Raw genomic sequence first — 144,179 nt, forward strand, 5'->3', positions numbered from 1 at the left:
TGGATATGATTCTATGTTAGCTCTCACAGGCAGGGCTTAAATTCTACTGGAGCTGTCTGGAGCAGAGCTCCAGTAAATACTTTCAAACCCACGGGGCTGAAGCCCCAAGCTCCGGCGCCCCCACCACAGGGCTGAAGCCCCAAGCCTTGGTGTGCCCCACCCCCACGGGGCCAAAGCCCCGAGACCCCGCTTCCCCTCAGCTGAAGTCCAGACCCCTGCTGCCCTGCAGGGCAGAAGCCCCTAGCTCCACCACCCTGCCACAGGGCAGAAGGCCGAACTCTACCCCATCCAGCACGGTGACTGAAGCCCAGATCCCCTCTTGCTGGGCCCTGGAGCTTTTATACCATGTTGGGGGTACCATGGGGACTCTGGGAAATACTCTGAGGATTTAAGCCCTGCACACAGGGCCTGATACTGTAAGGTGCTGAGCACCTTTCAGCTTCCCTTGCAGTCAGGATCAGACCCATCGACAGGGTGCAACAGGAGTTATTTTTAGGAGGGATGTGAAGGAAAGGAAAGAAACTTGGTCTATATTAATGAGGCGCCCAGGTGTTGGTGTGGAAGAAGAGGGTCAGGAGATGGAGCAAGACCCCTGGGTTGAGGTTTTGGCAATGCCCATGAATGGGCGTTTGTTTGGAATTGTGGCTGTCCCTTGACGCGGCATCGCCATGTTTCCTTGGGCCGTGCTGCTGGGATATCTGTGAAATCAGAATGTGGAGGAGAGAAAGCGGGCTGTGGCTGTCAGAGAGAATCATAGAATATCAGGGTTGGAAGGGACCTCAGGAGGTCAATCTAGTCTAACCCCCTGCTCAAAGCAGGACCAATCCCCAATTTTTGCCCCGATCCCAAATGGCCCCCTCAAGGATTGAACTCACAACCCTGGGTTTAGCAGGCCAATGCTCAAACCACTGAGCTATCCCTCCCCCCACAAAGGGGAAGCGGTTGCTGGGGAAATGATGATGGTGTCACAGACCGAGGATATGGATTGCAGGTGGGGAAACAAGCAACGGAGGCGTTCTGGGAAGAATTTCTTGTAAGCAATCTCTGCAATTAAGGCAGCAGGAGGAGAAATACAGGCAAGGTCAAGAGAGGAAGAAAATAGTTCTTCAAAATTTCCAGAGAGAGCTCAGCTGCTCTTTAATAAAATGTTGTGTTAGTAAATTAGTACTTACAGCAAAACATTCATGCTACCTGTGGGAAAGTGATACCATCTGTCTGCCTCCTGCTAAGACTCCCCCCCGTGTGAGTAACTTGGTACAGCTTGGATTGTTATTGAAACAAAGAAAAGATACAACTAGATTCCAGTGAAGGACTTCTGTAAAGACAATGGAAATGGAAACCTCTGTGCACATACAAAGTATGTGTGGGGGTGGGTGTTTACATGCAGTCAGTTTATGTGGGGGGGTGCGTGTGTGTGTGTGTGAGAGAGAGAGCGTGTGTATATGGGCACCCACAACACATGTAAGTTTGTGTGGAGGGAGAGCACAACAGAGAACACATGCGTTTAGCGTGGGGCAAAAGTTTTTTTCAGTATGCGTTTGGGATGATTAGAAAGGAAGAAAGGTCTTGTGGTTAAGGCCCTGAACTGGATCTCAGGAGATCTGGGTCTAATTGCCGACTGCCACAAAGTCCGTGCATGGTCTTGAGCTAATCATTTAGCCTCCTGCTGCCTCAGTTTCCCAGCTGTAAAAGGGGGATAGCTGTACCTCCTTTCTGCCTTGTCCCTTCACAGAGTAAGCTGTTCTGGACTGTCTGTGACTAAGTGTGGGGCTGCTCCTCTGAAGTCCGCGCGAGTTACGCCATTGACTTCAGTTGGAGCTAGATCAGGCCCGGTCTGTACAGTGCCTAGCACAGGGCATTACTGTAAAGTAAATAATCATTGTCCCATTGCTCATGTTGGGGACACTGGGGCATGGCCACTAGGTAACTCGAGGGGACGGAAGACCACGAGTGTCAATGAAGCCCCCTTGCACTAGGCCCCGGTGTCCTTGGCCCCCCTCCCGCCTGGAGGCACTCGCAGCAGCTCTGTGTACTACGCCCAAGTGTCCTTGCCCCCCCCCCCCCCCCCCCCGCCTGGAGGCACACACAGCAGTTATACTGAGAATCTGCAACAATATGTTGCAGAGTCAGACTGCCTGAAACTAAGCAAGGCCAAACAGGGGAGATATGGAAGAACAATGCTGAATAAAGCAGCTTTATGGTATAGTTTAACAAATGATACAGAAAACCAGGGAACTAGCTGGGAACTGGATTGGCTGGCTATATGGATACTTGGGGCAGCTTGCTATTGGATAAGTATGCTGGGAAAAAGGATGTATAAAAAGCCTGTGTAACTTCCTGCTCTGGGTGCAGGATTTGAGATTCAAATCTCCCTGTACCTTTTTGAAGCTTCAAATAAACTTTTCTGCTTCTCCACCCCGTTGTGATTATTGGGTGCAGCACACCGGGTAACGAACCAACTCAAGCTGTTGTTCAGCCTCTCGGCACTGGGCGCCGGCAACACTCAGAAGTGGTAGAACCGCAAATGTGTTTATACAGATCATCCCAGCTGAGTGCCCGTTGTATCTGTTATGCCATGGCACCCTATCCTGGCTTCTGCATGTCTCACGTATCCCACAGGAATGCTAGGTTAGAAATGTGGTATGAAGCCCTCTTGCTGGGGCTGTGTGTTAGACCTCCCTACCTGATTTCTCCGGGTCTGAGTGACCCTGGCTGGGAACCTTACGCTCCTGTTGCCCAACTGATCCCCCTCAGTGGCTGCATGGCGTGAGTCTCCAGGCCTTTCCTCCTGTCACTGGTCATGAGCATTAAATTCACTCACAAGGGACTTTTCCCAAAATTTAACACACCATTCCTTCCCAGGTGCAGATTATTTCCACCCTCCCCACACCTGAAATGGATCCTCATCTGACATAACCTCTCGCCTTTAACAATCTGCTTTGGTTGGCCTCTAAGAAGTACCTTGACAACAAAAGTCAAACTCTAGGGGTTTTCCTGATGTCTTAATTGGTGCAATCATGGGCATTATTTGTATCCCTTTGCACAGAGCAGAGGCAGTAAAGTTTGAATCAATGTTTTATGGTACCAACATTTGCTTCCTCTGACAAATAAAAGCCTGCACTTAAATTAAAGCTGATTAAGGCCAGGTAAGGGGCTATCAAGTTGTTCTAGCAACACTCAGAAGCAGAAGCATCAGCCCACCTTAAAGAGGAGCATTAAACAATCATCTACCCAGCCAGGCATTTTGGGAGAGATGTGTCAACAGCAGCATTCTTGCTATTTCCCCACCTCGGAATCAGGGCCAAGGTAGCCAGCCCCATGAGTGATTAATTCCTGCCCTGCTGCCTTTTAAAACCAGATCCTCCCTTGTTCCTTTCACGCATGATCACTGTGCATGAAGCCCTGTCTGCCAATCCCACCATGCATGCCCTGGTGTGGCCTGTTAACCCCGCAAGGCCCAGCACCCGCAGAAGGATCATGATGCAGCAAGGCAGATTTAAAGGGACTCTTCCAGCCACGTCTTGGGATCCTCTGCAAAGCCTGAACGAGAGCCTTGCACAAGGGAACTGGGTGCAGGGTATAGGAAATGGAAACCTCCCCTCCCCCAAAAGTGAAGGCTGGGTTTGGTAAGGAGAAGTAAGCCAAGCCTCTCCTGTGTCCCTTCTCTGCTATGTTTGTATGCTAATATGTTTGAGCTGCCCTGCTGCCATAGTGACAGCCCACTCACAGTGTCCCTGTCTCTGGTCCTGCAAAGATAGTTACTACAGGGCATGGATCTGTGATGTGGAGGGGGTCATGGAGTTCTCCAGTCACCACTCTCCATGACTTGGACTCTACATGCAACAGCAAGAACTGGGGTAGAAGCCAAAAAAATCCTTATTGGGGCTTACTTTACTAAATGTGTAGACCAGGGAGACTGGCAAAACCCAGTGCTGGAGGCGGTTTTCTAAACACTCAGGTGGGTCTTACAAAGCAATGCACATGGCAGTTCCCATTTGTATAACCCACAAAGTTTGGTAGGGACATGAGGGTGTGTGTGTCGGGGGCGGGAGGGGGGAGGGGAGAGGAAATATGATGATGGCTCCTCTATGCAAACATGGATTTGGCCAGACCTCATAGGCTGAGTTTTGCATTGCAGAACTTAAACCAAAGGCAGGGCAGGTTGGGATCTGGGTCCCATTTCATCGGAACCCTAAAAGTTTGGTGGGGTATCTGGTTCCAGTTTTGGCCCACATCAAAACATATACAAAGAAGCACCCCCCTTACTCCTTGGGAGTAGTATTTAGTATTTGTATAGAGGTAGCACCTAGGAGTCCCAGTCATGGCCCAGCACCCCATGGCTCAAGGTGTCGTACCATCTCCAAAGAGCTTACAATCTAGTAGGTGTGATTCACTTTCCCATATGCTATCTGTGAGCCCTTGGTCTACCTCTTCATATCGTTACCCCTTTTGACCCGAGCAGCTAATCAAAGCTTGGGGCTTTGTGGGATGTTCCAGAGAGGAGTAGAAACTGATGATGGAATCTCATATTTTCTTTGATCCTGTCTTGTTCACTTACAAAGTCCTGCCTCGGCGAATGCAGGAGGAATCAAAACAGGGGATAGTCTCTCTGCTTGCAACCCCAAACCTCTCCAGCCCCAGAAGGCACTCCTTTAGGTTCTTCCAGGGTCCTACACCGGCCTTGTCCAAGCTGTCTCTCCCAGCCCGACTTCCTTCCGTTTTGTCTTGCCTCTCTCTGGTGTGCGTGCATACACACTAGCTCCACCAATCAAAGCCCTGTCCCCTGCATCTGAAACTCGGGATCTGCATGATTCAGCATCTGCCCAGCTTTTCCACGGGCCTGCGAGTTTGGGTGCCCCTGCCGTTGTTTCAGCCCCGTGATTACAATGGCTTCTTTATATTTATTCTGAATGGAAGACAAGAGCCGCACTTGCCCTATAATAAGATTTAGCAATATAGTATGCTCCATATAAAAGCACCAACCCCTATTCTCCCTCTCCAAAACCGAGAGGCATGGGACATGTAACCTCTCTAATCCAGTGAGGTAGCCTCTGCTGTAGGCAGGCAGCAGGGAGAGGAATCATCAGTTTTACTTGGATTCACCATCCACAGGTGGGAGGAAGATGGCAAGAGACAGAGCCTGATGCAGTGAGGTGCCGAATGCCTGCTGGGAGATGGTTTCAGGATCGGGACCTCCCCGAATGGTCCACGGCCTTTCGCTGTGTGTCATGTGTTCTGTGGCTTTGCTGTCTGCAAGGTGCTTGGACTGTTACAGCAGAAAGCTGCTCATAAAACGTGCCATTGATATTTATTATTTTCTCACCGGCTCCTGTGGCTCAGTCCCAGAACCTTCTGGATGTCTCCCAAACCTTGGCGTTGATGGATTTATCTCTGCTCATCGCAAAGAGCAGCACCTGCAAAATACCCAGCTGTGACATGATGCATTCAGGGCATCTTGCTGAATAGATTACAGTCTGGGCAAATTAAACCAGGCAACGGGCAGAGCACAGTAACAAGATGAGAAAGCAGTTCCTGGCACAGGCTCTGTTTTCTGGTGGACAAAGCCATGTCCTTTCAGGGAGGAAAGACACATACTTAGCAGATCACTTTGCCCGTGCAGTTAAGAGGTAGCTAATCGCATGAAATGGAATGAGCGCTTTGGAAATCCCTTTTGTCTTCAAGGCTCTGGTAGCATTTTGGGGGGGAGGGGGGTGAGAGAGAGAGTCGGAGACGCCGTCTTTCTGAGTTGCTGGGGGCCGCTCAACCCCCTGCCCCCAAAACCCCACCCCTGCCCTGCCTCTTCCTGCCCCTTTCTGCGCCTCCCACATGCTGTTGAACAGCTGATCGCAGTGGGCGGGAGGCACTGGGGGAGGGAGAGGAGCTGATCGGGGGGGAGGGGGCTGAGCACCCACTATTTTTTCCCCGTGGGTGCTCCAGGGCTGGAGGAGTCAGTGCCTATGGAGAGAGCACCCCTTTATCCTGAATTTTACCCTTCCCTCAACCCACTAACCTTACCATGGGGCACATTGGCAACAGTCAGTTCTCACCCGCTGGTGAAAACTGCACCCTTCCCCACTTATAAACCTCATATCTGAGTGTGATCAGAGAGGTGTTTGTGTGCCCAGACTGGGTCACGGCACGGACTGGGCTGAATATAATAACGGGGCTGTTACTGCCCCTGGAATTCTTTGCTGCAGATGCACATAATGGCGTACAGGGCCCTGCTTTGAGAGAGTAGGAGCATCCACAATTCATTTCAAGCCTGTAGCAGCTGTGGTTACTCAGAACCTCTGTTGGGCCCCAAATGTCACCTAGCTTCGCTGTCTCATAAAGATGCTTTGGAAGAGCAATGATTTTACATTTAGAATACCAACAAACTGAACCTATCAGGTATTTTCCCAATTCCCTTTTAATGATTTCCCCTCCTACTTCCTCATGGCAAAATTAGCTGGTCTGGGGACTGTTACAAAAGCACATTTCTGTTTCTGGAGAGGCTGAGACTGATTTATTTGTTCTGCCAGCCTTTAATTCCAATCACCTTTTCCATGTTGGGTGAGTTTGTAGACACCTCATATTAAACCCAGATGTCTCCTGCTGTTATGCTAGCAGCAAACCCAAAGCAAGGGTCACATGAAAAAAAAATATTGTAACAAAACTACATTGTTCTCTCATTTGGCTTCTCTAAAGAGCAAAGCTGGGTGAATGCAGCAAATAGTTTCCTTTAAACAAGGGCTTGAATTGTCACCCAGATCACTGCTCAGGATGCACCTTGCCTGGAGAAAGCAGCAGCCTGGCTAAGAACTGCGTGTATCTTATTATTGTGGTTACCTCCAGCTGGAGCTCACCGAATCTATTTTTTGAGCAAGTAGTAAATTTGCTGAAAATGTAGAGTTTTTTTCGGGGCAGGAGGGGCATCAGAATGATTCATGGATTAGATAAATAGTTTTTAAAAAAATCTTTTTTGAAAAAGTCAGAATGGTTTGTTTCAGCCGTTTTCAAAGGATGCGTTTCAAATCTTCCTTTAGCAATGGCATTTCATGTAGAAACGTTGCTTTTATATACAAGGAAAAGGAGGAAACACCTGAAAACGGCCTGCAGCAAAATTAAAAACCTGAATGCGTTTCATTTTGGGTTGAACAAAATGTTGTGTTCAACCAGAAGTTATTTTCATTTCAGAGAAAGAAATTCAATTTGGGGTTGAACCAAACCAATTTCCTGATTGTTCAGTTCAGTCCCTGAACTGAAAAAAATCAATTATTCTCTCAACTCTTCCTCCAGCCCAGCTTGCTAGTACATCTCATCCATCTGTGATTTATGTGCCATGTACCCACTCTGTGCCTTAGTTTCCCTCTCTTTAAAATGGGGACAATGATAGCACCTCCCTTTCCTGCTGAAGAGTGCTACGTAAGAGCTCAGCATTATTAGATTTTCCTAGTTTGGTAGATTAGATTAAGATCACCTTCCTTCCTGGCTCCTAGTAGTTGGGACTGTTGCTCTGTCAGTCCGGTACCAAACCATGTGTTTTATAATAGCTGAGCAAAACAACGAACACCCAATTACAGCAACTGCTTTGCATTGTTATAAACCATGATCTGAGGACTTCAGTAAGTCATCCAGAGGTTAGGGGTCTATTACAGGAGTGGGTGGGTGAAGTTCTGTGGCCTGCGATGTGCAGGAGGTCAGACTAGTGATGCTGGCAGATGCCCAAGCTCCAGGCCAATTCACTTGTATATTAGACTAGATCGAAGTGATTGTTAAATGTATGAGTGTATTTGGTGTTTAAATTTCATGAAAACGAGTGGGGTGTTACTTGCATTGTTTTCACTTTATCTGTATCCTGTTATAATGTAGTAGCAAACATTGCCATTGTGTGTATCCCTGCAACTAAATAACCCATCAAAAAAGAAAGAAGCCTTGTGGAATGCAGCTGAAAAATTTTAACAGGAAAATGCTAATTTCAAAGCGAGTGGTCATTGTGTGTGATGAGCGGAGGCCAAAGACTCACATTGCGTTCCTCACTCTCTGTCATCATAGGAAAAGTCCATGTGGGTAGTGACCCTGTCAGCTTGTTTTCTGTGAGAAGAAACTATAAGTATGGATTAGAGGAAAGATCCCGGATCTCTGGAGTGTTTGGACTCTTACAGGGAAGAGAACCAGATACAACGCAGAGATCCCCAGAGACAATCTGGATACCCTGAAAAGACTTTTGGGAAACTGGCAGTTTGTTACATCTCTGCCACTATTTGGAATTACAAACTGTGACTCACCTATATGTATATTTCACCTGCTTTCACTTCTCAATAACTCTCATTGCCTTTTCTTAGCTAATAAACCTTTAGTTAGTTTACTATGGAATGGGCTGCCTGCCTTGTCTTTGGTGAAAGATCTACAGCATCTATTGATCTGGGAAAAGTGACAAGTCTTTTGGGACTGGAAGCCACCTGAATGTGATGTGATTTTTGGTGCAAGTGATCATTTTATCACAAAGTCCAGTTTGTCTGGGTGGCAGGATAGATTGGAGACTCTAAGGGAACTGTCTGGGGCTCCATGGTGAGACTGGCATAGTGATCCAGGAGTCCACATTTGTCACTGTCTTGCTGAAATCTAATTATAGAACACACCACCCATTTGGGGTGTCTGCCCTGTTTTCTGACAGTCTGCCCTGAGGTTGGCACTCCCGGTTGTGAGCCACTCCAGACAGCGGGCACCCTGCTATAGACAGTATGAACTTTTTGGACCCTGTATAAGCTATAGTCACTGTGGCTCAGAACCTCAGCTGGTTCAAACTGGCGAAGCTCCGTTCACTTTGATTTCCACGAGCTGCAGATCAAACACATTATATATCCTAAACATCCTGTCGAGCGATGCTCATGATGGTCCCTTCTGACTTTAAACTCTGTGAGTTATCTTCATACAAGTTAACTGCACTTTTAGGGTGCAAGTCAGCCCTGTGAAGAGGCCCATCATGAGGCCCGGGTACCAGTTCAATCCCATCGCAACTGAATTAATCTGACACACAGTGGCAAGTTGGGTGGGACTTTAGTGATGCCACAGGCCTTTTGCTGGTCGTCGATACATTTGTGTCCCTTCCAACCATCCCAAGAATACACTAACACCTGTTGCTTAACCGGTGTTTCATTTGGGCCTGGGCTGAGCCCCGGCACCTCTGGGCTTGCTGCGTCTGTTACGAATGTAAAAAAATTGCTTGAGCCTCTTTCATTGCAAATTAAGCACTGTGCTTAACCAACATTGCTTCCCTTTGTTCTGATGGAGTCAGTGGAGCTCACATGAAGCATTTATCCAGCTTCTGGTCTGGTAAACAGTGAAGCCCACAGATGGGCTCTGCCTAAGGAGGCTCTATGCTCGTTTGTCTGGCTTTCCCCACGTCTCCCAGTGCATCAAAAATTCATCTGTGTTTCGGAACAGAGCGTTAAAAGTTAAAAACAAAACCCAGTAAACTCATAAATTCCTACATAATGTTTCCAGTGTGTTCTCCTGGCTGGTATTCTGGGTTTTATTAGCACCATCTAACAAATAGAGCTGAACAGACACTGCAAAAAGTCAAGCACTGTCCAGGGGAGTTTTATTGTATTTTTTTTCTTCTCTCTGAACCAACAGCTGCTGTTTTCCACCTCCCCTCCCCCTGGACTACCTTTGCCACTTGTAAGTGATGGGGACAAATCAAGCTCATCTCCTACTTAATGCGAGGGTCTGTCTTTTCCACCCAGTTAGCCCTCCCACTCATCCAATCTGTCAGTCTCTATACACACCACACGTTATTCAAAGTACAGTAGTACAGGACAGACAAAGGATGGTGAACTGAAGCATGGACGGATTATTACTTGCCCCAGGGTGGGTGCAGGGGAATTGGGACCTAATCACATGAGTGGGGTTTTAACTCATATCACATTGGCAGCCTCTCACTCCGTATTTGAATGTTGTTCTCTCCAACGGTTTGGCTTTGAAACACTTTCAGGGAGACAAACCTGTCTGAGATTTTGGGTGCTGTGCTGTAAATGCAGGGAGGGTCCAACCCTGCAAGACGCTGAGTGACCTCGCTGCTTTCCCACCTATGTGCCTGCAGGAGCTGTGTGGAGCTGACCTTGCTGATTCTTGTCACGTTTGATCTGTCGTCTAGAGCAGAACATACCTGTTAAGTGCTCATGCAGACTTTAGTAGCTCGAGGAGAGCAGAGGGTTAATTTCTTGGGCCATGTCCCCTGTGCCATTAAGGGTGAGTCCGAGCTGGCCTACTGACATTCTCTGAACTTCTTTGGCATTGATTCTGGAGTGTCCTGTGGAAGTATCAATCTGGAGGCAAACCCTAGTAGTGATTTGGAAATATTACATGCACCCATGCGATGCCCCTCCCCTGCAGTTCATTGTCACAGAGGGAAAACATTATCCCTATCGCATCCAGGGCCACGGGATTTAGAAATCTGATCAAGGGCAGAGTTATGGCATTGCAGGCTTCTGGATCCTGTGCAGAGATCTGGAGCTGTCCCACTGTCTCCACTCAGTCAGTCACTGTGTCAGTCCACAGGGGGACTGAGTGGGTCGCAAGAGCTCCAGCACAGAGAGCTGAAAAGGTGGAGCATGTCTCCAGAGCAAAACTAGACCAGCGTCCTGCTGGGGCAAGCCTTGTGCGTACCTGTCTGAGAAACAGCTGGGACTGGCCATTCCTGGGCCCCGAGTGAAGATTTGAGGCAGCTGAGGCTTTTGGATCAGATGCACCATGGATTGGTTGATAGATGGCAATTCCTCCTATGTCCCTCTGAGCAGGAAGGCAGGGCTGTCCTTAGGATTTATGGGGCCCTACGCAGTATTATTAAACTGGTGCCCCTATGCCTGACGGCAGCCCGAGCTCACAGCCCGGGGGGGGGGGGGGAACGGGGACGGGGGAAGGGGCGAGGCAGCAAAGAATAACAAGACACCCAGCCCTCCTGATGGTGGCAGAGAGTCACAGTTCCCCACAGAGACCCCCGTACCCTCTTCCTCACGCGGAATGGACGTGCAGAAGGTTAAAGCACTAAATTTGGGAATAAAAAATGTCAATCACAGGTTTTTTGGTATGCCCTGAAGTTTCAGACATTTATTTGCAAAAACTTTGCAGTAAGGGTGAGTCAGCTGTCTTGCTGAATACAACATTAAATATTATGGAATACATGATGCAGCTCTTCTCTGTTTTATGTTTTCTTAATCAGTATTTCTAAGCTGATTTGATATTTTAAATGTACTCTTAAGCCTTCAAAAAGTAATCATTCCAGATTACTACATATTTAACTCACTGAAACAAAGACATTATTTTAAATTAATCAGTCATAGAGGTTTAGTGTGTTCTTAACAACGGTCACTGCTTTTAGAAAAAGGGAACACTAATTTACTTTGTGTGATCTCCATAACAATAGACATGTTTATGAAATTTCATCAACTTTGAAAAAATATGTTTCCAAAGATTTTAGGCATAACAAAGGATTTTATATCTTACGAAGGTACTGATTTTGTTGGAGGGTTCTCTTAGAACTAGTTCATCAGATAGTCAGAAGTAAATAAAGGGAAACTCTTTGTCCAGCTATCTGGAAGGAAAGGGGTATTGTCCCTTTAAGGGACCTCTTCAGTGGAGAGGGGGTGAAGGGAAGAGGGGGTGAAGGGAGAAAGGAATGGACAGGAAGACTTTGGAAGCAAGTTTTTTTTACTATAGTAATTAAAATGTGTATTTTTGATAAGGGTGGTCTTTTGAAGGATTTATTTAAAAATCGATATGTCTGAAGATCCAAGCATTTAAGGCTAAAGATGATTGTGCATCTAAAAATCTATGCAAGGATTTTTTTAGAGATGTGATTTTATAATCTTCACTAACACACGAATGAAATATTTTTAAAGCAAATTTTAAACTAAGGGTCTGTAGACGGACATGTTCTGAGTAAATATTACAGTAATGCACAACTGCTTTTGTCAGTAAATTCAGAAACTGACAGTATATACCTGGGGTTTGGCAAATGCCTGTTAAATGGCTCTTTAACAGTTTCAGGGTTGTGCTAATAGGTCTGGCAGGTTGGAGGCTTTTTCACTTCTAACTACTAGATCCCCTCCTGAGGAAGACTTGGAGCCTGTAGGAAGGGTCAGAACAGGGAAAGGAAAGCCGGGTGGGTGGACACTAAGACCCAGTGGTGCCCCAAATTTTCAGGTGCCCTACGCAGCTGCGTATGTTGCGTGTGCCTAAGGACGGCCCTGCAGGAAAGGACCTGGGTGCTGAGGTTTCATGTGGAACTGTCTGGAAGTACAGATCTGCCTCAGGATTATAGCCTCTTGCATTAAGTCTCTGAGGCAGCTGTATAGAAGCTGTGACAGTTGGTTGGCGGCGGTGCTGGATGAGAAACAACGCTGCGTTTGTGACCTGTGCAATGGGTCCATTGAGAGGACCGAGCTCGGGCTTTCGATTTCAGATGTATGCTCACCCCAGTGCAGATCTAATTGGAAACTAGGACGTCCCTGAATGATGCTCCCTCTGTGCTAGGAAGTCAGCTGTGTTTCCTTAAGATAACAAATGAAACATTCTGTTGCCCTGTTGATGGGGCCCTGGGTAACGCCAACTCTGAAAGCTTCGTGCAGCAGGGGATAGAGCAGCTATAGGTGACGTGACCGTATAAATGCAGGCATGATTTGCAGGCCTTAGGTCTGGATAATATATTTTAAATTTAAAAGGCATAAATTACCCCAAATAGTTATTGACTTAATCTGCCTTTACAGCAGATGGGCTCACTATGTTGCTAAGAACATACGAACGGCCACACTGGGTCAGACCCAGGGTCCATCTAGCCCAGTCTCCTGTCTTCCGACAGTGGCCAAGGCCAGGTGCTCCAGAGGGAATGAACAGAACAGGGAATCATCAAGTGATCCATACCCTGTCACCCATTCCCAGCTTCTGGCAAACAGAGGCTAAGGACACCATCCCTGCCCATCCTGGCTAATAACCATTGATGGACCTATCCTCCATGAATCTATCTAGGGTTTTTTTATGGGAGGGGGAGGTTTGAAGCACGAATGAGCCTCTCCCATCCACAGTGCCTTAAGGAAAGCTACATCCCTTAAGTGCTTTCGCATCCTATTATCCTCTTCATTACCCATCTCCTGTGGAGGCTGTGGGGCGGTGTACAGGCCCATTCAGGGGAGAGGAAATCCCATAAAGAAGCATGAGCACCTTTTCAGTCCTCCTGACATAAAGTTATGCGGATTGTAAAATGACAAGATGTTGTTACAATATTCCTCCCTTGGTGGAACTTCATTGCCCTGGAGGGAGATATTTGGTCCTGACCCTTCAAAAGGCTCAATAAAGGAAGAAGAGAAAGATGATAGATTTCCTTTTCTAATGCAGCTCCCCCAGCAAAACCTTTCAGGGCAGGAGGATGGCTCTGATGTTGCTATTGTCACTAATTATTCTGAGCATTGCAGCTGTACCTAAGGGCCCTGTTTGAGCATCCCATTGCGTTAGGGTGTCACAGGCCGGCTGGTCCTCCAGGGGATGTTTATGCTGCATCTGGGCTCATCTCCTAGCCCCGGTCCACAGACTTGTGTTAGCGGGGCTGACATTAGCATGCTAAAATCACAGTGTAGACATGGCAGCTTGAGCTCTCAAGCCTGGAGGGGGTGAGCTCTCAAGCCTGGAGGGGGTGTGCTCAGGAGCCTGAGCTCCAGCCTGCCTCACAACATCAAAACAATGTCTACATGGCTCTTTTTAGTGTGCTAGCATGAGGCCTGCTAGCCAAAGTCTGTACCCCGATACAGTTCAGACATATCCCTAAGAGAGCTGGGCCCAGCTTCACCTGTGGCAGATCAGCTCCCTTCCAGCTCAGACAGATCAGCTGGGGATCAGGTGATTAACATCAGCAAGTGACTCAGCTGGGGAGAGATCAGAGGGAAGCTCTGGGGACAAAAACCTCTGTGAAAGGGAAGGAGGAAAAGGAGCTACAGGCAGCAATGGGTGTTCCTGGAGTAGCCTAAGACTTTCAGACAAGTGTCCTGTAGGAAATAGCTACGCCCGGGTTAGGGGAAAGGGATGACTGATGTGCGGCTGGAGGATGTTAGGCAGAAGAAATAAAGCTGAAGCCCTGAGAAAAGGGCCTGAACTATGCTCTGGCCATGGTGAGTCTCCTTCCTGGGCTGTGGGGACAGGCCAACAGCCTGCTCAGTCACACAATAAGATTGTCCCTGCCTGAAAGGGCTTGCAAGCTAAGCAGAAGCTGAGCTAACAGATGGATACAACAAGCAGCTGGAGCAGGAGGAAACAATGAGATGATGCTGATCAGCGTGGTAAGCAACAGTCACTCCTTGCGCAATTGGCAACTTGTTTGTGGGCATCCCAGCAGAGGAGAGGTTAAAGGAGGATAGAGGTAGCCTTGTAAATGTTTATAGGGGTTCTCCTTGTGCCTGTGGCATGGGGTGGAAGGAAGCACAAAGGGGCTTGTTGGAAAATTTGACAGATGTGCAATGAAGAGTAGCAGTTAAGGCTTGGAGGAGGGTTCAGGAGATCTGGGTTTAATTCTTAGTTCTGCCACAGATCTTCAGTATGATCTTGAGCACATCACTTAATCATTCTGTGCTCTCTGTATCCTATCTACAAAATGGGGATCTTTCTCCTTCTTGTTTATTAAGATTGTAAACTTTTCTGGGCCTGGACTACATGTGACTGTATAGCACCGAATCATAGAACTGTAGGGACTGGAAGGGACCTTGATAGGTTATCTAGTCCAGACCCCTGCGCTGAGGCAGGACTAAGTATTATCTAGCCCATTGCCGACAGGTGTTTGTCTGACCAGTTCCTAAAAACCTCCAGTGATGAAGATTCCACAAACTTCCCAGGTAACTCGTTCCAGTGCTTATCCTCCCTTATAGTTAGGAAGTTTTTCCTAATGTCCAACCTAAACCTTCCTTGCTGCAATTTAAGCCCATTGCTTTTTGCCCTGTCTTCCGTGGAAAAGGAGAATAATTTATTGTTCATGGACTTGAAGTCTGTTATCATGTCCACCATCAGTCTTCTCTTCTCCAGACTAAAACACAATTATTTCAATCTTCCCTCATAGGTCATGTTTTCTAGACTTTTAGTCATTTTTGTTGCTCTCCTCTGGACTTTATCCAGTTTGTCCATATTTTTCCTGAAGTCTGGTGCCCAGAATTGAACAAAATATTCCAACAGAGGCCTTATCAGTGTTGAGTAGAGCAGAAGAATTACTTCTTGGGTCTCGCTTACAACACTTCTGCTAATACATCCCAGAATATTTGCTTCCCCCTCCCCCACAATATTACATTGTTGACTCATATTTAGTTTGTGTTCCGCTATAATCCCCAGATCCTTTTCCGCAGTATTCCTTCCTAGGCAGTCATTTCCCATTTTGTATGTGGGCAACTGACTGTTCCTTCCCAAGTGTAGTACTTTGCATTTGTCCTTATTGAATTTCATCCTATTTATTTCGGACCATTTCTGCAGTTTGTCAAGATTATTTTGAATTCTCATCTTGTCCTCCAAAGTGCTTGCAACCCCTCCCAGATTGGTCTCATCCACAAACTTTATAAGGTAGGAAGATATCGAAAAGAACCAGACCCAGAGCAGGTCCTTGCAGGACGTTGCTTGATATGCCCTTCCAGCTGGACTGTGAACCACTGGTAACTACTCTTCTGAGTACTCAAAAAGAAAAGGAGGACTTGTGGCACCTTAGAGACTAACACGGCTGCTACTCTGAAACCTGTCTCTGAGTACGGTTTTCCAATCAATTGTGCTCCCACCCTATAATAGTTTGATCTAGGCTATATTTCTCCAGTTTGGTTATAAGAAGGTCATGTAAGACCATATCAGAAGCCTTACTAAAGGCGAGATCTGTCACGTCTACTGCTTGCCCCTATCCACAAGGCTTGTGACCCTGTCAAAGAAGGATATTAGGTTGGTTTGACTTGATTTGTTCTTGACAAATCCATGTTGACTGTTACTTATCCCCTTATTATTTTCTAAAAAGAAAAGGAGGACTTGTGGCACCTTAGAGACTAACAAATTGGTTAGTCTCTAAGGTGCCACAAGTCCTCCTTTTCTTTTGCGAATACAGACTAACACGGCTGTTACTCTGAAACCTGTTATATTCTAGGGTACAAAACAATTTGTTTTACTATTTGCTCCAATATCTTTCAGGGTACTGAAGTTAAGCTAACAGGTCAATAATACCCTGGGTTGTCCTTGTTCCCCTTTATATAGCCCTTTTCCAGCCCTCTGGGATCTCCTTCCTCCACAAGTTCACAGAGATAATCACTAATGGCTCAGAGATCTCTTCAGCCAGTTCCTTAAATATTCTAGGATGTATTTTGTCCCCTGCTGACTTAAGACATCCAACCTAAGTAACATTTAACTTTTTTTTTCCCCCTAGCCTCAGATCCCTAGCCTCAGACCCATTTACAGTGATGTTCAGTCTATTTGCTTCTAGCACAATGGGCCGTGATCTCAGTTTGGAACATCCAGCTGCCGCTGTGAGACAAAGAAAAGTGGGGGCATTGCAAAACAATTTACAGTAAGACAATCGTGATAGATCTCTAATTCCGATTAAACATACCAGAAACATACAAGTAAAATCTCTCTTTTCGTAATTAATTGTGAACCAGTATAAATCAAGTTTGGTAGATAATCCAGTGAAAGTTATAGGAATTTCTTAACATGTTAAGCTGAGAATGTTTTTAGACTGGAACAAAACTTCTGCCTCTCATATTGATGATTGTCAGTTGAGTCTCCCAATCTTGGTGTCAGAGGACAATGGATTTGACCAATTGGAAGATGGGAATTATAAGTGGACAATTAAGATCGTCCCCAATATTAATCTACCACACTGGGAAGTATGGGCATCTTATTCCCTAGCTATGAAGACCGCGCTCAGTGAGCTCTTTATTTAACACTCAGCAAAGTGTCAGAGGGGACTTCAGTTTCTGCATTAGCTTGGGCTGAGAATTACATTAAAATTCAGTAAGGAGGAATAAAGCTCTGTGCTCGCTGAAGACGAGGAAAAGTTTTGCCATTGACTCTAGCATGGAGCAGGATGGGACTCGCCATAAACTCAAGAGAGCAATTCCATGGGTTTGTTCCACCTTAATAATGCTGTCAGCTGCTCGAGCTTTGCAGAAAGCAGCTGGTGGACTCATTCTGGAGCCACAACACAGCAAGGTATTTTTGGGACTTGGTCTCTCTAGGACCAGAAAATTTCTGCAAATTGTTTTTGACATTATTAGGTCCTTTGGCTCTTACTAAAGCAGTTTTCTGCAAGACTTATCAACTCCCCATTAAATCAGATGCTTCCATTCTTTGTCTCCCTGTCTATGCTGCTTGCCCTAGATACAAGCCAGTTCATTTGTTTCACAGGAGGCCGGTGTTCTTCCTTGTGGGTAAATCTGGGAGCCAAGACATGGGATACAAATATTTATGTCTTATTTGTTTAATGAAACAATACGTAATCCTGGGCACTTTAGGCAGTGCCAAAGCACGGAACAAGCATTTCACCCCTCCAGGGGTAGAGATGTGTAATGAGGATAATTATACTTATGGGGAAACTGAGGCAGAGAAAAGGAAAGCGATTTGCCTAAGTCTTTGGTGTGTAAAACTCACCACGGAATTTCCAGCACAACGTCATTAATTCATTTTGAAGTAATGAGGCCTATATTTGTTGTTGGGTGGAAAACATAAACTCATATTTGGGCTATTGACCTATCCATTTACATACTGTTGGGTGAGGGGTTTGCAGACCAACATATTTCAAACAGGGTTTCCCTTTCCTTGCTTAAGGATCTGATCCAAAGCTCACTGATTGGCTTTAGTGGGAGGTCAGGCACCAACTGCTTTAATCTCTTTTGTTGACCTTTGTCACCATAGTATCTGAGCGCCTCCCAGATGTTAATGCATTCGTCCTCACAGCGCCTAGATGAGGTAGGTAAGTACTGTTAGCCCCCTTTTACAGATGGAGGAACCAAGGCACAGAGTCAGTGCCTTACACAAGCTCATACAGGGAGTCCGTGGCAATGCCAGGAACTGCACGCGGCTCTTCTGGTTCATAGTCTTGTGCCTTAAACACAAGGCCATTCCTCCCCAGGCTCAGCTGCCAGGAAAATAAGATTTAAAATCCTCAAATGCAGACCCAGTAATGGGGCCTTCACTTCACGTAATCGAGCAAAGCACCTAACCATGTGCTTAAATTAAGTGTGTGATTGATTTCATTGGGAACAATGTGCTTTCCCGGATCAGGGCTCTATGATCAGTATTGGCTTCATAGACATGCACTATGCCAGAGAGTTGGTGTTTGCAAGCGTGAGCCCTGTGGTCCTTATTCGTGGAGCAACTTGTATTAACTTCAGTGGGTCTTGGGTCCAAGCCAGTGTCTGCCGCAGTCAGCATGGGATGTCAAATACCCATAGTGTTGTTTGTAGCTTGTTCAGAAGGCAGGGCTTTCATGAAACAGTCCCACAGAGCTCCAGATGGGGAGGAGTATAACAGGAGCTGCTTCTTCCAAACACATAAAAATAAGTTGGGTTTTTTTTTGGCGGGGGGGGGAGGGTGTCAAGGACTCTCTCTTTGCGGGTGTGTATAGCAGCTAGCAATGGAATACGGGTCTCCTACATGCTACAGCAATACAAATAATTCTAGGAACCGAAATTTCATTTGCTTTGAAAAGTGTGTCGTTCTAGCAGAAGTCCCCCACCCCTGGCTAACGGTAATTATTAGATAATTCTTTTTTTGTTTATGAATAATAAGCAGATACAATGGAAAATAGTTTACTGGGGATTGTGGAGCCTTTCAGATAGTGTTTTAAAACAAAACCCTTTGTATCAGCAACTGCAGCTTTACAGCACAAGGCTAACACCAGCTGAGGAAATGGACCGAATTTTTCACTATAATTTGATATCCTTCTATTGAAAGTTGCCTTTACCGTTAAATAATATTTTTCCTTTTGCTCTAACTTAATTTACAAAATGTCCTTCCCCGCCAGCAGTATTCAGCCCTAGTATATTAAAAAGAAATGCTTTCTAAAGTCTGGTTCTAAATTGTGTCAATTTCTCTTCCTCTGTGGTTTTTGACATTGCAACAGATCACTTTTATCTGGGCTTTTTCTTCCCTTTGAAATATTTTAACTCGTCAAAAAATCAAACTGCTATTAAATACTGCACTTAATAAAAGATATTAATTTAAAACAGAATATTCTCTTTACATGTGTTAAAATGGAGGGGACATATATTTTGCATGGTATATTTATGATAATGAACCTTTTGTGATTAAAAATTTCCAAGAGGATAAGCTTTTTCTCCCGGCTGAGTGTTGCACACAGACTAGGCAATATCTCTATATTAGAAAAAAATCACACTGCGTGTAGCACTTGCAATCTGTTTATTGCAAACCACTCAGAGGGATGAATTTGTCTCTGGATTACAACCCCCTGAAAACACACACTGCCATACACTGGTTTCAGCACCACCTTACGGGACAGTTCCTAAAATGATGTTTTCTGTAGCTAGGACTTCCTAGGGCTTAGGTTAGAGAGGTCAGTTGCTTGTTATATTCTTCCACTGAATGCTGATGATCTCTGTAACCTCGGACTCTGACTCTGAGCTCTCTCACGCTGGCATAAATGGTGTGACTCAACTCAAGTCTTTTGAGTTACAGCCGTGTCACACCGATGCAAGGGCAATCCAACTCAGGCCCACGGGTTTCGTTCCATGCCTGCAATGAGTTCCAACAGCACCTGATCAAAGTTTATATACTGATAGGTCTTAAACCTGCCCTGGGGGGGAATCTGTCTTTGACAGATCAACAGAATTAAAACACGGAGTAGTGGAGCCAGCTTCTATGACCAGTGGTGGCCGGCATTGTCTCCTCATGCTTCCACAACTGCCTGTATCCATCTGCTGTCTCTTAAATTATAAGCTCCTGTAGAGGGGCCTGTCTTTTCTATGGTTGTGCAGCACCTGTGACTAGGTGGTTGTGCAGCTGGTCTATAATTGGGGGACCTAGGAGCTACCATGATACAAATAGTAATTCTGATCTCCAGACTCGGATAGCGCCAGGGACTGTGGGTCTGGAACACAAGTCTGCAGGACTCCTAGGAGCTAGTTGGTTCCACCCAGTGACCTGCTAACAGTTTCTAGGATAGACGTTGAACCCTGACAGAGGACTCCAGTCCCGGGATCTGACTGGCAGAATGCTGCGGGTCCTGACTGGTTCACAGCTTCTATATAAACCCGGAACAGGAGGTTGTCCATGCAACTGGGATCCACCTTGCCATGGACTATGTGTTTTGTGCTTCCTGCTCTTACTCCAGCTCCCCTGGCCTGACTCTGGTTACTGATTCATGGTTCTGCTCTCAAGTTTGCCTCCTGCTTTTGATCTCCTGGTAACCTGACCCTGCCTGCCTCCTGACACTTGACTTTGGGTTTGCCCTCTGACCTCCTGGTGTCTGAGCAGGCCTGACTCCCAACTTCTGCTCTGATCCCTGGGTCAGACTGCCTGTATCCTGCCATGATGGATAGTCAATCCTCACTAAGTGTCCTTTTTCCCTACTCCAGGAAGACAAGGATTCTTCCCAGCATAGAGGAATCCTTGACTGATGTAAAAGTTCCATAACCATGTTACAGATGGAGCGCCCAATGAACCCCAGAGGTGTTGCACGCTTAATTAAAGCTGGAGAGACCACCTCTGCATCCAAGGTAAGACATCCTAAGGGACATCGGTTGTGCCACCTTGACTCTTCTGCTTTCAGTGCCGGCTGTCTTTCAAGCTTTTAATCACCGCTCTAGAACGGCAAACTTTTAAGTGTAAATTCTCAGCCCTTTGAAAAGAATATTAGGTGTCACGATAGGGAAGCAAAAATATTGTTACCTTGGCCTCTGGCTGACAGCTGAAGGGCATGTGGGTGTTCCTTAGAGGGAAGGACCAGCTGTGTTAATGTGTGTAAGAGATCTGGCGTTCCTTGAAGCGAGGGTTTCCAAGAATGCAGCTAAAGGTCGTTGTACTACCGTGCTGTTGTGTGTCTTGGGAGGGTCTGGTGTGCTGCAGTTGAGCCACATAGCTGGTATGGTACAGGAAAGGAAAGAACAGGGCTCCTTCCCTGTCACACAAAGGTACCTCACACCTGGCCTGGAGGGAATATCTGTCACGGGGAATTCCATCCTCGTGCTGAGATGCAGTGAGGACTGTGGTGAAATGGCAAGATATCACTTTTGAGGAGTATCCGGGGTTGGGGGTGGGGATTGGGGGGGGCAGTGCCTGACCCTGCTTCTGGGACAGGGGATTCTTTGGGAAAATGTGTGATCAGAGCATCAGTCGGAAAAGTGCCAGCTTGAAGCATGTCTGGGGGCAATGAGCCTCGCTGCCTTAGGAAGCAGCCTGTTCTCTCCCTCTCAGTTTCGGGCTTCTTGTTTATTATCCTGCTGATTTCTAAGAGATAAAGTCATGTAACATGAGTGCTCTAGTGCGTAAGGCCAGGAGGCACCACCAGGTCATCTAGTCAGACCACCTGTGTATCGTAGGCGAGCACCCACACACTAACCCCAAGAATTGAAATTAGACCAGGACATTACAGAGGAGGAGGGGTGGATGTAAACCTGAGGCCCCTGCACTGGCAGAAAATGATTAAGTGAGAGACAGCTCTATAATCCTGGCAAATGACCCACCCTCCACATGGCAGAGAGTCATATATCACAGACTCACCCCACCTGGCCAGGCGTCTGACGTAGGGCCCTGGGTCTAGACTTCTGATATGTGGTCTTAAACATTAGCCCGTCAGGTTTAATCATTCCCAGTTGTTGTAGCGGTCAAAGGCCTTGCTTCCCAAGGCTAATCCATAAAGCCATTCATCGCCTGCTCACTGGGGTTTCCTTAAGATCAGTCCAAAGTCGTTCACACAAATGCGTTGCACTTCTAGGCCTGCAGCTGTTGACTGCTCTCGTGACTGAAATATTTCAGAGTAGCAGCCGTGTTAGTCTGTATCGGCAAAAAGAACAGGAGGACTTGTGGCACCTTAGAGACTAACATTTATTTGAGCATAAGCTTTCATGAGCTACAGCTCACTTCATCGGCTGCATGCAGTGGAAAATACAGTGGGGAGATTTTATATATACATAGAGAACATGAACCAAGGGTGTTACCATACACACTGTAGGAAAGGTGAGCTATTACCAGCAGGAGAGCGGGGAGGGACGGGACCTTTTGTAGTGATAATCAAGGTGGGCCATTTCCAGCAGTTGACAAGAATGGGTGAGGAATAGTGTGTGTGTGTGTGTGGGGGGGGGGGGGGAAATAAACATGGGGAAATAGTTTTACTTTGTGTAATGACACATCCACTCCCAATCTTTCTTCAAGCCTAATTTAATGGTTTCCAGTTTGCAAATCAATTCCAATTCAGCAGTCTCTTGTTGGAGTCTGTTTTTGAAGTTTTTTTTTGTTGAAATACTCACTGGCCCTGCCTCAGCGATCACTCACGCCACTGACTTGAATGGGGGTACCCCGATTTATACCAGTATTAGGCCCCAGTCAAGCAGAGCACTTTAGCACATGATTAACTTTGAGTGAATAATCCCACTGAAGTCAATGGGCCTACACACATGGGCTTAAAGTGAGGCTTAAATATTTTGCTGGAGTGGGGCCTAAGTGAGAACACAGTAGTCACCCCCCCACGCAAGAGTCTAATTTAGCCGTGCATCTTTTTGTGAAGGCCAAGCTACCTCAGGAATGTGCCCACAGATAAAAGATGTTAATAGTCTTTGTGCATTAAAGTATGGGAAGAAAAAACCATCTCTGAATGGTAGCAGGTGCTCTGATGTCTGTTTATTGATTTGCAGCATAATGTATCAATTTCCCCTAGAGTGTCTTGCAAACAGGGAAGAATCAAAACTGGCCTATATAGTCTACGGGGTATGTGAAATGACGAGGCGTGACTACTCTCACAGGCATGCCACATTGTTACATCTGCATAATTGTTTCTCTCTGGGCAGCAGTCAGTACAACAGTCAGTTAGTGGCAGTCATCAACTAACCCATCCAAACAATGTCTCACAGGGAGATAAAGCTGAATCACTTGAGGCCAGGTTTTCAAATCTGGCTGCTTGCTAATGAGGTCACCAGTGGAAACGTTGGAGAGTTAAACACATGAATTCCTGGTGAGGTAATTAAAAATATTTTGCCTCTTGCTGATAACTGACCCATTAATATCCTTCCTTTCTGAGGAAGCTTCATAAAGGACGATCCTATCGTTTTTCTCTTTGTAGCAGGGCAGGTGGCTGCATAGAGATTTCCCCAACAGATGTTCAAGACAAGAACATCACATATTTGCCTTATGCACCTTTCAGAGGCAGTTTTGCAATGGGAAAGTTATTGCTCTCTGAGTAAGAAAAAGGGGATGGGGGGGGGGACAGGTTTTAATAGAAGCAAATTATCTTCATGACATTGAACTGCAAAGATGAAGCTAAAAAGGCAGTAAGTCCAGAAATACCCGCTGATTGCCTCTGTGGTTCTGCAAATGCACTGAGCTGCAGACAGTATGGGGAAAAAAAAAAGCCCAAACATTTGTAGGGACAAAGCATTTCCCAGTGCCTTAACCCTTCCACTTTCCTGGGGGCCTAAACAGTCCTCTAGATCTGGATTCAAGCTTTCCCAAGTGTGTGGTATGTGTGAGTTGATCATGGTGAGGGCGTCAGGTCTGCGGGGCTGGGTTTGGGCTCTGTCCCAGTTTCCATCAATAATTCCATTTCCGTGACCAAAACTTCATCATGAATATGCCAGTTACGTTTCCAATGTAAGAACAGGTAGCGACTTAGGTCAGTGGTTCTCAGCCAAGGGTCTGGGGCCCCCTGGGGGTCCGCAAGCAGGTTTCAGGAGGTCCACCAAGCAGGGCCAGAATTAGACTCATGGGGACCCAGGGCAGAAAGCCGAAGCTCCACCACATGGGACTGAAGCTCGGGGCCCTGAACTCCACTATCTGGGGTGGAAGCCAAAGCCTGAGCAATGTAGCTTTGTGGAGGCCCTGTGGCGTGGGGCCCCAGGCAATGCCCTGCTTGCTGCCCCCTAATGCCAGCCCTGGCTTTTATAAGCAGAAAACCAGTTGTTGTGGCACAGGTGGGCCATGGAGTTTTTATAGCATGTTGTGGGAGGGGCCTCAGAAAGAAAAGGGTTGAGAACCCCTGACTTCAGGGGTGGGGACAGCAGGCTATGGATTATTTAAAGGGGGGAGAGAAGTGGAGCAAGGAAAGGAGGAGGAAAAGGCAAGGCAGCGGGGAAAAGGAAGAATCACAGCTTGTCTCCTTAGCCATGATCACCAGGCTGCCATCAGGAAGTGTCATGATCAAGGTGCGTCTTCAGGCAGGATCTGAACCATCTCTCTTCTCAGGGACACAGCTCAGAAGCAAAGCAAACTGCATCCCCACCAGCTACAAAATACTGCAAGAGAAATGAACTCCTCCTCCTCCAGAGGCTTGCTGCAGAGAATCCGTGGCAATAAGCGATGACGACAGGGATGAAGAGCACCAATAATGTCATCGTCCCAATGTTTAGCCCAGCTTGGTAGTATTTATAGTTGCAAAAGCAAACCCACTCCAGTATTTCCTTCCCTTAAGTAGTAATTAAAATGTAAATGAAGAGAGATGTGCATCCTCCAAAGCCTGGTGTCAATCTGCTGAGGGATATTTCTGCCCTGACCTTTATCTAATGCCCTTATTGGACCATAACTTTGCAAGAGGTCTGTCTCTCTTACTTTACCGGACTCGGATGTTTCCCTTCACGGCGAATATTGCTCCGTGATCACGGTTGCTCTTCATTCGCCCTTTATTTGAAAAACTGACTTTCTACATGGCTTGTTGTTCTCGGTAGGCTGGGCTTTTCTCTTCCAGGTGACTTCATGCCGGTGTCCGTCTGAGTTGGGAAGCTCTGAAATCTCCAGCTGCGTATCTTTTCCTGCTTCCTGTGCCACTACCCACAGGGGGGTAGTAGCCCCCCTGCATAGGAAATGTGTGTGTGTGTGTGTGTGTATGAAACTAAAAGCATGGGCAAATTGTGATCTCCCTTACCCTGGCATTACTCACTCCCTACTTACCTGTTAGGCATCAGGGCCAGCAACCAGTCTGCTGGCAACCCAACATGCCCTCAGCAGGCTACCCGACTGACTACACCAGGTGCTGGGTCCGGAAGGGCAGCTGGCTGGCTTTTAGCCCAGCAGTGGCAGTTCCTCTCTGGTGGCTCAATGTGTTCATGCTCGCAGCTGCGAGCCTCCTGGTGCCCGCTGCTCCTTGCTTTGCCCCCGTCCTGCTCAGTCCTTGCTCCTGGTTCCAGCTTTCTCACCCTGACTCTAGTTCTTGACTCCGAGCTCTGACCTCAGACGTGGCTAAGGGTTCCTGATTCTGGCTCTGGCCCTTGGCTTGGCTAATAGTTCCTGGACCCAGCTTTGACTCCTGGTGTGGCTACTGGTTCCTGACAGAGTCTTGATCTCAGATTGGATCCACTTCCTGTTTCCTGCTCTGACCACAAGGTCTGACCACCCAGCGCCCAGTCTCCAATATTACCCTAGTGTCTGTGAGGTCAGCACTGGGTCCTGTGTGGGTCTGTCTCTAGTTCAGTGATATCTGGGTGCTCTGAAGCATCAGCTAACTGTACTGTAACTTATATGCTTCCTGGGCAAAATACAATCCCGTATAAAGGGACAGCTCAAGACCTAGTCACTGGTTAAGGCTTAAGTAAAATGGATCCCACGGTTTTAGCCAGTGCCAGGGCTTGAATCAGGAACTTCCCACACTGACTGTATGGGTCTGAACAGCCTGAGCTAAAGAGCCAGGCTCTATAAGTGAGGCCTGTGGTACGCTCATGTTACTGGGATGTGTAACATAGGCAGAGCCGCAGGTTACACAGATGCAGTACGGTCGCCTTCTGCCCAGGAGCGAGTTTTGCCCCAAACACACCAGTTCTGAAAATCGTCATTGCGGACGTGTCTCCGCTGATTCCAGTGAGGTTGTGCCAGGGATGAATTTCTCCCGCCCGGTTTAGAGCTGCGCAAAGCGTTCCTAGCAAATGCTTCCCTAGCTTGGTGTTCATTACAAACAGGCAGGGCGCACCAGGTCTGTCAGAAGGCTTGCTGGTGTTCTGAGCAAACCCAGGGCCTGCCCAGGGTTTTAGCACAAAACCCAAGTGCAATTTTCAGCTTTCTGCTCGGCTTCAGGTTGAACAACCAGCTGAACGAGAGAATTTTGTCTTGAGCTTTGGCCACTTTAGTTGGATCCTAAAAACCAGTCTGCAATTTGGGTCCTGGGAATCCTGCCTGGGTGGGAACCACAGGAACTGACTGAAAATCCTTTGCACTCTACAGCCACTGATTGTTGCCTGGTTAGTTAGCTGATTATGGTGTCACAACAATGTGTCCTGTCCTTTCTCTGGATACTCTCCCTGAACTCCTGCTCTGCAACTTGTGTGTTCATTGTCATCTGTGTAAAATGCCACCCAATCAGAATGGGTCATTTGCAAAGGTACAAATGATGGAAGGAGGCAGTGAAGCAGGCTCTCTGTGGTTTTTTTTTTTTTTTTTTTTGCGGGGGGGGGGTGTTGTTGCTTAAGCCCTGATTCAGCAAGGTACTAGGACATAAGCCTGAATTTAATGAGTCTACTACTCATACGCTTAGAGTTACACATGGTTAATCACCTTGCTGAACTGGGGCCATAAACAGAACAAGATAAGCGCCTATGAAGGGAAGAATCATCAGGTGCATAGTTCCTCCTTTACCCTCCACCTTCATGTGAAATCATTTTCCGGTGCCTCGGAGTGCTGCTTGAATCTAAATGGTATTGAAATCCCTAGCACTGCTGTAATGGTCATGTGGTGGACCAGAGTGAAGTTATGTTAGCAAGTGAATTGCTGCAGGAGAGCTGTGTAATTAGCAGCACAGAGTGGGCCTGATTTGCCTCCCACTTAGATTGGAGGAGGAACTCCCAGAGGATGTGATTTCTAGTCTAATGTGGCCCTCATCTCTGGAATATCTGAGCACCTCCCAGAAGTGAACTGAGGGACATGACTGACGTCTGTCACATGGGGCTCTTTCTCCTTGGGCAGACAAAGAGAGAAAGGGTGTGCCTTTTATTTTAAAAAAAATTAGAATGTGGACTCTCTGAGCACTATGTGTGTCTACACAGTGCTTGGAGATCAGCAAGGTCAGAGAAGCACCTTGTACTTGGAATGACAGGTAGCGATGCTTGTGGTGGCTTACGACTTCAATGGGTCTACTCATGTAGTTAGGCATGTTCTTGGAGCATCTTGCTTTACCTGGGCCTAAATTAGAGGAGGATCAGTCTCTCTCTGTTGCATACTGCCATTCGAATTGACAGCCTGGAAGCAGCGTTCTTGGACATATATGGGGGAAATTCAAGGTTTCCTTTTCATCATAAAGGGAGTGGGCATCCAAAGCACTCCAGGTCTGAGAACCTTACTGTTGAGCTGATTTATGCTCTCCTGAGTCTTAATGTATTTTTGGTGTAAGCTGCTATTCATACATTTGTGCTGACAGGGTGTCCTCTTGTTCTGTGCTAATCTGTGGGGGAATTTAAAAGCCCAACCCATATGGGGAAGAAAGTATATGGGCCAGATCCTCATGGCAGAGCTCCATTGAATAGAGCTATGCTGATTGACGCCATCTGAGAATCTGGCCTGTCATTTTACTTCTTGAATTAGGACTTGGTTTTTCTGTAGTCAAAGGAATGCAGCCCATGAGATCTTCATGGCTAGATGTGTGAAACGCTGAATCTTCGCTGAATGGTGCCTCGAGTATCTGATGCTTTTTAGTAAAAATTTCCCCTTTTTACTGGTTTTATGGCCCATTCAGCAGAAAGTGTGATGGAGGGTCATGCAGCGGCCACTGCAAAATCAAATGACTGCAGCCTTGTTCAGCCTGATCATCTTTCGGATTGTGCAATTGTAGAACTGCACACTGGTTTATTGGCTACCTTTTTAAATAAATGAACTATAAAGGGCCAAATTCTTCCCAGAAGTAATTTCTACTTAGCAGAGCCAAACCACAGATAAATGTGGCTCCCTATATTCCTAGCAATCAGCTACAAGCAACCATCAGTGGTAGACTGTCTGTCACAAGCAGAAGTTTTGAATGACATCAGTAAGCTCAGTACATTGATATTTTCCCCTGCAGTGTTACTAACTGAGGAACTTACTAACTTACCACCCGGGACACTTACAGAACAAGAGCGTCATGGGACATAATCTGGTCCAAATATTTAATGCACCAAGCATCAGTGCCTAATCTTACATCTGCGATTGGGTTTGGGGGCCCCTTTGACCTTTTTGGAAGGGGGGATCTGGTTTTAATCTGTCAGATGTAGAGGGTGCCATTGTGCTATCCTGTCTGTCACACTGGCTGAGTCATGTTATGTGCCATTGTTACCCATGCTAAAGACAAACCAGAGTACTCTCCCTCCCAGGGAGAAACTGAAAAGATCTTTCTCAGACTCTTGTTTTCTCATGATTTACCTAAGGTAAATTTATCAAGAGAAATGAAAAATGCTGTAACTGATGGTTTCTCTCTATTGATATTTCCAGTGGGAATTATAAAAAAAATCTCTTTTGGTACTTAAGATGACTGGCCATTATTTTGCTTGAGTTTAATATAAATTCTGCAGTTAAAATGACTGTGGTTACTACTTAGCAGAAAATATTGGACCTGATTCACCACACAATGCTTCAGTTTTCGTAGGTTTCTTAAAGAGCCGTTATGAGTATTTATTCTCCCCTGCATAATACAGGCCATAGAATTTCATACCAGCATAACTCCATTGAAATCATGAGTCACCATGTGGTTGATGCATGCTATCATGAGTGCTTGACAGAAGTTATCTTAAGTCTAAAGGCTGGTGAACAATTCACTGTGCACATGATGGGAAATGCTTCTGACTTGCATGCAAGTGCCAAAGCTGTATCCCCTTGTTGGGCGTAACCCTAAATTCTCTTTATCTGCCAGGGCCATTTACACCGGCAACAAACTAGAGTAATGTCGGAGTGAATCAGGCCTATTAGGCTGCAAGCTAAGGCAAATGCTACTGTAAGGGTAAGGAATACTGTATGTTGTGTGTATTCTGCAGACTGCTCTTATCCTGTTGGCTACATTAGCCAGAGCTGGTACTCTGGAAGATGATGTGTGTCAGGAAAGAATATATTCTTCTCCAGCCATTTCCCCTGCTCTGAATATCAGGTCTGTTTATTGACCTAAATCCTCCTCCATCTAAATGGCATGCACAGCCTTCTTCCTTGCTGTAGAGAGTGACTTGTGAGAAAGTAAGTAAATAAGAGCATCTGATTTATGTCAGTTGAACCTCCAGACTTCTGTGTATTATTCCGAGGGCCTAAGTCTTTGTCTACACCGGAGAATAGCTTCCCCTCCCCCCCCCCCCCACAACACCCACACACACATTCAACATTCAGTGTAACTGAAGCAGTGCTGACTCAATGGGTATGTCTGCACCCCAAGTGAAGGTGTGATTGTGGGCATACCTCGGCCAGGTTTATTCCAACTAGTGCAGATGGCAATAGTAGTGAAGACCGGACAGCATAGGATTCAGTTCAGGCTAACCATCCAGAACAAGATCGGGGGGGACCCTGGGTACATATTCCGGTTGCTACCCCATGCTGGGGTCCATGCTGCCGCATCTTGACTGCTATTGTTACCCCACTAACTAGATTAGCACTAACTGTGCCTCTCCATGCCACAATTACCCCCTAATTTGTGGTGTACATGTACCCGAAGTGTAGATAAGGGCATGCAGAGATTTGCATTGATTGAGTTAATAGATGTTTACCCCTGTTGCTTTAGTTTATTCATTGCAAACCTTGGGTTGTCCTAGTTTACACTTAGGGGCCATAGGTGCAGGTGAGCCAATTGCTGACCACCACTTCCTGCACTGGGGCGAAGCCGTTTGGGGGCAGGAATCCTCTTTTTGTTGTGTGTATGTTGTGTACAGTGCCTAGCACAATGGGGTCCTATTATTCACAATGTGAATAATAATCCTGAGTTTAGATAGTCTAAACGTAATTGACCCCCAGAGTAAATATGCTCCCACTATGCAGAATGGTGATGCATTTGCAAATGACAAACGCATCTCCTTTCCTATTTCTCGGAGGCATGCCAAGGTTTTCCTTCCTTGTTTCGCATCACTCACCAGCCTGTGATTACTTCCCTGCTCTGATCCCACTTTAATACTATCACAAAGCCTGCTGGAGCCAATTAGAACACCACATCTGAACTCTTTCCCCCCCATAAAGCCTTTAGGACACGTTCTCTAATCTGGGCTTCACTCCTGTTTGGGCAAGCAGACTGCAGGGAGGAGGCTGGAGGGAAATGTCACACCGAGAGAACAGATTCCACGAGGGATCAGTGGCAGGAATGTCTTTCCCCTCCTTAAAATTCCCCTCCCCGCTTCTTGATCTTAGGCTTTGCAATGAGGCACTTTCCCTAGGCAATGAAAAATGCAAGCTCCCCCCCCCCCCGGAGGAAAGCTCCAGGCTGCCCCTAGCGGCAGCGCTCCAGAAGGCAGCTTTACAAATGAAAGGGGTGGTTGCAGCTTTCAGCACCACGGCAGCGGACAGCCCCTCCCGGGCACCCCGGCGGAGGCAGAGGCGTCCCGGAGGGGTGGGGGGGTGGGGGCGGGTTGCAGCCTGAGGTACCAGGCGCAGCGGGGGTGGGGGGAGAGGCTCTAGGCAGAGCGTGATCCGCCAGCTCCAGCCTCCTCTGAGGATCTGCCCCCCACCGCCCCCCCCCCCCAACCTGCTGCAGCATGGCTCGGGAGAGCCCTGGTCCTGCCTCTGGAAGATGCAAAAAAGCACCCAGCGGGGCAGGCGGATCTCTCTCGACAGAGGCGGAACTGTAGCATCCTTTGGGGACCGCAGGAGCGAGAAGGGACGGCGGGGCAGCACCCCCCAGCCCTCTCGCCCAGCAGCAGCAAAGCAATCGGGGCAGGGTGCTCAGAGTGGCTTAGCCCGGGCAAAGTTTCCCGGGCGTGTGGGGGCGCAGCTAGGCAGGCGAGAGCCCCACGCGTGGGAAGGATCTGCGGTGGGTGTGCTGCTCGCGGGCGGCTGGTCCCTGGGGCTTCCCCGCAGCTCCTCTGCTCCAGCCTGACACTTCTGTTCAGTTGTTTAACCCAGAGGACGCGGTGGGGGGGAGGATCCTGCTGCCTCTTGCCAGCCCTGAGTTCCCACTCAAGCCCAGGTAAGTGGTTCTCGTCGGCTTCCAGCCGCCGGTGCTCCACGGCCAAGGTAATGGAGAATTGCTGGAGAGTTTCACAGCACTTTGTGTGTGTGTTTGTGTGTTTGTGTGTGTGGGGGTAGGGGGTGGGAGGAGTACTCCTGCTTTGTTAACACTCAGCTTGGATTCTGCCAGCTTGATGAAGAAGATTTGGACTGTACAGAACTTCATTGATTTCCCCCCTGACCCTTTTAAACAAGTTGCTTTCACACCCCTGAAGGATCCCACCTTCCAAAAATGGGTCTGTGGATTGCTTCAGGCAGTCTAGACAGGCTGGATGTCAGTGTTCGAATGAGTGATATTTTTTCCCCACTCAAGCTGAGTTTGCTTAGCTTTTGTGTGAATGTTTTTGGATCTATCCAAAAATTATGCCCTGAAGATGCTGGATAAATTCGTCCCGGTTTTGGTTCAATTAACTTCACTGGAGTTATGTTTGAGATGGATTTGGTTCCTGGCTTTGACATTTGTTTTGTTTTTTGTTGGTTTTTAATCAGTCCTCCAGAGAATGTATTTGATCATTCCTAGGTTGGAAGATTCCTCTCCTGTATATTCTGCTTTGCAGTTAGTTATTCTTTACATTTATACATTTACAGCTTAATCAATATATATTGGAGAATAAACCCAGAAATGTATTAGACAATGGTCACCCCAACACACACACGATGACAACCACAACAATAACAGTAAGAAGCAGAGAGGTCTGCCTAGATCCTTTAATACTTCCCTTCCCACAATGAAGTCTTACATTTCAGAAGAGTGATCCGTTCAAAATGAATAACGTTACCTGGTGCAAGGGCAGTGCAGAAACAGCAAGGTGAAGGGAAGAGCCTACAAAAGCTGTAGGGTGTCTACAAATAGGTCGTTTATTAAGTTCTGGCACTTTGGTGATTTCTATTGCTCTCAATGGGCTTTGGACCAGGCTCTCTGTGCATGTAGGTACTGTCTCTGATATAAGGGAGAACAGCTTTAGAAAAGGGGTCACTTGCTGGAGGATTTTCTGCAGCTTGAAGTCTTTAAACCATGATTCGAGGACTTCAAGTGCTCAGACATAGGTGAGAGGTTTATTGCAGGAGTGGGTGGGTGAGCTTCGGTGGCCTGCATTGTGCAGGAGGTCAGACTAGATGATCATAATGGTCCCTTCTGACCTTAATATCTATGAATCTAAAAACAAGATAAGGATGCTCCCATACTGTGTATTGATCATAATAGGGTTGATTTATTTTCCTACTGTTCCAGGCTGCCTGGGTTACTCTCTAGAGGGGTGGCATATTTATAAGGTTAAGTGGTGACTTGATCACAGTTTATAAGTACCTATGCAGGGAACAAATATTTGCTCATGGGCTCTTTAATCTAGCAGCGAAAGGTCTATCCTGATCTGATGGCTGGAAGTTGAAGCTAGACAAATTCAGACTGGAAATAAGGCATACATTTTTGACAGTGAGGGTAATTAACTATTGGAATGATTTACCAAGAGTCATGATGGATTCTCTGTTGCAGAAAATTTTTAAAAATTGGATGTTTTCCCAACAGATCCACTCTAGGAATTATTTTGGGGCAGTCCCATGGCCTGTGTTATCCAGGGCCTGTGTCAGAACAGATGATCAGAATGGTCCCTTCTGGCCTTGAAATTTTGAATCAGGTCATTCCTTTTTCTAATACCAGGCAATGCTTTCTGAAGCCCACTCACTTATTTCCCAATCATTTTTGATTTTGTGCCATCGTTTTAATAGAGCTTGAGGAAGGGGAGGCGGCAGAGCAAAGTGACCAGTGTAAACGCACATGATCAACTGTACAAAGGTTTCCAGCCCACTGCTGTTTGTTACAGTTCAGGGCAACTGCGTCTGTATTTCCTCCTCTATGGCCCAGCTAGGGCACCCACTTTTAGGCTTCTGGCTCCCAGCTGTCACCTCGCTTGGGTGGAAACATGCGTCTCTCCCGCTCCTGGGGATTTTCTAGGCCCAGAGTTCCCTGCCTGCACTGTGAGTTCCCCAGCAAATCAGACTGCTTCAGCCAGTTTGCTTTTCTCCTTGGAGGCTATAAACAGTTTAATCTCCCACAGTCAGAAGCTACCACATAGCTTTTCTAAGCAAGCACATTTATTCTTCAGGCAAAAGCATGACTGAGAAAACATATTCACATAATAATAATAAATCCTACACACTTGCTAACAAGCTTACCAGAGATCACCCCAACTCCAACAAGGGTTCTGGTAGGAGTCAGTCCTTAAAATTCCACCCAGGGTTTTTTCTGTGGTAACAAGTTCAGAACAGCTGTTAGCTCAGAACTAGATCCCCATGAATCTGTGTCACTTGTTTATACAGTTTGGGTCTTTGATCCTGGGACCTGGGGAACAGGTAACTTGCAGACAGTGGGTTTCTTGTCAGGGCATAGCTTCAAAGGGCTGTGTCTGGAGGTGGGAATTTGCATTCACCTCCTCCCAAGTACAGTAGAAACCCATTTATCTGACCCTCCATTATCTGGCTGTCTGTATTAAATGAATAACTGGCTCTCACAGGTCCAGAAGTAGGTGATCTCTACTGTGCCCACTAGATTGCACTGCAGCCTTGAACGTTCCCATTCTCCAGATTATCTGATTTTTGATTATCCAATCTGGCCGTGGTTGCAAGGAGACCAGATAAATGGGGTTCTTCTGTATTTCTTGGGAAACCAACTAAACCAGGGGTGGGCAAACTTTTTGGCCTGAGGGCCACATCTGGGTATGGAAATTGTATGGTGGGCCATGAATGCTCACGAAATTGGAGGTTGGAGTCCGGGAGGGGGTAAGGGCTCCGGCTGGGGGTGTGAGCTCTGGAGTGGGGCCAGAAATGAGGAATTCAGGATGCGGGAAGGGGCTCCAGACTGGGACAGAGGGTTGGGGTGTGGGGTTGGGTTGGTGAGGGCTCTGTCTGAGGGTGCAGGCTCTGGGTGGGGCTGGGGATGAGGGGTTGGGGGTGCAAGAGGGTGCTCTGGTCTGGGACTGAGGAGTTTGGAGGGTAGGAGGGGAATCAGGGCTGGGTCGGGGGTTGGGGCACAGGAGGAAGTCAGGGATGCAAGCTTTGGGCAGCGCTTACCTCAAGCAGCTCCCAGAAGCAGCGGCATATCTCCCCTCTGGCTCCTATGTGGAGGTGCAGCCACGTGGCTCTGCGTGCTGTCCACAGGCACTGCCCTGCAGCTCCCATTGGCTGTGGTTCCTGGCCAATGGGAGCTGTGGGGGCAGCACTTGGGGCAGGGGTAGTGTGCAGAGCCCCCTGGCTGCCCCAATGCAAAGGAACCATAGGGGGGACATGCCGCTGTTTCTGGGAGTTGCATGCTTCCTGGCTGGAGCTCGAGGACCAGATTAAAATGTCTGGAGGGCTGGATGTGGCCCCCGGGCTGTAGTTTGCCCACCCATGTACTAAACTAAAAGTTTATTTATGGCTTGCATGTTGTTTAAAAGAGTCCTCTGAAGCTATTACACTTCCCAGGGTTTACATTAGTCATGTCTCCACTCTAGAGATGCTACATATGATCCCACAGTAATACCTTTGCATTTTGAATACAATAAACTCCTGACACACAAACTGAATTCAGTCAGGTTTGTCCAGGAGATTACAGAAACTTGCCATATTTGTCACACTGTGCCTCCGAACGCCACTTACAGATTCACCGAAAGCACCTCCCTCCCTGTGTGTCATCTTGCAGTTCTGTGGTGGTGATATCATGCCAGGAGACTTCACTCTCATTGTTATAGGCCAGTTTCCCCAGCTGGTGTAAACTGGCCATAGGTCCATTGATGTAAATGGAGCTACCCTGATTTACATCAGCTGAGGATCTGGCACTTCATGTGCAGCCTGGAGTTAGAAACCTACAAATCCAACCAGGCAACATAGGGGGAAAGTTCTGCCTCATATTTAGAGTAGGGTACTGGGAGTCAGGACTCTGGGGTTCATTATTCAGGGCCTGCCATTCACCTGCTGTGTGACTTTGGTCACCCGTTCTGGAAGTAACAGAGTCAGTAGTGGTTCTGGTACATTGCTCGAAGCATGTCTAAACAAGAGAGATCCTCCTATGGTGATTACTTATGGGGAGCTGCTGAGGCTCCTCCGGAACAGGAGCAGTTTGCCTGCTGGGGCTGCTGCCTGTTGATGGCAGCACATGTGCTTGCCGGGCCCGTGAATTTATTAGCAAACTCCACCCCCATTGTCCATGGCGCACAGGAATATATTAGCATGGGCACTGCTACGTGCCTGAGAGCTGCATGCATACCCTTGTGCAACGACCGGGCTGATGCAGCTGTCACTTAAGGCAATGGAAAGCGCCCGTTCCTTTCGGCAGGAGCTGGCTCAAGTCCAAGAGCAGCTTGTCCTCCTTCTCCTGCAATGTGTGCAACGCCCCTCCATGACCCTTTGTTTCCCTTGCCTGTCAGCTCAAGGAAGAGCAGGACTTGAGCCAGCTGTACAATGGGCTCCCCCTCGCAATGTGGAGGCATCAGCCGCCCAGGACCCCCCCGACCCTGGTTTCTAGACCTGTGGCTCTTTAGAAGTGCAGCCTTGTAGTGTCCCTATGGAGGAGGGTGCCAATAAAGTAGCCAAACAGGAGCATCTGCAGCCTCTGTGCCTCCAAGGGTGTGACTGAAAATCCAGGGACTTCAATGGGATTTGGATCAGGCTCAAATAATGGGGCGGGAGGGGGAGTCTCTAAATAACCTGGCACTCTAGGGGCCACTGCTGGGGTGAGGGTCAGATCCAGGGTCTGCGGATCCCCTGCCAATGGTACACAGGAAGGGTTGGCTATTGCAGTAGAGGCTCTGGAATAGGGTTGGGTGAATAACGGATTTTTTGGGTTCATTGGCAATTCTGAAAAAAAAAATATTTCCAAACTTTTGGCAAATAGAAAAATCAAAGCAGATTTCATTTCAGGCGGGATTAAGTGCCTGGGTTGACTTGTCACCAACATTTTCATTTTGACTTTGAGCATTTTAAACCTTTGTAATTAACAAAAATGAAAGGAAATTTCAAAACGAAAAGTCATTTTGAATTGAAAAATCAAAATGTTTTGTTTAAAAAATGTCAGGTTCCCCCCCCCACAATTTCTTTTGTAGGGCTTTTGTGGGGCTTCTTAAAACGATTTTTGTTTTTTTCCTGACATTGACACACATTTGTGAAATGTTTTGGTCTTGCTGAATCCGCTTTTTTCTCTGAAAATTTCACCCAGCTGTAGTCTGGACCAGTCTGCTGCTTGGAGGAGTGGCAAATTCTGCTTGTATGTGAACTGAAGCCACCAACGTACTTCTCATAGCACCTGATGTTCAGTTGATAGCAATCTGGGATGAATCTGAGCTAGTAATCTAGAGGTGAAAACATCCATACCCCACCTCCATGTCCACTGAATTTTCCTCACCCATCCAATCCTGAAAAGTCCCTCAGAACGGGAAAGAAGACAAGCTTTGATTTCAAGCCTTGTTAGTTGTTGAAACAAAACAGCTTGAACGTATATGAAATGCAAGCTACTCCCAGGCAATGCAGAATGCCCCAGTGGAAACATCAGTCCACTCACTTAAATGGATTGCAGAGAAAATAGGGCCAGCCATTGAATCCTCTGTCGAGATGGAAATCCCGCTGATATTCTTGTAAGTTCACATGTTGCGGGTATTGAACGGGGCCAGTCGTTCTTTCTCCACCAAGGGTTTCTGTGGCTGGGGCATCTTTGCAGACCACTGGGGTAGATAATCATTGGTAAACAGACCTCTGCAAACGAAGATGGGCTCAGTCCTGCAAGGTGCCTCAACTCCCGCTGATGTCCCGCTGAGAGAAGGAGACTCTCACTGCAGGATCAATGGTTGTGGGGTTGTGTGGGGGAACAAAGCAAGCCATGAATTTTCATTTATAGTATAGGACATAAAAGAGGAGCTTGTCTCTGCAAGAGGCTCAGGAATACTTCACAGCCTGGAAACCGTAGTAAAAACATTCAGCTGGCCTTGCAGATGTGTAGTAATGCAGCGAATGTTTGGGTGACACAGTTGTCAGATTTGTGGGTGTTTTTGTTTCTTTACTAATTTTTTGGTCAGCCACCATGATATTATGATGGTGACTCTTGGGTCTTGGAGTCAAAGTCTGCTTTGTACTATTCTCGTTACTGTGTTCCCCAGTCACAGATCTAGTCCAGAAGGTACTTCTCCAGGGATTAACTCAGGCCAGGTTTCTAGTCCCAAAGACTCCAGGGATCCCTTAAGAGCATGAAATAGTGTAAATTCCAAGGTGTTGCCATGTGTTCCACTTGACTAAGCAGCTAAAACTCTCTCCCCGCCCCTCCGGAGTAGCTCTGTCCAAGATCAGGTTTACCACCATGAAGATGATTTGGAACGAGAGAAGAGAGAAGAACTTCAGAAGCGAAGGAGGTGAGATTGAGAGACCACGGTGCTGTTGAGTTTGCAGTCAGCCTCTGAAAGGAAGTGCTCTCCCACAGTGGCGGATTAGCCACTGGGCCAATGGGCCCTGTGCCCAGGGGTTCCAGACAATCTGGGGAGGCCCCCGGAAAAATGGGCCCTCCGAACCCTGACCTGCTCCGCCCGCCCACCTGGCGCTCCTGCCAGGGTGTGGCATTGGAGCACGGGGGGCTTGCCCCACTCTGCCCACCCACCTGGCACTCCTTCTGGGGAGTGGGACAAGCCGATATGCACTGCCCCGCTTCCCGGCAGGAACGCTGGGCGGGGTGGGGGGAAGGGGGAACAGAGCAAGGCAAGCCTCCATACCCTGGCCCCATTTCCCCACTTGCTCTGGCCCAGGGCCCCACAAACCCCTAATCCGCCTCTGCTCTTCCATGTGTGACATCAAAGGCAACACCTCCGCAGTGCAGGCAAGCTGACGATAGCTGCCCAGTGACTGGAACTCCAGACTCTTGTCTTGGCACTTCTTGCCCTCAGCGCTCTGCCCAAGAGAGACCACAGGGGGCACTGCTGCTTGCTACTGAGTTGTCCTAGCAGGGCTAGGTGGGGTCCAGGACTCGAATCAAGCAACACCCAAGTTGCTAGAGAGTGAAATCCCTTGTCTGATATCGTTCTGTGGCCTAGGGGCCATTCATATTACAACCCCACCTTCCCTGCAGGAAGGGAGAATTATTTAAGCAGGAACTCAGTGTTATTCAATGGAATTCACCCTGTGGGAATGTGTTATACCTCCTGATCCAAATAAGCCAATCATGCCTCTTTTAATGATCTACTGTGACTTTACCGGCTGAAGGATGGCCCACTGGTCAGGGAATTAGACTAGGGCTTGGGACACCTGGCTTCAAGTTCCTGTTCTACCACAGACTTCCTACATGAGCTTGAGCATCACTTAGGCCCAGATCCTTGAAGGGACCTAGGCACTGAGCCCAGTGGAGTGCTCAGCCCCCAGCTATATTACGTATGGGCAGAGCCAGGTGCTTAAGGAAGGGGTTTTCAGAAGCTGGTCAGCTAAGCAGGGAGGCACCTAGCCCATCCTGGAATGAAATGCCAGGGAAGGAAGAGGAGAGGCTCGTAGGCATCTAAGCAGCTGACGTGGTGCAAATGGGCGTTGGGTGGATCCCCCCTTCGGGGAGGCTAGGCCCCAGCTCCACTCCTTCTGCCCACGCCTCCCCACTGGGGCGGAGCCCTGAGGCCCCCCCAGTCCCTCCACAGCTGGAGCCCCGAGACCTCCTGCCCCCCATGCGACCAGAGCAATGAGCTCCACCCCTTCCTGGAGAAACTCTGAGCCCCTCCCCACTTGCCTGGAGGAGTGCCATGTGTCCCCTCCCCACCCCAGCCCCCAAACCACCTGGGAAAAGCCACAGCAGTGTCTCTTCCTGAAGAAGAACCTGAGTTTTGATGATGCCCCATGCAGGTTCCAGGGTGGTGAGAAGGTAGTATCGGCTACTCAGCTTCCTGGGTTCATCGGTAATCTCTCTGGAATCCAGGGAGATTACTGATGAACCCAGGAAGCCGAACAGCACATACTGCCTGCTCAGACACCCCGGAACCTGCATGGGCATAATAAAGCAAAAACTTCCCCCACCAAACCTGCAACCGGGGGTCCGGCAGAGCCTCCCCTGGCCTAGTATACCTGCCTCCCATGGCTGGTGCACCTGGCTGAGGGGCCAGAGATAGGCGCCTCCTTCAGCTCAGGATCCTCAGCCGCAGGCTCTCTGTTAGAGTCACGCCCCTGAGCCAGGTCAGCTACTTAGGTAGCTCATGCCCTAGGCACCAAGTGTCTTTCTCTTCTCATGCTCAATACTTCACTGACCCACACCCCTACATTTCCCTGTGCCCCCAGCTGTCTTTTGTGGAAGTACTGTGCTCACCCCACCCCCCACCTATTGGTGGCCTGAATTTGGCTTGCTTGCGTTAGGGGGCAGGCAAATAACAGATCTTGGCTGTGCTCAGAGCATGCCTACAGGATCGGGCCCCACTGGTGAGACAGATGTTTCCCCACCTCATTTGAGAATCCCACTTCAGGGCCTCTAGGGCATCAGCATGAGGGAGGGCTCTGAGTAGCTTGTTAGCTGTGGGATGGTGTCAGGGCATAGGTGGAAATGTAGGTGCCCTGTGGCAGTGTTGAAAATGTCAGTGGTACCCAAATGGTGGACTTAGGCACCTCAAGGCCTTTAAGGATCTGGGCCCACCTCCTCAAAGGTAGCCACTGGTTTCGGGTGTCTTTATTCTTAGGTGCTTGACTTGACCCTTTGGGCCACATTTTCAAATTTGCTGAGCACCTAGATTCATAGATATTAAGGTCAGAAGGGACCATTATGATCATCCAGTCATCCAGCTGCAACAACCATCAACTCCAGCTGGAGTTTTAGGTGCTCAGCAACTCAGTAAATCAGGCTCTAGGGGACTCAAGCTGTGCATCTCCAAACGGCAAGTGTTGGCTTAAATTCACTGACTTTGATGAGTTTTGAATCAGAACTTTATTTTGTGAGCTGTTCCAGTGATCACAGCTGAGCTGCTCTTGGAGTTAAGTACTACTGAGTGTGAGTGGGGTGGGGTGCAGGATTTGGCTTTTGATTGCTGCTTACCCTTCATTGGTGGGCTGTTCCTTTAGTGCCAATTTATCAGTGGTCATATTTGCGGATGATGAAAGAAGACGACAAAACCAATCTAGAATAATCTAGAGTGTTTTGAGCAGCCCGGGCTGCTCCATCATGTATCTAGTGTATATCTGCCTTGTATATGGAGGGGATAGCCATGTAGTAAGTTGGAAAGGCATGTGATAAACCATGTGACTGCTTGATAAATAATCTTACGAGATGCCAGTGTGATTGTTGATGTCACATCATAATTTGATATGACACAGCATACTATGTACTACTATGACGGATGTGTCATGAAATTATGTAAAAATATTAACTTTATAACTGTAATACGGAACTTTAATAACTTTATTAACTGTAATACCGAATTTGGCGGGGGGGAGGGGAGCTGGGGGGGGGTGCTGGGAGAAAGACGTGAAAATGAAATTTCAAAATTGTTCCAAAAGGACAAGTGACAGATTTTATTATAAACTTGTGTAGCTCTAGAGTTTAAAGAGCCTGTGTTCAGCGCTGTACAAATAGATAACAAAGCGAGCATTCCCTGTCCTGAAAAGCTCATGGTATCAGTCAAAGACAAAAGACAACAGCCAGGGGAACAGAAGGTCACAGTGAGAAGGCATTGAGAAGATCCGGGCTCTGATGATTAGCAGAGGTCATAGCCAACCAGCTGCTGAAGAAGAACAAGGAGGTGTCTGTAGAGTAAGAAAGCTCTGTGGCCCTGATAAAGGGGCCTGTAAATGGGTTGGCCGCCCCCAGGCACCCTCTTATGGGCAGGGTGCCTCTGCCCTGTCCTTTTCTTTATCCTCCCTCTTCCAGGTCCTTTTAACCAGACACCACATGCTTGCTCATCCAATAGGCGCCCTTGTTGGGTCTGGGTTTATTAATGTAAGAATGGCCCATACTGGGTCAGACCAATGGTGCATCTAGCCCAGTGTCCTGCCCAACAGTGGCTGGTGCCAGATGCTTCAGAAGGAATGACTAGAATAGGGCAATTATTGAGTGATCCATCCCCTGTTGTTCACTCTCAACTTCTGGCAGTTAGAGGCTTAGGACACCCAGAGCATGGTGTTGTGTCCCTGACCATCTTGGCTAATAGTCATGGATGTAGCTGTTCTCCAGGAGCTGATCTAGTTCTTTTTTGAACTCAGTTAGACTTCTGGCCTTCACAACATCCCCTGGCAATGAGTTCTACAGGTTGACTGTGCGTTGTGTGAGGAAGTACTTCCTTATGTTTGTTTTAAACCTGCTGCCTATTAATTTAATTGGGTGACCCCGAGTTCTTGTGTTATGGGAAGGGGTAAATAAAACTTCCCTCTTCACTTTCTCCACACCAGTCACGATTTTATAGACCTCCGTCATATTCCCCCTTAGTCGTCTCTTTTCCAAGCTGAAAAGTCCCAGTCTTATTAATTTCTCCTCATATGGAAGCTGTTCCATCCCCCTCTTCAGACAAATTAACTATGAAGCAAAACTCCAAGGCCCAAGAGTCTGTTCCAGGGCCTGGCTCTGACCTCAGAGCCTGAGTGAGCGAGAGGGTTCCTTCACAGGCTCCATTTAGCACTTCTTAGGAGGTAACCCACTCTGGGGTTTGGCTGGCAGGTGCCCTGCTCAGAGCTGACTTCCCCTTCAAGAAAAGCTTCAGCTCTCTTATAAGGAACCCCAGCTGCGTCCGGTTCCCTCCCCACGCCCGGTGTCTCTGATTGGCTCATTTAACAAACCTGCTCCAGGCGTCAAGTCTCCCGCAGGCAGCTCCCTCTCATGCCCTTTGCTCTCTCCCAAGGTCCCTGGGTAATCCCTCCACATAATGAGTGAGCAGTTACATTCTTTCTTCTTTTCCTCCTCCTACAGGAAATTCAAGGCAGCGCAAGCCCAGCGATCATCTCACCAATGCCATGTGTGCTCAGTAAGGTGCGAGATCCCCTGGGAGACTTGTATCAACATGTTCAGCGAAAAAAGCAGCACCTCTTTGTCCCAGAAACCTAGCCAGAGAAAGACCAGGCCCCAGGGGCTCCCATCCCCTGCTCTCTGCTGCGCCTGCGGACTTTGCATCATGCTTGCCGGGATCAACATCACCCTGGTGGGAGCGTTTGCTTTTGGGACTTTCCTCCCCATGAACAACCCCCCTATCATCATTGGACCCATCCTGCTGGTGGTTGCTTTCACGTTTTTCGGGGCCTGCTGCATCTGTAGCCGGAGACCACCTGCCCATGGGTCGAGAAAATCCAAGCCAGGTTCCAACATCGGTCTCATCAAACCCGGCAACATGACCTTCGAGATAGAAACCAGCGAGCACACGGTTCAGGACACCACCGCTGTGCAGTTGAGCCCAACCAACTCACCTGTTTCCTCCAGAAAGTCCACGCCCGTCCATGAGAACTCCAAGACCTGCAAACTCTTCACAATGGATGGCAACGGGCCGGTGGCAAAATACACAGCAGGAGGGGAGTCAATTCAGCTGAACTTGCCCAGAGACCTTATGACATCCTAAGTCAAGTCAGAGTGGTTATTAGCAGCCAGGTGGGCACCACAGTTGGGCATGCCATGATCAGATGGATACAGCCGTTAGGAAGCAGCAAGCCTATGAAATCCTTTTGTGTGGCCAACTGATATGCTGACATCTTAAAAACCAGTTAAGAAAGGAAAGGGATGACATGGTAATTGGAAACGGTGGTGAGAAATTCCAGCTTTTTTCTGGAATGGGCGCATTTATTTAATGTGATTAGAAACAATGTTGTAACGAGGAATCGATGTGGCCCAGCTACTGGGAAATTAGAGATCTTCTTTTGGAATTAATTCATTTCTTTAGTGCAACTTTAAAAAAAAAGTAAAGTCATGATTAGAATTCAATGCCACAGAGTGCTAACAAATTACAGGTCTCTCTTTTTGGAAGGGATGCAGTTATTTAATGTAATAAAAATGACCAGTGCAGTAATTAGATATTGATACCACCTAGTTGCTGGGAAATTACAGATCTTTGAGACGAGGCTTTTGGGGGTTTGAGGAAGAATAAATTTACTTTAATGCAATTAAAGTGCAACACAAAAATGTAACTTCCACTTTTTATCCTGTCTCAACCTTTCCTTTCTTTTTTGACTTCCACTCTAACTCTAGCAGCCAGCAGATGTCAAGTGCAGCGGGTAGCGTCAGCCGTCTTTCCTCCTGCATAATTTAGATTCTGCTCTGAGTCCTGCTGTCTAACACGCCACATCGCTTGAAAGGTCAGCTGTGCTTGAGTATGTAGAGGCTGCAGGTGATTGGTTTAGCCAGGCCTTGCGATGGGTGGAGAGTATCAGAAGGGGCAACCCATAGACCTACTGGAAAAGGAATTGGAGTCATGTGGAAAGAGGTTCCACTGAGCAACAGCAATGGAGCGAGATAAGATGATGCACGTGAACCCCCTTTGAGGGGAACTTTGGACCTGGATTGGACATGTCTACTTAGAGTCAGCGTTTATTCGGGAATGAAAATAACCATATTGTCTTTATTGTTAAAGCTGGTGGGGAATTTTTCAGTGCATTGGTTTCAGTGAAAATTTCTTAAGGAAGGTTTCTCAGGTCCAGGATGGAATTTCTGGTGAGGGAGAGACCAGAATAGCCCTCACCTGGGATGTTGGGGAACCAAGTGCAAGTCCCTGATTTGGAGCAGGGACTCGACACTGCATTTCCCACATCCCAGGCAGGTGCCCTGACCACCAGGTTACTGGTTATTCCATGGGCTCTGTCTGGCTTGTGGTTTCTCCAGCCAGCCCTACTTGCCAGAAGACAGACCAACTGATCTAGAAGATGACCAAAGGGATCTGCATCTCCTCTCTTTAAATGACTGTAAATCCCACTGACATTGATATGAGCTGTGTGTGTACAGTAAGAGGAGAATATGTTCCCTTAATAAGGGTACCATGGTTCCCTGTGTTGTAAGGCATTGGGAGGGTGGAAGGGATATTTGCTGGAGAGGACCCTGAATCTATGGAAGGGAGGAAGTGGTGTCCATGCTGCCTGCTGCTGTGTTTGAAAGGTTTCCATCTGACTCTGGATGCTCAGAACTTCCTGGATTTGGGAATAGGATGGATCTTGTAGCAGGTAGAAAAACATTGCTGGGGAGCAGCTGCTGAATGCAGCCTGCTTCCTTCTGACACACAATTCAATGGAAGGTAATGCCACGGTGAGCAGCATTAATCTGGGCTCCTTGCAGTCCACTTTTCTTGGAGGTGAGCAGAGCACGGTGCAGCAGAGGATGACAGAACTGTACTCTAGAAATGAAGGGTCTGCAGGATGTTTTAGAGGTGGGGGTTGTAGCTCCTTTTGCTCACTGACAGTATTGCCAACCCGAAATGTTCAAAAATCAGGAGTCACATCTGCTCCAAATCACGAGAGTGGCTCAGACAGCATGAGATTATTTTAACAAATAATTAACGTTGGATTCTGTTTAATCACCTTCTGGGCTTTAAGCCTTTGAGAGACATGTTCTCAAGTTTTTGGTTTTTTTTCCATAACCAAGAGAAAGAGACAGACTTTTTTTTTTTAAAAGAAAGCTGAGATTCTCACATATTCACATGACTCCAGGAGCTGGGACTTTCAGAAAAACATCAAATAGTATGAGACAGATATTACTATCTTGAGAGTTGACAACATTGCATTAATGTCCAGGTTCCATGGGATTTTGAGCTTGCCAGATCTCCCTCCTAAGGGAAGCATTTCATGTAATCTCTGAGAGTTTTCTAAGACCTCCTTTCTCAGTGAGGGATAGTGATGTGTCTTGTCTTTTGCTCTTTACACAACATACTTAATATGGAAAGACACAGGCCAAATAACTGCATTTACTATGTTAGAGTGAGTCAGGAAACGGGTTTTTCCATGAACATTTTCAAGTTTTCAAAAAAAAAATTCTGTCCTGAAATGGGACAAAAAGTAAAAATCTCAACCATTTTCACAATCTGAACCCTCCCCACCCCCCAACAACTGGTTGGATCAATCAAAATATTTCATTTAGATTGTGATCATTTTTATACTTCCAAAATAATAATAATTAGCTTAAAATTTGATACAAAAAGTCATTTTGAATGGGAAAACCGGAATCGTTTTTCTTTAGGAAATGCCAAAATGAAAGCTTGCAACAATTTCAAACCTTTATTTAAAAAAAATCAAATTGAAAAATTTGTCAAAACCAACCACTGCCCATGAAAATTTAAAATTTTGATGCATCGGCATTTTCCTATGGAAAAAACGTTCCCTGCAAAATTCACAGCCAGCTCCACTGAACATAAAGAACGGCCATACAGGGTCAGACCAAGGGTCCATCTAGCTCAGCGTCCTGTCTCCCGACAGTGGCCAATGCCAGGTGCCCCAGAGGGAGTGCACAGAACAGGGAATCACCAAGTGATCCAACGTATATAACATGTCAGGCCTAACCACATACCTATGCTGTGGCAGAGGTATGGTAGCTACAGAAATATGGAAGACAATGAGGGCTCAATAATTATTTAAAGGACCACTATCCTGTTCCTACTCTATTAGTATCATAGAAATGTAGGGCTAGAAGGGACCTCAAAGGTCATCGAGTCCAGCGCTCAGGCATGGACCTGGGGCTTTAAGATCAGTGGCCTTGGAGGAGCATTTGCTGCTGTAGTTTTAATTGAGGAGCAAATCTAGCATTATGGCATCTGCACATTTATGGGACTATCACAGAGGCCAGAGCTTTTCCAACACCACCCCTGCACCCCCTTCCCTTTTATTTCCTCTGTTTCTCCTTAAGCTCATTGTTACATTCTCCTGCCTTCTCAATCTAGTTTCTGTTCTCCGGGACCTTATTTTGAAACGTGTCGCGTTGCTCCAAAGAGGGAAGAACCCATATGTCCATCACTTAGATGAGTGAAGTCTTCATCTCCCATGTTGGCCCCGCAAAGCCAGCTTCATTTGCTGCGTGTCAGACCATCCCATCCTCAAATTATTTCTGGCTCTCCCTGCAGAGCCTCACTTTCGGCCTGTTACATGGCTAGCAACCCAGCTGCAATTTGCACCCTCCTTTGTCCTCCTCCAGTTGCATCAATTACTGGTGGCTTTCCTGGTGTTTTATTGTGCGGTAATGCCAATCCCCAGTGCCACTAAAATATGGGTGCTATTCAGTGCTGTTAATTCAGCTAAGAGAGGATTTTCAGGTCACAGATGGAGCTGAATCCATTTCCCTTTGTACACCTAGGCAAAGGAAGCTGTGTCAGTGGTCCCCCCGGGACACGGTCCTGCTCAGAACAGCAAGCCAACAAAACCAAGGTGACAAGAAATGTACCATGCTGTGCCATGCAGCCAGCTATTAGCGCTGCAAACTAGCTCTTCCAGATGACGGGGCCGTGCCGAGGGGCCGCCGGTCCCCTAATGTTGTGCACAGCACACACCAGTAGGGGGCAGCGCAAGTTGCAGCCATGGGATTCCAAGAGGGCTGCCTACGTTGCATTTCGCAAGCCAGCAGCCAGCAGGGAAGCCGTTTTCAACAGGTGCCCGTCCAGCCTCATCCAAAGCCCATCGTGCTCAATGCAAGGCCCCCTCCACACACGTCAATGGATCAGGCTTTTCATGAGCAGGAGGTAGAGTAAGGAGGGAAGGGGAGAGAGAGCAAAGGGGAAGAGAGCGCCCTCTACTGGTGAAATTGACTGTAACCGCTGCATGTGAGTTACAGGTGCCATGTAGTGGTTCCACTTACAGACCATGCTGCGATCGTGGGGAGGAACATGCACGTGTCCCACGCACCCCCTCAGAGCTGCCGCTGAGTACCCCAGCACAGCGTGTTGCTGTCAGGGTTCGAATGTGTCAGTCGGATTCCTTAGTCTGTGCTAACTCCCATGGGATCTGCAGTCCCGCCACCCCTATTCTCCTGGGCATTGGTTTGGTTGGCCTGGGCTGGGGAACGCCGGCCTTCGAAGGGTTAAGGTGAGCACGGTGCACTTTTCTCTCGCAAAACCGATCAGCCCTGGGAACAGACCCATTTGTGTTTTTCCTGCCAGCGCTCTGTTCTCTAGAGGGGACGGGCAGCAGCCTAGGTGAGTCCCTCACTTCACGGGATTTTCAGAGGAAGTCAGCACCTATGTAACTTCAAGAGTTGTTAGGCAGAAGAGAGAGGAAGTATTTGGGGCCCGATTGAAAGCACACTGAAGCCACTGGAAAGACTCCCGTGGAGTTAATGAGTGTTGAATCAGGACCTTGGTGAACATTGATTTGGAGGTCTTTCTAAGAGCAGGGATGAGATTGGAGGAAGCCACTTCCTATCATTTCTTGTTCACTGGATTATTAATAGGCATGTGCCAATTGTCATGAATGGACCCCAGCACTTTACAGAACAAAGAATAAAACACAGTCCTGGTCCCAAAGAGTTTTGACTAGGATTTTCAGCCAATGACAGTTGGGCGTCATTCAGCGGTAGGTGTGAACTGAAGAACTGGATGTCAACCATATCAAGGCATAATTCCATTGCAGTTTAATTTAGACCGTACTGACTCTTGGCAGATTACTCCTCCCCCTGCAGCAATTAGCTGCATGCGGAATTCAAAATAGATCCGTTTTCCATGTGAATGGATTAACTAAGCAAGATTACAGCAGGGCTGACGGAAGGAGACAAAGCAAACAGATTAGCAGGTGCAAAGCATGGAACTTTCTTTATCTGGTGTCAAGCACGGACAGGCCCATCTAGTCACCATCATAAGGTTGGTAGGGCATGATACATGGGGTGGGTGCTGATAGCAGTGGAAACGGGGACAAATTCATAGGCCTCTGATAGAGACCCAAGGGAGGCCATTGAGTCAATAGAAGCCACATGAGTTTCAATAGCTTTGGATATACAGAAAAGCCTAGCGTGCTGGAAATACTATGCTGCTTTCGTTTAGTCTGGCCACTGACTTAGCACTTGGACTGCAGTCGGCTCTGGAATAATTCCAACACCAGGGTCTGCATAACTACCGTCCAACAATAGTCTTGCTATAGCAACTGCCCTTATAGCAGGCTGTTGCAGATGGGAAGGGATGGTCCAGAGGTCAGGACCCTAATGTGGCACTTGGAAGACCTGGGCTCAATTTCCTGCTCTGCCACAGACTTCCTGTGTGACCTTGGACAAGTCATGTAGCTTGTCTGTGTCTCAGTTCCCCATCTGTACAGTAAGGACGATAGATCTTTCCCAAAGCACAGGGGTGTGTAAGGACAAATACATTAAAGATGGAAAGGTGCTCAGCTGCTACAGGGATGGGGGCCAGATAAAGCACCCAAGATAGAAAACTGGGTGGATCCAAACACTCCTGAGCTCTGGGAATGTTTGAATCTGCATGTGGCTTTGTGGCTCAGGCCTAGCGCCATATGATATATTTTGGAGTTAACGTCCTTGGTAAGATCTCAGACATCCAGTTGATTGTATTTAATATCTCTACAGCAAATTCCCCTTTGGCACATGAGATCTGATAGTCTGGGCTAAAAATTTCCATCAGTTTTGGTTGCTGTTCTGTTGATACATTTAATAAGGCAAAATATCCATCTGCAATTGATTGGATCCCAAACACCAAGCTACCAAGTCTTCTTGGAACATCACCCCATGGCCTAAATGTATTTCATGGGGTTGTTTTGTTGTTCAGATCAACGCAGTTATTGGGATTGTTTGCCCCAGATACTTGGGGCAGACAAATTACAATGTCAACCAGTATATTATACTTCTCCCTCTTCCCGTTTTCAAAAAATGAATAATCTCATTGGAGGGTGTATTTTGGATCAAGATCAGCGTTGTGAAATGTATCATACAAGGTGTCACGGGCAATAAAGTGGAAGCCGGTTAGGGCCTGCTACTAATCCCATAGAAGCGAGTGGCAAAACTCTCATGGACGTCAATAGGAGCATGAGCAGCTTAGTGTTTTCTTATTTGTCCATATTGCGGTAGTGCCTAGAAGCCCTACCCAAGAATCAGGGTCCCATTGTGCTCGGAGCTGTACACACATGTAATGCAGAGATGGTCCCTGCCCCATGGTAAAGTTAACTTTACAATCTAGGTACAAGACAAAAGGCAAATGCAACAAACAGCATGGGGAGGGGGACAAGGGAACAGTGAGACAATGGTGTCCCTAGTCTCTGTTTGCCAGAAGCTGGGAATGGGTGACAGGAGATGGATCACCTGGTGATTACCTGTTCTGTTCATTCCCTCTGGGGCACCTGGCCCTGGCCACTGGCGGAAAACAGGACATTGGGTTTGATGGACCGTTGGTCTGTCCCATTATAGCTGTTCTTATGTTATGTTCTAATGGTACCTTCATGCTGAGGGCCCATATGTTTCTGACCCAATGACCTGTCGTTATCTAGCTGCTGCACTCTGTAGTGAGCTGTGACATTGTTTGTGTAGACATGTTGTTTGTGGGGTTGGGGTGGAGGGAGGGACATCGCTGCTATGTTCTTCTGAAGCATTTAATGTCCTGCTTATCTGCTGTCCACGTCCATCTGTCTGCCTCCGTGATGGGCTGTGAATAAATCATTTGTAAATCTGAGCATCCTTCTTGCACTGCAGAAGACAAGGAGATTTTTTGTGTGATTCCAGATGGACTTGCTGATGTGAAGGTTGATTTTTTTTTATTTATTTATATGTACGTGAAATGTGGAATCTGGAAAAGAGAGGCACATTAAAATATGGATGATTGCTCTTTTCTCCTTTTGGAGGCGTCTGCCATTTCCGTCCTTTTCCTCCCATGCAGCAAGTTCTTCGTCAATCTTTTATAGTATCACGAGGATTGACGGCGTCTCTTCCACTAGATCAGTACCTTTTTCTCTGTGTGCTCTGCAATGGACTTGCTGATGTGAAGGTTGATTGCAATGTTCTTGTTCATTTCCTATCGGGTAATTAACAGTTGTGCAGGAACAAACTTCCATAAGAGATCAGATGTGTCCAAATCTTCCTTTTTTTGAAACCATTGCATGATGCTCCCGGTTAAACAACTGTTTTCCCCAAACAACCACGTGCCAAGGCTCCCAATGCAGATGGAGTCAAGTACTGAACCCAAGTGCTGGAAGCAATTGATTTGCAAGGAGAGGGTGAATCACAGAATCATAGAAATATAGGTCTGGAAGGGATCTCAAGAGGTTTTTTAGTCTGTCCCCCCATAGTGAGGTAGGATTAAGTATACCTAGACCATCCCTGCCTGATGTTTGTCCAACTTGTTAAAAAAACCATCAATAATGGGGATTTCACAACCTCCCTAGGTAACCTGTTCCAGTGCTTACCGACCCTTATAGTTAGAACGCTTTTCCTAATATCTAACCTCAGACTCCTTTCTGAAGATGTTCTCTGCTTTCTGTCAATATCTCTTTCATCCTGTGAGGGGCTGTGATGACGAGAGCAAGAGAGATATCTGGAAAATAAATTCAAGACCCCAGGTGAGCTCATGGTTAACACCCGTGAGCCACTAGGTCCTGTGCAGGAGTTATGGCTAGGTCTTGTTCCCGTTGTTGACTCTAGGTGTGTATGTTACTGAACAAATTCTGCCCTGAGTCATACTGCACAACTCCACTGAGATCAACGGGGCTGCATACAGTGTCCTCCTGAGGGGCTGTCAACCCATGGCGTAAGGTGATATTCTATCCATCCTCTGGAAATATTGGGGCTCTCTTCCGAGGGTCAACAGAGTCTAGTGGTTTGAGCATGGGACAGGGCATCATGAACTCCTGAGTTCTAATCCCAGCTCTGACAGGGAGTCACCCTGTGGCCTCTTTCCACTCACAGCACAGCTCCCTGCCTCAGTTTCCCCACACATCAAATGGAAATAATCATAATTTCCTTACCTCCCTGGGGTGATGCGAAATGCAGTTAGTTAATATTTGTGTAGACCTTTGAAGATGTAAAGTGCTGTATAATTGCACTTAGTGTATTATTATTAATCCTTTGGGGAAGACAGGAATAGGCTGTACGGGGCATACATATGTGGCTGGGTGTGTTTACCCATGGAACGTGTCTGTATACAGCACTGTGTATGGGCTTTGTGCCTTCTGATTAAAGGAAATAATTTTATACCACACATAATTAACCTGTGGGCCTTATTGCCACAGGGTGCCATGGACTCTAAAAAGCTCTTAATGGGATTCAAAGCATCAGCAATTTATATGGACCTTGAGAAAATCCACAGCTACCTACATATGTGAATGTGGCATGTGATATTTGTGAGGGTGAGCATGCAGATTAACAACGGGGCGGAGATGCGTGCGTGCACATAGGTGAAGGGTATGCTGTCTTCGTGTGTGAATAGACTATATTCATGAGGATACGTGTGATGTGTGTGTGTACATGTGAATGCCCTGCTTGGGAGGGTGGTATCTCCTTTCTGCTAAGCTCCTTCTGTGCTGAGCTCAACACAGGCATCTGGGGAAGGGTGGGGGAGAGATCCGGGGAAGAATAGAGAGATTTGGGGGTTGAAAACTTGCCTAGTTGAGGAAATTCTTCACCAGGCACAACCAAAGGATTTTGGCTGGGAGGAAATGTCACCTTCCTAAGCATGAAGGAGCTGTGAAATGAGCTCCATGTGTAAAATCCCAACCTGCTTAATGCAAAGGGATTTTTTTAAGTTGCCCAAGGAAACTTTCTGGGAAGATTTTACTTATAAAAGCAGGTGAGAAGAACAGCTTTAAGATTACGGAGCAGCTTCCGGTGCCCTGCCAGGCCCTTCAGCTCACAGCTATTTCACCCTCTCTTCTCCAAACGGCAGCTGCCTTTAGAAACACTAACTTAGTGCAGCCTTTCTCCCGGTGAGTCTCTCTCCATGCGGGAAAATAAAATAGAAATATTAAAATAAGTAAATAAATATATTCCATTTAACCTGATTGTTCAGAAGAGCTGCTGCTTCGGCATTATTCCCTTATGCTGGTATGTACTGAAAGTCAAGAGAATAGAAATAAATAAGGAACTTGTATATTTGGTTCCCGAAACCCCAGTATTTATTATTCATTACAAATAACACTTGGCTATTCTACAGTGCTTTTCATCTAGGGAGCTCTAAGTCTCACTACACCTCTGTTGGAGAGATTCAGGCTATCTAGAGTAGGGATCCACTTCATATGAATAAATATTAATAGTAATAATCCATTGCTGAAATGCAGCTGTCTTGGGGGAGGAATGCAGCAGCTGTTCAATGAGATGCAGCAATGTTGCCCAACAATGGAGGTCATGATGTAAAGAAGCCGAGGGAATTCAACTGAAATTGCAGAGTGATTCGTAGGGCAGCAGCGTTTAGTTTTTACCCAGATTGGAATTGAGTCAGGACATGGGGGTTAACATCCTTGGTCAAGATCTTCAATGAGAGGAGCCTAAATCCTGATTAGGCACTTCAGTAAGTGACCTAATTTCCAAAAGCACCCAGCAAATCTCACTGATTTTCTCTCTCTTCAAAATTCTTGGCCTGTGGTATTTGTGTAAACACCCAATGCCTGAAGAAAAGATTCTTTTGGCTTTCAAAGCAGATGTATCCTACGCTCTTTGGTACAATAGAAGGTGTTGAGTTATCTCCATTGTTTGTCTTTTCTTGAGACCTAACATGGACCAAAATATGATCTGGGCACTTTGGCTTGTGGTCTTACAAGGTGCTGCTGAGTGTTAAGACCAGAGGTAAAGATCTGGAGAGAGGATGCCATTTGCAGTGTGCCCTACAAACTCCAGGAACTATGAAACATTCTTGAGTGCCCTTTACTGCCACCGTGTCTATTAACTACTGCCATACAGAGAGAGACAGAGCACGCTTCTGTGACACTGACCCAGCAAAGCACTTAAACCCGTTTCACTTTAGATACCACATTTTGAAAATATTATCTCCGACCCTTACCAAAACCACCGTGCAATATTTCCTGCCCACAGCTCAATGTGGTCCCAAAGGCAATGGGCTTGATTCCATTTTGACTTTACATCAAGGGGGAAAGAAACATTTCCATGATTAAAACCATCGCTTCGTTATTTTGATTCTCATCAGCGGCCAGCTCCCATCCCAGAACTGCAGCATGTGCTGATGTGGCACCTGGGTGTCAAGATCCCGACTAGGGCAGTGAGGACCAAGGGTCAGAGCAGGGGCAAACCTGAGGCCGGGAGGAGCAGAGGAGTTCGTAGTCGGGTTCCAGGCCAGGGTCGATACCAAAGATCAGAGTCTAAGTTAGGTTTCAAGGGTCCGAGTCAGGAGGCGAAGTCTGGATCAAGCCAAGGTCCAAGCCAGGAATTCAGGATCAAGAAGCAGGAACTGTCATGGCAACTCCAGGAGATCCACACTATTTCCTGGACACTTCCTGAAGTGGCCTTTGGGTTTATATAGTGCAGAGAGCCAATCAGGAGCCACGAGGCTGCCATCTGTCAAAACCTTGAGGTGGGACTTCCCATGGTCTATGTCCAGACCAGTGTCCAGGAAGTGGAGTGCAAATTGGTTACAGCTGCTGCTGGGTGGCACTCTGGAGATGTCAGCAGCCTGGTAGCTCTGCAGGCCTGGGTCTTAGACCTGTGGGGCCTTACACCTGGAAGCTGTTGTTGTTCAGAGAGTCTCATTCACAGCTGATCTGGTCTAGTTGCTCAGATGTCACCATCTTCCTTAGCTTGAAGGGAAGCAGTCAGAGAAATGTTTTGTAACACCCTATCCACCAAAGAGGCCCTTTGCGTCTTATTCCAAAGGGAGTTTTACTTGAGGAAAGACTTCTGGATTTGGTCCCTGAGTGAGGACACACGTTTGAAATGATATGATTGTTTAACCTGAGCGTGTACATTCAAATAGCTAGTGCAGCTCCATACAAGTTGTGGTCTTGATCAATAGCGATCATCCCTCTTTCAGGACAACAGCCATGTGGGAGCACCTGTTCCAATCCCACCCATCTCGGTATTATTATTTGCATTGCAATATCATCTAAAAGGTGCAGCTGATGTCAGGGCCCCCTCTTTTGGATACATAGGAAGAGCCAGCTCCTGGCCCAGAGATTTTACAAGCTAAACAGACAAGGGGTGGGAGAAAATAATTAGTATCTCCCAATGTCCCACTGGGGAACTGAAGGATGAGACAAACAAAGTGACTTGCCAAGCTGGGGCAGAGTTGGAAATGACCTCCCAGGTCCTAATTGACAACCTGAACTACAACAAGTCCATCATTCTTGTCCTTCTCTCATGGTTCCACCTGAGCTTTTATGATAAGGTTCATAGGATGTCCTCAGAACCATCTCAGTCCAGCCAATAAAGCTGGTGGAAAAATTCCATGCTTTGAAAATGAAAGAAGGTACATTTTTGACACTTTTTTAATCAGCTCCACTTGTCAGCCAGCCACATTGGATCCAGGCTGTTTTCCCCCTGCCCTGTTTTCCAACTGAGATGTCCCACTCGAAAGTGTCTCATCACCCTAGTTCATGAGCAACTTCATTGGACTCCCTCTGCTTGGGATATGCCAGAGCTCCTCATGTCACCCGGAGATGGTGATGGAGCGGTGTCGCCTCTGAAAGGGAGTCTAGGGGCTTTTCTATTTAAAGGGAAGTCACTGCAGCATGGGAGAGGTAGCTTCCACCCGAATCGTTGAAGAACAAAACCATTTATCTGTCTGCCTCTCTAATGGGATAGCACTATCCCTTGAAGAGCAACGTAGGTGGGGAACCCTCTCCAGGGTATAAAATCAGAGACTTAAGGGCAGGCAGGCAGTCGATGGCAGGGGCTAGTGAAGCAAAGACCTGCAGGTGCTGTGGTAACCACTTCCCGCATAGTACCAAGACCAGCCATCAGAGACGTGTCCGCAGAACAAACCATGCAGATACATTGGCAAGGCTGAGGGATGCTCCTGCTGCCTGGTAAGAATGAATTCGGTGCAGCCTACCGAGATTTCTTGCTCTCTATTGGTGCTTCCCCCCACACACACTGGTGTTCATTCAGATGCGCTTAATGATCTGTCCTAAGATGAAGAATCCACCAGCTGGTCTGACGTCCCTGGGGGAAAATCCCCGCTGAGAGTCTGTCGTGCTGCGGCATTTCACAGGCTGCACTGTGATTAATGTGGAATCTGTTTCTTTAAGAGCTACACCAGCCTGCTCTTCAGCTGGCGTAAACTAGGATAGTGCCTGTGATATCAGTTTACACCAGTTGCCCCAAATATATGTTTAGGGGGCTTGGAAAATGATGGGGGGAAAGGGTAAATGTGCATGAATATTCATTCAAATGTGTGCATGGCTGTGCTTTGGTACTGGTCATCTGTCACACTGGAGTATCACATGAAGGAGGATGGCCCAGTGGTTCTGGTGGTGACTTGGTAGACCCAGGGTTCAACTCCTTGCTCTTTCACAGGCTTCCCGTCCCTTAGTCTCTCTGCCTCAGTTTCCCCTCTGCAATGGGGACACGAGCACTTCTGTATAGCCTAGTGGTGTAGTGGGGATAAACACATTAAAGTGAAGCAGTAATGGGGACATAAACGTACCAAGTGAGCTGTAGCTCACGAAAGCTCATGCTCAAATAAATTGGTTAGTCTCTAAGGTGCCACAAGTCCTCCTTTTTTTTTTGCGAAGACAGACTAACACGGCTGTTACTCTCAAACACAGATGCTTTCCCTTTAGCAGCCTGCTATACACTTTCAGGTGTTACTTTCTGAGCTGCAATGGAAGGGGTTTGATCCCCACTGAAAACCCCAGTGTCTGTGTCTCGGTGGCTACTTGAGTTACTGGCTTGATTGGTCTTAGGGACCAATTTTCCCAGCTGTGTGCATGAAGCTGGAATTCTCAGGTGCTCTTAAATGCATTTAAAAAAATGCAAACGAATATTCGTGGATTCCTATTGTTTTCACAGTTTACCCAGCATCTCTCCTGACAGGGCTTGCGTTAGAGAAGGGTCACGCAGACTTCCAGGCCTTCCTGAGGCTTTCATGTGGAGTCTTGCCGGGGTAAGGGCTACAGCACCAGAACTGCCATTACTAAGAAGAACGTATTATTGCGGTACCTGTCTAGAGGGCAGGATCTCATTGTGCTAGGGGCTTACAGTCATAGAATCAGGTCCAGTCCCTGGGATGTCATTGGCATGACGTATGGTTCATTGCCATGTTCAGTACTGTGCGAGATCTCCAGAAGTCCAGCTTTGCCCCAAATAACTTGTGTTCAGGAAGACGGGGCTGGGGAAGGGATACATGCCCCGAGCCTCTGCTGGCCTGCGTGTTGGGTGGCTACATACTTTGTAGTCTGTGTTGTAACTGAAATGAATATATTTGAAAATGTAGAAAACATCCAAAAATATTTAAATAAATGGTACTCTATTCTTGTTTAGCAGTGTGCTTAATTTTTTTTAATCGCTCGATAGCCCTAATTAAGATACATTTAATACATTATCCCCAGTTCAGCAAGATCTAGACAGGCTCCTCTGTGCATGCCATGGAACAAATGGTTACTGGAGCAGCAAAATATTCAGTGGCTATTTATTGTGTGATGGGTGTATACTGTCCAGAGGGCTTACTGGTAGCCAAGCCCCTGGAGACTAGAGGAATTATTTTCAGTTATTACATGCACAGCTGATCTGAAGTTCAAAAAGCCCCATTAAAGCCAATGTGAGCCCCTTACACCAGAGCTGGAAGTTGGCCTGTGACTTTCACTGCTTTTCTGACTTCACCTGCCGTTGCTGAATCATTTGAAAATGAGAAAGAGAGTCTAAAATGTCTGGAATATGAACACTTTTTCAGGGAGAATTGGGTAGCTGATGGCTTTTAAGAGATTATAGGGGAACAGCAATTTCTTAAACCTGGCCTACAATTTGGTGGCTCACTCGCTAATGCCCCCTTGACTTCTAATTTAATACTCTGAAAGCCTAGCAGTTAAGGGAGATGTGAAACTTTTAGCTGACTAATGGGTGACTGAGTGCTTCGTCTGACGTACTAGGTGCATAAAAAGCACACAGAGGCTCAAAGTAAATAATAATAGGTCTTAGAAGCTGGATATTCTGTCGAGACGGACAAGATCTGCTAGTTTATTCAGTTCAACTCCAGGCCAGCATAGGCCTGATCCCAACAGTATAATTTTCTGTGCTTTTCAATCTAATTTGAAATGTCTGAGGAGATGAGGTTAGAACCATTTCCTCTGGGAGCCATTTCTGCGCTCTGGCAGATCTCCCACCATTCATAGTTGCTCTGAGCTCTTTATTCTGTGCTTTGCCAGTGTGGCTTGGTTTCCAGCTCCCAGCGCCCTGAAAATGTTGGAGCTCAGGGTACAAATGAAAATACTGGGGCCTGTTGAATTCTTTAGGGCAATGTATTTTGGAAAGGCAGCAGAGCCATGATCCACCATATGAGGGGGACAGCCGGGCTGTAGCTTTTCTTTGGCGCGTTAAGATTTGCAGCACTTCAGACCATGCCCAGAAAACAAGCCTCTTTGGGTTTGCCTCCAAACCAAGCCCCAACTGCTTTGAATATAGGGGTTCAAACCCAGCCCCCTTGTTTTAATCTGCGGGAGGGTCAGGTTGGAGTCTAGATCATTATAAATGGATGATTGTAATGAGTCACGTTGCTTTAATCCTCTGGCTTTATGTCCTCCTAAAAAACTGCCGGAGGTGGTCTCATGCTGAAATCTTGACCTTATTTTCTGGTACCAAAGATGCTGTGCTAGACAACGCTGTTTTGTGCTCGGCTCTGTGGCCCAGTGCCAGAGGCGAAGTTTTCTTTGAAATCAGGTATAAGCAGATTTTTCTCTGCTGCTGCACAGGAAGCCTGGAAGCTTCTTCTCAGACAAATTCTCCTGCGTTGTTATCTTGCTACAACAAGTGCATGATCTCTAGGAAACCTTCTTATCCCAGCCTGAGCCAAGCAAGCGTGACTCCATCATTAGGGGCTGCTATTTCCCCGCTCATTGTTACAGGCTGGGGCTTTATCCCTTCGCTGTAACTGGGCACACACTCCTGACTATTAGCTTTTCAGATGGGCTTAGTGCTCTGGAAGGGCACCATGCTAGCAGCCCCGGAGAATTTGGATTCTGCATGAAATAGGAGGGGTGGTGACTGGTTGCATAGCTATTCTGCAGATAGAGAGATTTAGTTTCCAGGCTGCGTGGTAGCTACCTTTCACCAGAGCACTGAATTCACCGGGGAAAACAAACAAACCATTGACCAGCAGCAAGAACACTGCCCTGGAGCTGGCAAACAGAGAGTCAAACTCAGGTGGAGATGTTTCCTTAGAAGAGTTCACGGGATGAGCTCACTGTTTAACAAGGCAGCATGAAAGTCCTTGGGCTCATGAATTTCTTTAAAATGTTCCATTTTTACAGGGAATTTTTCTTTCCAGATTTTGCTCTTTGTCCCCTGTGTCCAAGGGCTGTGTCTAGTGCTGAGAACAGAAGGAAGGGGAGCCTGGATCGCTGGTTTCTTGTCCCAGCTTTACCAGACAGGCAGTGACTTACTGAGGGGCCTAGTGTTACGGACCAAGATGTAAGCGGTCTGGCCTAATAGTCAGGGCAGGAATCGGGTCTCGTGAGTGGAGCAGGCGTCCAGGTTTGGGGACGAAGCCAGGGGTCAGCCCCAGAGTTAACTGCCAATTACCAGAGTCGGGGTGGAGCCAGAGTCAGAACCAGGAATTGAAGCTGAGGGGCCGAGCCAAGCTCAGATACCAAATGCCAGAGCCAAGGGTTAAGGTCAAGGTCAGAAGTTGGAGGTGGAGCCAGAAGTGGCCACTGAGGATTGGAGGCGAGGTGTAAGGGTGGGAGGAGATGCAAGGATGAAGCATGGAGCAGGAGCACCGTGGGAACAGGGGCGAAGGCAGGAGCCAGAAGCAGAGCAGGAACCAGGGACAGGGTTGGGTGTACGAAGCAGGGTCCAATGCAGTCAAACAGGAAACCCCCTTATGGTTCAGACAAACCTCCTGTTCCTCCTCCTGGTTTACATAGCATAGTTGGACCAACCGGTGGAGCCGAGCGACCCTCCAATCAGAGCTCCTGGAGTGGTACCTTGGCTGGGGTTGTAGCCCCAGTAGCTTCTCAGCCAACCACACTTCAGGAGCCATTGGGTGGAGGCCAGGATGTGGCAGCTGTCTGGGCACTCCCAGGCCAGGGTTCAAGACCCAGGACATCACACTTAGCTGGAGAGAGGCTGGTGTGATGGCTGGAAATGTTGTGGGAGAGCAAGGGAAGGTTTTGAGGCTATGGCACTGGAGTTGGCTCCAGGGGACCGGGGGTCATGCCCAGTGCACCATGCACCTCCCTCTACCCCTCACTCATTTACCTTGCCTAGTCACACGGCGTGCTGGGCTCTGGATTTGCCTCATAAGACACACAGCTTCTGTTGACATTGCTGTGTGTTACACATGCATAAAGAGAGGAGACAGGGCTGCTCCCCAAACCAGCATCCTGAGTCCAGTTCCTCCTGTCAGGCTTGGTGAATAAATCCTAGGGGGGCAGTTACTCCTTGCCCATGGCTGCCTCTAGGGCAGAGGAAGAACACATCTAGGAGTAGATCCTCTACCCCCCTGAGATGGTCTACTGGTCCTCTCAATGGCCCTGCACACGCAAGGAGGCAGAGGAGGATCGGCCCCTCGGAGACGGGAATGGACCTCACTTGGCGAAAAGCAGGCTTAGTCTGAGTTCTAAGTCCCGCTTTCTCTCCCTGACTCCTCTAGCTCTAGGAATTGTTCTCATTCCGTGGCATCCCTCCCGCTCATCTGCTGTTTAGCCTCCTGACAATATGTTCAGCCCTCTGCCGATAAGCCCACCCTCCCGCTCCTCTTCCGCTACAGCGGCTGAGTCGGTTTCACCATTCCGCTTGCTGCTTCAGTTCTCTGGTCCCATGTGGCCATTTCCTTTGCCCTTTTGGGGATGGGGAACCTCTTTGCCAACCTCTTCTTGGGGTGAAGGGATGGTAGCCCTCTTACTGTCCTTGATTTTCCTCTTCCTTTTGATGCTCTGACCGTTCTGAGTGAACATAGGCCCTGCCGTTCTGCTGCCTTCCACTCTGATGAGTTGTTTGTACCCGTGCGGAGCCGCTGTGGGGAAGTGACCATGACGTACCAGGGTACAATCCAGACCAGTTGGGGGGAGGCTGTGTCACCCCTGCCCTGTTTCCTGGGCTGCCTTGCAGCTGGAACCTCCAACCGGGACTGCTCACACCTAGCCACCAGTATGCAGGTCACACCCAGATGTGTTTGTGTAACTGCAGCCTGCCAGCCTGGGTTATACCGCAGGGTGACCCCAACATGCCCCCAGTCCCAGATCTTGCCCCCCAAAATGTATGTCCGGTACTGCTCAGCTCTCTCCTGGACAGTCTAAATATATAAAGTCTGTTATTCCTTTAAGGGTATAAATATACAACAGCTTGTTACTTTAATACTTACCCAGACACTTTGACTTAAACACACGGGATTAGGTAAAACAATAAAACAAGTTTATTACCTACAGAGACATTTTAAGTGAGCCCAAGTAATGAGGCATAAGAGTCAGAAATGATTACAAGTAAAATGAAGATAAAACACCTTTTAACCCCTAACTTAAACTCCATTAGATTAAAGCAAAGTTTCTCACCCCATGCTTCTAGGAGTCTTACTGTCCAAACTCTTCAGGTCAGGACTCTCCCCCAGAGTCCAACATGCTGTTTCCTTTGTCTTCTCACGTGGCAGAGAATGAGGTGGACAGGGAGAGTGTGGGGGGACTCTTGGGTATTGTTTGTCCCTCCTTGTCATCATTTTTTAGTTTTCTTTGAAAAGCATTTCCCGCTGAGAACCAGGACACACAGAATCTGAGTAGAAGGATGTCCCCTGCTGTTTTTTTCTCGAGTGTGAGCTTCCTTTGTTGCCCCTTCCTGTTTGTTTACTGTTTAAATGCAAATTAAGACAAGAATACACTCCTTTGTTCCAGACATATCTGTCTGACACCTTTTGCCTGGGCAGGGCTAAGTGGGTTTTGAACATGGGCTAATAACATTATACAGGGGAATTTCATAACCATACACATAATGCTGCTGCATACATTGCCCTCTGACGATACTGACCTGCAAGTTACGAGTTTTCAAATGATACCTCACAAGGCATACCTTGTACAAAGATTATTGCAATAATGTGTAGGGTGTGAATACAGGGGTGTATTCCATCACAGTGACACCATTTTAAAATCTGCTTTGCAGAGGTGTAAATTATTACGTGGATTACAGTAGCACCTAAAGGCCCCAATTGAGATCCGGGGCCCATTGTGCTAGGTGAGGTACAAACACATAACAAAGACAGTCCCTGCCCTCAAAGAACTTACACTCTACGTTGGCAAGACAGGCAAAAGGTTGGAGAGGAAACTGAGGCACAGAGAAGGAATGTGCACAGTAAGTCAGTGGCAGAGCCAGACTAGAACCCAGGTCTCAACTCCCAAAGCACTAGACCACACTGCCTCTCTTAGGTTAGTGAATGACTCCATGAGGTGCCAAGTGATGGAGAATCAGGCTCTCAAAGACACCGCTGCACTTCCCGTTTAATCCAGTGTGATACCGGACTCATGGCAACCACGTTATCACGGGCACCTAGGCAGGGATATGTTTAAACCAGAGCTTAGGTTTCAACAGTTTCCACAATGCTATTTACATCAGGGGCCAGAGCCACTGCTGACTCATGGGCACCCTGTAGGAAATGCAGCTGAGTCAGCCTGAATGCCCCTGAAGACCTTGCTGCAGAGAAACCCGTCAATACCCTTTCCTCGCACAGGCTGTGGCTTTAAATCATAACCCCCCCTCCACCCTCCCACACCAGTTAGCCCTCCCAATACCGGTATAGGTAGATACTGTCAGACTCATTGTACAGACGGGAAAACTGAGGCATGTGCCTGTTAAATGACTTGCCTAAGGCCATGCACCAAGAACGGTGGCTTCACTTTATGCACGTGAGTAATTCCTTGTATGGCAACATAAAGTGAGCCATGGACACAAAACGGGGGCAGGACTGGAGCCCAAGTCAATAGCACCCACCTCTTGTGCCTCTTTGCCCCGATCTCCCTAGAGAAGATTTCACTTGAAACACAACCAGCCCTTTTGACAGATGGCAGGCGATGTTTAGGGTTATGAATTGTTGATCTAAACTTGGCCCGAAATTGCTCTAACTCAAATATTCCCCATTATGTGAGAGGAAAGTTGAACTTGCGGTTAAGGCAAACCATTACCAGCCCTGTGTGTAATAACAAATCTGCCACTCCTGCTATTGCCATTTGATAAAGGACAGAGGGTTCTTATACGGACTGAAAGACTTACTAGAGCTGGTTTGGGGATGGGGGGGAGCCCACATATTTTTCCTGTGAAAAATATTGACGGAAACAACATTTTTCTGTGGAAAATTATGATTTGAATGCCAAAATTTTAGTTTTTTCGACTGGAAAAATTGACATTTTCTGTGGCAAGTAGACATTTCTAATGTTAAAAACAATGTAGTCAAAACCCCAGTTTTCTGAGGAAAAACAGTTTCAACAGGAAACATTTGACCTGTCCCAATTCTTAAACATACCAGTCCACCCTCTGACACCTACAAAACAGCTACATCCCCCATTGCTCACTCTGGTGGGAACTGGAAATGGTCAGTAAATCGCCCAGAGACAGATTTTCTTTGCATGAAAATGAATGAGTTTACTCTCAAACCTGTTTTCCTGAGACAATGCTCTTAAGATATGATAGTGATAAGACTCACCTAAGTACATGGAGAGAGATTTCAGACAACACAATTAAGAACTCAGCTCTCATTTTTAAAACCATATTTTGTCTAAATAGAAGATTTCTGCTGAAAGAATTAATTTCTCTGACTATAGTCACCACCCTGGAAATGTTACAGTTGTCTTTGATTTCATGGTTGTAGCGATTAGTCTGGTCTGATATCCAAGAATAACGAGCTTAGGGAATTTGTGGCAAAGGAGAAGAGGAGAAAAGGAAAGTAGCTGGTTATTTTGAAGCCAAGTGATTGCTGAAATCGAGAACATTGTCTAAAGCAAGCTCCATTGTTAAACATGTCAAGCTGTTTGATATGTTCTATTAATGTGGAATGCTTTTGTGATGCTTGGATGTATTTAAGGCTCTATAAAGCCAGGTAAAATAATGGAATGGTGATATTGGGACTGCATCAACAAAGAATTAGAGGCCAAAAATATAATGAATGCTAGTCAACATGGCTTCATGGGAGGTAGGTCTTTTCAAACAAACTTGGTGTGTGTGTGTGTGGCTTGGGGGCAGGCATATTTTTTAAGGACTACAGGTCTGGATGACAAAGGTAACTTTGTGAATATAGTGTACTCAGATTGTTTCCAAGGCATTTGATTTAATATCACACGACATTTTGATTAAAAATACTTACATGCTAAGGAATTAATCGGACACACATTAGCTGGATTAAAAACTGGCTCACTGGCAGATCTCAAAATATAGCGGTTAATGGGGAGACATCTATGAACAGGGCTGTTTCTGGTGGGGTCCCCCAGGGACTGGTTCTTGATCCAGTGCCATTTAATATTTTAATCAACGATCTAGACTATGATATAAACTATTTGCTGGTGAAATGAGAAGATGGCTTAAGGAGTAAATATGTTACTGTTACAGAGTGAGCTGTATTGCCTGGTTAAATGGGCACAATCCAGCAAAGTGTTTTTAGCACAGCCAAATGCAAGGTAATACATCTGGGAACCAAGAACACAGGTTATGTCGGCAGGCGAGGAGCCATTGCTTTGGAAAGCAGGGACGGAGGGCCACTGAAGCGGGAGGAGTAATATCCAGCTTGGATAAACAGACAGGCGCTAGCTTGGATGGAGCCACTGTGCTAAAAATAGCAATGTAGCCCCAGCGGTGCGGACAGTGGGGCAGGCGAGCCATCCAAACACTTGTAGCGTCTTCGACGGGATTGTACTCAAACGGCTATCCCGTGCTGTCGTGGCAACCCTGCTATTTTTAGCAGGTAGCTCATTCAAAGCTAGTGTGTATAAGTTTGGTTGACGCAATGTTATACTGAAACTTCTGTGAGATATTTGACTTGGTACCAAGTGACAGCTTGATTACAAAACTAGAACAACAGCAAATGAACATGGCACACCTTCAGTGGATTAAAAACTGGCTAACTGATAAGTCTCAAAATGTAACTGTATACGGGGAATTGTCACTGAGTGGGTATGTTTCTGGGAGGGCCCTCAGGGATCTGTTCTTGGCCCTAAGCTATTAGACATTTTTATTAAAGACCTGAAAGAAAACTTAAATTCATCACTGATAGTTTGCAAATGACCCCAAAATTGGGAGAGTGATAAATAATGAAGAGGACAGATCACTGATTGAAAGAGATCCGGATAGCTTAGTAAAGTGAGTGCAAGCAAACAATATGTGTTTTAATACAGCTAAATGTAAATATGTATGTATGTAAATATGTAAATGTATACATCCAGGAGAAATGTATAGGCCATACTTACAAGATGGGGGACTCTATCCTGGGAAGTGGTGACTCTGAAAAAGATTTGGGGGTCATGGTACATAATTAGCTGAACGTGAACCTGCCAGAGTGACGCTGTGACCAAAAAAGCTCATGTGATCCAGGGATGCATAAACAGGGGAACCTCAAGTAAGAGTAGAGAGGTTATTTTACATCTGTATTTGGCACGGGTGCGACAGCTGCTGGAATCCTGTGCACAATTCTGGTGCCCACCATTCAAGAAGGTTAAGGGGCATGGGCGGTGGGAGAACCACTAGCTTGGGGATGCTAGCCCTCCAGCCCCACCCCTGCTGCCCATGGCCCCACCCCTTCTGCGCCCCTGCCGGAGCTCAAAGCCCCCCCACTGTGGCTGCTGGCTCCTGCTCCAGGCTAGCGCTCTCCGTTCTGGAGCGCCGGGAGGCCAGGCAGCATGGCCCTGGCCCTGGAGCACCGGGAGGATGGCCAGTGCTTCCCCGTCACTGTCCCTGGCCCCAGAGTGCTGGGAGGGCGGGAAGTGCAGCCCATCCCAGCACCAGTCCCAGAGGGGCCATGGCCAGGGGAAGAGCCTCCCGCAGAGCAGGGAGCAGGAGTGGGACTGGTGGCAGAGTGTGGGCAGGGCCACACCTGGCTGTTTGGGGAGGCTCAGCCTCCTTCAGCCTATGATACCTGCTGCCCACGTTAAGGGGTAACTTGATAAGCCTCTAAGTGCCTAGAGGGGGAACAAATATGTAATAATGGGCTCTTCAATCTAGCAGAGAAAGGAATCACACAAGGCAGTGGCTGGAAGTTGAAGGTAGACAAGTTCAGACTGGAAATAAGGTGTACATTTTAAATAGTGAGAGTAATTTACCATTAGAACAATTTACCAAGGGCGTGGTATAGTCTCCCTCACTGGCAATTTTTCAACCAAGTCTGGATGTATTTCTAAAGGATCTGCTCCAGGAATTGTTGTGGGGGAGTTCTCTGGCCTGTGTTACACAGGAAGATCAGACTAGATGATCACAATGGTCCCTGCTGGCCTCAGAGTCCATGAATCTGTGAGGTGAAGCTTAGAAGCTCAACATTTAGTTATTGAAGAGAGAGTTGAGAAGCAGCTTGACCTCTGTGCCTAGGTACTTTGCATGTTGAGAAGATAACTGCTTGCCTACAAAAGTATAACAAGCAAGATGGAGCACCCACGGAGAAAAATTAGCGGGTGCTCAGCACCCGCCGGCAGCCAAGCGGGCAGCCACTCCCACCCCCTGTGACCCTTGCGATCAACTCCTGCCCCTCCCTCCCAGCACCTCCTCCATGCGGCAGAACAGCTGTTCCACGGTGTGCAGAAGGCACTGGGAGGCAGGGGGAGGAGCGGGGATGGGGCATGCTCAGGGGAGAGGGTGGAGAAGAGGCAGGGTGGGTGTGCAGCCTTGGGAGAAGGGGTGGAGTGGAGGCAGGGGTGCAGCAGAGGCGGGGCCTGGGGCTGAGGGGGGGTGGAGCACACCCAGTAAAATTAGAAGCCGGCACCTGTGATAACAAGATTCAGTGGCTGGAAGGTGAAGTTAGACAAATTCAATCTTGAAATAAGGCATGATTGCCAAGCCCCCCCCTTTACCTGGTGCCCCCCGTTTGTGTCCCTCCCATGAGTCGCTGACTGCAATGCTTTAATTTAACTGAAGTCTTTGGACTCAATATAGATTAGTCAATCCCAAAGCAAAAAGGGACCACTATGATCATCTGCTTTGATGTCCTGTGTAACACAGGCCAGAGAACTTCCCTGAACTACAGACCTTTATAGGGGAAAAAAAAAATCCAGTCCTGATTTAAAAATGGCTGATGTTGGTTAATCCGCCATGATGCTTGGTAAATTGTTGCAAGGGTTAACTAATTACCCTCATGGTTAAAACTCTGCACCTTATTCAGTCCAGGGGAATCTGGGTGAAACTTCAGGGTCTGTGTTAGGCAGGAGGTCAGACTCGCTGATCTAATGCTCACTTCTTCTGGCATTAAATTCTAGGAAGCCGAATCTGTAACAAACAGAAAATGAAACTCAGAGATGCTATAAATGGTGATGAAAGTTACGTGTTGGTAAAAAGAGGAAAGTCAGCTGGGGTACATTCATAAGGTCAAATCCCCCCCGGTGGTAACTTCACTGAGGTCACATCAAGGATAGCTCAGTGGTTTGAGCATTGGCCTGCTAAACCCACGGTTGTGAGTTCACTCCTTGAGGGGGCCATTTAGTGATCGGGGCAAAAGTTGGGGGTTGGTCTTGCTTTGAGCAGGGGGTTGGACTAGATGACCTCCTGAGGTCCCTTCCAACCCTGATATTCTATGATAAATCTGGCCTATTGACTAAAATTTATGGCTGGAATTTTCAACAAAACTCAGCACGCACAGTTGGGACTAGATTTTGCATTGTGTGCTAAGCTCTTTGGAAAATCGGACCTTAACTGTGGGTGCTGAATGCTTGAAGATCCAGCCTGAGAGCTTTTGAAACGTAGACCTATAGAGAGAATGTTTGTGTATGTATAACTACCCACTTATTATTAATTACATTATCGTAGGGCCTACCACCACGGGGTCCTGGTTCATCGTGTGCCCTCACACCTCTTGAAAGTAGCAGCCGTCTGGCTATCGATGAGGGGCACAGAGTGGAAATGTGCAAGGAGCAGCTGTGCAAAGGGAAAGCTGTCTTTCGAGATGCTCTGAACACTGTTGTAAATTGAAATGTCAAACCATCATTAGCTGCAAAGCTCCTGTTGGTTGAGCTGTCAGTTTTCTCAGTGGAGCTCTGGAAGCATTGAGGACAGTGACAGTGAGTCATCAAGATAATGATTAATGAAGTAAGACCATTGAAAAAGTTTTCTAGGCTAAACTCGGTGCCTCCCCTCCCCTTTTTGCAGTACACCCGCTAATGAGCTGCCTTAATTGCTAGTTGCAGAATATCAATTTACTGGGTGAAATACCTGGTGTAAAGGATTTTGCTTTATTAGCATCACAATCGAACACATAGCAGGAGTCTGAGTCAAAGACTGGGAGCGGAGCCTCTTTAACGACCCACATTGCTGTCTGTGTTTAAGCTGGATGTGAGAAGCTGGATATGAGTCAGCAGTGTGCCCTTGTTGCCAAGAAGGCTAATGGCATTTTGGGCTGTATAAATAGGAGCATTGCCAGCAGATCAAGGGACGTGATCGTTCCCCTCTATTCAGCATTGGTGAGGCCTCATCTGGAGTACTGTGTCCAGTTCTGGGCCCCACACTACAAGACGGATGTGGAAAAATTGGAAAGAGTCCAGAGGAGGGCAACAAAAATGATTAGGGGCTGGAGCACATGATTTATGAGGAGAGGCTGAGGGAACTGGGGTTATTTAGTCTGCAGAAGAGAAGAGTGAGGGGGGATTTGATAGCTGCTTTCAACTACCTGACGGGGGTGTTCCAAAGAGGATGGAGCTCGGCTGTTCTCAGTGGTAGCAGATGACAGAACGAGGAGTAATGGTCTCAAGTTGCAGTGGGGGAGGTTTAGGTTGGATATTAGGAAAAACTTTTTCACTAGGAGGGTGGTGAAGCACTGGAATGGGTTACCTAGGGAAGTGGTGGAATCTCCTTCCTTAGAGGCTTTTAAGGTCAGGCTTGACAAAGCCCTGGCTTGGATGATTTAGTTGGGGATTGGTCCTGCTTTGAGCAGGGGGTTGGACTAGATGACCTCCTGAGGTCCCTTCCAACCCTGGTTTTCTATGATTCTATGAAATTTAAGAATTCCTGTTGTATATTACAGTAGTAGGGAGATCAGGGCCCTCTTGTGCTAGGTGCTGTACGTACATATATTAAGAGACTGTCCCTGACATGACGAGATAGAAGCCAAACTGAAAAGACAGGCAACCATTATCCCCATGTTACAGATGGGGAGATGGGGCACAAGGTCCCAGATTTCAATGGCAGTTAGAGGCCTAAATCATGTTGAGGATCCAGGCCAAAGAGATTATATAACCTGCCCAGGGTCACACAGGAAGTCAGTGGCAGAGCCAGAAATGATCTCACGAATCCTAGTGCAGTGCCTTAACCACATGACATTCTTGTGTAATGGAGAAGAACTGAACTGCGTTAACTAGACCTCTACCACCGCAACAGCAATCCTGTCCTTTGTCAACACCCAGAAAACCCTTGTCAATTGATTACATTATGAATAAGAGGCCAAAAGCAACTTTTCTTCTGCTCAAACAAAAATCGAGTACGCTGAAAGCCACCTGACTTCTCCTCTTTGTCATCATGATGTTAGGAGCCAGCTGACACAGTGTTCTGTTTCCTACCCACTCTCGGGCTGCTGGGTCCACAAATTGGGTCACGAAACCAAAGTGGAGCTCGGTGTCTCCCTCTGGCCTTGGAACCAAAACGTAAAATCTCTGTGCATGGGTGGGCGGAAGAGGGGAGGTTGGAAGGCATGTGATTTAGATGCAGAGACCTGCTAATTTGGTTTGTTTATACAGTGCCTAGCCCAATGGGGTCCTCCTGATCCATGAGTTCCGTTCCTAGACATTAGGATAATAAATAGGGCCCAACCAAATTCATGGTCCTTTCTGGTCAATTTTACGGCCACAGGATTTGAAAATGAGTCAATTTCATGTTTTCAGATGTTTACATCTGAAATTTCATTGTTGTAACCATGAGGGTCCTGACCCAAAAGGGAGGTGGCGGGGGGGTAGTTGCAAGGCTGTTGTGGGGGGGTCATGGGATTGCCACCTTCATTTCTGTGCTGCCTTCAGGGCCGGGCTTGAAAGCAGCAGGTATGGAGCTTCCTGAAGCGGGAGGAAGCTCCCAGAGGTGAGTCTTATCTCCCTGGTCCTGGGAGCGCCCCAGAGAGGGGCTCCTAGCTGCTAGCCCCAGCCGGCTGGGGAGGGGCAGGACTTGCTCTTCCCCTGCACAGCCCCTTTAGTGGGGAGATCAGACCCATCTCTGGGTACCTCCCAGGGCTGCAGGAAGCTCCGTGGCTTAGGGTTGGCTCCGATCCCCACCCTGCTGCTGGGAGTGCCACCTCTGGGGGCTCCTAGTTGCTAGTGCTGGCCAGTGGCAGATTGATATACGGGTCCACAGGGCCCATGCCCAGGAGCTCTGGCCAATTTGATGCCCCTCCCAGAAAAATGGGCACCCCAAGCCTTGTCCACAGGGAGCCCGGTTACCCTGAGACCGGGCAGGAGCTGTGGGGGGCAGGAGCCACAGGGGGAAGAAGCCCCAAGTCCCTGCAGGAGCTGCGGGATGCCGGCAGAAGCCACTGGGGTGGAAGCCACAAGCCCAGCCCCAGGGCTACTGCAGCACAGATGTGTGGGTGGTACCACCCCCACGTCTGGGCTGTCTCTGGAGGTGGGTCTGATCTCCCCACCGAGAGCAGTTGCACAGGGGAAGAGCAAGTCATGTCCCACCACAGCTCGCCTGGACTAGCAGCTAGGAGCCCCAGGCTGGGGCACTCCCAGCAGCACGGGGGAGATTGCATTTCACAGGGAAGGGCTTATTTCATAATCTGTGACACGTTTTTCCTGGTCGTGAAATGGGTAGGGCCCTAATAATGATAGCTTAGCGAATCTTATTTGTAGCATCACCCTTTTCATGGAAGTCATAAGAAGTTATCCTGTTTGTTACTAATATCTGCTTTACCTGCACAAATTACCTTAACTGCTTGCAGAGTAGCAGCCGTGTTAGTCTGTAACCACAAAAAGAGCAGGAGGACTTGTGGCACCTTGGAGACTAACCAATTTATTTGAGCATGAGCTTTCGTGAGCTGCAGCTCACATCATCGGATGCATGCAGTGGAAAATAACTGCTTGTTCTCTGTTCTATAGAGCTCTATTTCAGCATTAAGGTTATCGCTTAACTCTTGCTGTGTGACATCAGAACTGTGCTGATGAGTTAAAATGCCAAGCAAATGGTTGAGAAAAATCCCTCCCGGTCCTCAGGAATTGATACAGACTCCCAGGTCTGCCAGGCTGTGAGCTATTCATTTCTTTGGTTGATGTTGGGAAGGGTTTTGTTTTTAAGCAGGGAACACCAACTCCCCACCCCAGCCCACCACCAGGAATTGCCCGGGCTGGAAAGGTTTTGTGTGTGCTCAGAAAGCCGGCAGTTGTGCAGAATACCAATTGCAATCTGGCTCTGTTGACCTGAAGCAGCCCCGGGGCACTGAGTTTAATGATAGCTGGCTGGTTTTCACCTTGTAAGCATGGAGATGGAGATAGAAATAGCTAACAAGCCTGTGAAAAGGTGGCTGGATGAACAGATGGGGAAGAGCCAATGCTTTTTACGGCTGCTTATGAGTGACCTACCTGGGAGGAAGAAGGAAAGGCACATACGGGGCCAGACTGTGTCCGGCCGTGAGTTGGGATGTGAAGGCGAAACGCAATCGCGGTCATTATATGCATTGCCTGCGGCTAGCTCTGGCTCCAGCCCTAGTTTTCTACACTGGCTGCCAGGAATCACAACCTTTCCTAGGCCAGAGGCACTCATTAAAGAACTCAAGTACAACTTCACACTCAAATGGTGTCCCATTAGGCACTGTTCATCGACCGTTTGTTCCTGCCTGCCTTCCTCTGTTAAATATGGGCAGGTTTGTTCTTTCGGGCAGAAAGCTGTGCAATACCGAAGAGAAGACTATTCAAGTGTGAATTGGGAGTGCTTTGTTCCAGGTGGGCCTTGAGGGGCTGGTTGGGGGGAAGACTTTGAGCCGGGCCAACTGCTTCGAGCCAGCAGCCAGTCGCGAACCGAGTGAGCGGTGAACAGAGCATAGGCACCCATTCTGTGGGTGCTCTGGGGCTGGAACACTCACGGGGAAAAATTGGTGGGTGCTCTGCACCCACTGGCAGCTCCCCACCCCGCCCCTCACCCCAGCTCACCTTTGCTGCCGCTCCACCTCCTCCCCTGAGCGTGCTGCCATGTCCTGCTTCTCCCCCTCCCTCCCAGCGCTTGTGCCGTGAAACAGCTGTTTCGTGCGGCAAGCACTGGGAGGGAGCGGGGAGGAGGAGGAACGTGGCATGCTCGGGGAAGAGACGGGGCCGGGGTGGGGATTTGGGGAGGGGTCCAATAGGGGCAGGGAGGGGGCGGAGTTGGGGCAGGGCCGGGGGGGGGGGAACGCGAGCACCCACCAGCGCCAAGCAAAGTTGGCGCCTGTGGAACAGAGGACAGGCAAACAGAGGGAGTTTGCCTAGGAGTTTGCTTGGGGGGAGTTCCCCCAGAGTGTTTTTGCCTTTCAGGCTTCTGTGAGCAGTAAATACAACATCTGAGGAGGCTCTCAAAAGGAAGACATTATGGATAGCGAATGATCAGCTGTTGTGCTCACCACAGGATGTGCCATGTTTGTCTTTCTCTCAGAGGGTAGAAACAACTTCATCTGTTCAAAGTGCAAGCTGGTCTTCATATTGGAAGAGAAGGTTAAAGGACTAGAGACCCAACTATCAACTCTGTGTTGCATCAGAGAAGATGAAGACTTTCTGGATAGAAGTCAGTGTTTGGTACTGCAGGTACACCATGCAGAAGAATCTGAGAGGGCAGTGCAGAACGGGGAAGAAAATTGGTAGCATGTGACCTCCAGAGGAAGGAGGAGAACCCATGTACCACCAGTGCAGATGGAGGTAAGAAACCGTTTTCAGGCTCTCTGCACAGGTCTACAGCGGAGAATGGTTTGGAAGAGTTATCTGAGGGAGGGGATCAGAGGGAGACCCCATCGACCGGAAGGCATGAGATGCACTGTCCTAGGGATGGGGGTTCCACGACCACCGCTCCCAAGAGGAGGAGATGGGTGGTGGTGGTCGGGGACTTCCTCCTAAGGGGGACAGAGTCATCCACCAGGACTGGGAAACTCGAGAAGTGTGCTGCTTGCCTGGAGCTAGAATTCAGGATGTGATGGAATGTCTGCCGACATTGATCAAGCCCTCAGACTGCTACCCCCTCCTACCTCTCCACGTGGGTACCAATGATACTGCCAAGAATGACCTTGAGTGGGTCACTGCAGACTAGGGGGCTCCGGGAAGAAGGATAAAGGAGTTTGAGGCACAAACTCATGTTCTTCTCCATCCTCCCTGTTGAAGGAAAAGGCCCAGGTAGGGACCATCGAACTGTGGAGGTAAATGTGTGGGCGAGCAGATAGTGTTAGAGAAGGGGCTTTGGATTCTTCGACCATGGGATGTTGTTCCAGGAAGGATTGCTAGGAAGAGAGGGGATCCACCTAACAAAGAGAGAGAAGAGGAGGCTGGCTAACCTAGTGAGGAGGGCTTTAAACTAGGTTCGCCGGGGGATGGTGACCTAAGCCCTGGGGGAAGTGGGATACTGGGAGGAAACACAAGGAGGATGCAACAGGGGAGGCCTCCTGATTCATACTGAGAAAGTAGGGCAATTGGCTAGTTATCTTAGGTTTCTGTACACGAATGCAAGAAGCCTGGGAAACAAGCAGGAAGAATTGGAAGTCCTGGCACAGCCAAGGAACTATAATGTGAATGGAATAACAGTGGCTTGCTGGGGTAACTCACATGATTGGAGCACTGTCATGGATTGGTATAAACTGTTCAGGAAGGACAGGCAGGGGAGGAAAGGTGGAGGAGTTGCACTGTATGAAAGGGAGCGGTATGATTGCTCAGAGCTCCAGTATGAAACTGGAGAAAAGCCTGGTGAGAGTCTTTAGGTTAAGTTTAGAGGCGAGACCAACAAGGGTGATGTTGTGGTGGGTGTGTGCTATAGACCACTGGACCAGGAGGATGAGGTAGACGAGGCTTTCTTCAGACAACTAACAGAAGTTTCCAGATCACAGGCCCTGATTCTCATGGGGGACTTCAATCACCCTGACATCTGCTAGCAGAGCAATACAGCAGTGCACAGACAATCCAGGAAGTTTTTGGAGCGTACTGGGGACAACTTCCTGGTGCCAGTGCTGGAGGACCCTAGTAGGGGCTGTGCTCCTCTTGACCTGCTTCTCACAAACAGGGAAGAATTGGTAGGGGAAGTAGAAGTGGGTGGCAACCTGGGCAGCAGTGACCATGAGATGGTCGAATTCAGGATCCTGAGAAAAGGAAGAAAGGAGAGCAGCAGAATATGGACTCTGAACTTATGAAAAGCAGACTTTGACTCCTTCAGGGAACTGATGGGCAGGATCCCCTGGGAGGCTCATATGAGGAGGAAAGGAGTCTAGGAGAGCTGGCTGTATTTTAAAGAAGCCTTATTGAGGGCGCAGGAACAAACCACCCCAAAGTGCAGAAAGAATAGCAAATATGGCAGGTGACTGGAGCAGAAGGATATGGACAGACAGAAGGGAATTCAGAAAAAGGGAGGGACTGTTTTTCCAAACTGAAAGCACCATCCTCGTAAACCATGCAAGCCACAGAAATGCCTCCACCACCTGGGGCTTGATGCCCCTGATGCAAGGAATGCTGCTGCAGGCAGGAAGCTATACTGGATGTAGTTTCTATTTGAGGCTTGGCGAATGCTGGATCCAAACAGTGAACTTCACAGCTGGGGCTCACCTGTAGGTTTTCTGCTTCTTCATTATGCATAGAGCTTGAACGTCAGACCATCTTTCATTTCCCTGAGCTCACTTGCTATTTATGGTCTCCCAAGCCGAGGCTGCAGGGCTTGGGTTGTTGTTTTTTTTTTTTTTCCTTTTTGAATCAGGGCAGATGGGAGAACAGCTATAGCTGAGCAGTGACCGAGTAACATCACATTTCATTCGACGCCAAACAAATCACACACAGGTCCGTGTGCAATTTTAGAAAATGATGGTGGTTAGTGCTGCTGCTCTGGGGCTCTTTCTCAAGATGAGGGAAGGAAATTACAGGGGTTGGCTTTTACTTCTTGAGAGGGAAATCAAAGGGATGGTATTACACAGCTGTGGAGCAGAATGCTGCATTGCTTTAGCTTTGCTTAAGCTAGCAGCTTGGGGTCACTCATGTACTTTGTAGTTAAGTTCCACTCTGTGGCCATCAGTGTGGCTGCAATTTATATTAGGCCCCTGTCATAAATATAAAGGGAAGGGTAAACACCTTTAAATCCTTCCTGGCCAGAGGAAAAACCCTTTCACCTGTAAAGGGTTAAGAAGCTAAGATAACCTCGCTGGCACCTGACCGAAATGACCAATGAGGAGACAAGATACGTTCAAAGCTGGGGGTGGGAAAGGGTTCTCTCTGTCTGTGTTTTGTTTTTGCTGGGACCAGAGCAGGAATGCAGGTCAGAGCTCCTGTAAAAAGTCAGTAAGCAATCTAGTTAGATATGCGTTAGATTCTGTTTTGATTAAATGGCTGATAAAATAAGTTGTGCTGAATGGGATGTATATTCCTGTTTTTAAAGTATTTACCATCCTGATTTTACAGAGTTGATTCTTTTACTTTTTCTTTAATTAAAATTCTTCTTTTAAGAACCTGATTGATTTTTCATTGTTCTTAAGTTCCAAGGGTTTGGGTCTGTGTTCACCTATGCAAATTGGTGAGGATTTTTATCACGCCTTCCCCAGAAAAGGGGGTGTAGGGCTTGGGGGAATTTGGGGGGTAAAGATGTTTCCAAGTGCGCTCTTTCCCTGTTATATTTGTTAGACACTTGGTGGTGGCAGCAATAAAGGGACAAAAGGTAAAATAGTTTGTACCTTGGGGAAGTTTTAACCTAAGCTGGTAAAAATAAGCTTAGGGGTTTTTTTTCATGCAGGTCCCTACATCTGTACCCTAGAGTTCAGAGTGGGGAAGGAACCTTGACAGCCCCCATCAACTAAAACCCTCCAATAGCCTTCAATCAAGTTTCCAGTTAAGCCACTGGCTCTATAGACTTCATGAGGCTCAGTGTCTTCAAAGCCATAATCTATTGCATGGGGACCTTTTCCTTTGGACACCTGTAGATCAGGAAAAAGCATCTCAAAAACATACAGCTATTTGCTGTGCAAAACCAAATCGGTCAAGTAAGCCGCACCCAGCTTAGAGTTTAAGTGCCTTTCTCTTTGGGGAATGGCAAAACCTAACGTGTCAAACTTTTCACACGCACAGTTACATGGAAAGGAAATTTACTGCATGTTCAATCTCAAAGCACAGAGGAAATTCCCATGCATTCCTAGGGAAAGACAAATTAGTTGTGTGAGGGTGGGGGTGAGAGTTTCCAGCAACTCTGCTCATTGCTAGAACTGACCCAAACGTCTTTCTGGACTCTTTGACATTCAGCTAATCCTGTTTATGACACAATGAACAACAAACAGGTCTGAGAGGCTCATGGTAGCCCGTGTTTCTGAGGAGACCACTGCAGCGTTCTGTACTAGTTGGAGCTTCCAAACGACTGATGGCTTCATGGCTGGGTAGTGAGTATATCTCATGGCTGTAGTCCAGATGGGAGGTGGGGGCTAAAGGGTGTATAAGTGAGGCCAGGTCATTGTCCACTGCAGTGGGACTGAGCCTCCTAGTCAATTGACAATGGTATAGCAGCATCTGTGAGTAACAATTCCCGTTAGAGCTTTGCATCAGTGAGGAGTCCAGGATCACTCCTAGACTTCAGACTGAGCTGACCAACTGTGGGTGTGCACCTTTAACTAGCAGACCCTGCACTGGGGCTGCAAACTCTTCAGTCAACTTTCCTTTGCTCATCAGCCTCACCTGGGTCTTGCTCGGGTTCAGTTTCAACCAGCTGTTCCTCATCCATGAGCTGATCTCGTCCAAGCACTGGGCTCTCTCACTACTAGTGGTATGACCATGGGTGGTGAAAGATAGGTACAGCTGTGTGTCATCTGTATATTGCTGGCACTTAAGTCCATGTTGTCTGACCAGTTCATCTCATGACTACGTAGGGGGGTAAACTTGGTGTCTATGAACGTCTAAAACTCCCACTCAATGCACGTGGGTATTAAACACTATTTAAGCTTCTTTTCTGACACCGCTCTAGCAACGCATCTCATTCCTGACCTGCGCACCACCTGCTGCCTCGGTCTTGGCCTCCATCCCTAGCTCTGCCAAGTCACTTGACTCCTTAATCTGGGGAGGGGGGGAACCCCTATGCCAGTACAGGGCCACTCTTGAGTAGAGATGGCCAAATTTTGTGGTAGATTTGTGGGGTGGAGAAACATCCTCTAGAGACCAGTAAGAAAATACCACCCTTGAAAAAACCAAGAACTCGAATGTAAATCTCCAGAACTGCATTAAATCTAGGTCACCTCATCCTCCTAGCATTGTGGCCAACGGTGCTTCGTCTTAAGCCTTCATGGTCCACCGCTTCCTATGTAAAATACAGAGCCAGGTGTCCACTCGTGGCTGCACGTTTGTCTGTTGGTCACCAACAATAGGACACACTCTCACTTGGAAGTTCCTCCAAAAAGGCCTCCCCCTCATCTGGGCTTTTGACAGACACTTCCCCACCTTCTCTGTTGACTCTCTAGTGATGAGTTTGTGCCCATCCATCTGCTTTACCCACTTCCTGCCCCCACCTGGTTGCTGTCCCGTGCTGCTGCATCCCGAGCCCATGCCTGAGTAGGGTTTCAGGCAGTTCTTCCATGTATTCCTTTGGAGCACCAACCCTGCATATCAGAAATTGCATTCAGCCCATGATTGGGTGGCCATCTTACTCCTCATACTGACCCAGTTCTCCAATCTTTGGCGTTTATGTTCATTCTGCATCAAGCTTCTGGCTACTTTGCCTAACTTTCAAGGCTCTTCACCATGTCTCCACCTGCCTATGTTGGTTCTCCCCCTTCATCCTACCCAAGCATCTCCAATCGCTTCCTTTGCCCATGCCTTCATTTCAGGCCACTCTGTATACCTGGATGAGACTCCCAGATAATATTTACCAGACTCCCACCCTCTCCTTCAAAGGTCCACTGAAGGTCCACCTTTTTTCGTGACTCACTCAAGCTAAAATGCCCACCCCACCCCCCTCTGCCTTGGGTTTGTTTGCGCTGTTCACACTTGAACAGACCTGTGCCCTTAGACAGCTCTTTGGGGCAAGTGTATTGCTTTCCATCTTGCACAGCACTGTGAATATCTATGGCACTCTAAGGATAGACCTGAAACAAAACCCTAGCTCCACACCCATCTATCACCCGAATCAGGATTCACATTTGAACTTAGCAGTTCATAGAACCATAGAATCATGGAATATCAAGGTTGGAAGGAACCTCAGGAGGTCATCTAGTCCAACCCCCTGCTCAAAGCAGGACTGATCCCCAATTAAATCATCCCAGCCAGGGCTTTGTCAAGCCTGACCTTAAAAAAACTTCTAAGGAAGGAGATTCCACCACCTCCCTAGGTAACCCATTCCAGTGTTTCACCACCCTCCTAGTGAAAAAGTTTTTCCTAATATCCAACCTAAACCTCCCCCACTGCAACTTGAGTTTCCTGACACTCTCCCTAGTAATAGCCCTTACTAAATGAAAACGACTCCATTGCATGTTCATCAAATTGCTTTCATTCTAATCGACAACAGCCAAAGAAAGCCAAGTTCCACCCTGTTAGGAAAGATCCATACTGTCGCCTATAATTAACTCAACAATAGCAACAGTGGCTTTTCCTTTAAAGGGTGAACATGGTAGGATGGCTTGCAGGTACTCTGTTTATCAACTCTCTAAATGTAATCAGTCAGATTGATTAGATTAGGCAGTGGCTGTGCAGAGGCAGGCCATACATTCTGCAGCTGGTGATGAAGGATGAAGACTGGGACGATTGGGGGGAGTCTGCCTGTCCACAGCTTATGAATTCTTCTGGGTATTGGGGAATCTCTGTATGTACCTTTATCAAGCTGCAGATTCCATTTTGGCTGTGGGGCTGGATGCCTTCTCTCTTTTTACCTAAGTTGGCCTGAAATTCCAAAGGGGTGGCGACACCGGGCTGACAAAGGGGAGCCAGTAACCTGAACGGCTCCCATTCAAGGGAGAGCATGCTGGGACAAAGGGATGGCTGAAGCCTACAGGAAACCAGTCAGACCAAGTCTGTCTGCAATGGGTTGGGATTTAGATTGGTGGGATTTCCCCAGACGCAGACAACAATGAAACTGGGTGTTGCTGGGAGGATTTACAAACTGGAGGGACTTGGAGACACACAGGAGAAGTGGGGAGGGGCATACTTTGGTTTAACTGTGGGTTCAGCCATGGTAAAGGAAGCAAACTCACTTGGAGAAGACAGAGAGGGAGCGGGAGACTCCATGATTCTGAAGAAAAGCCTTGTGCAGGAGAAGGGCATGCTGGACTCTTTAAAGAACTCTGCCCAATGAACTCCCCAAAGTGGGGAGGAAACTGAGTCAGGGAAATGCATATAGGTGTGTTTATTATGCATTTTAGATCTGTGTATCTCCTGTGTGAGCTAAGTAAAGAGCAATTGTGTTTTAGACTCCTGTGCTCAGTCTATCCATTTGCCTGTTGGCTTCACTAACACGAGCCCCCAAAGAGCTAAACTGTAAACCCAGAGTGCCCACATGGCAGGAGGTCTGGGAGAGCGTGTTCTTAAGCTGTGGGGGAGGCTGGGGCATCAGCACTAGTCCTGGGGGCCTAGGGCCCCAGTTGGGCCATGAGGCTCCCATTTCTGTAAAGGGGCAACAGAGGGAGAGTCTGTGCCTAGGAAGTATGCCAGAGAAGCCAAGGGAAAAGTCTGGACTGCAGCCTACTCAGACCAAGGGAAGCTTAGAGCAATACCTAAACCCGTTTAAAGATCTAGCCGTAAGTCCTGTTTTGCAAATAGGATGTCGGCTCCTCGGCCACTTAGGTAACATTTTTCAAGAGTGCCTATTGGCCTGAATATAAAGTTTAAATCCAGATGTCCAGAGGTATATGGATGTGGGACATTGTTCTGAGGACATTTCTAGATCTCTCTCCACAACCACGTGTATTCTCATGCTAGCTACCAAGTTCCATGCTGAGACTTCACTGATTTAACCACCTGTAGAGAACACTGGGTGTGCAAATACCATTTTTTAAAACAGTCCGCTAGCGGGAAATGCTAGGAGCCTCCAGTCAGAGAACAAAGGTTTTATTAAAAATGCTATTTCCCTTAAATTCAGCACGGGTTGGGTTAAAAGTTCTATTGATTGGACAGTCAGAAATAGCCAATAGAGTGCAATCCAGTCTAAGATAATACTGAGGTGCTAGGATGATCAGCTGCAGCGGTGGGAAATCTCCTGGGAGCAGAAGACAGGCCATTCGCAACAGCAGATCCATTCATATGACTGGGAGCATCCTCTCTCTAAATGATCTAACCGCTGCCTTTGTCTTTCTCTGGTGTCGAAGAAGTCATATTGTTCAAAGCCTAAATGGGCCAAATCCTCAGGTGGTATAAATCAGTGAAGCTCCACTGACTTTAATGGAGCTTGCCAATTTACACCAGCTAATGATCTGGCCCATTGTTAGTGAAAGGGAAGGATTTCAATCCCGTGATAAACAAGTGGAGAAATCCACATTTTAACATAATCTGTGTTAATTCTGTAATCCAGATACAGAATCAGAGAGAAGTTAGGCTACATCTCCTCCACCTATCTCCCACCTCAGTGCAGGATTGTTCCCTAGATGTGTATTTTCCGCTACTTTGTCCATTCTGGTTTTAAAGCATCACAGTCAGGAATAGCACCCAGGAGCCCTGACATGCAGTCCCCTTCTCTAATCACTACACTCCGCTCCTTTTCTGATCCAAGTGAACACAATCCAGTGGAGTGAGCAGGAGAGCGAGTGATTCAATGCTCCGCTCTCCCTCCTTCCCTGCACATTTATATTCTGGTTCTTACAACCTTAAATCTACAGTCAGTCCTGGTGCCAAGATGTCAGTTTTCTTCTCTGAATTATTGAACCTGGCATTGTCCTTCCATGAACATGACTTCCTTCCTGTTTGACCCATTAGAACTTATTACTCCTGAGAGCAACATTATATGTATATTGGCCATGCCCCAGATCATTCCTCAGGTCTTGCTAGGACTTTCAAGATTTAGCACCTTTCATAGTGCTTAAGGCCAGAAGGGATCATAAGATCATCTAGTCTGACCTCCTGTATATCACAGGCCATTAAATTTTCCCCAGTTACCCTTGTTCTGAGCCCAATAACTTGTTTCTGACTGAAGCATCTCTTCCAGAAAGGCCTCCAGCACTGGGTGAAGAAGCAACAATTTTGAGATGTCCATCTGGCCCATACTTGAAATTCTCTCTCCTCTGGGCCTTTTTACAACCTACCCTTTTGGTTGTAGTGTGGTAGCCATGTTGGTCCCAGGATATTAGAGAAACCAGGTGAGTGAGGTCATATATTTTATTAGACCAACTTCACTTGGTGAAGGAGGCAGCTCTGTATAACTGAAGTTGATCCAATGAAAGATACGACCTCACCCACCCTGTCTCTCTAACACACGCTTTTGGCATTTCTGCTGTAGGGGAACAAGTGTCTATGTGGAGATGTGACCTATTTATTACATGCGTCTCCAAGAGTCCCATCGCTGTAGGATCTGGGCATGCTTTCCATGATTTCACTGGAGGCCGTAGCATTCCAGATCAGAAAAATAAACACAACCCTTTCCCTGTTTGGAAAATGGAGACAGCCTTGAAAGGCAAATAAAGTCACCAGGGTTTCATAGCTCAAAAGTTAGTGGGGAAACAGATTAAAAGATCTGTCCTGCCACTTTCTCCATACATGGTCACGTTCAGGCTTAAGGGTGTTTCAGAATGTTGCAGATTCTGCAGGAATGGATCCTTTATTGAGCGTGTTCTGCCTTCTGCTCCCAGAAACGTTCATTCTACAAGAGCTAATGATCCTAGCATTTAAAACCTAAGCTTCCCTGTAGTATCTGTGGTGATGAGTGCTCTACAGATACATTAGATTAGATTGAACTTCACCTTTAGTACAGTTCCAGCATTCAGCATGGCAACACTACATTATGGTGGGCTAGAAATGCAGAGATAAGGCCCAATTCTGCTCTTTGAAACATTGGCTTCAGTGGGGTTATACCACTAGGGTTGCACTAATGTAGAAATCTGGTCTCTAATCATACAGATAAATTGGACCTAAATCACTGGGACTTTGCAGCTAGTGCTGGCCCCTTGAAGTCCAGATGGTAGCTATTAGTTACAAGTGGATGTAAGGAGAGATGCAGACACGTGTCTTTCATGGTCAGACATCAAGGCCTGTAAATGTGCTGGTCAGTAGACTAGTCAGTCCATGATTGCTCCTGGTCACACCAGAATTTTAAATCACAGGGAAGAGGAAACTAATGGCAATGGGCTGCCATAAAGGAATAGTTCCACCGTGCTAAGAGCTCCCTTCCAGAGCATGAAGCGGTAACATCAAGGGTATTGGCACTCTCAGTGTGTGTTGCCGTGGTATCTATACGGTGGTTTCATAACCACCCTGCTGCAATGGATCAGCTGCCCAAACAGGTTGTTGAAAGTGGAGGGAGAAAGACGGCACTCCATAATTCGTTTTCCTTTTCTTAGTACAGGTGTAACAACAAACAGACCCCTGTTGTCAGCGGGCAGGATCAAACCTGAGACTTGTGGAGCTTAGCGCATGAGCCTTTAAGGCATGCGCTAAAAGCCGCGTGGCTCCTAGCTAAGGCTGTAACAGACTCATTCATCGATACGTGGTCTCGGTGCCACTAGATGGGATGGAGCACCAGGAGGCGTGTGGGTTACACAGGCAGGGGGGTGCAAGAGAAATGGATTAAAGGCCACGTCTCTGCACTCCACCGTCTTCTGTGATAGTTGAGTGAGGGGATTGCACTGATTAGGGAAATCTTGGAATGAGGCCACTCCCGTAATATGGGTATTAAGTCATTTTATCCCAATTTGAACCACCCAGTGAGAAAATGTCTATCCAAGAAAGACCAGATGGGGGTTCTTGAGATACCAGGTGAGAGATTAACTGTTATATTCCAGTTGTGCCTAGAGGCCGCAAATGAAATCAGGGTCCTTACTCTGATGGGGACTATCTAAGCAGGTTGGGCTTGTCCTGGCAAACAGTTAATGCACGGCAAACCGGGGTGTAAATCTCCTGCACGCTAGCCTGGCCATGGGGACACAGTGACTGCATGCTGACCTACTCCCGCTCCAAAGGGGAGCAGCTAAAGGTGCACTTGGGGAGCTTCTAGTGCCCGTTAGCCACATCCACATGGTCTGCTAGTGTGTGACAGGCTGGAGCACTGTAGATTTACATGTCACCTTGCTGCCATTAAGTGGCTTTATAGACGAGGATGCTGCTAGCTATTCTTCTAGGCAAGCCCTTATTAAAGGATAGTCCCTTCCCCCAAGCATCCACAAGGCCATGCTGGCTTGAAATAAGGGTGTATACAACCATAAGTGCAGCTGGGTTTGCCAGGCAAAATTAGTACATGCTTCTCGGCCAGGCTCCAATTTCCGTTTGCTGCATTCTGCCCGCCCAATCATCACACCACCGCCACTAATTGCATCTCATTTTCTCTTTCACTTCCTGTCCTAAACAATTGTATCCTTTTGCTGTGAGGTGTTCGAAGACGGGCTGCGTTCCACCGCAGCAGTGGCTGCGTTTCCCTGGTGGCTGAAGCCGTTCTTCTTGGATGGACACTGTGGCGTTGGAACGTTTATATCTGGCTCTGGATTTCAGTGCCCCTCCCCTCCTGTCCCCCACCCACCTAAAGCTTGGAGGTGGTCAGCTGTGGGGGTTTGGTTCAGCCTATCGCAGAAGAATTAGAGGCCAGCTGCCCTTTGCTGAACTGGATTTAGAGTCTGAATTGGTCTAAGGGCCTGGTCCTGCTCTCATTCAAGCTTTCTGAATGTGCAGAATCAAGCCCTGCATTCGGGCAGAGAAGGCTGGATCTGGAGTTTTTGGTTCAAGCCCATCTTTAAATTATACGAGACAAACTCTGCCATCGGTTACACCAGTGAACATTCAGAGTAACTCCACTGCCTTCAATGGGAGCTGTGCGCACAGGGGTATGAGCAGCGAGAACAATTTGATGCTTTTGGAGGGGCACGTTCTGTACCCCGCCCTCCCGCACGGCCCAGGGGCCAGAAGAGCTCGTTCTCCCCGCCCAGGGGCCAAAGGAGTTCTGTGCCCCTGCTGATTATTGTGCACGCCCCCTGTGTGTACGTGACATACACAAGCTTGACAATTTTTGCCTAAGTCATTTGCCTGCAGACAAAGCTGTTTGCAGTTTAGCTGGGAAACTTCTCCGCCTGTACCTTAGCTCCCAGACCATCTTTCTTCCCTCCTGGTGAGATTGATTTAATCTGGAGTGGCAAACAGAGTTGTTCTTTACCTGAGAAAGAAAAGCCAGATCTAGAGCTGACTGGGAATCTTTCCACTGACTTCAGTGGGCTTTGGTCCGGGCTCTTCATACGTCTTTATAGCTGGGTTTTAAAACAGGATTTAAAGGACCACACTCTGAGCCAAGCACTGCAAAGTCTACCATGTACCATGGTGCATCCCAGTTGTACGACACATTTCCAGCCCGTCTAGCAGACTGCCTGCATCCCCAGCCCTGCGCTCCCCCCTCTTCAGATGCATTCTCACACCCACGCGAACAGGTGCGAGTTTATCTAATTGCAGTGGTAATTCTAGCCTAATTGCTGAGGCTGGAAGCCTGCCTGGAAACCTATTCAGGGCCCCAGACTGCTACTGATCAAAGGATTGTTGAAAATACACATAGTGTAAAGAGGTATATTGGACACAAGGGGCATTCAAACAAACCTCCCTAAGGAACTGATATGGCCCCCCATCACCACAGAATGTGAGTCTTCGATGTATTTATCCTCACAGCACCCCTGTGATGTAATAGAAGGGAAACTGAGGCACAGAGCAGCCAAGTGGCCTGCCCAAGGTCACACAAGAAATCTGTGGTAGGGTAGGACATTTGAATCCTGGCCACCCAAGTCCCAAACTAACCTCCTAACCACTGAACCATCCTTCCTCTCCGACCACTATAGCTTCAGCCCCGCACTAATTACACGCTCCATGTTCTTTTGCCAGGCTCCAGGGATGGCATTGACTTGACAACCGTTGCTGTGAGAGGGCACTGGATGGTCCTTTTTATGGCCCAGATCCTTTCCCCTGCTTCCCGTGCTTGAAGAGGAGCAACAGCCGGAGGAGCTGACTGTTCTGAAGGATGCACCCCTTCTCTCATGCACGCTAAGTATGTCCTTGCAGCTCAGGAAGGCGGGGTGCGGGGGGCAGCCATCATCCACCACCAAGGTCACTGAGCTCAGGCACTGTTTTCAGTGGTGTCCCCCTCTGCTCATTGAATCTCCTGAAGAAGCTTCCAAAGCAGTGGCTGGCAGGGAAGCCAGTGCCGCTGGTGGGGCAGGCAGGGCCTGAGGATTGCTTTATGGGTCCCTCCCCAAGCTTGCATGGTGCCCAGATGTGTCAATTGCACCTTCCGCTACTATTTTGTGGTGGTGTTGCTTGATAGTGCGTTTTTGCCTCCGTCTCCAGTTGTTTGCAGTGTGTTTTAAGCGTGGCAGCTATCTGCATTTATGCACACCCAGGGCAGATGTTCAGAGAAACCTCGGCTCTGATGTAGGCACAGACATAACTGGCCAGATTTTGAGAAGAACTCCACAGGTAGGTTGCGCCGTTGAAAATCTGCCCCCGTTGGAAGGTGTTTGCCCTGCAGCTGTTACTTCTGGGCTCCAGGGACTCCTTGACAGGGGTTGGGGTAATGCTGCAGAAGGGGCTGGAATCTTCACCCTTCATATAAGCCAGGGGGTGGAGGGAGATGGTGCTGGGATACATACTCCTTCTGTGGCTGGGAGGAATAGCTAGTGGACTAGGGGCGCAGGGCATCTCAGCTTTCTTTCCAGGAGTGAGGGGGTGGCATGGTCCTTTTCGTAACATTTGCAGAACAGTGGCCATTTAACAGTCTTATTTCCGTATTCTTTCATGTCCTGGAATTGATTGTTGTTGAACAAGGGGAATAAGTGAGCGGCGATGTGGATTTTTAGGCTGCAGAAAGGTTTATCTCCTTATACTTCGGTGATTGCCTCCTAGGGGAGCAGCCTTTTAATAGGAGACAAAACTCTACCCTCAAACACGAGCTACGGAGTTGAAGCAATTTTCACGCAAGAAGCTTGCAGCACTCCGAGCTGGGCAGTGAAAGCAGGGCCGTTAATAACGTCCCGATAATCACGCGGTGCACGCTGCTTGACATTTTGCGCACGGACCAGTGCATGTCCAGCAGGCCCCAGTAAGTGGATGGGTTTTCGGAGGGTTCTCCAGCTGCCACCAAAGTTTGGTCCTCTTCATTTTCTGATTTGATTTTGTGTTGCCACGGCGAAACGCTGGCTCCAATCTGCAGGGACGCTGTTTTAATTTACAGGTTTTCTGTTCTCATCACAGTCCTGCTGGCTCCAGGGAGGCATGCGGCTGCAGGGGGCAGGAGGGCCATATTTTTTTCATTGGCATATAATGAAAGTGGCTCATAAACAGAGATCCCTTTGGAAACGAGAGACCTAATTCCCAGTCCTATGGTAGTCCTTACATGCGACTCTGGCAACATCAAGGGGCATGAGCAGTCGGTATCACAGGCCATGGAAGGCTGAGCCTCCCCAAACAGCCAGGTGTGGCCCCGCCCATGCTCTGCCCCAAAGCCCCCTCCTGCGTCCCGCTCTTCCTCCATAGCCCCAGCCCAGACTGCTCCTCTTCATGCCTTTGCTCATTCTCTGCCACGAATTGGGCAGGAACTGGGGCTAGGACTGGCCGGATGGCGGTCCAGGACTTGGGATGGCTGGGGCCAGTGTTCGAGCTACTCGGGGCTGAGGCCACCTGGCCAGCCAGGGGCTGGGGTAGCCCGGGGCAGGGGTGTACCAGACAGGGCAACCCAGGGCTGGGGCAGAGCAAGACAGGACTTGGGCCGGTGGGTGCGCTGGGACACAGGATGGCTGGGGAGGGGTTTCTCCAGCCACAGTGGGGACTTGGGGGGGGGGGGTGGAGGAGAAGAGGGGTCTCGAGCAGAAGGGGTGGGGCCAGGGACAGGCGGTGGAAGAGAGAAGACCTCTGCTTTGAGCTCTGGGGATGCGCTGCCCAGGAAAACCAGTTGCGAGCGGACCTACAACAGAGAGACTGGTGGCTGATTGGGAAGTTCAGAGACTTTGTTTCCCATTCTGTAATTTACGCCATGGGGAGAAGGAAAATGGGGGTAACCCGTGGTCCAGGCGGGGTGGGGAAGGAGTAGCTGCATAGCAACCCAAGGTGTGGAACATAGCTGTCCACCATCAGGCCCTGGATCAGAGCCTGGTGGAGAGGGTGGGCCGGGGATCCCTTACCCACTCCCAGGAGACGGGATATCAACAGAAGCCTTTACCTGGGTGAAAGGTCCAGCTGGGGAAGATCCTGACTGTTCAGGGATCCAGACTCCCAACATCCCCATACTAAGGTGAAAGCCCTGGAGCCTGGGGGAAGCAGGATGATAACCGAAAAGGGGCAACCACCTGCTGCACCAACTGCCTGACCCATAGGCAGCCATGGTGGGGAGTGGTCCCCTTTTACAAGCTGGAGGCAGGACATATAGCACTGGGCAGGCTGTCATAACTTAGAGCAGCCTCTGGATGGCTCTAAGTTGCACTAGGAGCAGTTTTGTCCCCTACAATGCCCTGGAAGGATACAGATGTCACATTTCTGCAGGTATCATTCTGCACCAGCAAATAATCATTGAGGACCCGGGTCTGTGCAAATATAGGCATTTCCACATCTGACTTTCCAATCTGCAGACATTTTTCAAATACAGAACCTTTATCTTCCAAATGTTGCTAAGGGCTTTCTCCAGAATGATTCCAGAAGGGTCAAGCCCTGAAATCCTGAAGTGGTTTTCAACCAGAAAGGCAGCGTGGATTGGGGGATAAAGCCCCAGGCTGAGAATCAGGAGATCTGGCTTGTATTCCCACTTCTGCTGTTGATTCTCTGTATGACCTTGGACAAACCCCCTTACTCTTTCTGTGCCTCAGTTTCTCCACATAGAAACCGGGGATGATCGCCGCTGTCTTTGTAAAGCACTTTGAGATGTATGGGTGAAAAGCACTAATGAAGTGCTCGTTACTATCAGGCAAAGCTTCCATGTATGCCCATGTGAGTGAGCATTGCCGGCAGAGGACTTTGTAACAACTGTATAGTGCTTTTTATCAATAGACCCCAAAGCACTTCACAAAGGAGGCCAACATCATTATCCCCATTCTTCAGATGGGGAAACTAAGGAACCGAGAGGTGAAGTGACTTGCTAAGGTCACCCAGCAGGCCAATGGCAGAGCCAGGAATAGAGTGCAGGTCTCCTGAGTCCCAATCGAGTGCTCTCTCCTCTAGGCCTCATGCTGGCCCTTTGCATAGGGAGCAATTTTACCCGATGTGCTTAGCCTGACAGACCCAATGGTGCCATCCAGAACAGCTCGAGAGTAGCGGGTAGCTGACATTTTTCTGTACATGGCGTCAGCACGGTGAAAGAATTTATTTTTTTTTAAGCAATGGGGGAGACTTTGACCCATCACATGGGGACTAGAGGCGCGGCTCTTCACCTATTTTCAATCTCATCTGGGGTAAGATCAGGAAAGTTTTGATGGGCTCCCCTGTGTCCCAGTGCTTCATGGAGGGCAAACCTGGCCAGTCATTGGAGAAAATCCCTCACATGCAGTATCATAGGCCTAGTGTGAACACTGAAGTTGCACCTGATGCATTAAAAGCTCATGCTTTAGGGTTTCTGCCGGCCAGCTGCAGAGGTCAGGAAGTGATTCCCCCTTCCCCCAGTGTGTTCTGTGGTTTTAGCTCCTTCCTCTGACTCATCAGAGATGGCCATAGCTGGAGCAGGGACAATGGATGGGGAGGGTCAGGGCTCTGAGGTGGCACCAAGCGTTCTCTCTCCCAGGTGTTTGGGTGGCTGTTTGTTGCTCACATGCCCGGGGTCTAACTGATCACCACATGTGGAGTCCGGAAGGAATTTTCCCCCAGTCAGATTGGCAGTGACCCTGGGCAGGGTTTCAGCTTCCTCTGCAGTGTGTGGCTGGGGTCACTTGCCAGGCTTATCTGGGTATATAATCGTTTCCCTACCATTACACGTGCCTTGGGCACTCGTGTACCTTGATCCCTCCTAGTCTCTGCCTATGGGACACAAGAGTCTGGTCTCCTGCGGGCTGTAATATTTTGGTCTAATTTCAGTTGTTGGATGTAGGGTGTGGTTGCCAGGCAGTGTTTGTGGCCTGTGGTATACAGGAAGTCAGACTAGCTGAGCTGCTGGTGACTTCTGACCTTCAACTCTATGACTCTAAAATTGGCTTAAATTTGCTGACACCAGCTAAACCAGTTACAAACCCATAAGAATGCCTTGATTTTTATTTAAATGCCTCTTCCATGTGTAGCTAAGGCCAACTTTCTCCTGGCACCAGAAAGGGGAAAATCACAAAAGATGAGCTTCTTCTTCCTTTGCCTTGAAAGATGTGACTCAATCAATGTAATTTTGTCTGGTCAGGTTTGCCATTACAGTCCTTCTGCGCCTCACCCATGGAGTTAGCACATATCCCTGCGTAACCATCTGTTACTTTTTCTTTTAATTGACCTCAGTGCGATTTCTTCTCCGTATTGAGCCTCTGTTCTCCAGCAGGGATGTGAATTATTGACTGATCTGCTTCAATGTTTAAGAGGTTACGAGGGCCATAAAACGACTGGAGGCTGATCAGAATGAAACATAAAAGAATATGCAAAAGCAAATGTTCGCTTGAAAAACCAGGACAGAACAATACTGAAGACTAGAAACAGCAGACTGAAGGGCGAGAGAGGCTTTTATATAGATACAGGCAAAGCATCTTGACCTGAGCTAGGAGTTATATATAACATCATCCAGGTGGGAATTTAATTGAAGAACAAGGACTTGAAGTGCAGGCTAAGTGGCCAGACTGTGCAACTGACACTGGTCGGTTGCATAGCTATCCGACATCACAATGTGGGGGGTTTTAGCAATAATTAGTAGCTTTCCCTTTTTTTTCTGGTTGATTTGGTTTGGGTGACGTATGCTGGTGTCATGTCTTGATACACTAATGATAAAAAAGGCCGAATGAAACAGGGGAATTGGTGGACTTACAGAAGGAGGTCTAGAGGTCATGGAGGTCAGTTATCTTAGCACTGAACACTCCTTGGTTCTTATGGTAGCAATCATTATGGCTCATTATTTTGAAGTTTCACTGTGTGATGCTGCCTAAGATAATTCCGCCGGGGGCAATGAGGGAGGACTGTAGTAGATAGAGCTGGTCAAACAAATGCCATCAAAACAGTTTTCTGTTGGAAAATGCCATTTTGATGGAACTACATTTGGTTTCAGAGTAGCAGCCGTGTTAGTCTGTATCGGCAAAAAGAAGAGGAGGACTTGTGGCAACTTAGAGACAAAAATTTATTTGAGCATAAGCTTTCGTGAGCTACAGCTCACTTCATCAGATGCATTCAGTGGAAAATACAGTGAGGAGATTTATATACACACAGAACATGAAAAAATGAGTGTTATCCTACACACTGTAAGGAGAGCGATCACTTAAGATGAGCTAATACCAGCAGGAGAGCGGGGGGAGGGGAGGGAGAAAACCTTTTGTAGTGATAATCAAGGTGGGCCATTTCCAGCAATACATTTTGTTGTTGTTGTTATTGCAAACTCATATCCATTTTAACGAAATTGTATTTTTGTCTAAAAGAGGAAAACCTATTATGACAATGTTGACGTGGGACATTCTGACAGTTTTGAAACAAAGATTTGATTTATTTCTCTTTCAAAATGATTTTTTTGAGACCTTGCCTTTATATTAAAAAAGAAGTTAAATTACAAATGGCCAGAATTGAAACAAAGTGGATGGATTGAGCCAACATGAGAACCATTCTGGAATTTTGTTTAACAAAAGTTTTTGAAATCTTGGCTTTCCATCGCAATTTGGGACAATCTTTGTTTTTTGAACTCTCCGTTTTTTGCAGGATATAAAATCAACTTTCTGACCAGCTCTAATATTAGCCCTTTATAAAGGTCAAACCAAAGCAAATTAGGTCCTCATTCACCACTGCATTCCTCCAGTTTTATACTGGTTCAAGTCCATTGTATTCAACTGGTATGGTGTAATGACAGATCAGGACCTCAAGGTTTGCAATATGGTATCATGCAATTATCCAGGTCCCTCTCTCCTTGTATTTTGGCTTGCACCAGCCTGGCTGATTCCAAGGATACTCAGACTAGTCCAGTAAAAGTCCAGAGCTGTTGCTCAGTATAAGTCAATGAGCTCCCAGCCCCTTTATCTGTTTCTTCTTGGATGTTGTTCTTTCTCCCCTGCTTGCAGACTTCGCAGCAATGAGGCTGCAGAAATGACAGCAGAGCTCCCTGACAGTAGGAAATCATTGCAACAAAGGGACGGGGTGGGGTGACAGCTAGAAAATGTGCTGGGAAACAAAGAAGAAAGGGTTTCTGCTGCACAGGGCACTGGTCTGAGAGTCAGGGGCTCTGGGTCAGAGTCCTGGCTCTGCTACAGACTCCCTAATCAAGTCAACCTCTGGGGAAAATCCCACCCCAGTCAGCATAAAGTTTACGCCCCATTTAAAATCCATCCTGAGAATGGAAATTGGGATTATGTAGTGACCAGCGCCGGGGGCCAGGGGCATTTCATCACTCGGTTTTTGGCCAAAATATTTCAGTTTCGGGGAGTTTGGTTTAATTCTCCACAGAAACCAGACGCTTCTTGCAAAAAACTGAAACCCAATTTTCCCCTGAAAATCAGTTTCAATGGAAATTTTTCAGCCAGCCCAAATTATATTCTGCATATTAAAATCCCCACTGCAGTTTGGATGCATCTAAGACTCCAGCCCTAGACTTCTTACTAGCATTGCTGTTCACCTTTATACACTTATTGTGCTTTAGCCCAGAGGTAGTTGCATGTCTGTGTTGGCAAAGTGAACTCCAGTACCATACAATTAGTTTGCACAATCAGCCAATGAAGTTTGAAATGAACTTTGAGGGCCATCGAGATGAAAGATGCTCTCTGAATATAAGATTCATTGTTCTCAGGGGCCTGAGTGTTAGTCAGATAACAGTGGCTAAATATGGACCAATCACTGGGAGACAAGCCAGTTATAAAACCCCAAGCGTACCGATGCTGTAGACCTACTGCCAATTAATATTAACGCTAGCGAATAGAATGATCTCTGCATTTCTGTGCGGAGGAGTGGATAGTCCTCAGTGATGCATATTGACGTTGCAGCAAGACCAAGCAATGAACTTTGTTGGCTTGCTAGCACAGACTGTTTAGCATTGCCCCAGCTGAGATTAGCACATCTGGGCACATAAAGTGAGAGGGCCATAACATGAAAGCCTGAAGATGCTCGGAGAAGATCCCTTCAGGTTTGCAATGGTTTGTGCCTCAAACACACCAGACGTGCAAATTTCCCCTTCTGCCTCCCAGCCAGGCCACTCGACATCGCTCCGATGTCATAAGGGGGCTATAAAAAGACCCACATCTGGCTGGGGGGGAGGAGTTCTCCAGGGCAGGCATTGCATACAGCAGGCTACAGCTGTCCTATGCAGGACAAGCCCCAGTTGTGCCAGGGGCTGGTGGGTAGAGGGGTGGGTTTGTCATGCTGTGTAGGGGCAACACTCTTACTCAGCCTTTGGGCTACTCAGGTTATATCGGGGGGGCCCAGGAGCAGTCCAGGCTCCAGGAGGCACAAAGTTGGTATAAAGTCCTTTTTGCCCTCCATCCAAGAGGTCTTGCCCAGGCTTTACTCAGAACCTTTCCCCAGCATCTAAAACATGCACAGACAAGACTCCACAGTGACCCTGACACAGTCTGTAAATATTTTGTAAATGTAAAAGTAGTGCCTCCTGAGAGAACCAGCAATCCATTTAAACAGTGCAATTAATCACCCAGAGCCTCTTTTTTCGGAAGAATAAAATAACCAGCAGGCTGCTGTGATAATTTCGGTGGAAGAAATATGCAGCCTGGGGCAGGGGAAGAAAAAAGAAAAGAAAAAAGCAGCAGCATTGCAAATCCATGGAGTGGTTTCTTTTTCTATTTTTTTCTTCTTCTAAATAACGTGATGTTCGTCTCATCATAATTCGTCAAAGCTCATTTCCCCTGCAAGGAAAAAGTACTTGGCTCCAATTTATGCAGCAGAGGGATATGTGAATGTCGGAAATTGGATCATCTCCGTCAGTCATTTGCAATGTAAACTCTTTGTGCAAACATCCCCGATCACTTTGCAAAATTACCCAAATAATGGCTAAGCAATACGCACATGCTCATAAGGGAAGCTAAGAGATTAAACAAAACCCAGCGCTTATAATCAGAGTGGCTCTGGGGCAGGAGTAATTGCAGTATCATACATGCTGATGTGCATGAGGGCACACAGCCCCCTTTTTCTAAAACAATATTTCCATTTGTTTATAATTTGATGTATTAAATTCACGCCCCCGTGCACACACTTGCATTAATAAGACACCACGATACAACATTTAATGTTGGGCTGTGAGCAATTGGCTGCCAAAAGAAGGCTCCCTGATTTAACAGCTACCCACTGTGTTCTGTGCTAGATGGAATCACAGTCCTTCTTAAATAAGAGGCAGGTTTGAAAGAAAACTTCTACAAGAGAAGACACAAACAGGCTTCAACCCAGCTCAACTTCCAGCTTTGTGTCCCTTGGTTACCAGGGCTCACACCCTGCCTGGAATTCCAAGCAGCACGCAGAGACCTCTAGTGGGTGAATAATGTAAGTCAACCTAGCATTACACCGCTGGTGTAAAAATATAAACACAGGATGAGGAAACAGTCGTTACTCAAGATGAGTATTCTCCTCTCATTACCAAGGACAACCCCAATCCAGAAGACAGTCATCTCTCTTATTCAGTATGAGGCCATCCTAGCCCTTCCCCATGCTGCTCCCATCAGTGAACATTCAAAGAAACCCCTTCAACAGAAATCATTTCCCATCCCCCACCAGTTGGTCTCTACACCTGGAGCCACTCTGGGTTCCAGGCCAGCTGTTCTGCAGCCCTGGTCTCTGCTACAGGAGTTTGCTGCCAGAAGCATGGAGAAGAAGCTCGTGATGGGAAGGTTGGTTTCCAGGTTCGTTGCTGTCAAGAATTGCAAGCTAGCCTTATCTATCAATCGGCATAGCCCTGTCCTTCTCCTCTGCACAGTGCCCCCTGGTGGCCTCCTCACAGCTCTGAGCATTAGTGAGGCTTCAGGTGCAATGCACTGTGGGATTAGTTAATTTCACCTATTGTCTTTCTACCAGATCACCTTGCACTTTGTGGCAGAAGGCATTAAGCACTATAGCTCACCTCGGTGTATTCCCACTGTGCGATTGACTGAGGCTGCTTTATTTAGCGGTGAAACACAAAGACTGCCTGCCCAGGATGTGACCCTCAGTGAAACTGCCAGAGCCGGGGGGAGGAGGCACATAATGTCTATGAATGACCGAAATGTACAAGGCAGACATCCACCACACGAACACTGAGCATGAATGAAGCGTTTGATGAGTAAACAGAATGGAATTTGTGTAATATCAGGCAGTCACAACAGAAGGCTTTGAAAACCATTGTCAGCAGGCGTGTCAGTAACTGGGTATCAGAGTGTTCTCATGTTGTTACATAACCCTCCCCTACACACTGTGTCATAAATATAAAGGGAAGGGTAAACCCCTTTAAAATCCCTCCTGGCCAGAGGAAAAATCCTCTTACCTGTAAAGGGTTAAGAAGCTAAAGGTAACCTCGCTGGCACCTGACCAAAATGACCAATGAGGAGACAAGATACTTTCAAAGGCTGAGAGGAGGGAGAAAAACAAAGGGTCTGTGTCTGTCTGTATGATGCTTTTGCTGGAGACAGAACAGGAATGGAGTCTTAGAACTTAGTAAGTAATCTAGCTAGGTATGTGTTAGATTATGATTTCTTTAAATGGCTGAGAAAATAGCTGTGCTGAATAGAATGAATATTCCTGTCTGTGTGTCTTTTTTGTAACTTAAGGTTTTGCCTAGAGGGATTCTCTATGTTTTGAATCTAATTACCCTGTAAGGTATCTACCATCCTGATTTTACAGAGGTGATTCCTTTATTTCTATTAAAAGTCTTCTTGTAAGAAAACTGAATGCTTTTTCATTATTCTAAGATCCAAGGGTTTGGGTCTGTGGTCACCTATGCAAATTGGTGAGGATTTTTACCAACCTTCCCCAGGAAGTGGGGTGCAAGGGTTGGGAGGATTTTGGGGGGAAAGACGTGTCCAAACTACGTTTCCCAGTAAACCCAGATAAAGTTTGGTGGTGGCAGTGGAAATCCAAGGGTAAAATAATTTTGTACCTTGGGGAAGTTTTAACCTAAGCTGGTAAAAGTAAGCTTAGGAGGTTTTCATGCAGGTCCCCACATCTGTACCCTAGAGTTCAGAGTGCGGAAGGAACCTTGACACGCTGCGATGGTGTAAAAGGGCTGCAAACAGCCTGCAAGGGTTGAAGGAGGCTGCCCCATGTCACACACTGTCTTGGGCTCCCTTAGGCAAACCTGCCCTGGTCCCTCCATAACCTCTGCCACAGGGTGTGTGCCAGAGTCAGGGATGGGAGAGTGGGTCTATCGCACGCAGCACCGTGGGTGACTCTAGGCTGGCCCATGGCAGCCCATGAGCTGCTGCTGTAAATTAGAGCAGATGTAACCCACCCAGTGGGATGCTTTGTCCCCCTCTAGTGGGGTTGTGGCTGATCCGCTTGTAATAGCTGCAGCTAAAAGTTACAGGCTGTTTCCACTCAGGCACTAAAAGCTTTAGGTTCACAGGTCCTGGGTTCAGTCCCTTCTGCCAATGACCCACTAAGAGGCGTGATGGAATGCAGACCCTGAAGCAGCCCTGAATTCCCCGGCACACAGAATATCCGCCTTTGGCCCACAACACCATGGGCTGCTCCATCTCCTGGAGGCACATCAAGGAATATCAATCTTAGATTATAAATCTGAATGACAAGACTCCCATTGGTTCCAGTGGGATCAGAATTTGGCCCCATATGTGTTTAGTTCCCTGCTGTGTGCTGAGCAACTAAACCATCCATTATTTCCACCTTTTTAAAGGGAGAAAATAGCCATTTAATACTATTACCATACACAGCTGCTGATTCAGATGAGACATTAAATCAGTGGCTATTTCCAGCTAATCATTTCCTCCTTTGCTGCCAGATCTGTGGACACATGTTTCTCTCCACCTTCAAACTCCCTGTTTTGTGGTTTTTAGGCACAGCCACTTTCTGTGAAGGTAAGATCAGCATTCGAGTGTTTTCTGCGTAGAGATTCATTGTTATTCACACGAGGCCAGCATTGTACAAAATCATATCATTCTAATGGGGTTTTTGCAGGGGGAGGGTGGCTTTGCTTTTTTAACATACACCTGAGGCTCAAACTACGTCTCTGATCCTCCCTAAATTAATGCCAGCTGCTCAGGATTTATCTTGGCTGGTGCACGTCTCCCACTGTCCCAGTGGGGAAGCAATATTGAAGTTATTCAGGGTGAAGTTTGGGACTCCAGGTTAAGGGTGTGTCAGACCGACACATTGAAAAATGGCTGTAAAAGATGGGCGTTCTCTGTGGATCAGGCTCAGAGAGGTACATGTGATACCCTGAGGAGTTCAGTGCCTCGGGCTGTCAAGTTAACACCTTTCATTAGCATTAAATTGACTAAGAACATGGGGGCACAGATAGTTGACTCAGGTTTTCTATCAAGGCTACAGGAGGGAGCTTGCGGTGAGCTTTCACACTGAATGCCCCACAGGTCTGGGGAGAGCCTGGACATTATAGAGAATTGTTTGGTTTTAGTATACGAGATGGAGCTGATCCAAACACCCCTGAAACTCTGGGATGGTTGAAATCCAGATCTGCATTGCTGTGGCCTGGACTCATTGTCATCAACCTTGTTAAAGGAAGGAAAGGTGTGACGGGTTCTCTGGGGTGCAACCTGGAACTGGGGTACCACTGAGCCCTCTGGCTTGCCAGCCTGGGCTCCCTCTCACACTGTGATGTTGTGCCAAGCTGCAAACCTCTCCAGGTCCTGCATTTACATAGGCAGGGACACACCCAGCTGAGTTACATGAATGCTTTCACCAGCCACTCATGAACCAACAATAGAGAGACTCCAGCCAATTCCCCACAGCTCCCCAGCCTAGGAACCCAGAGCTGTACTGTCTTGCCCTGGTCAGAAATCTGACCAGTGGGCGTTTATTACCCAGTCCGCCCCTCCCTCAATGTGGAAAGGGCATGCAACAGGTTTGGTTCCTGAGCACATTGCCCCAGCAGTTCAAGCAAAACACACTGTTTTAGGCAAAATATAAAACAGATTGCTTAACTACAGAAAGGTAGTTTTTAAGTGATTGTAAGTAGTAAGCATATGGATCAAAGTTGATTATCCAAGAAATAAAAGTAAAGTCACAATCTGAGTTCTATAAATGAGACAGGATGTGAATCAAGCAGTGCTGGTAACATTCCTTCATGCACAGGCTGGGATCCTTCTTTTCAGCCTGGGACCACCTCCCCAGTTCACTCTTTGTCCTCCAGACATGTTTCCAGGTGTTGTGTTGTGGGGGGAGTGAGGCCAAATGATGATGTCACTTCCCCGCCTTTATAGGTTCTTCCAGCTTGTTGGAAAGATCTTTTGCTATGATCTAAATCAATCAGTGTCCGTTGTCCACATACTCCCCCTGAGAGGTCTCCATTGCATATAGTTCCTGGGGTAGTCCTTGTGAGTGTGTATTCCCCGTAATGGGCTATCATCCATGTCTGGCTGCTCCATTGTTGTACCTGAAAGGCTGGTTGTGGGTGTTCCCAACCTTACAACATATTTCAGGAACACACACATAGCAAAACTTTATAACACCACATGCAATGACAGCACATCCACTCCAACTGGATATTAATGTTCAACAGATCCAGACTCTTAAAATGGTACCTCGCAAGGCAGACTTTGTACAAAGCATATCACCAGTGTCAATATGGGGGTGCCAGGGTGTTGCTTTGGGGTACAGTGTGTCATAGAAGGGCTTCTTAGGAAGAAATTAGAAGTGATGGGAGAGCCCTGCAGGTTCTTGTGATAATCCTGCTTCCCCTTGGGTTTTAAAATAATTCCACATGCTCTCTGCTGTTCCGCGTCCTTGTTACTGATGCAAGACTATTGCTCATGGCCACGTAGCATAAGGCAACACGATAACACTGTTTGTGTGAGTGGGTGGATCTTGATATCTGACATGGGTTTTCATTAATAAAGACTTAAAAAAAAGCCACAACCTTTCTCTCCATACTCCCCTGCAAACTTCCACCCCATGGTCTTTTATTTGCATGGGATCAGATTAGATTTTAGAGGCCGCAATCTGAGCCATGCCAGGCACTTCTCCACTAGACTGCTTTGGTGAGCAATAGAATTCTATTCCTTTCTTCCTGCTTGACAGCCTGGGATTGCCCCAGTTTTAATTAAGTGATAAATCTTTGACTCACGGCAGAGATCTAGCCATAAACAGGGGCTGATAAATACACCTGGATTATACCCATGTCTTATCTGAAGCCAGAGCGCCACACGGTTACACAAACCAACGCAATCTGTCTCCATTTGAATTCCACTAATAATTGAAAAGACAGGAAATCTGCCCTCTGCTGTAATTAATTTCACTTGGTAAATGCAGTAGTATTGGGTAAATATGTCATTTTGTTTCAGAAGGTTTTAAAAAAAATTGCTTACTGACGATTACATTCGATAGGACTGAGAGATATAATACAAGGTCTGTCAGGATTTACTACTTGCTTGTTGCATGCAAGCAGCACTGATGATTATATTTACACTGTTGATTCAAACCTCTTTCTGTTTATTAATTAACTGTAATGGTAAATGCTCCAACAAGTAAAGCCAACACTGGGTTTTTTTTGTTTCTTTGGTTGGTTTTTATTGTATGTTTTTTTGGCATTGTGGTAGGGCTCTGACCCATGCTAAACCAGGCTCTGAAGTGTCCCTAGCCTCTGTTTGCCAGAAGCTGGGGATGGATCACTCGATGGCTACCCGTTCTGTTCATTCCCTGTGAAGTACCTGGCATTGGCCACAGTTGGAAGACAGGATACTGGGCTAGATGGACCCTTGGTCTGACCCAGTGTGGCCATTCTTTTGTTCTCTGTTGTGGCAGATTTGTCCACATGTTGTAAGAGACAGTCCTTGCCGTAGAGAACTTACAAGCTCAAGAGAGAGCAGACTTGGGAAGGGAAACTGAGGCACATAATGGGGACATGATTTGCCCTAAGTTACGCAGCTGGTCAGTGTTCTACCTATTGGACCACATTGCTTCAGACAGTTGCGCCTTCCTGAGATAACTCCAGTACAAGAATCACACTATGGCTAAATTGCACGGTAGCTTTTGGGAAAGGGAGGGCAGCCAATGGCTTGATTAATTGATCTCATGCTTCCATCCTGAACTTCTGCAAACATATGAATCATGCACATATAAGTATGCAGACACTTAACGTTCTCTCTCTCTCAAGATATGAAAGCACAGCTCAAACATGCATATTTGCAAAAGTTTAAACTGGAAGTTTACATTCCAGTTTGCAAAGCCAATTTTCATAATGGAATAAACCAGTCACTTGATCTTCAGAAGGCGGGACAGAAGTTGAGCTGAGCCAGTAATTGTATTTATATACCTCTGTCTTGTGAACAGGATAATCATTACTGGGATGCACTCTGAGTGAAGAAGAATACAGATTGCAGTCGGAGAGCTCCAAAGGGTCAGAAAAGTTCAGTCTGATGATATCAGTGTTGTCGAGAGGTTGGGGGAGCCACTGGGCTGTGCACTAGGCTGGGACTCGGGAGAACTGGGTTCAGTTTCTGGCTCTCCCACTGATTTCCTGTGTGACCTTTGGCAAGTCACATAATCGCTCCAGGCCGCAAGTCCCCAGCTGTGAAGGGGGGGTAATATTTCATTTCTCCCTGGCTTGTCTGTTTTGTCAATGAGCTCTTCAGGGCGGGGATTGTCTCACGTGCTTTACAGAGCCTGGCACAGTAGGGCCTTGCTCTTGGTTGGGAACCAGGGGCAATGTTGTATTATAAATCATTTTATTTTCAGTCTCTCATTTTAGATCTCACCACAAAAATCAAGAATAAAGGGTTTCAGTCTTAGCTGTAGTCTGAAGGGGAGCTGAACACGATCTGTCTGTCCTACTACCAATCACTGTAATATCTGCAATGTTCAAAGATGGGGAGGCTCCTAAATCCCATTGAGAATCTGGCCTGCATGCCAGTCGTGTAAAACCAATCGTCCGAGCTACACTTGCCCTGTGAGAAAGAGCAGCTTTGCCTACCTGAGACGATTGTGCTGGGTTTGGCCGTTCCTGGATGACTGGCTTAGTGACTGGCTGCAGTGAGCAGATCTTGGGGAGAGGAGATTCTTGGTTGTGAAAGATCTTGTGCTCACGTAGGTGACGGAGACAGGCCAGATATCTACGTCGGCCACAGAAACACGAACTGGTTCAGAGAGATGCTGCTCCCGACCTGTCTGATACATGTACAGGCTCGTAGCTTGAAAAACCAAGGGGGTTGTGAAACCTGAGGGCTGCTCTAGCTTGCCTGGGGGGCGGCTGGTTCAAGCCATGGCTTGCCCATGACTGGGGGGAGGCAGAGAATGGTTTGGAGCATCGGGACTGAGTGTGTTGTCTTGCAGATGCCTCTTCTGCTCTGGCGTGGGCCCCATCCGACACTCAGTCACATCACACAAAGCAGCTACGGTGAGGGTGGAACAAGGGGGGGGGCACTCAGACCCCTTCGCAAACCCCAGCTTAGGGGAGCAGCTCTACTGAGCCCCGTATGGGAATATATCCTATGAAACATACCAGCTCAGCTGCTTCTCACCCTAGATCAGGAACGTTGCCAGTGCGATGCTCCTTTGTCCAGCCCTTAAAAGGGCAATAGCAAAAAGTGTGCATGCTGTGGACAAGGATAGGTTTCTGTCCGCGCTGCTGCTGCTGAAAGGCAGAAAAGCCCAGCCTGCCTCGCCCTTAAATCCCAACCTTGCAAAGAATTACAGACAACCTAAGGCCACCAAACTGGCCTGAGGCAAAGCAAGTGGTGACTATACAAGCTAAACAAGCTGTGTAGAATGGGGCTAGTGATATTTCCGTCCCTACAGAGATGCTGCTGGACCCTGATTAGAGAAGAAGACAGAGAGAGGGGGAATAATTATTTTATTAACAATTGTTGTGTATTTACAGTAGGGTTTGCTGTGCGCCTTCCCAGTACTCCGGGCTCCAAAGCGGCAGAGGAGTCTAGGGGGGTAGAGCAGTGGGCTGAGTCACAAGACATGGCTTCTATTCTTGGCTCTGCCATCAGCCTGCTGGGTGATTTAGGGCAAGTCGCTTGGCCTCTCTATGCCTCAGTTTCCCCACCCAGCTCTGTTTTCTGAACATTCCCATATCCTTCACTGTAGAGAACTGAGAGCCTCTTGAAACAGCAGGGGCAAGCATTTCCCCTTGTTACACCCACACAAATATTCTCTTTCACTGGATCTTTTGAAGGCTATCAACAGCTAGCCAGTCTGATGGGACTGCCAGGTGTTTGAAGAGGGGGGTCTAGCAGGCCCAGTGCATAGATGTTGCCAGGAGAGTGACTCATTCAGAATTTCAAATTTCCAGGGAAACCATTTACTGGTTGCTTCCTCCACAGCCCCAGCCAATCCTCTTCATGGGACTCCTGCAAGAAGGGATTCTGGCTGTTAGTTTTCACACACAGACTTTGTCAGCAGAGGGCACTGCATCACCTCAAATGAAATATCCCTGACAAATAACAGACCTGCCAGATACTCCTACATCTGTCCTGAGCTTTGGTTCTTCACGCACCTGCAGCAGGTGTCGCTGGGAGACAGGCCAGCTTTGCAGTCATTTGTCCACACGGCACTGGGTGTCACTGATTGGTTAATCTGAAGGGTTTCCAATCTGAATAAAGTTTGCAAATTAATTTTGCAAATTTTAACGCTATTAGTAATTCTATTACACTAGCGCCGAGAGCACTCGTGTGTTTTCAGGGCCCCGTTGTGCTAGGCACTGCAAGCACATGTACTCAGAAAGTCTCTGTCCCAAACAGCTTATGCGCTAAATAGGACATAAGAACATAAGAACGGCCATACTGGGTCAGGCCAAAGGTCCATCTAGCCCAGTATCCTGTCCTCCGACAGTGGCCAGTGCCAGGTGCCCCAGAGCGAATGAACAGAACAGGGAATCATCAAGTGATCCATCCCCTGTCGCCCATTCCCAGCTTCTGGCAAACAGAGGCTAGGGACACCATCCCTGCTAATAGTCATAGATGGACCTATCCTTCGTGAACTTATCTCATTCTTTTTTAAACCCTGTTCTAGTCTTGGCCTTCACAACATCCCCTGGCAAGGAGTTCCACAGGCTGACTGTGCGTTGTATGAAGAACTAATTCTTTTTGTTTGTTTTAAACCTGCTGCCTATTAATTTCATTTGGTGGCCTCTAGTTCGTGTGTTATGAGAAGGAGTAAATAGCACTTCCTTACCTACTTTCTCCTCACCAGTCATGATTTTATAGACCTCTATCATATCCCCGCTTAGTCGTCTCTTTTCCAAGCTGAAAAGTCCCACTCTCCTCATAGGACAAGACAAAAAATGGGCAGGAAAAGAAAGGCATAGAGAAAGGAAGTCTGTACTCTAGACAACATGGTCTCACCTTACATCTAAATTTTCAAATCTGTTTTCTAACAACTTAAAATAAAAGGGCAAAACCTATTGGCCAGCTGTATTGGGGATTTGGATATGTTAACACTTATCTTCTCTTTTCCTCTTGTCCGTGCCCTTTTCCAGCATTTTTAATGTATTCTCAGAAAGGGCCTCTGTGCAAAGGGCCACCAAAAGACCAACAGGCCCCTTACATCCTAATTAAGCCTTATTTTTGAAGCCCTACATGGGACTTATATGGGGCCTAGGCATTGCACTGTCCCTTCTCCATGGATGAATTGCGCCCTATCGATGTACAAAGGCATGGATGAGATTGTTGTGGTTGGGTCTAGGAACCCCCAGTCACAGATCAGGACCCCATTGTGCTAGGTGCTGTACAAACACACAATGACATCTCTGAACATCAGCGATATCAGGTGTACTACACAGACGCACAACTGCACAGATTCCTCACGGGGCAGTCTTACTTGCACCCTGTCCTTCTCTAACACCTCTGGTGGATAAACCAAACTCCAGACACCTTCGGCTGGGAGCTAGGTGTACAAAATACCATGCGCATTGCCGGACACGAGAACACTAGCATGTCTTTGTTAAGACAGTATTTGGCCATTTCAACTCAACAGCTGTTAATATTCTTGAAGTGTGCCTGATCTGCCACCTTGCCCCAAAGCCAGGGGTCTGCCTTACACTAGGTGTGGTTATTTAACAGTTCTGTGGGGGTGGGGAGTTGTTTTTTTGCATCTAAAGATTTGCATTAGGGTAGACTTGTTTCTCTAGAGATAGGGAAATGGAGGCATAGGGCAGGATTTTGCAAAATGCTCTCAGCACTCAGAAGCTCCTATTCTGACACTTCGATGCAACATGCTGAAAATCCGGCCCATGGCAGTGCCAGTCTTTTTTGTTCTGTATTTTTGTACCGCTCCCAACACAATGGGGTTCTGGTCTATGACTGCAACTCATTGGTACTATCAACAGAAATACTTAATGATAATAATAAGTAGCATCCTTTTAATCACAGGTGCTTTCTGTCTTGAGAGCCCCCGAGTTTTTTAAAGCAATACATAAAACCAACACTAGATGACACTACAGATATTTTACTCTGGTCCAGCTACTCTGCAAACTGAAGCTAAAATAAAAACTACAAAAACTCTGGAAAAGTTCAGGATATCGCTAAGCCTCTTAATTTAAAAGACGATGTCAAGTGTCTGGAAGAAAGTCCTGCTCCTTGAAGCTGCTTCTCCCATCTCATTCAATAAGAAAGGTTTTTTCCCATAGGTAATCAGCACAGGGCTAATTCTGGGATGCCTGAAATAGCCAAATACAGAGTGATTCTGGGGAGGGAGAAGCACATTTGATTTTAATTGTCATAAAATAATCCCTCTCTGAAGCACCTTTCACCCAGAGAGGTTCCGACACCATGTGCTGACTAGAAATCACATAACCTGCCAGTGAAATGGAGCCACCTTTGAGGGCATTGGAAGATACATATTCTGTGCCAGCAATGTCATATGATGGTTGTGCTTCGTATAAGGGCTTTGGGGTAGGAGGGTGAGGTGATAAGCAATTTTTCAGTTACTCTAAGCGATGCATTTAGGAATGTCTTTGACAGTACTATAGGCCACCAAGACTGTGGCCTTTGTTTGGGTGGAATCATCGCTTTCCGGGAAACAGCCCAGGAGGAATTGCTAATCACGGGCTTCTAAAAATGAGTAGCAGATGCCATCTGATTCCGAGAGAACGGAATGTGGCCCCCGATCCTGCAATGAATGGTGCACAGATGGCTCCCCACTGATGAAAGTAGGGGTCTGTGCAAAAGCAAGAGACGGATCTACTAACAGTCAGATTCAGTGCAGGATCAGGGCCTAGCTTGCCCTTCATGGCATTGAGTACCATGCATGGATGTCTAAGTGCTGTTAATTTTTCATTTTTTCCCATCACACGTTTGCTAATAGATCTAAATGCATTTGTTGACCAGAATTCACACCCGTAAAAGACAGCCATTATGCACATGCGTAGGTGGTCCAATCTGCAGATTATTTGGCAGTCGTAATCTTTAAATGGGGGCTATTTTGGCATTTGTATAATCAAATCTGTCGCCTTTAAAAAAAAAAAAAGGGCAACACAAACCTTTATTTCCAAATATCCTTGGGCTGATTCCCCTATTAACAGACCTCAACCACTTTAGATCATAGAACCAGTCCTTATTTTGGAAAGGAAGAGATGCATAATTGCATGCTATCTATTCAGAACCAGGAAATATAGCAAGACATCCATATTTCTCATAGTTATCTTTCTTTTCCTTCCCTTGTTTAGCCTACCCTGATGAATGAGTTTTTTCATGACAAAAATACTCCATACTCTAGTGTACTTTTTCTTCTTAGGCATGATGTCAGAATCAGAGACGGTGGTGAAAATTGGGATCTGACTTTTGCAAACAAACTTAGGGAGCGATGAGGTGGTCTGTGATTTTGTTTCGGGACCAGCCTTAGTTAGGTTGGCGTTAACAAGCTAAGCAGCTTTAATCCTGGGTGCTGCTCAGCAATAAAATCCCACTCAGGATGGATTTGTCTCATGTGACGTTACTTGGATAGTAACAGGAATGGTCACGAATGGCTTTGGATCTAAAGGTTGCTTCTGTGTTATTAACATGGGCTATATTTTGGAGAAAGTTGAATGTCATATGTGCTTTAAGTGATTTAGGTACCTAAATACCTTTGAGGGTCCGGGCCTAACTCCCATTGATTTCAACGGGAGTTAGGCAATAAGTATCTTTGCAGATCTGGGCCTTGGGAGGCTAAGGTCCGTTGAAAGTCAATGCAACCTGGCCGCTCTTGACAATGTGTTGTGCGTTTTTTAACCAATATGCATCCCGAATTAAATCCCGCCTTCACTGGTGCTACTTGGGTCTCAGCCTAAGCGGGAAGGTGCTTTAAACTCCCTGGGATTTGTGTGATGCTCAGGGATTCTATTGCCATGGCTGACCAAACAAACTCAGCTGCACCCGGACACGGACTAATCGCACTCTGAAGCAGAATGATGCCAGGTACACTGGCTCGTATTTGCTAACCATGTGGATTGCGTTCGCTTGGATTTGTTTGCATTCCGCCATCCTTAGGGGCTCACGTCTCATGCTGTCTCTGTCTCTGCCGGCCCCAGTCTTGTGAAACTCCTCATCACACCCTTCACCACACAGCAGCTCCTGTAGCGCTCAAAAAAGCTCGGCTCTGGAGGTACAGCCGTCCTTTGGCAGCTGTGGAAAAAGTCTATATGGACCTAAGAGGCTTATATGGGGCAACCCGCTGCCCTCTCTCATGGAGGGTCTTAAAGCGTTGCAGTGAATTGGCTTGTGTGCACATGCATTACTGCCCTCGCAGAACTGATCCACCGTGTGTCACAGGCTCCGTACTGCTAATGGCTAATGCAGATTTTCCTTTCACTCAGCTGCGAAGGGCTTGTGCTTTTTAGGTCTGAGTTCTCTTCTTGATGTCTCTCTGAAGTTCTGAGTGTCCCTGTAGCACAGCATAGTGATGCCTGTGAAGTCTTAGTTGGCCATCGGTCTGTTAAAATATTATTTGTATCTGAAAGTTAAAAAATCTAGGTGGAAAATAGATGTGGTAGGGGGGGGTCTAGTCAAACTTCTCAAAGGACATGATCCAGTATTCAGGGAAAGAGTTAGTACTACAGGTACAAAGAAGTGTTCACACAGCTTGAATTCCAGCTTTGTCTCCTTTGTTTACCAGGGATGGCAATTAGCCTGTAATCTTTTCTTTGATTTCAATTAGCTTTAGATCAGACCCTTAGAGAGCAACAAATCATATCTCTCTCTCGCACATGGGCACACACACACATAGCCCTGCATTCTGCTAACAACTGTACTGTTACAATGAGCTTGGAATTTACTGTATGTGCTCACTAAAGTGTCATTCAACAGAATCGCTGTTTATCCATTGGCTACAGATGGTAAAAATCCATGTCTCTATGTATCCATCTGTAGATGGAGTTGCTGCCTCAATATAGCTAATGATGTAAGCGCTTTGGTGACTTGCTGCAAAGATTACAAATAACCCTCAAACCCAGGAATGTCTCAGTATGTCTAGTCTGGGAATTGGAGTTTGGAATTGTAAATGTGTCTAAGGTTTACAGTGTCCCCGTATTTATATTAGGTGGAAAGTGGGGCGCAGTCCTTCAGTGGCAAACCTACCAGATTTCAACAATTCCTACGATGCGCAAAAAGCCTTCAATCAAGTAAGCTGGAGAACCTGTTTTGTTCAACTCTTAATGTGATGCTAGGTGTCACTGGCCTTTACAGAAAAGAGTGCAGGCAGGAAAAAAGATCATGTGACTCAACAAAAGTCTGGTGTATTGGTTTTTGGATTTCATACATTTATAGTATTGCTCAGAGGCCCCAATGTACAAGCACATAGCAAGAGATAGTCCCTGTCCCAAAGCATTGCCAGTAGATCGAGGGACCTGATTATTCCCCTCTGCTCGGCACGGGTGAGGCCGCATCTGGAGTTTTGCGTCCAGTTTTGGGCCCCCCACTACAGAAGGGATGTGGACAAATTGGAGAGAGTCCAGCGGAAGGCAGCAAAAATGATCAGGCAGCTGGGGCACATGACTTATGAGGAGAGGCTGAGGGAACTGTGGTGATTTAGTCTCCAGAAGAGAAGAGTGAAGGGGGATTTGATAGCAGCCTTCAACTACTTGAAGGGGGGTTCCAAAGAGAATGGAGTTCGGCTGTTCTCAGTGGTGGCAGATGACAGAACAAGGAGCAATGGTCTCAAGTTGTAGTGGGGGAGGTCTAGGTTGCATATTAGGAAACACTATTTCACTAGGAGGGTGGTGAAACACTGGAATGGGTTACCTAGGGAGGTGGTGGAATCTCCTTCCTTTGAGGTTTTTAAGGTCAGGCTTGACAAAGCCCTGGCTGGGATGATTTAGTGGGTGTTGGTCCTGCTTTGAGCAGGGGGTTGGACTAGATGACCTCCTGAGGTCTCTTCTACCCCTAATCTTCTATGGTTCTATGATTCTATGACATTACAATCTAAATAGACAAGACAAAGGAAGTATTATTATCATACGAGGAACAGAGAGATTGATTAGCCCAAAGTCACGTAGTGGGTCAGTGGCAGAGTTGGGAAAAGAGTCATTGGAATGATATTTTTGGATGGAAAAAGCAGTCCTTACAAGATTGAACATTTTGATGGCACAATTAAAATGTTGCTAACATTTTTCAATTTTCTGTTGGGAAAATCAAAATGAAATATTTCATTTTAGGTTGGTTTGACCTGAATTGAAATATTTTGGTCTGTTGAAATGACCTGAAACACTTAGTGACCTATAGAACTCCCTGTCACAAGATGTTATGGAGGGCAAGAACTTAGTAAGATTCAAAAGAGGATTAGAGACTGATATGGCTAATGAGAGCAACCATGGTTGTGTTAGATCAACTAATACAATATGAGCTTATAAACGCTTAGTTTCAGGTCAGTTCAACAATATGCTGCATTTGGTGAATGTGGTGTACTGCCTCACGGAAGCTGCAGAAAATGGGCTGGGCTTCTTGACAGGACTATGTCTCCCATTATGCAATGCTTTCTCCCCTGTGACCAATCTGTGTGGTGCATCATGGGAGACTTAGTGGGTTCAGGGGATCTGGCCTACAAGAGAAAATGGGAGTATAAGGCACCTGGACTACAACTCCCATAAAGCAATGCAGTTTCGGTAGCTTTGTTTATTTGCAGTATTTTCTAGTTCTCTTTTTTTTCCCTTTAACCATCTGAGCCCACGTAAGCCTTTACATGGGTCTCCACGCTGTACGCTACGGCCATTCAGAGCTTCACATCAGAAGCAGCATTAGAACTCAGAACTTACTTCTCGAAAAGTGCAGGCCTCTAACATTGAGCGTAGATAAATATCTATTAGTGACTAGCAGTGTGAGGCCTGTGACACACAGTTATGCAGGTCTAGTCACTAGAGGCCAGTGGTGCGCAGACAGGTTAGTGTTCATATATTCAATACATTAGTTTGCAGATCAGTTTAGTGCTCGTTTACAGACAGGCACTAAAATTACTGGCTTAATCCGGAAATAGTGTCTATAAGAACTGTGTAAACTTTTCCCCTCACTCACAAGTTCCGTCAGTGGTCTTCAAACCAACCTACGTGTTCTTCTGATCAGCGACCTCTACAGAGCACAAATGGAAAAGCTGACCTGAACTGAGTGGAGGTTTCAGAAAGCAAAGACCAGCAAACTCATTTTGGGGGGGAGGAAGGTCTTCCCTCTGCGTATTTTAAAAGATTGGAACTATTAAATGTGGCAAGATGATAAATGAAGGTGAACACAGTAGAGCCACTCAAAATAATGAGTGGAGGTAAATCAGATTTTCCTACTTACCTCTTTTCCTAATATGAGAGTGAGGAGAGGTGCAATGTAACTGAAAGACAACACATTTAAAACTGACAGAAGGAAATACTTTTTTACGTAGTGTACAGCTGACTGTGGAACTCCCTGTCACAAGATGTTACTGAGGGCAAGAACGTGGTATGATTCAAAAGAGGATTAGCAAGTGATATGGCTAATGGGAGCATCCATGGTTGTGTTAGAGAGGCTAATAAAATATGAGCTATCAAACTGAGGCTATGAGCCTCAAACTTCAGGGCTTAACCTAGTAACTAACCAATGGGAGTTGGGAAGAAAATTCCTGTACATTCAGGCCATAGACAGAAGTGATTTGGAATAAATGTACTCAAATCTTGGCTCTTTATAGACCCACATGTTTGGAAGGAGATTTCCTGACTTGAAGGGGGAATTCCATTGAATAACAACGCATTCCTTTCAGAAAAGGCGCTCTAGTCCTGCCACTGGGAGCATAACACCTTTGAAAACCAGGCCCTTTAGCTAGGTGCTGAAATAAGGATTTAAGAGTCTAACTTCAGGCCTCTGCATTTGAAAATCTTGGGCTGGAGCATCCAGACAGCCTGAGGGCAGGGTTTGAAGGCTTCAGATTGGCCCTACCTACCTTTTCCTTCTATTTGCATTCAGAGTCCTTTAGGCAGGAGAGAGACGTCCTTTTGCATCCTTTCTAGAGAAGCAAACGGAAAAAGCTCACCATTTGTGATAACAAACTCGTGTGATGACAAACCAGCAGGCAGTGTCTCGCACTCACAATAGCCACCCTCTAAGAGCAACCCTACAATAACAAATCCATGTGGCGTGCCCAGAGCACTCATGAGCACCCTGACAGGAAAAGACATGTGACTAGACTGCAGTGTAGGTGTAGCCAGGTTGGTCCCAGGATATTAGAGAGACAAGGCTGGGGAGATAATATCTTTTATTGGACCAACTTCTGTTGGGGCGAGAGATAGGGTTGTCACCTCTCACGGTTGGTAACTGGACCCCTGAGGCCCCGCCCTCTGCTCAACCTCTTCTTTTGAGGCCCTGCCCCCTTTTCTGCCTCTTCCCACCAGGCCCCATCCCTGCTCTGCTTCTTTCCACCCAGATTTTTAAAAAAATCAGGGCTTGTCAAATGGCACCCGGACACACAAGCCGAAACCCAGACTGTCCTGGTGAAAACCAGACAGGTGGTGACCCTAGGGAGAGACACGCTTGTGAGGGACTCTGTTCCCTGTTGTTACACCCACCACTAAGAATAAGACAGGATGGGTGCTGTGGTCATTCCATTGCACAAACCAAGTTTCCTCAATATTTGGTGACTAGAGATGTGTTTGGACCAAGGAACTCTGGCGCCAGAGCCGACGTAACTTTGGGGGAAGGGGGGTGCAGGTTCAGAGCTCAGTTTTGAGGCTTGAGCCTATCGTCACTACTAACAATTTACATGAGTAAGAAATTGCACTGAAATACCATGACATATATTGGCAACCATCTAACGTAGGGTGTTCTAGAGGGCCCATCACTGTGGTATCGAAACACTTTCTTGGTGAATTAGATCTGGATAGCTCCCCCTAGTTCTGTTTATGGGATTTTTTTCCTTTTCCTGATTAGAGGATGCTCAGAAAGATCCGTTTTCTGATTAGAGGATGCACAGAAAGATCCGTTTTCTGATTAGAGGATGCTCAGCGTGAGTGTGTGTGTGTGTAATATTCCACCTATTTGGCATATATGTTATCTATACCATATGTGTGTAATATTCTATAGCATATTCTATACCATATGTGTGTAATATTCCACCTATCTGGCATATGTGTTCTCTATAGCACATATACACTGTTTTAAATACACAGTAGTAGGCTTTGTCCTAGAAATGGTCCACAGAATTAAACTGAGTTTTCTATCTGATCTTTGGTCCTGTAGTTGTAAAATATACAAATATTATAAGGTAATGGGTGCAATATTCATGCATGAGCTCTAATGAGATAGTTAAAATAACAATAACAACAACAACCCCATAGTAGCTCCAGTTTGGGTCTTGAACTAAGGAGCTGACCTCAAAGGACAGAAATGAGGTGAGCTGGATTTCTGATACAATCTGGTTCTCGTTCTCAGGCCGTGAGTTTGCAGTGCGGGGGAAAAAATGGCCCAGAGTTTCAAAAACACCTAGTGATTTTGGATGCTCAGTCTGAGACACCATAAAAGGGGCTGATTGTCAGAAAGTGCCGAGCATCTGCCCTTGAAAACCAGGCCGCCTTAAGGTGCTGCAAGCTGGGCTCCCAGAATCACTCGCCCATTCTGAAAATCTTGGGCAACGGCCCTACTTACCCTCGTCTCCACCTACCTTGCTTCACTCTCAGACTATTCGAGTGTCCTACTGGCTGGGCAGGGAGAGCGTGTCGTGAGTTCACTCTACTGAAAATATACGAATGTAGGACATAAAACTGAAAGGGGCCATCAAATCCAGATCCCTGTTATCTCAGGCAACCCCATCATAGAATCCCATTCATTAATTTGTCAAGTTCCATCTTCAAATCAGTTTGGTTGTTTGCCCCAAATGCTTCTATTAGGAGGCTGTTCCAGAACCTCACTCCTCCGATGGTTAGAAATCTTCTTCTAATTTCTGGCCTAAATTTGCTCATGGCAAGTTTATACCCATTTCGCCTTCCCTGATGTCCACCTCCTGACGGGTTTATAGAGAACAATCAGATCCCCTCTGAGCCTTCGTTGTGCTAGGCTGAACAAACCACGCTCTTTTAGGCTCCATCTACGCAACAAGTTAGGGGTGTGATTATTTTTTCTCCTCTGCTTGTGCGCACTTACTACACCAGCTCTGGGGTGCAAGCTCTGGGAGGGAGTTTGGGTGCAGGAGGGGGCTCTGGGCTGGGGGAGGGGGTTGGGGTGCAGGAGGGAGTACGGGGTGCTGGCTCTGGGAGGCAGTTCGGGGCTGGGGGAGGGGGTTGGGGTGCAGGAGGGAGTATGGGGTGCTGGCTCTGGGAGGGAGATTGGGGCTGGGGGAGGGGGTTGGGGTGTAGGAGGGGATTTGAGGTGTGGGAGGGGGCTCAGGGATGGGGCAGGGGGTTGGGGTGCAGGAGGGGGTGTGGAGTGCTGGCTTTGGGAGGGGGCTCAGGGATGGGATGGGGTATGGGGTGTGGCTTCCGCCAGGTGGTGCTTACCTCGGGCAGCAGGACAGCGGGGCTAAGGCAGGCTCCTTGCCTGCCTTGGCCCTGCGCTGCTCCCCAAAGCTGCCAGCACATCCCTGCGCCATGGCCCCTGCGGGGTGTGGAGGGGAGGCACTTGGCTCCACGCGCTGCCTCTGCCTACAAGCACCGCTCCTGCAGCTCCCATTGGCTGCAGTTCCCCCATTCCTGGCCATGGGAGCTGCGGGGGAAGTGCTTGCAGGCAGGAGCAGCGCGTGGAGACCCTGTCCACGCCCCCCCATGCAGGGATGTGCCGGCTGCTTCCGGGAGTGGTGCAGGACCAAGGTAGGCAGGGAGCCTGCCTTAACCCTGCTGCACCGCTGGACTTTTAGTTGCGGGAGATCGCGATCGACTGGCAGAGGCTCTGCGATTGACCCATGATAAACCCGTGATAAAAGGCCAGTAGATGACACTCAGAAATATGCAGCACTGTTCTTGGGTTTTGTAGGACCAGGACAACTATTTCTTGTTGGGCGCTGCAAATGATTTCTGGCGCGCAGCTCCTAACACCGTTCACCAGTTAGACCCCAGTTTTCCATTCTGTCCTGGAAGGATGGGGGACGCGTGATGTGGTGGATGTGCAGCAGGAGAGAGAGACGATGAGGGAATGACCAAACCAAAGCTCTCCCTGTGCAAAGTGACTTTAGCAAATGTAAGCACACATGTATAATTTCCGTACTGAAGTTGATAGCAATACAGAGAAGGTGTCAGCCCATGTAACTTTCACTAGTATCTCATATTTTCCCTGATATAACTGTCTACTTACATGGCCCCCATCAGAGTTATCTGAGCACTCCTTAAATGCCTGTTGACAGTAATAACTGTAGAATAAGAATCCCATTTTCATAGAGTCATAGATTCCAAGATTAGGAGGGACCATTGTGATCATCTTGTCTGATCTCTTCTGTAACCCAAGCCATAGAATGTCCCAAAAATAATTCCTAGAGCGCATTTTAAAAAACAAACCAAAAACTCGTGACACCAGATCAGTGAAGTTTGTACTGAGAATACAGTACCTTTTCACTGTGTGTGAAAAGTGCAGAATACCAAGGGTGAGCTAAAACGAAATGATCAAATCAATGACTTACATATCCAGTGTGTGGTGCATTAAGGGTGAGTTTATTGGTTAGTCACACCTAAAGTAATATGATGAACCCACAAACTATTCATACAGCCCGTGTGTGTACGAAATGCGGAAATTTTGTTCCAAAATTCTATTCTGCATTTTTGTCAAACGTATTAACAAATGTTTAACAGATCAGAAAAATGAAAACACCAGGAAATGAGATTTCCCCCCCCATTAGTTTAAAATTTAAATTATAATTAACAATCAGTATGAAGAAAGCCAGAAGAAAAACATAAAACAGTAAAGATGAAAATCCTACATATTTGAAGGTGACTTGCTGCACAGCGTCCCTGTTTAGAGAGCTCAATGATTGGTGTATAAGCATTATGTTTAAATAAGTATCTCATGTTAATTATATTGCAAGCGGTTCAGTTGGAGACACACAGGTAATCGAGCATGTGTTGGACAGATTGCTTGAAATCTACTGTTATTGCTCAAATGAGATTTTTATATTTGTGCAGTTATTGATACTTCTCTCCAGTGCTGATAAATACCCCAGAATTTGTATTTAGAAGATCATGAAATGTGCTTTGATAATCACAGCAATTGAAAAAATCATTTTAACATATTAAATATAAAATAAGTTTATTGCCAAATATATTTTTAAACATCACAGATTTCTCAGATCTAACATTATAATGGACCAAGTTAGGGCATTAGAAGCATAAAAGCAATATTCTAAAATGAAGTGTGATTATTTGTTTGCATTATATTGCCAGTTCCTGTCCATTGCTGTTATTCTGAGTGTATTTTCCTCCGTGGCTGAATTTTACGAATGGTTGAAATCCTTGCAGATCGTCACAAAACTGACTTAAATACAAGTAACACGGTATGCCTGGCATGCATGCTGAAAATTAAACGGATCTATTTTTATAATAAACAAAGGACGGGATCCAAAGTCCAAGATCAGAACCTAATGCTGTAAAATTCTGACTCAGGAAATTGCTAGCACAGTGATTGCTTGAGAGATTTTACAGACTCGTATTTTCTTCATGATACCATGAGTAAGCACAGAGAGAGAGAGATTGATCCCAAAAGTATTCTACAAACTGTTTTAATTAATACAGTACGATCAACATACAACTTTTAAACAGAAAGCCTTCATAAATTCTTTGGGGAAATATGTACCAATTTAATCTCAGCTCCACTAAGAGAGAAAAAAAAATACACGGGATGAAATCACCTTGTTTTTATCGAGTTAAAGATTACAGACTTTGGAAGCCGATGGATGGAAAGGAAGGAAATCTATTCTGCTTTTTGACAGAGAGGATATAGAGGGATGCGCTGAACCTCTATAGGTAAAATAGACTTTGTCTTGTCAAAATAATGCTGATCTGCTCTTATACATCGAAACCTACACAAAAAGAAAAGAAAAACACCAACGGAGACTTCCTACTGCATGATAAATGGGGAAACGGACATTCAAATGCTCTGGCATACATTTTTAATGGCCCAATTGCTCGATTAATTCCTTTCCCTTTCCCTTTTTAATGTGAAAATTGTCATAATTCCTCCCAGATTAGTATAGATACAGGCCGACAGTCTCTCCTGCTCAAGGTATTTGCAGGACATAATTCATTCATAAAGCAGTAATGCACTCATCTATCATCCAAATTTTTTTTTCCCCCTCGCCCTCTCTGTTTCTGCTCCGGGCTGTCTTGGAGTCTCTAGGCGCTGATGTATTAGCCAGCATATGCAAGCTATGAATTATCAACTGAAAGGAGTCAATTATCCACTCTAAAAATGAGTGTCTGGGCACCAATAGCCCGGGGGGCCTTTTTTGTATTTACGAAATGATTTCATGGCATGTAGAGGTGGGGGGAGGAGAACTTATTCTTGCCCCCCCACTCCTCCTGCCCCATACTGCCTTAACCAGAGCCAAGGAAAAAAATGGAACATTTTGAACTTTTAATGCAATAATCCATTTTTATATACACCTACTTTTATGACTGATTTCAGCAAGCTATAAACTAGACTTGTCTGGTGGCCATATTGCCCTGCCTGCCTCCTCCTCTATCTGGTCTCAGCTCAGCTTTCAATCAAAACCCAGAACCTAGGCTGACTTCAGTAGCTAATAGACTGGATAGGAAATGGAATATTGGATAGTTTTCTAGGTCCCCAGCTACTGGCCTCACGCCTTGTCATCTCTATAGACATTGATTTTTCTCTCGCTGCCTTTTTTTCCCCCCCTTTTCCGCTAAGAGGCTGAGGCCTACCGAGAGAGAACACCAAATCGGCAAAACTTTCATTGAGTGGCATGGGTTGCGCTTAGGGAAATGAGGTCATTAGATGGAATTACAGCAGGTTTTGATAGCTCGGTAATAGGTTTTAATGATGGAATTTAACACCGGGCCCCCACCAGGGACAAGTTTGATATACATTCGGACAGGCCACTTAATAAACCTCCGCTCAGCACTTGAGCCGAGGAATTTAGGTGGCTCTCAAAGCACAATCCTCCTTAACCAATCCAGCGTGTCACAGACATGTGGTTTGTTTGGGGTGGGAGGAGGGGGGGGGGCTCTTTATTATTGTTTTCAGAGCAGTTGATTGACCTCAAATTTGTTGTTCCTTGAAATATGGCTAGGATGCATTTTTGGAACATGGTTTCCCTCGATTGCAGACCTTTGTGTTAGACTTTAGTGGCTGCTGTTGTCTTGGAGCACAAAGATCTCATTGTGCTGGTGTGGTAAATTGTTTGGAAGGTCTAAGCGAGGAGCTGTTCTTTAATGTGTTTGTTACTGACAGGTAAATTGCAGGTTAAGTGCAAAAAGCAGCATTACCGGAGGAACCCTTGCTTCCGCAAAGCCACATTGGCCTCTAATCTGAATACAAAAGCAGGGAAGGAATTAAATTTGACCCCCGAATACACTGCTTGTTCAATCCCAGACTTATTTAGTAAGCTCCTTTCAGATGCCTTCTGTTTGTTCTGGGCTCACCTCAAGCAGGTAGAAGAATGCCCACAAAAGAGAGCTCTTGACGCGTAATTGACTGGCTCAAAGCTGGTGCCATTACTTTTTATGGCCCAACAATACTAGGGGCCGGTCTCAGGATTTCTCGGAGGATTGTTAATTTAATTTGTTTTTTTGAAAGGCTCTTATACCATGATAGCAACTATGTGCTCACATTGCTAACGTGAGAAATCATCTTCTGCTACTTAGGCGTGGAATTATGATGACTGCACTGGGGGAGGGGGAGGGAATGGTTCAAAATTGTAGGCAAGAATGGGTGAAATGGACGTTTGTACAGAGGGCCAATCCAAGGCTTATGTGCCACTTAAATAGGCCTTAATTGGCAAATAGGCCTCATAAGGGCTGCCTGCACCGGGGTGAATTTCATTCTCAGTGAATTTTATTATTTCCCCTTGAAAGTGTAGAATTTCTAAGTCTAAGTGGCAGGGGATCCACCTCTCCCCCAAGTCCCTTTCTTTGCAGAACCCAAGATCAACTAGAAAATTCTTGTTTGGCATCCCCCAGAGTTGAACACAAACAGAAGGAAATGGGCTGTTCTCAGTGAGGGGAACTTTTCAATTTTGCCCCTCTAGAAACCCTCTAATGCCCAGCTTTGGTGCCCTCTGGGATGCAGAGTCCAGTCAGGCATGCTGCGTTGTAAAGGAGTTTGGTGGTGGGTCTGAGCAACAGTGGCTAATGGCCATGTTGACAGGCCTTTGCTACTGTTCATTTTAACAGTTGTTACCTTTCCACGTGCTGCGTGAGGCGTACATAACAAACCCATATGTAAATAATAATAATAAAATATAAAGTAATCATAGAAAGGTAGGGCTGGAAGAGACCTCAAGAGGTCATCTAGTCCAACCTCCTAGAAGCGCAAAGTGATATTTAGTGCCTTACTTTCAGGCTCTCAAAGGAGGACCTTGTGGTATCATGGGAGAGAAAGTTTGGTCCAGAGGTTAAGGCACTCACCTGGGGTTTGGGAACCCAGCGGTTCACTGCTCTACTCCACCACAGATTTCTTGGGTGACCTTGAAGTCTCTCTGTTCCCCCATCTGTAAAATGGGGATAATAGCATGGCCCTGCCTCCCAGGATACTTGCAGTGTAAGACTGAGATACTCCCATGCTATGGTGATGGGGACAAACAAGCAGAGCCCTGTTTTTTCCCCGCAAATGTGAAATAAAACGGAAAAAATCTTGTTCCATGGGGTCGTAAGCCCACTCACACACATTTGCTCTGGCCCCCACTCCATAACTATGATAGCAGGGCAGTGGGCCCAGGCCTGAGCAGCGCTGTGACCCCCATGCTGCAAATCAGGGGAGCAGGGCACCAGGCCCAGTCCTGCCGGACACAGGAGCCACTGCTGTCCAGGGTGAGTGCAGGCCAGGTTCACACACAAGCCCTGGGCCTAGTCCCTCAGGACTTAGGAGCTTCCCTTGCCTGTGTATCATGGGAGTATGGGACAGGCTTTCCCTCCATTCCCCCACACCTAGGCCTCTTACCTCTCCAGGGGCAGGACCAACCACATGGGGATGATAAACTGAAATAAAATGAAATTCCCCAAAATTAATATGAAAACTTAATTAAAAAAATAAAAAGAATTTCACAGGACTCTACATACCACTACCTTGCCTAGAGGGAAGGGGCTTCCCAGTCAATAATTAATTTGGCCCCAGAACAGCCCTTTCATACCGGAGCACAAAGGAGGAGTGATTTGCCCAGGGTAACACAGGAACCATGGGAAGAGAACCCAGGAGCCAGACTCACTCCTAGCACAAGCGAGTGCAGCTCCATTGACTTGAATGAAGTTCAGCTGTCTGACGCCAATGGTGAATTTGTCCCTAGATCTCTGAATCTTCTTGTATCTGAACCACAAGACCATCCTTCCTCATATAAATACTCCCGTGGGTGGCTGAGAACTCTTCATTGTTCCACTGCAGACCAGAGTGACATAGTTCAGTTGGGAAGGTCTCATTACTTCGGGCTTACTAGGTTTTTTAATGAAGATATTGCTTTTATCTAAACCTTAATACATTTCTTCAAGTTCTTCCTAAGCCAGAAACCAAAGGTTTGTTGGTTTCCTTGGTAACTGACTGTTTATGCAAATTTGGGTCCTGAGCCTAGGAGATGCTAACTATCCTCAACTCCCACTAGCGCTCTCGTAAATTGAGGTTACCCAGCCCCTCTCCACAAGTTTTTCAAGCGCACAATATCGCGCTTGGACAATTCAAATGGAATATGACCTCCTGTGTCATTAAACTGAGGTGTGACAAACTAAGTGAGGCACGCCAAATGGATGATCCACTTGTGATAATTTAGTTACCTACAGCTATTTCATAGAATCGTAGGACTGAAAGGGACCTCGAGAGGTCATCTAGTCCAGTCCCCTGCGCTCATGGCAGGACTAAGTATTATCTCTAGACCATCCCTGGCTAATCTGCTCTTACAAATCTCCAATGATGGAGATTCCACAACCTCCCTGAGCAGTTTATTCCAGTGCTTAGCTACCCTGAAAATTAGGAAGTTTTTCCTAATGTCCAACATAAATCGCCCTTGCTGCAATTTAAGCCCATTGCATCTTGTCCTATCCTCACCGATTAGTGAGACCAGTTTACCTCCCTCCTCTTCGTAATAATTTTTATGCACTTGAAAACTGTTATCATGTCCCCTCTCAGTCTTCTCTTTTCTAGACTAAACAACCCCATTTTTTTTCAATCTTCCCTCATGTTTTCTAGACCTTTAATCATTTTTGTTGCTCTTCTCTGGACTTCCTCCAGTTTGTCCACATCTTTCCTGAAATGTGGCCCCCAGAACTGGACACAATACTCCAGCTGAGGCCTAATCAGCGTGGAGTAGAGCGGAAGAATTACTTCTCATGTCTTGCTTACAACCCTCCTGCTAATACATCCCAGAATGATGTTTGCTTTTTTTGCAACAGTTACACTGTTGACTCATATTTAGTTTGTGATCCACTATGACCCCCAGATCCCTTTCCGCAGTACTCCTTCCTAGGCAGTCAGTTCCCATTTTGTACGTGTGCAACTGATTGTTCCTTCCTAAGTGGAGTACTTTGCATTTGTTCCTATTGAACGTCATCCTTTTTACTTCAGGCCATTTGTCCAGTTTGTCCAGATCATTTTGAATTTTAATCCTATCCTCCAAAGCACTTGCAATGCCTCCCCGCTTGGTATCATCTGCAAACTTGATAAGTGTACTCTCTATGCCATTATTTAAATCACTGATGAAGATATTGAACAGAACCGGACCCAGAACTGATCCCTGAAGGACTCCACTCGATATTTCAGCAGCATTCACCCAGCAGTAAAATGTAACAATAGCCACCATTGCCATTTGCACAGGCTTTGCAGGTGACCATGTTGGAGAGATAGAGCTGAACCACCAAACCTTGACTCAGATTGAGATCCAAAGTCCCCCAAAGATGTTTGGATTCAATGAGCTTGGTTTGATGAAGAAGCACAGGATTGGGGCCTGTGTTCTGTTCTGGGGCATGTCCTGGGGAAGGAGCTGCAATTCCAGCAGGAGGGATGCGCATGTATGGAGGGTGACCAGAGGTTCTAGGACTGGTGTTCTGATTTGGGGCCATCTCTGCTTCAATACATGTTGAGCAAAATGCTATTTCTCAAATAGAGGAGATTTTCCGTTGACAGTCAGTGGATAAGGTACTGGGGTGGGAATCATGGGATAATCTCTCCATTATCCTTGCGGTGTGACCTTTAGCAGCTTGCACCCCCCTGTGTGCCTCAGTTTCCCCAACTGGAAGATGAGGATAATTTACTGATTCTCCTTTGTAAAGCATTTAGAGATCTATGGCTGACAAGTGCTTATGATTATTATTCTGCCAGTGCAAGATCACCTCCTATACACCCAAGAGAGCATGGGGCTAAATCTGTCCTCATGAGAAACTCCCATTTCAGAAGTTGGCCTGGTATCTGTTGTACTTAAGCTGCCTTTTGTTCTTTTGCAGGCAAAGCCACCCAAACACATTAGCAGCTCTTCCCTTTTTTTAACCCAAATGTCCTAAATGACTTGCCAGCTAAAATGGAATTAGAGCTAACCATAAGCTACATGGGCTGATAAAAGCTGTCTGGTTTTAAATCCCTGATGAAGCTAGGTAACGAGCTTGCAACAAAGAAGAAACTGCTACTTTTGGCAAAAGTGGGCTGATTTACAAAGGGCATCTTTCAATTATTTAAGGAGCAGTCAGTAGCGCCATAACTTTAAGTATGAATCAAGTGGCATGACTGAAAAATTTGTCACAGTGTGTTAGATCAATGGTAATTACCTTACTGACACGAGTAGTGTTATTATTTTACAGGGCTGCAAACAGGATCATGGACATGAGGAAACACAAACTGCAGTCTGATCAATACACTCTGAAATATGACTCTCCACGGTCCAAAATGGAGTTTTCGAGCCAGGCAAACCATTATAGACTGATCTCTCTCTCTCTGCCTTAGATGGATGCCCTGAAGTAAAACACAGCAGCAATTGGTCAACTTGTTTCTGGCTTTGAACAGGCCAAATAGTCACTTATTATTTTTAAGGACAACTGTGTGCAAATAAAAAGTCTGAAGCAGCCAAACTCCGGATGAGGGAGACGGGGAAAGAGGGAACTTTCTTGGGTTGTATTTATTGTGGAAAACCTGAGATTCTGAAATCTGCTGTGGATATTCAATTATGTTTCAGTAGCTATTTGAATGAAGTTCACCCCTGTGCAGAGAACTATGTCTGTGTCCGTACTGCAATCAGGGGGGTGATTGTAGCTTGAGTAGACATACCTTGGCTAGCTTTAACCTAGTTAGCTCAGGTCCCGGAGCAGCTCAACCATGGAAGCATGTGTGTCAATGTGGGTTAGCCTCGTGAGTAATTACTCAGGGTACACCCAGCGTGCCCATGGCTTCACTGCTCCAGTATTAAGCTAGCTTAGGTTGGTCTACTCAAGCTACAATTACACCTTGCGAGTGCGGTATAGACAAACCCTCAGTGATGCTTAACCCTATAGAGCTTAAGTGGAATCTAAGTGACGGTGGCTGTTGCCCCTTGGCTGAGTGGTGGCTGGTCTCTGTTGTTGGAGAAACTGGTGACAGGCGGTCAGTCATGGTGTAATCTATTTATTTGCACCACGTAGCTAGAGTGTTTACACTCTACACGAAGGTTCAGTGGCTGTTGAACAGAGGTGTTCATAGCTAACTCCAGAAGCCTCCATTCAGTCACCACTGCGCAGCTCCTGGTCTCCAACCACCTCAGAACACACCCTCTCTCTTGGAGCCATGGGCGGTGCGTATCGTAGGCTGGGGGAGGCTGTGCCTCCCCAAACAACCCAGCATGGCCCCACCCACGATCTGCCCAGAAGGCCCCCTCCGGCTTGCCCTTCCCCCTTGGCTTCAGACCAGGTGGGCTCGCTGCTCCTCTTCGGGAAGGAGCTGGGGCTAGGGTGGCCATGGCTGGCCTGTGGCCGGGACTTGAGCGGGGCTGGGGCTATCCAGTGCTGAGGAGCTGCACTGCCTGGCACTAGGGGAGGGGGCTGCTGGGGCTGGGGCTGTCTGCCCTGTGCCCAGGGGGAAAGGGTGTGGGCGCTGGGGCTGCGGCGGGGGGGGGGGGGTGGTGCGGGCCACCCACTTGGCTGGTGTTCGGGGTTGGGGGAGGGCAGTCCAGAGGGGCTGCACATCACCCGGGGGCTGGGGGAGCCACCCACCCCCTGCCTGAAGCACTCGGAGGGGGTGGTGGCTCTGGGCGCCAGCAGGGGAAGGGGAGTGGGTGGGGTGGGGCCAGCCAGGGGCTAGCCTCCCAGAGCTGGCGGGTCACCGCCGCCCATGCTTGGAACGCTGTTTGGGGGACACTCAGTTCCCCCTTCGTGCCCAAGCCCCCAGACGCTATACCTGCAAGACCCCCTAGTCCAAAGCCATAAGCCCACCGCTACTCTAACAAGGCCTTGCGCTGGCTGTTTGTAGGAGAGAGAAATTTCCACCCTAAATGAGTAAGTGGCAGAGGAGTGTGAAACTTGTGACACACATCTCAGGAAAGCCCTTGCCACTTTGCCCCACGACCTCTGAGGAAAAGTTAAGAAAACAGGGCACTCCAAACTGGAATTTTTCCTTCTGAAAATATTGAAATGAAACATTTTAACATTTTCAAATCTTGTTTCCCCTAAAAAGTTTCAACTCCACTATTTTTGTCAAAACCGAACCTTTCCCGTGACAATTTACAGGTTAGACACATGGGGATTTTCTGACAAAAATAAAAAAGATGTTTCCAAAAATTCCTGATCACCTCTGGTTGAAACCCTCCCCCAACTCCCTGAAGAGGCGCGAAAACATTTCCCTGTGTTTACATTGTGGTTGGTTGTATCTTGTGCTGTGTAGTAGAAATAATGACCATGACATTGGGTACCATGTATTCGTACAGCACCTAGTACAATGAGACCATGAACTGGTTGGTTTCTAGGTGCTATCAAAATATAAATGTTAAATAACATTTTTTATTTATTTATTTTTTTTGGTGGAGATCAAATGCTTCAGCTTTGCTTTGGTGTCTAACTGTCTGCTACTTGATTTATCTAAAGACAGCACACTCTTGTAGAAAAAGATAATGATCACAACAATAACAACAGTAGTGGAGTACATCCCCATTGTGCTAGGGACAGGCTCTATTCCAAAGAGCTCGGGTTCTGATACCGACTTTCCCATGTGATATGGGGCAATTATCACTTAACCCTGCTCTATTCCTAAGATACTGTTCTCAGTCATGAACATTGGGTCTGCTTCTCTGGTGCAAGAGGAGAGTCACGTTCGTATTGCTTTAATAGTCATGCCTTTTATTATCAATGTCGGACATCGCAACCATGTTCTTCAAAGAGCTTTCCTAGTGCCCGGACGGCCCCTGCCTCTAACATGGCCTGGTGGGGGCCAAAATTAGAATACTGCAGGAGGGTACATTTGTGATATGCATAAGGTGGGCTTTTTAGGAAGAGGGGGCTGCAGCAAAAAGGAAGGATAGGTTGCTTGGAATGCTTGCCATTCAGAGGCAAGGCAGTGTTGGTTAATGAAGGAGGGCCTGGACTGTGACACAGGTCACCAGGATTCTAGTGGACGCTCTGGCAATGACCTGCGGTAAGATCTTGAACAGGTCCCTCTGGCACCTCTGTCTACACGCTGTCCCTCTGTCTACACTCTAGCATGGGTATGCCTATTTGAGCTGGAAGTTACACCTTCCAGTTCCAATGTAGACACACCCTCTGTGTCTGTTTTTCCCTCCCACCATCTGTCTTTCTCCCCTTGTTTGTGTGCATTATGATAGTCTTTAACTACGTGATCCACAGGAACCCTGACTCATTCAGTACAAAAGACGTATGCACAAGGGGGCCAAATGAATGTTGCATCGGCCATGGTCAATTGGTCTTTTCCCAACTTTTGAGTGCTTGACTTTGCAACCTAAATAAAGTTTTTTTAACATGGGTTTTTCAGTATGTGATTATATTCATACTCTGTGTACCAAAGGCAAAGCCACAAGGATCTTATGATAGACCTATGCTTACCAAGCATTATTTGCTATTGTACATTACCAACAGGTATCCTGGGTGCTGCAAAGAAAACACATAGAAGACAAGTCCCTTCTCTGAAGAGCTTCCAGTGGAAATGATGGACTTGGCAGACTGATAAGTATGAACCATTTACTAGGGGCAAGGAAGGTTATAGGGCCTGGATGTATGACGATGTAGCTGCTCACCTTACACTGTCCTGGTGTTCCTAATGCATTTCTTTTTCATTTAAAGTATAGAGGTGATGGCCACCACGTTGATCAACACTATGGACTGAACCAGTGAATTCCAGAGCTCAAAGCCTGCAACTTGAGCTAAAGGGTCAAGCCTCTGTAACTCAGGGGCCATAATAGACTCATACCTTTTTCGCACTGGGCACAGAGGGAGACTGTAACGGGGTGCTCCCATGCCCCGCTGGGTTCAGCCTCTTGGTCCTGCTCCCTCAGTGAGTCAGGACCACTTCAAGCTGGTGCAACACCCATGTCTTTATTCCTGTGTCCAGTCCCCACTACCAAGCTCTATGTACAGATTATTTACACGTTTGGCCTACCACAGGCCTCAGTGGCAACAGGGTAGCAGGCTCCTGGCTCCTTCTGAGCCTACTTTCCCGTCCTGGCCTCCACCCTCATCCACAGACTCACTTCCTCCCAAGCTTTCAGCCCGTTAACAAGGCTGACAGATGTGGCCAGTTTCCAGGCCAGTCCTAGCTAGTGGCCCAGTCCCAGTGCATTTCCCCTGATTGGGGCTGGGGTGGCAGGAGCTGATTAGGGCTTCCCCTGCAGCTCCCTGCCACACACCTCTCCCTGCAAGTAACCGCCAGGGTGAAGGCCTGGGTTCGGCCCCTTCTCCCCATACCTGGGTGGTGATTTCAGGGCAGCCTACTACCATCTGCTGGGAGGTCCCCTGAATCCTCCTCGCGGGGTTTGTCAGTTCCCCACCCACAAAAGCCACAGTGTGTGTGTGGGGGGGTGGACCACCCCATAGCTCTACTCCTACCCAGAGGTCTGCACACCAACCACAATCGGGCGGTTGCCCTCCTGGCTGCTCCCCCTTCTTGCCTGGCAGGGGAGCCAGGTGGGCCTGCCCCCCACACCAGCCATCCTGGGTCTCTGGTGCAGATACCGAGCCCCAGGGGGCCTGGCCCTCGTTGCCAGGAGGATCCCCCCGCAGGCATTCCCTGGGGCCTTCCCCCTTTAAACCTTGGACCTCCTCTTCTGGGGTTTCCACAGCGGGGGTCTCCTTCGGTTGCTCGCTCTCCCCTTCTTTCCTGTCTTCCCTCTGGCTTTGTCGTCTAGTTACAGTACCTGCTTCTGGGGATCTGAGTCCTCCCCCTCACTGGCACTGAAGGGCATAGAGGTTCCCCCGCCATTTTCTGGGGGCTTCCCCCTCCTCCCACCCGAGAGTCTCCTCCAACAGCCGTCAGGGCAGGAGGTATGGGAGGGCTGGCTGTGGGGGGGGGGGGGGGCGGGGTGCAGGAGCCACGGAGGTCAGGGGGCTGGGGGTGTCTGAGGGGGTGCAGGAGTCAGGGCTGGGGTTGGGGGGGTGCAGGAGTGAGGGCTGGTGGGCCAGGGGGGTGGGGGCCACCTCAGCCCCCTGCCCTTAGCTGCTCCTGTTCGGGTGTGTGTCTGTAGGGGGCAGTGCGCGGGGTTGGTTGGGGGGAGCTCGGGGCTGGGACAATCCCAGTCGCGGCCGCTGAGTTACCTTACTTGGCTGGCTGGTGGGTGCGTCCCTGCCCCGCCGCTGCTCCTGTTCACTGCCAAAGGGAGCTGTGGCAGCAGCCGCTCGTGAGAGCTGAGACCCCCTGGCCTGCGGCTCCCTTCCCCTGGCTTTTTTCCACAGGCCACCAGCAGCAGGGCATGCCAGGGACTGCATCTGCGCTGCCCAGCACCTTACAGCGCGCCCCCAGCCGGCCCCTCACCTGCCTGCCTCCCCTGGCTGCCTGCTGTGGCACGTGGGGCTGCCAGTGCCAGCCTGCAGCAGGAGCCCCGGGAGCCAGCAGGAGCCCAGCTCACCGGTTGGGAGAGCGCACCACACGCCGCACCTCCAGCGTGGCTCTTAAATGGCTCCCTCCCTGCTCTCCCCCACAGCTTCTGCCCCCGCAGCGGTCCCTCCCCGCAGGGGGCGTTGGACGGTGCCCGGCCCTGGGGCCCCCTGTACTTGTGGGGCCCCGTGGCAGGGCATTGTGTGTTTCATTGTAAATCCGCCTCTGGGGGTGGCAGTTGTCCCATCAGAAGAAAATCAGGATCTGAACCAAAGAATTAGCTGCCAGGATGGAGAGGAGGTCTTGGACTTTATAAATGTGATGTAGAAAGAAGCAATGGGTCATGGCGATAGCTTGGATGTGGGGAAAGAAGGAAACAGAGGAGTCAGAGATGACCCTGACCTAGCTGGCCAGAGGGACATGAAGAATGGTGGTGTGGGTAGTCACATTGGAGAATTGGAGCTATTTCAAAGAGGGATTTGGAGGAAAGGTGATGCGTTCAGGTTTGGCCTTACTGAGTCTGTGATGGCAGCAGAACATCTGAGACAACATCACAGAGACAGTGAGTACAGTGGAGTTGAATGGAGGATGATAGGTCAAGCATGGAGAAGAAGACTTGCAAGTCAGCCACATAGAAATATGTTAAAAAGAGAGACACCAAAAGATGAGGTCACCTAGTGATAAGGTATAGATAGAAAGTAAGAGATGGCCAGGGAGAGAGCCCATGAGAACTCCCACAGACTGTGATTACATCATATCTAATGTAGGGTTTTAAACCATACTCATCAACTTCATGGTTTTCATTTATCAACTTAATGTTGATAAATACAAAGTCATGCACATTGGAAAACATAATCCTAACTATACCTTTACAATGATGGGGTCTAAATTAGCTGTTACCACTCAACAAAGAGCTCTTGGAGTCATTGTGGGTAGTTCTCTGAAATCATCCATTCAATGTGCAGCAGCAGTCAAAAAACCAAACAGAATGTTGGGAATCATTAAGAAAGGGATAGATAATAAGACAGAAAAGATCATATTGCCTCCATATAAATCCAGGGTACATCCACACCTTGAATACCGTGTGCAGATCTGGTCGCTTCATCTCAAAAACTTATATTGGAATTGGAAAAGGTTCAGAAAAGGGCAACAAAAACGATTAGGGGTATAGAATGGCTTCCATATGAGGAGAGATTAATAAGACTGGGACTTTTCAGCTTGGAAAAGAGGCGACTAAGGGGGGGGTATGATAGAGGTCTATAAAATCACGAGTGCTATAGAGAAAGTAAATAAGGAAGTGTTATTTACTCTTTCTCATCATACAAGAACAAGGGGCCACCAAATGAAATTAATAGGTAGCAGGTTTAAAACAAACACAAGAAAGTATTTTTTCACGCAACGCACTGTCAACCTCTGAAACTCCTTGCCAGAGGGTGTTGTGAAGGCCAAGACTATAACGGGGTTCAAAAGGGAGCTAGATAGATTCATGGAAGACAGGGCCAATAATGGCTATTAGCCAGGGTGGGCAGGGATGATGTCCCTAGCCTCTGTTTGCCACAAGCTGGGATTGGGTGACAGGGTATGGATCACTTGATGATAACCTATCTGTTCATTTCTTTGGAGCACCTGCCATTGGCCACTGTCAGAGGACAGGATACTGGGCTTGATGGACCTCTGGTCTGACCCAGTATGGCTGTTCTTATGTTCTTATGGTCATCAGCATAGTATCTAAGCACCATGATAACTCATGAATAAAGGGGATGGACCGTGCTCCTGACACTGGTGGGGGGAAATATTTGAATAAAGCTGCAGGCTACGTTTATGATAAGCATAAGGGAGAAGTGTTCTTCCGGTGCACATTGTTGGATGGGTCACTTATATTACAGGGAGAAGAAATCCCTGGAATTATTGTCATTCCTATTCCTTTTTTAAGTGCCATTATCAACACAGGATTCTGGGCCACAGTGGGAATCTGAGGTCTGGGTTTTTTGTTTGTTTTTTAAGGACCACTGAATTGTCTGACTCTGTTTGGGTCGCTGTTGGTGTTGTCTAGCTAAGTTGTTTTGGCCAGGTGGAACACCCACGTTACGAGAAGAGTGAATTTGGTCCACTTAATTTTGGGCTCTCTGGTTTTGTTACGGTGGAGAAGGGGAGATGGAATGGCTGGATAAAACACGGCACTGGGAAATGATCTGAGTTGCAAAAAGTAATGTGCAGAGGTAGGAAACCAGAATGCGGCCTAGCACTCCTGAGGTGAATAGTTCAGAAGTGGCCATGTATTATTTTGGAAGGGGTCACAAAGTAGGGTATAAATTCATGTACACCTTACGTTGTGACCTCATAAAAGTGACAAATGGCTAACGGTGCAGATAACAGAATTCATAAGGGAAATTTATTGGCCACTCTTGTGGTATAAATATATTTATACCATACTAGTGGGAAATAAAAATACATCAATAAATCATATTATATCTACAACTATACTAATAGCATGAGTAGCTATAGGTATAACCAACATTTTTATACCGGTAGACACCGCCTCTGGCAGAGTGCAAATAATAGCGGCATAATGCACTTTATTTTCATCAGTTAGAGATGGTCATGCATATCCCGTTTGTGAGTTATATAGATAGAGGCTTATGAGTTATGGTCCCTACCCCTGCACATATAGTAGAAATGTACAATCCACTGCACGTTTAAGACAAAAGAGTAGCACAGCATCAAATTCACTTCGCACTGAGGTTACGTCTACACTGCACACGCTGGCCCTGACGCAGGGTTGAGCCCAATCCCCACTTCCATCCACACACAGATCAGTCTGACTCAGATCAGCAAGCACTCAGGACCCAGGCCCTAAGACCCAGCTGGGGCTTGGGGAGGGGTGGGGTGGATCAGAGCCCAAATCCAGCTGGGACTTAGGTCTAAGCCCTGCCATTTTGCACTATGGATGCAGCTCATGCGGCAGCTCCAAGTCAGAAGGGCTGCGTAGTGCAGTATGGATGTGTTAGCAGAGCTGTGAGACCCGGATCCAGTGATTGTAAGCCCAGGTTTACAACGCCGTGTGGATGCTCAAGCGTAGGCTTGGAAACACTAAGTCCACAAGCCCAGGTTGACAATGCAGTATAGACATACCCTTAGAACCAGTGCCAGCCCTCGGTTGGAGTAGCACCAGTGTAAGTCAGAGGAGAACTGGGCCAACGGTAGTTATTTCACTAGTAACTTATAAAAGGAGGAATTGCTTTCAACAGACTTCATTAAAAAAAAATAGCAGTTTTCGAAAACAAAGCTCCAGCTAGGGCCCTGATCTTGCAACCTATTCTATGCGAGCAGCCCCCTGTGCCTGTGTAGAGGCCCCATGCACTCCAGTGGGGCTCCGTGAGTTCAAGGGTTCACCAGTAGGGGGGAGGTTGCTGCCTAGGGGACTAGGTTAGGAAAGATACTAAAATTTCCCTATCTCCCAAGGGTAGGGTGACCAGATAGTAAATGTGAAAAATTGGGACAAGGAGTGGCAGGTAATAGGCTCCTATATAAGACTTAACCCCCTAATATAGGGACTATCCCTCAAAAATCAGGACATCTGGTCATCTTACCCAAGGGGGTTGTGAGGCTTTATCGATTAAGGCTTGTGAAGAGGGTTTTTTTAATCCCCCACCCATGGCAGCCACCATAGAAATGCAAAGTCTTGTAACAAGCTTGTGGCCACGTGTGAACTTCACAGCAGTCTCTGTACTGAACACCACAGCGTCTAAGGACCTGGCCTGATGCCCCTTTAAATCAATAGAAAGTCTCTCATTGACTTCAGTGGGCTATGGATCAGACTCCAAACCCACTTTAAGGGGTTTATGATGCACAGTTGAGAAAATCTGAACAGAAAATCCAGCAGAAAGGGCATTGGCCCACAAACACATGAGACAATTATATTTTCATAGATTTCAAGGCCAGAAAGGACCATTATGACCATCTTGTCTGACCGCCTGCATGACAAAGGCCAGAAAGTTTCAACAATGAGTCCTGCAGCTAGCCTAATAACTTATGGTTGAACTAGAGTGTTCCCTCTGGAACGAGACCCAGTCTTTGTAAAGAATCCACTGAGTGAGACTCTATCGCCCCCCTCAGGAAGTGGTTCTAATGGTTGATGAACCTCACTTACACATCTGCATCTTGTTTGCAGTCTCAGCTTTGCTGACTTCAACTTCTGCCCACCGGAAATTATTATGCCATAGCAGAGAGCACTAAACAGATTTCTGATACCTTGCCACTGTGTAGGTAACTATAGACCATGAACAAGTGGCTTCTCAGCCTTCTCTTCACTACGCTAAATAGATTGAGCTCCTTTACTTTCTCATTGACAGGCGTGTCTTCCAGACCACGAATCCTTCCGGTAGCTCAGCCCTGAATTCTCTCCACTTCTTCAACATTCTTTATACAGTGTGGACAATAGCACTGGGCACTCCAGTCCAGAAAGGCCTCACCAATGCAATATACAATATGCAATCTCCTCCCTACTGCCACTCGATATTCCCCTATATATACATCCAAGGATCATGTTAACCTTTTTGTCACCGGGTCACACTGGAAGCTACTTTTCATTTGGCTGCCAACAATCACACCTAAATCCTTTTTGGAGTGACTGGTTTTCGGGATGACTGCTCCTGGAAGAGCTGGGAGTACCATCAAAAGTTAAGGCGGTTGTGACCTCTCCCAGCAGCACCCTGATCACTGACATCGCTGCAGCATAGAAAAGGTCACAGGCTCATCTGAAAGAAGCCCTTAACCACTTTCTACTGGGGGATTACAAGCAGCTGGGTGGTAATTACTAGGTTATTGATACAACTGGGAGGATGTAAGTGGGAGGAGCTGGAAGCAGGGGGAGGAGCTCAAAGGGTGAGTTGTATGAAGCCACTCCAGCTGCAATATGCCTGTTGTCCTGTTCTGTCTGCAGAAAAACTGTGGACTAAAAGGTGCACGAGGTGAAAGGGAAATGGCTTGTGCGTGTTTATGACTGTGAGGTGACAGTTGTCCATCGCTTTCCATTTTAGGACCCTGCTTTCAATTGCTTATAACTTGGCCCAAATGTCACTGTTTGGGCCCGAAAGTTTCCACAGCTGTGTTGGCCTCAGGCTGAATTGCTTTGGCAAGTTTCAGCAACAATGGCTCAGCTGTTTCCAAGAATGAGACTGAAAAATTCTTATATCCCATTTTGTTGAGAAGCTCCAGCACCGTCATTCTTTGGGGCGGGGGCTTGAAATTTGGGAGGGGGAATTACCTGCATGTCAGGGACACTTAAATTGTTTAATTCAGCCATTCCTTGACTTCTGAGTGCTTGACTTTGCAACTTTAGCATTCTTTTCCCAGACCTTTTATTTTTGCTGCAGTTTGTATAACAAGTAACAGGTGCCATTCCCAAAGGAGATAGAATCTGATCCAAAATTCGTTGAAGACCATGAAAAGACTACCATTGAAATCAATGGGTTTTGGATCAGACCCATATGGAGGCTTTAGGTTTTCCAGACGTGCATCATTACAATATCGTTCATCAGCACTAAATTCACTTTGAATCAAATCAAATGAATCGCTTCTTGTCTTTATCTCAGGTTTCAGTGACTACAGATTTTCACCAGGGCTGTTATTTATGTGGTACGTAAGGGTACGCTGCATTTTGGGGGAAGGGGGGGGGGAATAAAAAGGAAACAGTCTAAATTGTTAGTTTCACACAATATTTTGGTGTCATTATTGAAGCACCAGCTTGCTTGACTTTACAGAGTGAAAAAAGGAAGAAGGAAAAAAAAGATTCCTTCCTCCTAGCGCAATGAAATAAGCTGTTATAGTGTTTTTCACTTTCAGCTAAGCTCACCCTTTTTAAACAAAGGAGTTATGAATTTGTTTTCCAAATGCATTTTTTATCATGAATTTTATCAACTTTATTTCAATAATAATAAAAAACAAGCAATAACGTATTATTCTGTCAGAAGGGGAGGAGGGGCTGTAATGCACTGGGGAGCCTTTGTTAAAATGTTTAAGTATTAATTTATTTCATGATGAATTTTCAACTGTCATTTTCTTAATAGCGTGCACATGAAATAATCATGTCTTAAAATGCACGGTAATTGAAGGACATTTTCATTTCATGATCACCAAGGGAATCCTAGTTTGAACCTTCATGATTTAAGGATGTGTGCACGGGGTGAGTTGTTTTTCTTCAATTTCTTCTCCGTTCCCATCTGTTTTAATAATTCCTTTCCAGTTTATCGCGACACACACTTACAATTCTTTAATTTTTGGATCTAAAAGACTCCAGATCCTGCTCCTTCTGCCCGGTGTATCACAGAAGCAGGACAATAATTGGATCAGCAACTGGGGGAGATATTCTGGAGGGAAAGGATAGCATAGATAGTTAATGCACTTCTGTATCATCAAGTCTTGGTCTTCAGATTAGTTCAGTCACAATAGGTCAGGCCACTCAAATCCAGGCACTTACTGGTTTTAAAATCTCTCTATTGCTATTATTTGTATAACAAAAGTGCATAGAAGCCCCCACCCACAATCAGAGCCCCAGGGTGCTCATTGCTGCAGAAACACATACTAACACCCAGTCCCTGCACTGGGAGATCTTATAACCAAAATATGCAAGTCAAAAGGTCTCCAGGTGGCTGGAGGGGTCTGTTCATGTCCAACTTGTTCCATGAATGGGCCTCGATGGAGAGGATAGATGAAGCAATATAGGGAATGGACTGAGAAGAAAATTCAGCAAATGGGCACTGATATTTGGCATGGGGCAGATCGTAAAATGTCCTAGCTTCATGATCTGTCCCCACAGTGCCTTGTTAGTACTAATATCTGGCTTATATAGCTTGTTAACCACCATAATCTATTTTAATACACTGTCCTAGAGGGAAGAGTCATGGTGTATAGTTGGTGTGGAAAAGGCCTTGTTTTAAGGGCTGCTTAATGAGTTGCTACTCTGAGGTTCTAGCTACATTAGAGAAACCTTCTAAGCTGAGGCTAAAGATGGTTGTGTGGGTAAGACTCTGGCTGGAGACCCAGAAGATGTGGTTCAGTTCCTGGCTGTACTGCAGACTCCTGCAGTGAACTTGGGTCAGTCACCTTATTGCTCCGTGCCTCAGTTTCCCCTTCTGTAGCATGAGGGGTAGCAATAAATCTATTCTTTCAGCACAACAGGAACACAATTTGGATGAAGCGACAAAGTATGGGTCCCTGGTCAGGAGCAAGAAAAATTCAAGCTGGAAATATACCCAAACAGCCCTCGTGTTTTGAAAAAATGCTCAGATACATCCCTTTCACAAGGTGTGTGGGAAGAGGGTAATGTTCTGAATACTGGAGATCGGGTGATATCTACTGCCCAGCTCATAAATAGGAGGCGTTTTGAGCTGGATCCAAACTTTCGGATCTTACTTCTCTAAGGGGGGAGGGTTGAACCAGAACCCAGGTCTAAACACCCCCTGAGCCAGAGCTCAAGCTGAACATCATGGCTCAAGCCCATTTGTATTGCTCATGCGGGCTGCACCTTCCCTATAGAAAGCTTCAGTCTCCAGTGTGACAAACTCCGCATTTGTCTCTGGCCCAAATATTTTCCTGTCAAGAGGAAACAAACCAAAGGCAATTGTTTGGTGAGTGAATGAGCCCTTTGCCTTTGGAGGGCTGAACAACTGAAAAAGGCACTGAGGCATACTTTAGGTGTGAGGCTAATCAATGAAAGCATTCTCTATAGCAGTGTTTCTCAACCTGGGGGTCTGGGGTCGCGGGACTGGTTGAGAGCGGTCACAACAGGGCCAGCATTAAAGGGTAGGAAGCAGAGCAATTGCCCAGGGGCCTGCAAAACTAATTTACATGTTTCAGCCCCGGCCAGCAGGCCCCGGGCCCTGGTCCCAGGCAGTGGGGCTCAGACCCACTGCCCGAGGCTGAAGCCCAAGTTTGAGCTTAAGATGGGGGGGTTTCCATCATTTTTTTCAGTCCAAAGGGGGTCACCAGCACGAAAAAGGTTGAAAACACTGTCTGACAGCATCCGTTGCACGCTCTAATTCCTGATTATCGCTAAATCTCAGTTCCCCCTGATGCCTAGTGTACGGTGCCTTTCCTGCTCATCAGTGGGACAGTTCAGATGTAATGGGATGGTAACATTTTCACAAATGCCTATGTGAGTTAGGCACTTAGGCTCCAAAATCACTTGGGTGCCTTTGCAATTTTACCCATAAATCTCCTATTTCCCTCAAGTGACTATCAAGTGAGCGCCTCGTTTTCTTTCTTTGCAGGCACAACTTCTGCTTCTGGCAGCAGTACAGTCTAGGTGATAGCACACAGGCTTGGGAAGCAGACCTGGTTTCTAGTCTGTCATTTGATATTAACTTGCACAAGGCACTGAACCTCTCAGTTTTCCCATCTGCAAAATGGGGATAATGATACCCATGTCTGTAAAGCCCTCCTGGAAAAACAGTTTGATTCAGGCCTATTGAACTGAGTGGCAAAGTTCCATTTGATTGCCACAAGAGAAACATTGGCTATGTAAGTGATCGGGGCTGTATGTAAGAAAGATCTTTTATTTGCTTTTCTGCTTCGTGAGTTCAGCACAGCAGCTGTCCAAAGCCTGGCCTTTTTAAATCTTCTCCATGGGCTGCACCACCTGGATAGGACTTCAAAGCCTTGCCTTGTCTAAGATACACAGACGGCAATAAAATATAATTATTAAAATTCCAGCACACACTTCTCTCTGTGGGGCAAGGAAGCCAGAACATAGATCTGACAGCTAGTCACTCTGCTTAATGCATAACTGGAAGGTGTCCAGATTTTTCGGTGTATTCTGTGTAGAATAGAACAGAACCTCTAGCCCTCACTGAAAATCCCACTCCCAAGTTTTACCATGGGTAATAACCCACGGATAAAGTTCCTTAGCCCCTCCACCCAGGAAACAACAATAGCTTCGCATCAGCATTAAGGCCCTGAACTAAAGCCCAGTGAAGTCAATGGAAAGATGCCTGTTGATTTCAATGGCCTTTGGATCAAGTTCAGAGAGATTTGGGCATGAACCAGGCAGAAGACCAGCACAAGACTGATGAACCCCCGATGCCTATAAATGTCACCCATGACACCTAATGCTGTTGCTGCATAGCGGAAAATGAGCGTAATTACTCTGCTAACACTATAGCTGAGAGAGCAGCAAATCACAGTGTCCTTGCCCCAATTAGATACTTTAAAAAAAAAAAAAAGAAAGAAGATGTTTATCATGATCAAATTCACCTGTGTTCCACCGCGGATTGAATTTAGGCACAGTACCCAATCTGCACCCTGCCTGATAATTTAATTTGTATAAGCGAAGGTTCATAAGGACATTATCTTGTGGGTGTCCCCCCCCCCTTAAAAGCAATCGGTATTTTTAATTTGCTGCAGGCTTTGGGAAAGAAGGTGTAACTTCAGCTAGTGACTAATTAAAACTTACTCCTGCATTGAGCAGCCGGCTAATCAGCTCAGCTCCAAAGTGGGTGGTCTAAAAAGTGAGTTTAACAGACCAGACAAGGGTTTTTCCCAGTCGGGGTTTCAATTTGAATTGAGTGAGGCATGACAATACCACGTCTTTGTTGAGCAACTGCCCGGCTTAGTACTGGCACCTTCTTACAGTGTGATTTTGTTTTTATGAGCTGCTACCCTCGTTTGGTAAGAGGGTAAGGCATGAATTTGAGCCAAGGGATTCAGATCTGGATTTTGATCCGACCGGTTGGATTTTTAAATGTTCACAGCGCTGGGCTAACAACTCCCATCAGCACAGATGGTAAGATGGCCAGTGCAGGGTGCTTTTGAGAACGCTGCCCTACAAGGTTTGGGTCAGTCTGTTATGAAGACAGATGCCATGTGCAAATTTCTGAGCGGGTCCTGTACTGTGAACATCCCACATTCTGCTGTTGCTTGGGCCTGGGGCTTATGGGTCAGCTCCAGATGAACAAAGGAGAGTCTAGGGGGTTGCCATTCTGCTCTGACTTGGCAACTCCCCAGCCATCTTGCCTGCACTCCCCCCTGAGTGGGAAGGAAACTCACCCTCAGCCTATAGCCTCCATCAGCAGCTCCCCATTGACAACTGCTTTAAAGGGGAAGGGGCTTTCAGCAGGTTAAATTCCTCCCATACCCAGAGAATAATAAGGCCAACCCTGGCAGGTGATAAGGTTGCCAGGCATCTGGTTGTCGACCGAAACAAAAGGGACCCTGGTGGCTCCGGTCAGCACCACTGACCTGGCCGTTAAAAGTCCGGTCGGCGACACAGCAAGGGCCCAGGGTAAGGCAGGCTCCCTGCCTGCCCTAGCCCTGCACAGCTCCAGAAGTGGCTGCCAGGTCCCTGCACCCCTAGATGCAAGGGTGGCCAGGGAGGCGCCGCACGCTGCCCCCACCCCGAGGGCTGGCTCCGCAGCTCCCATTGGCCAGGAACCGCGACCAATGGGAGCTGCGGGGGCTGTGCCCTCAGTTGTGAGGGCAGCACGTGGTGCCTCCCTGGCCACCAATGTCCCTAGGGGCTGCACTGCAGGGACCTGGGAGCTGCGGTAAGCACCACCGGACCCCGCACCCGCACACCCCAACTCCCTGCCCCAGCCTGGAGTCCCCCCCCACACCCAAACTTCCTCCCAGAGCCCACCCCAACTCCCTGCCCCAGCCTGAAGTCCCCCCCCCACACCCGAACTCCCTCCTGAAGCCCACCCCCCCAGCACCCCAACCCCCTGCCCCAGCCCCCTCCTGTACCCCAAACCTCTCATCCCCGGCCCCACCCCAGAGCCCACATCAGCAGCCAGAGCCTGCACTCCCTCCCACACTCCAAACCCATCGGCCCGAGCCTGGAGCCCTCTCCTGCACCCCAGCCCCTCATCCCTGGCCCCACGCCAGAGCCCACACACCCCCAGCTGGATCCCTCACCCCTCTGAGTCCCAACCCCCTGCCCCAGCCCAGATCCCCCTCCTTCACATCAAACCGCTCATCCCCAACCCCACCCCAGAGCCCACACCCCCAGCCAGAGCCCTCCCCCCCCCGGCACCCCAACCCCCTGCTGCAGCCTGGTGAAAGTGAGTGAGGGTGGGGGGATGGAGCGAGCGGAGGTGGGGCCTCGGAGAAGGGGCAGGTCAGGGGCAGGGCCTCTGGGAAGGGGCGGGGCAGGGGTATTCGGTTTTGTGTGATTAGAAAGTTGGCAACCCTAGCAGGTGGTTGCACCCTAATGTAAGGCCCGGTGCTTAAGGCAATAGTCTACTACTTAGGAGACCTGTGTTCAAATCCCCACTCCACTATAGGCTTCCTTTGTACACGTTATTTAGGCCCAGTTCCTCACAAGGAGGTAGGCACCTAAATCTCTTTGAGGATCTAGGCCTGAGTCTCGCTGTGCCTCAGTTTCTCATCTGACTAATGGAGATAATAGCACTTCCCTCCCGGCCAAGGAGGTTGTGAAGAAAAATATATGAGAGTGTGAGGTGTTTTGATGCTACAGTGAAGGGGGACAGATAAACACCTTCGGTGGATGCTGTCCTCTGCTCACTTTGAACCCAAAGTTACATCTGCGGCACTCTGGTGCCAGGAACAAATGGGGCCTCGCTTATCCCGTGTGTCTCCTTTCCAGGCGCTACATGCCACTTCACCCCCATACCTGGCTGAGAGCAGAGGGAAGGAGCTGATTGAAAAGCTTCTAGCTGCAGCTGGCTACGTGATGCATGGAAGGGAAGGTGCCTTCCGTCTGAGCCAGCTCCAGAGGGCGAGAACGTGGCTTGCTGGGCAGAAGCCTGCGTATGCAGGAGCGGGCGGCTCGTAGGTAGTGACATGCAGGCTTGCGCACACCACTCTGTTCCTTGAAGAAAGGAGGGGTGTGAGCATCTGCTGGGGTCTGCTGCCAAAATCTTAGCCAGGCCCCGAAACTGGCAGACCACACCCAAGTGAGTAGGGAAGGCGGGACCTTACCTGTGGACGGGTGGGCTTGTGGATTGCACACTCGATGGGGCTGTGGGCTAGCAGGGTGCTGACACAGTTTGCTTAGTGGGGGGACTTTAGGCAAGACACTGTATGCCCAGGCCCCCCAGCTCTTCACATGGGAGAAATACACTCACAGGGTTGGTAAAAGCTAGCTCAGATGCTGTGTCAATAAGCACCACAGAATAATCATCCCTAGCTTCTACCTAGCACATGTCATCCCCAGCCCTCAAAGCACTCTAAAGAGGAGGAAGGAGCACTACCCCCATTTCACAGATGGAGAAACTGAGGCCCTGAGCAGTGAAGTGACTTGCCCAGGCTCACCCAGATCCAGGATTAAAACCCATGGCTCCCCAGCCCCAACCCAGTGCTCTGCCCGCTAAGCTACACTCCAACGTAGGGCCAACTTTCTCCATTTGGGGCTGTTGGTACTTTGCTACCCCTCTTCCAGCCAAGCTCTTGTGGGGATGAAGCTGTGGAGAGCGGCTCCTTGCGCCCACTTAGCCCCCATTTTCACACTGCAGGGCGGGGTTAAGCCTCAATCCTCCTCTGGTTCACGCAACCTCCTTCCCCAGCTCCTGCCTCCCCCAAATCCTCCTCCGGCCCCGCCATCTCTATTCCCCTCCGCTGCCGCCACCATTAACGCGGGCGAGGCGGAAGAAAGGAGAGGGAATGACTGATCGCCACGAAGGAAAGGAAGATTTATTAGTGTTTATCCAGAAATACCGGCTAGCCTGCTGCTGAGCCAACTGCGCACAGCGGGCTGCAGATTGGGGATTTGCACCGACTCCGTCCCCGGCAAGGCCATTTATCACGCGCCCAGGAGAGAGGGTGAGGGAGGGGAGAGCGGCCTGTGTGGGCCCAGAGACAAGGCAGGGCGCGGAGGGGGGGCTCGTGCAGCGGCAGCTGGGGGGGCCCAGCCCAGCGCCCGGCGTGTGTCCCCTCGTGCACGCTCCAGCTCCTTCTCCGGGAACCCCTGGCTCTGCGGCTCTTGCTGTCTCTCGCTCTGACTTCAGCCCGGGCCGGGCGATCATTTTTCTCCCTCGGACTCGCTGAAGCAAGCAAGGCATGTCAGTGCCTGATGAAACCCCATTTTCACTGATTAGCTCCGTTAAAAATATTTCATTTATCAGTGCCAAGATTTAAGTACTTCCCACTTGCGGGCAGCCGAGTGTGTCCTGTTGACTATGTAGCACGGCAATTTACATTGGCAGTGACAATGTTATAGCAAGCACTAATGTCCTCTCTTGCCTCCTAGCCTCCCCCCCCCACGACTCGAGACCAGCAAAACAGAGGCCTATTTCATTTCGGCACGGCCTTCTTCTCATCGGCTGAAAGAAAAGAAAGACGGGCGGGGGGGGGAGGGGGGAAGGGGGGTTGGGGAGGGAGGATGAAGAGAAGCTCTGATGTGGCTCTCTTTCTATGTTAGTCATTCGCAAAGTCATAAATTTCAATTTCCTCCCACTCGGTTCCATCATTACCTGGGCCTCCAACAACTTTTGCACTCATTTATTCCCAGATAGAAATGCAATTTCCTCTGATATTTTGCAAATGATACCTGGATGGAACTCCATTTATATTTTGCCAAAAGAGTTATTTCTGCTCCTTTGGGTTTGGGTTTTGTTTTGTTTTTTTAAACACCTTTATTTGCATCTCATGTGTTTGGTGTCCCCGTCCCCGTCCCCCCCCACACACACACCCCTTCAGCATATTAACAAACTCAGGCAAAGGAGACATTCACTTCGTTTTATTTCCCAATGTCCTGCTAAAGCTTTTTAATACACTAGGTTGTTTTTTTTTTCTTTAAATACCAAAAGGGTGGAGGTGGGTGGAAGGGGGCAGGGAGTACAGGGCTGTCGGCTTTGTGAATGTACAAAGACAGAACGGCAACATTAAGGCCACGGAGTATCGCGTCGGCTGAAATGAATCGGCTGAATTTACAGGGCGCTGGAAAACCGGTGGATGAAAGAAATGGAATCAAGTCCGGCTCCATTTTTCAAGCTTGCTGACAAAGTGCATTAAATAAAAAGGATGTTTTTGGAGCCCTGTATCTGTCAGAAGCCAGCATTCGGCTGAGGCATTGGCTTAATGGCTCATACCTGGCCCCCGCTCCTGCCTGAAATTTGATAGCAAAGCTGGGGGAGGCGAAGCAAAGGAAATGAGAAACCCAAGATCAAACTTTTAGGGAAATGTAGCCAGAATAAAAGGTGTGGTGAGGATATGTAAGAACACGTCTTACTCCAGCTCCCAGGGGCCAGCTCTTCAACTAGCATAGATTTATATGAGTTTTGGATCTGGACAGTTTGTTTAAATGCTGCTCCATGATACAGAGCTCAATACAAAAATCCTCATCCTACCACAAATGTGAAAATTAATATGGCTACATCATGACGATTAGGATATTTAGAGATGGCAGTTAAAAATCTTGAATGAGACTCAAACCCCTGATATGGGTACCTTTGCCTACTTCAAATCACAAATTGTTGGTTTCCCATTAAAAATCCCAAATAGCGTATAAATAAAAACTGAGATGAACAAATATCTCTGAAAACTCATTGTTGAAACACTCTGAAGGGGGCCAGATGACTCAGGAAACTGAAATGGGTCATGTAGCACCTTTCTACCCTAGGAAGCTAGTCCAGTTGCAGTCCAGGTCAACAGTGATTGAAAGACTTTGATATCTGATAACTTGCTGGTGGCCATTATGAAATGAGTTGTTAACTTCATGAATCATCAGTGCCTAGAAGACAAGGGTCCCCATCCAAAGAAGGGGCCTGGTGGGAAGTCTTAGCAGGCAAGCCCAGGACTGAATTACTCCCTAGCTCCTAGAGTGTGGTCCTTCTAGCACAAGGTTGAGATCCACTGGCAAGGAAAGGGGAGAAACATCCAGTGTCTTCTGCAGTCCTGGAATTCCCAATCACTCAACATACACACAAGGGTGGCACAAGCCAATCTGCTGTGAAAGTGGCTTCTCCAACTTCCAGTGCCCATAGACTCCAGGGGGAGAAACAACTGTGGGTGTAGGAATCACGCTGGGTGTAACTGGGTTCAGTAGGACGTAACTACCTACCTATGAACTGTAGGGACTGGAGATGGGCCTAAATTGCTAAGATCTGATCTGAGTGTTTGTCCATATTCAGGGGCATCTGAGCCCTTCGCTAAGGGCTATCATGCCCAAGGGTCTGTGCCCAGAAGTGGGTGCTGTAGAAGAGGTGCCTCCATGGCACCAACCCCACCTCCCCATGACCCCTCTTCATGGTTGGGGATCCATGTGTATGGGGAAGGAGTGGAGGCAAGCTCTGGGCATCATTTCCCATGGCAACCAGAGGGGAATCTGTGCAAAGGTTAATATGCTGCCAACAGAGCCCCCCCTCTGTGTCTTAGACCCTCCCTTCAGTAGAGGCTTGGAGGGGCTGTCCCAGACTTAGGAGCCTCCTGACAATGTGTCTGCAAAGGACCCACATTCCTAGGAACCTCAGCCTTCTGCACTACTTAATCCCCACGTGGCTCAGCATCCTCTGTATGCCACATATGGCTCTGCAGAGCTCTGAACAGGACAGCACTGACCAGCTGGAGGTGGGCTGAGTCCATGGGATATGCTGCTGCATAGATCCAGTGGCCCCCAAGCCTCATCACTGCAGCCGGTCAGGGGGAAGCATCCCTCCCTTCAGATACTGGCTCTGTGCACAACACAGGCTGAATTTCACCCGGCTGCAGTTCGTTTCCACTAGCCCAGATTCTGCTGGGGCAACCTTGTAAATCTGGAGTCGCTCCACTGAAGTCACACTGGATTCACACCAGTGTAAATGAGATTAGAATCTGTCTTCATTAAAATTTCTCTCGGTTAGTGCTGAGAGCCTGGTTTGATTTTTAGTACTGTCAAAGCAAAAACCCTAGCACTGGCTCAGCTTTGACCTCAGCCTAATCTGGATCCTGCTCTTGTATCCCACCCAACTCTGTTTTCTGCTACACATAGCTTTTGCCAGAGCAAGATCATGTCTTTTGTAACCTGCATGAGCTCTTTATCAGACATTATTTTGGCTCCATAGGTTTCCAGATGATCCAAGTCATTCTTGTTACTGCTGCTGAAGCCAATGCAAGGATCTCCGGGCTGGCGTTCCTTCCCAAGAGCCTTTAAATGACTTTACATTAACTAAATCCTGGCGCCATAATCTATAGAGAGGCCAAATTAATTATCTTTAGGAAATTATTTTAGCAAATTCAACCTCCCCAGATCTCCCTCCCCAAAGTTAACGATACTGGGAAATACTAAAGGCTGCACGTCCAGGAGATTCCCTTGTTTTGCTCATTGACACAGGGATATTTCCACCTAGTATACGGCATCCTTTCCTAGAAGAGAACTGAATGTGCCCAAGGAGGCACAGCGGGGGACTAACAGCCAATATAGTCTTATGGCTTTTGACACGTTGCAAGGGAGATAGCGTCAGCCTGTTCCCTAATACAGGACAATATTGCTCAGTCTAGCCAAATGTATAGCAAAGGATGTGAGTAACACAGCACCTGGCTCATACTGGCTCAACGGTGGCTGTACACGGGGGACCAGATCCTCAGATGGTGTAAATGGGCATTGCGTTATCGACTTCAGTGGACCTGCGCCTGCTTATAACTGCTGAGGGTCGGATTCTCAGGCTTTTAGAGCAGCATCTGCCTTTTGTACGCTCGTTAGTTTTAGTGTCATTCATTATGATTTTCTGCATGTAAGTGGTACATTAGCAGTTAATTGCTGCCTCTTAGAGCCTGCCTCAATCTGCAGACCTACAGACTAATAAGGTGAGACATCACTGTGGAATAAAGATGCACTGACTTTATCTCTGCACAGTATAGCTGACAAACTGCCTGAGAGCCCTGCTCCTGGGCCTTTCATAAGCAACATTTGCCCCAGGGGAAAAGAATGAATAATTGTCCAGTACAGGTTTCAGAGTAGCAACCATGTTAGTCTGTATTCGCAAAAAGAAAAGGAGGACTTGTGGCACTGTAGCTAATGAAAGCTTATGCTCAAATAAATTTGTTAGTCTCTAAGGTGCCACAAGTACTCCTTTTCTTCTTTGTCCAGTACAGGATTTCTTGCTCAGTCCTTTGAACATCTGGTATTGGCTGCCGTGCTCTATGGAATCATAGTCTGTCTGAAACATGAGGCATTTATTAAAGGAAATTGCTACAATTACAGACACAAACTGGCTTCCACACAACTTTAGTTCCAACTTTGCCTGCCTTGTTTACCAGCAACCACACTCTAAACACCACACAGAGCCATCTAGTGGCTGAATAATATACCGCAAGTAAATATATTATACTGGTGGCTGTCCGAAACAGGATACTAAACTGAGATGGCCTAGTGGTCTCACCCAGAATGGCAACACTCATGTTTCCATTATGTGGCTGTTTTCTGCTAAGAACAACAACAACAACAAAAGGATTGTCCTCAGACCCATCAAACTCATTTTCGCTTGTGGCCTGTAGTTCAAATGTAGAATTTGAACTTGGAGCTGCAGCACTTAAAAGTCTAGCCTCGTGTACTTTCCTGTGCCTGAGAATGTATTAACATTCAGTCAAGGAGAAATAGCCGTATATATACTGTACATATGCACAATCCGAAGGTAAGGGTGTGCTTTGCTTTAATATATTTTTGCACATAGCCTACAGTATCTGCTTGTTTTCTGACTCCCTCAGAAGCCATGGCGGGATACAAATGTACTGAGATAGTAACCACAGAAAGGAGCTATGTTGCACCATGGAGAACAATGGCAATAATTGACGGAACAGTCCCGTTTGTGAAACAGAGGGGACCCAAATGGATGTTTGTTAGCGATTATACTTGAACACAGGTGCCTGTTTTATTTTCTTAGCTAGCTGTGCATGGGAATTTCCATTCACCCACATTTGCACTGTTAAAAAAAAAAATCTAGGCGTCCCTTTTTTCATCCATAGATCTAAAAGAGATTTACACAGGCAAGTAGGTGTTATTGACCTCATGATACCAACGGGGAAATCGAGGAACGGAGAAACATGTGACTCACTGAAAGAAGTCACGGCCTGGAATAGAAACCAGGTCACTCTCAACTCCCAGCCCAATGTCCAGTCCTGTTGCAGCCATGGCCAGACACATACTGTTGGTCTTAGAAGAAAAAAACAGTCACACAGGGGAACAAAGCCCACCCTTTTCGTTCTGATTGACTTTGCTGTAACTCCCCTTTACATCTGAGCAGGCTGTTAAGAAATATCAGTGTCTTCTATGCTTGTACTGATACAGGAATAGTACAATGCCCAGATACCGTGGCGATGGGCCTCTTACACATCCATGTAAACTCTGCGGCGGTGAGTGCCTTTTATCAGCTGTCGTCATCGCATCTTTATCTGAAGTCGTTCATGCTCTGTTATGCTGTTGCTGAGCCTGCCATGCTGACCAACAGTCTCATTGTTTCTTTGTACTTCTCTGTCTGTCTGTATCCATCTGTGGTCTCTTGTCTTATACTTAGAGCAGGGGTGGCCAACCTGAGCCTGAGAAGGAGCTAGAATTTACCAATGTACATTGCCACAGAGCCCCAGCAATATGTGAGCAGCCCCCCATCAGCTCCCCCCGCCCCCTGCCCACCAGCAGCCCAGCCAATCAGCACCTCCCCCTCCCCGCACCTCCTGATCAGCTGTTTCGTGGCGTGCAGGAGGCTCTGGGAGGGAGGGGGGAGGAGCGAGGGCACAGCTGGCTCAGGAGAGGGCCCGGAAAGGGTGGAGTGGGGGCAGAGCCAGGGGTGGAGCAGTGAGCACCCC

General features: G+C 47.4%; 1 protein-coding gene across 1 annotated transcript; it reads left to right on the plus strand.

Moving 5' to 3' along the window:
- Positions 1-42,165: 42,165 nt before the first annotated feature.
- On the plus strand, positions 42,166-43,826 carry TMEM275 (transmembrane protein 275). Its single transcript, XM_073358276.1, has one exon. It carries the CDS (start codon positions 42,252-42,254, stop codon positions 42,798-42,800), a length of 549 nt encoding a protein of 182 aa, XP_073214377.1. The 5' UTR covers positions 42,166-42,251; the 3' UTR covers positions 42,801-43,826.
- The last annotated feature ends 100,353 nt before the right edge of the window (positions 43,827-144,179 follow it).

This window comes from Lepidochelys kempii, chromosome 8, assembly GCF_965140285.1.
Source record: "Lepidochelys kempii isolate rLepKem1 chromosome 8, rLepKem1.hap1, whole genome shotgun sequence".
Taxonomy (NCBI): Eukaryota; Metazoa; Chordata; order Testudines; family Cheloniidae; genus Lepidochelys; species Lepidochelys kempii.

Excerpts from the sequence above, each read along its gene's own strand:
- TMEM275 (XM_073358276.1), top strand. The coding sequence starts at position 42,252 with ATGTTCAGCGAAAAAAGCAGCACCTCTTTGTCCCAGAAACCTAGCCAG.